The 144,179-nt window shown below is 35.9% G+C and overlaps 3 protein-coding genes, 1 long non-coding RNA gene and 1 other non-coding gene across 7 annotated transcripts in view; 1 reads left to right on the forward strand and 4 right to left on the reverse strand.

Moving 5' to 3' along the window:
• Positions 1-10,712, forward strand: part of LOC129256802 (protein-serine O-palmitoleoyltransferase porcupine-like) — a 14,520-nt gene extending 3,808 nt beyond the window's left edge. Inside the window, exons 5-12 of the mRNA XM_054894985.2 lie at positions 389-495; positions 847-975; positions 2,448-2,548; positions 3,742-3,818; positions 4,166-4,229; positions 4,802-4,887; positions 5,603-5,710; positions 6,252-10,712. Coding sequence (XP_054750960.2) covers positions 389-495; positions 847-975; positions 2,448-2,548; positions 3,742-3,818; positions 4,166-4,229; positions 4,802-4,887; positions 5,603-5,710; positions 6,252-6,353 — 774 coding nt within the window. The 3' untranslated portion in view covers positions 6,354-10,712. The remainder of the gene's footprint in view (positions 1-388; positions 496-846; positions 976-2,447; positions 2,549-3,741; positions 3,819-4,165; positions 4,230-4,801; positions 4,888-5,602; positions 5,711-6,251) is intronic.
• A 13,515-nt stretch (positions 10,713-24,227) lies between these two features.
• On the reverse strand, positions 24,228-66,321 carry LOC129255402 (peroxisomal acyl-coenzyme A oxidase 1-like). The gene is made up of 15 exons (XM_064096058.1): positions 66,147-66,321; positions 43,074-43,233; positions 42,080-42,234; positions 39,894-40,001; positions 39,375-39,494; positions 37,066-37,181; positions 36,615-36,784; positions 34,717-34,879; positions 34,126-34,316; positions 31,778-31,939; positions 28,992-29,097; positions 28,252-28,398; positions 27,740-27,810; positions 27,327-27,462; positions 24,228-26,811 (listed from the first exon to the last, which is right to left on the reverse strand). The coding sequence occupies exons 1-15, from the start codon at positions 66,319-66,321 to the stop codon at positions 26,749-26,751; spliced, it is 2,043 nt and encodes a 680-aa protein (XP_063952128.1). The 3' UTR covers positions 24,228-26,748.
• Positions 66,322-71,222: 4,901 nt separating this feature from the next.
• LOC135153660 (uncharacterized) lies at positions 71,223-78,132 on the reverse strand. The gene is made up of 4 exons (XR_010293147.1): positions 77,974-78,132; positions 76,141-76,316; positions 75,383-75,479; positions 71,223-74,750 (listed from the first exon to the last, which is right to left on the reverse strand). It is a non-coding gene; the product is annotated as an uncharacterized LOC135153660 (long non-coding RNA).
• A 61,857-nt stretch (positions 78,133-139,989) lies between these two features.
• LOC135153661 (uncharacterized) overlaps positions 139,990-144,179 on the reverse strand; it is a 15,044-nt gene continuing 10,854 nt past the window's right edge. For all 3 annotated transcript variants that reach the window (XM_064097602.1, XM_064097600.1, XM_064097601.1), the window contains exon 7: positions 139,990-143,026. In XM_064097602.1, coding sequence (XP_063953672.1) covers positions 142,901-143,026 — 126 coding nt within the window. In that variant the 3' untranslated portion in view covers positions 139,990-142,900. The remainder of the gene's footprint in view (positions 143,027-144,179) is intronic.
• On the reverse strand, positions 140,959-141,029 carry TRNAA-AGC (transfer RNA alanine (anticodon AGC)). Its single transcript has one exon. It is a non-coding gene; the product is annotated as a tRNA-Ala (tRNA).

Here is a 144,179-nt window from a genome sequence, read left to right on the forward strand (position 1 = left end):
TAGCGGACATCTGTAGCCGATGTATTTATGTTTCTAAACTTTTAAATTGTTTGCAAGTATAAAAGTTTAATGTAAACAAGATTCTGGGTGTGCTAAATTAGTGCTGACCTTACCATCATTTACATGTAGAATCATTAATAAAATTTGCTCAGCCGTTTGACAAAAGAATATGTATCTTGTTATTAAAATTGATTTCTTTTTAAATAAGTTAAAAAAAACTTTGTGAGTTTTTATATTGACTGATTGTAAGTCATGATTCAACTATTTCAAATCATGTATATTTAGTTCTGCAATATTTTTTACCTTTGAATAAGACTTGTGTCATAGAAGATAAATTAAATTGCCATATTTCATTCTTTTCCTTTTTTCTTTCTCTCCTCACTTCCAGAATCTACAGTGGTTTGTCCATGTTATTACCAATGCATTATTAGCTATTCTGTGCCTTCTGCTTTCAGTGTGTGTAACACCTGTTCTATTTGCCAGCTACAAAGCAAGGTATGTGCAATAGCCGATCCAATAGTTTTCCTGCTGAAGATAGTATATGCTCATGTTTATAATTGCTCTTGATAACTACTGTATGAGACTTTTTAAAATTCAAAATAGATTCAATGACTAGGAAGTATATTATAGCAAATGCCCCCTTGTCAAGAAAAAGGATGATTGGTTCAGCAACTATCAAATCATTGATTTTTTTAAGGATATCAAACAGTTATACCCCTTATATGTCATCAGTATGAATGCACATTTTTATTACTTTTTATATTATTAATATTGCTCGACTTTAATATTAAAGTCTGTTTGAACATGTAGTGATAAATTCTATTTTATTTTAAATTTTATATGTAGGTGGTTGATGGCATACAGTGATGCTGCTTCATTTCGATATAGTCATTACTTTGTGAGTTATCTATCTACTGCATCTAGTGTACTAGCTGGATATGGTGCAGTAAAAGATAGTGATGGAAATACCAGCTGGTTAGTATTATGTTGTACATTGTTTGCAAGACTTAAAACATGTAATTTCATGTAATAAATGTTGGCTAAAGGCAGTTTGCCCCCAAAATGTTTTTAAATGACCCACGTAACTTGGAGAACCCTATTAATTTTTTTTTGTGTGTGGTTTTTTTTTTTAATGAAAATAAAATTTGGCCTAAATAGAAAAAGAAGAAAGCCTACCCAATACAGATACAGAAAATACAATTTTCCCGTAGAGAAACAGAGAGAAGGAGATATACATAGAGGTGGGGAGAGAATGAAAGTCATTGGTGTAATTCTAACTGGAATTAATTTTCCTTTGTTATTCTACTTTATACATGAATGAAATCCTAAAATCTGATGGTTTATATACCCAGTTCACCGTCAGGCGGCCGGTCGGTCCATTGCAAATATTGGGCATCAAACTACTTACTCAGTTTAAAGCCAATTCTCATGAAACTTGGAGCATGCATTGGTGTTGGGGTAAAGATGTGCAAGACACATTTTTCGCATGTGTCAAAAATTATGTTGCCATGGTAAGGATATATTATGGCAAAATATGGTAAAAATCTTTCAGTTTGAACTACTTCCTTTGTCTTTAACGATTCTCATGAAATTTGGCACACACATTGGTCTTGAGGTAAAATGTGCAAGACATATATTTTGTGTGTCAGAAATCATTTTGCCGTGGTAACGACATTATATAGTGAAAATCTTGCGGTTTGAATTACTTCATCAATTTTCAACCAATTCTCATGAAATTTGGCTCACACATTGGTTTCAAGGTAAAAATGTGCGAGATACATATTTTGTGTGTCGGAAATCGTGTTGCCATGGTAACAAACATATATGCCCCAAATTAGGTAAAATTGTCATGAAATTTGGCTCGCACATTGATCTTGAGGTAAAGATTTGCAGGAAATATATTTCCATATGTCGGAAATCGTTTGTCATGGTAACAACATTGTATATTTCAAAACTTTGGCAAAAATCTTGCGGTTTGAACTCCTCCATCAGTTTTTGACCAATCATGATAGTTACATGTAGCTCACACATTGGTCTTGGGGTAAAAATAGCCAAGACATATTTTGTCCATGTGTTGGAAACTGTTGCTATGGTAATGGCGTATGGCGGGGGTATTAATCACCTTAATCTTGTAAAAAAAAAAACATAGATCTCCATTTGTATTACAGAATGATATCTGAATAATGATGTAGTACGATGGTTACATTTCAGTCTTTGGTTTTATGCATGTCATACTAAGGCTTGAATGTAATCAAGGCTATGGCCTTGGATGCCCTATTCATTGGACTCAATACCCTCTCATTGTCCCTTTTTTTCCCATCTTTTCCCCATATATGCTGTAATATAAAAATGTGCCCAATAGAAAAGTTGCCTTACTTATAGGTCTACTATACTTCTGCCCATTGTTCTACAAGTTATGTTGTGTTATATTTAATTTATATTCCTAGGGAGTTCTCGGTGGCTAAGCCCCTTCATATAGAGATTCCAAGATCACTTGTCGAGGTGGTAACTAACTGGAACCTACCCATGCATTATTGGCTGAAAAATTGTGAGTTCATTTTATATATACTTTTTGTCATTATCAATGTGTGATCGGGACAGTTTAAGAGAATGTCTATTCTTAACCTCCAAAGCTGGATTTTGGATTAAATATGAGTAAAGAGGACAATATTCAATCTCTTAATTACTATTTTGTTCATCCTATAAAGCTTATTACATTCCATTTAGATGATTAGATAAAAGTGATAAAAATTGTAATCATTTAAACAGTAATGAATCATTTTAATAAAATAAAATTCTTGATTCTTTGTAACACTGAACAAGTGAGCTTTTCCAGTGACCTGTTTCATAAAGCATTACAATTTTTTAAATACTTTGCCATTATGTAACTTTGCCATTATGGCAACTGCTATAACATTACTCATCAGTGAATCACAATCAAGGTTACTATGGTATTTGCCATAATGGCAATAGTTGTAACAGGCCCCAGATTTGCTTAAATGATTTTTTAAAAATGAAAGAGTAATGACAACAGCAATATTGGTATTAGCAAAAACATCAAAAGAAGCCCCTTGTCACTGAACTCCTAATATAATATCATTCTTAAAAGAATTTGATTTGAAAGCATCATTTGTAGCAAATTCAGAAGTTTTATACTCCTTCATATTTCCCCCTTTTAGTTGCTTCTTCATCTCTCTCCCTCCCTCTTTAAGGGATCAATTTTTACTTGGTTTTTGTGTGCCTAATTTGAGTGAGGATGATCTGATTTGATTTTAGGCATTGATATAAAAAAGCTGGATAGAGTTACAACACATTTTTTTAAAGTACTACTCCACAAGGTCAAGTGCGCACAAAGTATCACATGTTTTTCTCTTGCATGTGTATGTGCATGTTGTTTCTTTAGTGTTAGTATTGCCCCATTTCCATGGTTTTCAGGTATTGTGTGCTGTAGAATACAATGAGCTCTATCCAGCTTTGTTATATCAATGATTTTAGGTAATATGAGTTCTAAGGTCAAAAGTCATAGAATTCATTTTATAAAAATTTTATAAGTTAGGTGTGTAATATATCCTTAATCCTGCCAAAGCAGAGGCATAGATTTAAACTGTGTGCAGGTGATGATTCAAGTTTTAATTATATTCTATTGGAGTGAGGAAGTATTGTTTCAAGTAAGATATATTCATGTAATTCATAAATTATAATGGTTTATTGTGATTTTCTCGTTTTTTTTTAAATCTGTAGATGTTTTCAAAACGAGTCGAAACTTTGGCAACTTTATTGCAGTACTTCTGACATATGCTGTCAGCTCAATCCTTCATGTAAGTTGATTATGTTTATCTCATGAATGGCTATTACATACAATTTACGTACTAGTGTAAAAATACTAGTTGTCTTCTGTATCTAGTATTTGCATGTCATCACTGATATGTTAGTTTCATATGAAAGTATTCTATAAATAGAAACGAATTGTTTATTAATAAACATGAAAAGCAAAATCTGTTGCATTTATTTTCTGTTCCTGTAATAGATGATTATTGGTAACTGAATAATTTGTGAAGAAGCTTTGAAACCATATTAGAGGGCAGTGTATGAGTTTTGAGATTGTTTGCGTCATGCATTGTGATACTTGTATTTTTTGTATAATTTTTTTGTGTGGTTATTTCAGGGTCTTAACTTTCAATTAGCTGCTGTTCTTCTTTCTCTGGGATTCTATTCATATTCAGAACATGGTGAGATATATCTGATTTGTGTTTCTATGATCATCATAAAATTATTTGAAAAGTACATAAGAAAACAAGCTTTGATTTTTTTGGTGTGTGTGTGTTATGCTTTTATTATGTAACAGTTGATTTTGAAACATAATTCTTGACATGAAAATTTGAATAACTGAAATCAAGAAGAAGTTGATGTTAAATTACAGGGGTGATTTCTTGTTCATTAAAAATACATTTGTGATCAGGCACCAGAAACCCCAATTTTTCATTTACACTGTATGCTTAAGAGGGTGAATTTCCTGTAGTCTTTGTGTATTTATTTGTCTTTGTTTGGAGCTTACTGCATGACTGATTTATATTCCCTACAAACCTACAAGTGTTTTAGAAATTATGATAGGTTACATGCACATGATAAGAATTTCATAGATATGATGAAAAATTGCCCCCCCCCCTCATTTTTGTATAGGTAGATTTATGTTAATTTGAAGGATGTCAGAAAAGTGTTTATGAGGAGTATATTGTTTTCTAATTTCTCCCTTTTCCTACTTTCTCTGTTTCATGTCTATTATACTCTTTATCCCTAACAGTATTCAGACATAAATTGGCTGATATATTCAGTGCCTGTATTAGGGCAAGGAGATGTAGAGAAGAGTGCTCACATTATTATAAGAATGTAAGTAAACTAAAAAAAAGTTTGGAAATCTGACTTTGATTGATTATCTCTCCTTGTTTTAGTGAATATTAATGTGTGATTGATACCAATGAATAGATCATTTAATTCTCTTTGAAATGATACCTTACATGATATGATTATGGTTCACATGGAGGTGCAGTGCCTTAAAATGTGGGGCAAGATCAAAATTCAAAAGTTGCAAAATGACACAATATTGAAAGTCGCTGTCCTTTTTTCCGTAGCAATGAGTGAGTTTCTCAGCGGTTTCTTTTGCTTTTAAAAAGCAAAATAGACTAACTAGTACCATGTTTTAATCACCATTTTACATGGAAACACCATTATTGTTATGCCAACAGCACTCATCTGAAGTTAGGTTTACATCTACTCAATAAATGACTGTATTGCCATAATAAGTAATTAAAAAAATGATGTAAAAGAAGATTATCTATCTCTATTTTGAGTGGATTGACAGCCCAATACAAAGCAAAACCAGTGTAAATCCCTAATGTCTTATGTGATGCATCATGAGTTAATAAATGTCAACATCTTATCAGATGTTACAAGTCTTCTACTTATATTTGAAAAACACTGTGCCTTGAATAATTGGGATTTATCCAGAAATGTGTATAGCAGCCAATATTAAAGTTTGTTCCCTGTCTTTCTTTTTTCCCTCTCATTCACACTGGATGACCTGCCACATCTACATACCAAGCAGACCCATCCATGTGTGATTACAATCAATATTATGTTTGGCCTCTTGGCTGTATTTCATCTAGCATATCTTGGAGTTATGTTCAATACAGATGCAGAAATACAAGAAGAGGTAATTTGGTTTTCATTTATATTAATTGAAGGCCTTGTGGTCAACTAATCTCAAAGACAATAGCTGATTTTAAAATCATTTGAATTTATTGAAAATGAATATGTACTTTAGCTTTTCAAATTTCCCTCGATTAAGAAATGTCATGATTTAACCCTAATAACACTGAGGAGGAAGCTGAATCAGCCTCAACATTCTTTATGATAAATATGTAACATGAAAAGCTTGCACGTCATGATTTTATGACTCATTTCCTTCAAGTCTTAAAATTTTGAAACCAACTTTGGATGCCTTGAGTAAACACGTTGAATATTATGCAGCAGTTTGTCAGTGCAAAGCATAACCAAATTGCTCAAAAATGTGTTTTCATATACATATCATATGCAAATTGGGTATCATTATTTTCACTTTTACTTTTACGTTCACTGACAATATCAATAAAAAGGGTTGAAAAACAAAGAAATGCCCAAAAATTTAAAAAGCATTTGCAAGTAACATAGCTCATGAGCTCAAGTCATTGTTTCTGTCTTTATTTTCTTTGTAGGGTTACACAATGGAACACACACTTAAGAAGTGGTCCGACCTTGGCTATGCTAGTCATTATGTAGTACTTGGAACATTTCTCTTCTACTGGCTAATCAAGTGATCTTTCAACTTTTTTATATAATCATGAGTAAAACTACGCACAAGTCACTGTTCAATATACAATTTTCACATATGTATATATTTGGGGAAAGAATGTAATTGTTTTCCTCTTCCTGTTTAATTGCCAACTAATGCAATAAATGTGTGTTTTTTTTCAACTGAACAGTGATCAAAAGATTTAATAATCCTTTGCATCAAACTGCCTCAGGACCTCTATCATACCGATAGACATGTCTTATAAGGACATGTACAGTACAATTTTCAGTTTCTCCTTCAGTCATAGATAAGAACAAGGCAACAGAGAACTATCAGAAATATTTCACAGTGATTTTGGAATTATGTAATGATTCTGTAAGATCACCATTGGTTGATTGTAACCACCTTTACAAGAAATGGAATGTTCAATACCATGAAGCTCTTCTGAGAAATAAGGGATTAACTTGAGGTATAATTTGGCTATTGAAGCTCCAAGACCCTCCCATTTTGTTATTTCCAAGTGACAAACAGAGGGCTAAAAATAATTGAAATTTACAGAAAGAGACATCAAATTAAATTACCCCCAAAGTTTGAACATCCCTTTTATTGGTATGAATAAAGACTAATAAAAGAGCTTAACCAGTTTTTTAAAGAAGATTAAATTAAGGGAAATATTTCAGAACTTCTTGTTAGTGCATCCACATTCTTATGGTTGGTAGCTTTAAGAAAGAATACTGAAAACTGTAATGTGATCATTCTAACCGAAAGACTATTAATAAGTTTTATAAATCACATGCAACCATTATATTTGTGTATTTTTTAGGTTAAGGTGATATACAAGTATGCTTATTATGAATTGTGATTTGACATCAAGCAGAGGAAAAGTTACATACAAATCCCTTTTCAATGTTTTTAAAGCCTAGGTGACCATCTTACAGAAAAGTTCAACTTTATTGTGAGTTTTTGAGATAGTAGGTCATACATGTATATGAACCATATCATCTGTCATTCACAGCCTTTGGGACTTCATAGTCCAAATCATAAAATGGAGTTTAGTATGTATTTTGTTAAAATGAAGGGACATTTGTAGCATAAGTTAATACTTGTACCTGAAAACCTGAACTTTTGAATACTCACTTTAAATGGGGTTGTGCATCCTGACAATAAGTTCAAACATTATAGCAAAAATATTGGTGGAGGTTTGATGATTATCCATCAAAGAATACTGAAGGGAGATATGAATTTCAAAAGTTTTGAATATATGATGCCATATATGAGAGCAGCTCCCACATATATCATGTACCGGTAATGTGAATTTTAATAAATTCAATTCAATAAAAAAAAAATTCTTGTAGAAGGGGAATGAAATGATAATAAGAATAATAATATAGGTTATTTATATTGCGCACATATCCACCTTGTTAGGTGCTCAAGGCGCTCCTATATTACCCGGCTAAGCTAGGCGTTCATAGCGCACACAGCTTTTTAAGGAATTACTTCCTACCGGTACCCATTTACCTCACCTGGGTTGAGTGCAGCACACTGTGGATCAGTTTCTTGTTGTGTTTGATGTGTTTGATACATCCACTGCACAAATATATAACCTTCAATTTTTTTTTAGAAAATATAATTTTAAAAATTTTCATATCACAACATATGTCGGAGCTGCTCATCAGTGATGTCACAAAAACAAAACTTTATGAATTCAGAACTCGTATTTTTCTACAGATTTTCATCAAACCTTCACTAATATTTTCAATTTTTTTCTGCTTTTATTTAAACCAACTTATTGTCAGGATGAACTTTCCCCTTTAATTGGATCTTAAGGGTCAAGTCCACCCCCAGAAAACTGTTGATTTGAAAAATCAAACAAGCATAACGCTGAAAATTTCGTCAAAATCGGATATAAAATTATGACATTTTTAAGTGTTGCTTATTTTTTCACAAAACAGTTATATGCACATCTCAGTGACATATTTCTTTTTTTTATTGTTTGAATTATACAATATTTTAATCTTTACAGATGTGACAATAAAGACCAACTTGACTTCACCATAAACTGTTAAAATAATGGTAATTCCATATGTTCAGGGAGGAATAAAATTTTGTTTCACTGACAATGAGGAGAAAATTAGAATATTTCATATTTCATATAATGAAATACAAAAGAAATAGAGAGTAGGTGATGTAATCAGTCTGCTCATTTGCATAAGGACCAGGATGTGCATATACCTGTAACTATTTTGTGAACTTTGATAAAATGTTCTAACTCCCTTATTTTACATCCGATTTTGATGAAACTTTCAGTGTTATGCTTGTTTGATTTTCTCCTTTTATTCAAATTGACTTTTTGTTGGGTGGACTTGTCTTTTAAATAATTATTGTGCAGAGCTGAGACATGTATTGATGTTTATTTAATATGCTGCCATATTTCTTTATCATGTAAAGGGTATTTAAATGCTGCAAATTTTTATGAATAATAGAAACTCTCATAATGACTTATAGGCTGTTACCATTCTTTGTGAAAGCATCATGGTTTAGTGTTTCCAACTCGTGTCTTTTCATTGAAGAAAAGTAGAGTTTCAAGTTGTTCCAATGACATATATTTTTTGTCAGCAAGGCACTCATCTACATTGTCAGAGGGAAAAAGTCAGGGAATTAGGCAATTATTTTTGTTTCTGTACTGAATATATTATATTTCCATGCTCAGGCTGGCCCTTCATGGCATTTACATCAGGTTCACAGGTCATAAAGAGTGTTATCAATAGCAAATTTAAAATTGATTCATCAAATTTGCTATCAGTCAATGAAATCATGATTTCAGGATTATTTAACAGTGAGCTTGATTATGTAATTTCAATTTTATGACTTTGGAATCTACTTTACTACCCTCTAATAATGTAGTTTACATCATATGATCAATGAGTCATAAAAACTTACATTTTTATGCCCTGAAAGACTTTGAAGATGAAAGGGTTTTGAAAATTAGTAAGTGTAATATTCCTGAAATTTCTGTATTTGATTCAGATCAAACATTGGTTTTATATCTTATCTCCTTTCTTCATATACACATTTTATCATGTACACGTTATATTGCCATATATTTTATTTAGAACAATGTCGTTAGGCGATGCATGGTCCTACAATAAAATCTTAAGAATGCTGATAATCATAACTTCAAATGATTACGTTTCATGATTATTAATTGTTAACATTCTAACAAATTATCATGAAAATTTGTTTCCTTTTTATTGATACACCCCATAATGTGAGGATTTCATGTATGTTTAAAAAGTGTGATTTTTTCTCAGTTCTTGTTGTGTATAAATGTGTATAAATATATGTTTACATTTTATTGACCAATGCTCAGGTGATGGGTGCTTATAATATGATGATTCTTTGTTTTTAATGTTTAATCTAAATTTCTGATGTGGATCAAGTACAATGGATGAAAGAAATCCCAAACTTGCATGCCCTTAATAGCAGAAGCATAAAAATCTTACAAGCATTCTAAATGTTTGACCAAAAAACAGATAAATTTTGAACAGATTAGATGTGAAAATTTAAAATGGCTAAATTGAAAATTGGCAAAATAATAAAACTACTACATGTAATTACTTCTTGTTTTTATTGGCTCTTTAAAATGAAATCTAAATTTCTGCTCTTAAACAGAAAATTAAACTACTCTGCCTTATATCTACTATGTGGAATGAATTAAGGATTATCTCCTGACATACACTGTATAGAAATTAATATTTTCCTAAATATTTGAGAAAATTTATTTGTCATTTTTTATTTGAACAGAATGAATGGTAGAAATCACGTGTCATCATGCAATTTTCCTTTGCCTTTTCAGTTCTGTTTTTCCTTCAAAGTGCATATAAGTATTTGGAGTTTCCTTTGGTTAACGCTTAACCAAATATGAAACTGTCCAACTTGATAATACACTTTAAATGAAGTGAATGCTTAGTACAATCAACACTAACAAGAATATGCCAATTTATTTTAACATTTGTTTAATGTATTGCGTGAATTTGAATTGTTAGGATAGTGAGAAACAGCTAATATCCAATTATTCATTCGATCTTTGTTGACCCAAGCTTCTCTTGTGTGTTGTTGCTTGTAAATTATAGTCGGTATGTACCCAACACAATGTGTGGTGTTGTTTTTAGTTTAAATCAATTCTAGTTTCATATTATATTCATTTTGCAGTTGATATTTTCTTTTTTTCATGGACGATTAAACTCAAATATGCCATGCATTACTTTTTTAGCATCTGTAAGATAATTATTATTATTGACATGCAGATAATGCTACTCATTTCTCCTTGAGAAAATCTATTTAATCTTCTTGTACTGAGTAGTGTAGAAGATAAATATTCCAGAAAGACCAACGAAAAAAAAATGCATTCTTACTATTGGGTGGACTGTTCTTTAAATTATTATTATGTCCAGGAAATCTGTAATCTTTGTTTTATTGAAAGACCAATATGCATTTGTAATGTACCTTATTATAGTGTTACTATTACCAATATTGTTCTTTGTAAGATCAAATTTCTATTTTGCATATTAACATTATTCTGATTTTGTACACCTATGAGGAAATGTTAAACATTATTTCTGATGTATATATCATTTATTCTTAGTCACTTGACTCTAAACCTGAATGTAGATATTTATGAAAAAAGGTTATCTATGAATATACACATTTAAACAATAAGTGCCTTATTTCTTTTACATGGATTATGAGCACCAAGAATATGATAAGTTACGTGTGGTATGTTATTGTGTCAAATCATTTTTTTCTTGCACTTTGTGATGATAGATTTAATTGTTGAATTCAAAAATTAAAACAAGATAGAATTAAAATCTTGTATTCAATGGGGGCTCAAATAAATCTATGGAAATAAATTAGTTGAGCCATTTGATTATTCTCAAAATGTTTAGATCTGGGGTGCGTTGCAGAAATAGATGTGTTTAAACGCAAGTCAATAAATCAATCACAAGTCCCAAATGCACGCTGTTGATTGGTTGGAAATCAAGTTGCTGCAACGGGCCCCAGGAGCCTGTTTTTCCTTTGAGAGAATTTTACATGTTTAAAATTACCAACTTGGTGGCGGTATATATATTGTTAATAGTAAATATTGGAATGCCTTTGTCAGTCTCTGGAGAGATTCACCTGCCTTTCTTTGTATCTCCTTCCATTCTACAGTGTATCTTGAAACAATGTGCCAATTCTGTAAATTATATTTTACTTTGGTTTTTCACATTTATACCATTTAGCCTTGAAAAGGTATACTGAATAGACTTCATTGTTGTATGATAGCAAGTCCTGGAATCCATGTGCTCTAGTTGTCTCGACCACCAGAGGTGAAGGCGAGACTTAGGGATCCAAATGTCGTCCATCCGTCACAAACCTAATGACACATAACTCCAGAACCGTAAGTCGCTTTTCAACCAAACTTGGATGGTAGATGGACTTGGGGGACCTGCATGTTATGCTGCAGTCGGAGGTCACATGGTAAGGTCAAAGGTCATTTTCAGGTCAACGTAAAAGTTTACATGCAAGACTCTCTTATGACACCTAACTCCGCAACCGTACGTCACTTTTCAACCAAACTTGGATGGTAGATGGACTTGGGGGACCTGCATGTTATGCTGCAGTCGGAGGTCACATTGTAAGGTCAAAGGTCATTTTCAGGTCAACGTTAAAGTTTACATGCAAGACTCTTATGACACCTAACTCCGCAACCGTACGTCACTTTTCAACCAAACTTGGATGGTAGATGGTCTTGGGGGACCTGCATGTTATGCTGCAGTCGGAGGCCACATTGTAAGGTCAAAGGTCATTTTCAGGTCAACGTTAAAGTTTACATGCAATCTCTTATGACACCTAACTCCGTAACCGTATGTCACTTTTCAACCAAACTTTGATGGTAGATGGACTTGGGGGACCTGCATGTTATGCTGCAGTCGGAGGTCACATGGTAAGGTCAAAGGACATTTTCAGGTCAACGTTAAAGTTTACATGCAAGACTCTTATGACACCTAACTCTGCAACCGTAAGTCGCTTTTCAACCAAACTTGGATGGTAGATGGACTTGGGGGACCTGCATGTTATGCTGCAGTCGGAGGTCACATGGTAAGGTCAAAGGTCATTTTCAGGTCAACGTTAAAGTTTACATGCAAGACTCTCTTATGACACCTAACTCCGCAACCGTACGTCACTTTTCAACCAAACTTGGATGGTAGATGGACTTGGGGGACCTGCATGTTATGCTGCAGTCGGAGGTCACATTGTAAGGTCAAAGGTCATTTTCAGGTCAACGTTAAAGTTTACATGCAAGACTCTTATGACACCTAACTCCGCAACCGTACGTCACTTTTCAACCAAACTTGGATGGTAGATGGTCTTGGGGGACCTGCATGTTATGCTGCAGTCGGAGGCCACATTGTAAGGTCAAAGGTCATTTTCAGGTCAACGTTAAAGTTTACATGCAATCTCTTATGACACCTAACTCCGTAACCGTATGTCACTTTTCAACCAAACTTTGATGGTAGATGGACTTGGGGGACCTGCATGTTATGCTGCAGTCGGAGGTCACATGGTAAGGTCAAAGGACATTTTCAGGTCAACGTTAAAGTTTACATGCAAGACTCTTATGACACCTAACTCTGCAACCGTAAGTCGCTTTTCAACCAAACTTGGATGGTAGATGGACTTGGGGGACCTGCATGTTATGCTGCAGTCGGAGGTCACATGGTAAGGTCAAAGGTCATTTTCAGGTCAACGTTAAAGTTTACATGCAAGACTCTCTTCGGACACCTAACTCTGCAACCGTAAGTCGCTTTTCAACCAAACTTGGATGGTAGATGGACTTGGGGGACCTGCATGTTTTGCTGCAGTCGGAGGTCACATGGTAAGGTCAAAGGTCATTTTCAGGTCAACGTTAAAGTTTACATGCAAGACTCTCTTATGACACCTAACTCTGCAACCGTAAGTCACTTTTCAACCAAACTTGGATGGTAGATAGACTTGGGGGACCTGCATGTGATGCTGCAGTCGGAGGTCACATGGTTAGGTCAAAGGTCATTTTCAGGTCAACGTTAAAGTTTACATGCAATCTCTTATGACACCTAACTCCGTAACCGTATGTCACTTTTCAACCAAACTTTGATGGTAGATGGACTTGGGGGACCTGCATGTTATGCTGCAGTCGGAGGTCACATGGTAAGGTCAAAGGACATTTTCAGGTCAACGTTAAAGTTTACATGCAAGACTCTTATGACACCTAACTCTGCAACCGTAAGTCGCTTTTCAACCAAACTTGGATGGTAGATGGACTTGGGGGACCTGCATGTTATGCTGCAGTCGGAGGTCACATGGTAAGGTCAAAGGTCATTTTCAGGTCAACGTTAAAGTTTACATGCAAGACTCTCTTATGACACCTAACTCCGCAACCGTACGTCACTTTTCAACCAAACTTGGATGGTAGATGGACTTGGGGGACCTGCATGTTATGCTGCAGTCGGAGGTCACATTGTAAGGTCAAAGGTCATTTTCAGGTCAACGTTAAAGTTTACATGCAAGACTCTTATGACACGTAACTCCGCAACCGTACGTCACTTTTCAACCAAACTTGGATGGTAGATGGTCTTGGGGGACCTGCATGTTATGCTGCAGTCGGAGGCCACATTGTAAGGTCAAAGGTCATTTTCAGGTCAACGTTAAAGTTTACATGCAATCTCTTATGACACCTAACTCCGTAACCGTATGTCACTTTTCAACCAAACTTTGATGGTAGATGGACTTGGGGGACCTGCATGTTATGCTGCAGTCGGAGGTCACATGGTAAGGTCAAAGGACATTTTCAGGTCAACGTTAAAGTTTACATGCAAGACTCTCTTCGGACACCTAACTCTGCAACCGTAAGTCGCTTTTCAACCAAACTTGGATGGTAGATGGACTTGGGGGACCTGCATGTTTTGCTGCAGTCGGAGGTCACATGGTAAGGTCAAAGGTCATTTTCAGGTCAACGTTAAAGTTTACATGCAAGACTCTCTTATGACACCTAACTCTGCAACCGTAAGTCACTTTTCAACCAAACTTGGATGGTAGATAGACTTGGGGGACCTGCATGTGATGCTGCAGTCGGAGGTCACATGGTTAGGTCAAAGGTCATTTTCAGGTCAATGTTAATGTTTACATGCAAGACTCTTATGACACCTAACTCCGCAACCGTAAGTCACTTTTCAACCAAACTTGGATGGTAGATGCACTTAGGCGACCTGCATGTTATGCTGCAGTCTGAGATCACATGGTAAGGTCAAAGGTCAATTTCAGGTCAGCATTAAAGTTTACATACAAGGCTCTTTGGACAAGTGTTATTCTCTCCCAGTCATTTCACAATGAAGTTTCAATACAATTCTGTTGCGTGCCCTCGCAAATCACGATATCTGGTTATTTTCATAAGTGGGCGAGACACAAAATCGCTTTTGCCTTGTATGTTATAGAGAATATTGTTGCATTAAGCATTTTGGGGATATGGAGCAACAAATCTCAGCCACATATTTCGGTTTTCAGACAAAATGAGCTGAACTGCCTACCCCCTCCTTCCCTAGAAAATTATCTGAAGTTTGGCAGATGAACTCATAATTTTATAATTGCATCATGTTTCATGGTGGATGATATCAAGAGTTTGTCTTTGCAACTCTGAATGAATTGGTTTGTGTTAATTCAGAGAATTTGAATGATCTGTCATTTTTGTCAAATATATCTTGCCTCTGGAGTCCATACATGTTTTGATACATATCCCATTGATATTACAAAAAAAGGTTGCTAGCTCAGTTATGCATTCATATGTATTTGTATGGATAGCAGTATTAATGATCCGAAGCCGATGCATTTTGTTCCATAGTCAATGAATACTACTTTAATCACAATACTCGCAATACAACGTGATCTTTATAATTCTGTCTATACCTCTTGACAATAAAATCATGCTCTTTTTGTTACGATTTTTCAAAGTAATTAGCATTGAAGTGTAATTATTATCACTCCGTATTTCTGATGTCTTGTATTCCTAGTAAATAAGTTATGAATTGATTGCCCAAATTCAACAATATTTGGTATAAGGTTCTTTTCTCAAAATTGTTACATTTTAAGTGCACACAAGAGGAAAATTAATAGTTTTACTAGCAAAGGCATTTGCTGTGAAATTGTTTGTTTTTTGTTTTCCATGCTGACATCGCAAATAAATAATTAGTTTTCCACCCCCCCCCAGGGAATTTTATGCTTAAGTATTGCGCCTGTCAGCTCAAGCCACTGTACATCTACTCTACTCTAGCTACATGTAGCAGCACATCCCAAAAGTTAGATATACATTTTCAGAAATTATGACATTTTCTCTCTGTATTAGTTCATATTTTTAGTGATGAGAAACAATATAGTTGGAAGGTATACAAAACATATATACTACTTATTTTCAGAACAAGCTGAAACTAATCTCACTCAGGATATTAGTAGTACCCCCGGGGGGGGGGGGCCACTTCCATTGACGAGTGGATACCATGCGCGACCATGGGGTCTCGAAAAGCACCCTAAACACGTAATTTCCATATTCTTTTTTTTTTTTTTTTTTTTTTTTTTTTCTTTCAATAGCATTTATTTAATCATCTGTATATACATTTCACATTTATATCAAAATACATTAAACATAATCAAATAATACATACGGAAGACGATACAAAGATTTACCAGTACAGTTTTTGTTCATTTCTAGTCTCCTACGCAATTCTGATTTAAATAAAAACGTTAGATTTGATGGTCTATTGTCTACTTTCCTGTAATTACGTAACAAAATTGATTTATACACAGTCCAAAAAGCTACATTCATGGTATCATCTAGTTCTTTGTGCTCGTTATTTTTTATCAAAAAATCGACATCGATAATAACGTGTTTATTGAAGGCTTTTTTAATCAGCCAAATTATATATGACCAAAAATTTTGATTTAATTTACAAGTGATCAAGGCATGTGTTATGTCCTCTTCTACATGGCAACTATTACAATAAGCATCTTCACTTATACGCCATTTACATAAATTTCTTTTCACAGGCACTAAATTATATAGTATTTTGAAATTAAATGATCTAAGTTTGTTTTCTTTTACTGTTAACAAGTTTCTCTCGAAACAAGTATTCCAGACTATACTCTTTTTCAAAATATTTTCCCAAAAGAAACAACAACGTGAATTTGACCCTTCATGACGTATAGCATAATTGTAAAAGTATCTTGAAGGTACGTGGTCCAGACATTTTACTGAGTTACCTATTTTTAGTTTGGGTATATCAAGATGCGCAGATCTTTGTAGGTTCTCAATAATAGATTTTGATAGCCAAATTTTAGGTATAGCTTGCCTCAGTTTTGAATAATAAAAAATGACAGATCTTTTACTATTTTTAAACTTCAACATAGATGAAATTTCGGATACATCTTTAAAGCCTCCATTAACATTCAAAATGTCTTCCAAGTATATTATTCCACTACTGTACCATTCCTTGAAAAATAGTGGTGATTTATTAAAAACAATATAATGATTAAACCATAAAATATTTTCTACCTCATGTTCTTTTCTGAATAATATTTCTTTATCAATCAGACTCCAAGCTCGAATTATTTCAACATAAAATGGAGGTATTTTCTTATCAAACAATGGGGTAACATTGTGAACCCGAAAGTCGCTATTCAAGATTAGATTAAGAGTTCCAAAACGCTCAAACCAATAATTTCCAAGTGTTTTCCACATAGAATTTACCTCATTTGTTAACCTTCCTAACCATCTTAATCTAAAACTGACTACTTTCTTTTCTATGTCAACCATTTTCAGACCACCTTGTGTGTAATCTTTGATAACATCACATCTTCTAACCTTTTCCATTCGTGAATTCCAAAGGAATTTGAAAAACATTCTATTTAGTTTCTTAATAATTATTGATGGAACTGAATTAAACATAAGCAAATGGACTACTTGGCTTAGTGCCAAGCATTTCACAATCGTCACTCTACCAAATAATGTCAAGTTTCTTTTACGCCAATTATCTAGGAGACGTTGCATTTTCTCTAACTTATTTTCCCAATTTGCACTGTTAGCAGTTTCCACATTATTAGAGATAAAAAAGCCCAAATATTTTACCGGGTTTTCTGCCCATGTCAGGTCAATGTCTTGTATCACCCATCGATTTTTTTTCTTACCTATCCATAAGAGTGCAGTTTTTTCTTTGTTAATTTTAGGACCGGCTACCCTCCCAAAATCTTCTAATTCAGTTAAAATAATTTCTAATGAGCTATCGTCTCCAACAAAAAAGGTAGTATCATCTGCATACTGTAATACCTTTAACTCAAAGTGACCATTGGTTTCATCAAAACAAACACCTCTTATAGTATCATTTTTACGTATCTTGTTTGCAAAGAATTCAGCTGCAATCACAAAAAGGAGTGCCGAAAGAGGACAGCCTTGCCGTATTCCCCTTTGCACTTGAAACTCTTCTGTTATCCTACCATTTACAATTACTGAACTTACTATTCGACTGTAAAGGACACAGATCCATTTGCGAAATTCATCGCCAAAATTTAACTTGTCTAAGCATTTCATTATAAAAGATATATCAATACAATCAAATGCTTTGGTGAAATCAACCATCATGACCGCACCTTCAACATTTTTTTCATGCATGTAATCTATCATATCTTTAACAATTCTTACATTGAAACCTCCTAAACGTCCTTTAATATACCCTACTTGTGTTTCCATAATAATACTCGTTAAAACCTTTTGTAATCTTAATGCTACAACTGTTGCAATTATTTTATAGTCGCAATTGAGTAGTGTTACTGGTCTCCAGTTCTTTAAATCATCACTGTTTCCTTTTTTATAAATCAGAGTTATGAGACCTTTTCGTTGTGAAGGCGACATCTGTCCATTACTGAAGAATTCATTGAATGCACTAATTAACAACTCGCCTATTTCTTCCCAGAAAACTTGATAAAATTCGATAGGCAGTCCGTCCATACCTGGCGCTTTATTCCTCTTCATTGAGAATACAGCCTTTTTGCATTCTGCCATACTCATCAAGCCTTCACATTTATTTCTTTCATCTTGACTAAGCTTTTTCACATCTTGTGAGAACACATATTCATTCATATGATCTAGATTAATATGATTTCTCTTATACAGATCTTCATAATACAGTTTAACTTCTCTTAAGACATGTTGTTGCTTAGTAACTACATGTCTCTTCCCATTTACTCTTAGTTGAGTAATAAGTTTATTTTCCCCATTTTTTTTCTCAATGGATAAAAAATAATTTGTGTTTTTTTCCCCTTCTTCCATCCATCTGATCCGTGACCTTATTGCGGCACCTTTACATTCATTTATGTATAGCTTATCTAACTTTTCTTTAAGTTGTAGGTATTTTCCTTTTGATATATCATTATTTCGATTGTCTAAATCACATTCACATTTGGCTAACTCAATTTCCAAAAGTTCTTTTTCACATTTTTTCCTTTTTCGTTTGCTGAATTTCTGAGCAAATTCTCAACATTTGATCTTCAAAATCTCTAGTTTCATCATAGAGGTATTTTCATTATCACTAAGGCATTTTGATATAACATTTCTAATTCCTGTCTTAAAGTTATTGTCACTAAGGTAGGAAGTATTAAGTTTCCAATATCCTGGACCTTTAATTATTTCGTTCAATCTTAATTTCAAAGAGATTGCATTATGATCTCCCTTAACAACGGGTCTAATGTCTGTAGAGACAACTTTCCCCAACATGTCCTTACTTATTATCCAATAGTCTAATCTAGATGCAATATCCATATTTATATTTCTCCAAGTGAATTGTCTTACATCTTTGTTAAATTTTCTCCAGACATCTACGAATCCTTTATTTTTCAGCAAAGTTTTTAGTTTGTGTGGAGTTTTATAGTACAAGCTTTTTGATCCTTTCGTATCTTTTCGTGGATCTAAAACAGAATTCCAATCGCCTCCCAAAATTAGATAACAATCTTTATCTTTGTTTTGGATATGATCAATTGTTTTTCGAAGTTTCCTAAAAAATGAATCTTTGTTCTTTTTCTCCGTTGGAGCATACAAATTAATTAAACAATAATTAGCTGAGTTCTTCGTGAATTTGATCACTAATAGTCTTCCAGTGTTGTCTTCACAGCTACTGTCTTTAGTCATGTTGATATTTATATTTTCCTTTGCTATAACTGCGACACCTCTTGCACGATTGCTTCCATGAGAATAAAATACTTTGCCTTTCCATTCACTATTAATGACTGGTTCGATCTCCGTCGACCAATACGTTTCTTGGGCTAAAATGAGGTCAGCTTTTTGGTTTTGACACCATTTGAAGAAGATGTTGCGCTTGGTTTTGTTGCGCAATCCTCTCACATTAACGCTCAAAAGATGACACGATGACATGATAAAAGAAAATTAAGTTGAGACACCAATAAGATTTTTCCTCACTTTTTCTTTGATTTCTTCTCTTTTAGTTTTCGTTTCTTTGCTGGTTTCTTCGCTGCAAGTTGAGATCTAGTCTTCGGCAACTCGGGTGACTCTATCGATACTTCCGATTCTGGACAATCATCCGTCTCGATTTCTAGACTATCACCATCACTCGATTCATCAGCGCTGGTTTCTGTGTGAACTCGGTCTGTCTGTTTGAGACGCTCGCTACGAATGAATTGCGTAATCTTTGATTGTGTGTTGCCCGACGTTTCATCTTGTGAAAGGGTCTGCAATTCGGAAGCATCTTGGTTGTCAGCTGTTCGTCTCGTTGCCTTGGTAGCGGTCCGTTTCGGCATCTCAACTCCAGCCTGGCTGTCAGCTATGTGATTGGTTGTCTTGGCGACGGTTCGCATCGGCTCCTTTTGTCGTATTGACTTCGCTCCCGAGTATCCAAGGTTCCTTGCTTACCGATCGGCTCCTCTCGGCCTTCTTCGCTTGTTAATCCGGGGTTCGGACAATCTCGTTGTAAGTGCCCTTCCCTCTTGCACAGCCGACATACGATCTGGTTTGTGCATGCTGAACGATGATGTCCCTTATTAAGACAGTTTGAACATGTTATTTGATCTTTGTTGACTTGGTTTGCATGAAACACCTTTCCACGAAAATTTCCGAAAGAGAAGATTCTCGGAACAGGTTGTGCTGGCTTTTCTATATAGATGACTCTGTCGCCCGTTAGGCAGTTTGTTAGTTGGCCATCTACCCTCAACTTTGGGAACGTAACCTTTCCCGACACCTTGTATTTTCGTTTCTCAAGTTCATCAACAATCACTGAGTTGTCCACAGACAAAGGGATGTCTTTCACAGTTAGTCTAAGAAGGTTCTCATTTCCACCCGCTAGAAATGGGTTAGAATCATACACTGCAATGCATACATTACGAATGTTCAAACCACTTGCTATCAGTGCAATTCTATAGTCCTGATGTGTAATGTATAACCTCCATAGCCCACCAACTTTCTGTATGCCCATGATGTGAGATGTAGGCACAGACTTTAGTAGGGCCTTGTATACTTCTGGACTTTCCAAGTACTTTTCCATAACATGGGGTACATCCCGATGTTTAAAGAAAATTGGCTTACCAGTAATGGTGTGTTTGTCTTTGATCCGTGTTGCTGCTGCGTATGATTGCCTCTCATTGGCTTCCCTGTTATAAGCCGCCATTTTCAAAATTGCAAAGTCGTATCATAAACTATATCCAAAGTCTGACAGAATCCAGTCAAATTTTCGTCCAAACAACAGATCCCTGCTGCCTTTGACTATATTGTTCAAGTCCAAGTAATTTATATTCCAAATAATCCTTTGATTTTGTCGATGTAGAGAGATTTTTCCAGAGCTTCATGAAGTCGTAACTTACAAGAAAGAGTGGAAATAGCGCCCTCTCTTTTCCATATTCTTAAAATGCACCCCTTAACAAGTATTGGCGTCTGAAACCCTACCCTTAACAAGTATTGGAAACAAAACGATACTCCTGACAAGTATTCCCTGAAATGAACCCCTAAACAAGTACAGCGATACGGTCACGCGGGTCCGTCGGTCGTCGGTTTTACCTTTACACACCATTTGGTTTAGTCAGCACCACCTTCCACACCTCGCGCAAATCGGACTCTAAACACGTAGTGTTGGGGCAAAAAGGACATCCTTTATAAAACATTTTAATTTTGTTTTATCATCCCCGCACATTTTACCCTAAACACGTAGCTTTCCTAGCGAAATAGATACCCTTTTTTCATTATTTTTGTGTTTTTGACACCCTTATCACGTTACGTACGTAACGTGCCCTATCTTGAAAAAGACATCCTTTTTACGTGTTTTGTTGGTCGCGCATGGTATCCACTCGTCAATTTTTTTACAATGCATAGGTCTTTTCTTTAAGAAACAGAACTTTATTTCTTGACCATTATCTATGATTGAGGTATCAAATTAAAGAGCAGATATTGAAGTTTTTAGACCTGTGAATTTATTTCTTTTTTGATATTCAGCTACGGCCTATCAAGTGACTTTGGTATCCTTTCTTCATAATTCTTTCACTAATGCGTGAATAAGGAATCTTATGTTATACCAGCTTTTATCTCTTCCTAGTCTATAATGAACAATACCTAAAATTGAAACCACCAACTATCAACAAATAATTGAGGTTAGTCATACACTGCCTTAGAGTAAACAGTGGTCAGACCACATCAGTGGCCCAGCAGGTGACATGTGAGAAACAATATTAATACATACTGAAAGGATTCTTTGCAGTAGTAGTGCCATTACTGTGACATATTTATGATTAACTGGTATATTGTTGATTGGTCTACACCCCTTATTTACTTTCATTTGCCATTTAAGGCCTGGTCCCACTGGCCGACGGACACAAAATGTATTCATAATAGATACAGTGGACAAGCAAAATTTCGGGGTGGCTCCATCCGCTCTAGACAATGGACAAAATGGGCGAACAATGAAATCACGGTGGACGGATGCTCGTTGGATATAGAGCGTACGGAAAGAGTACACAATGGATACATAACGTTTTCCAACGGATGGCAAGATTCTTTTCCATTTTACATCCTCTCTGCATCTGTAAGTGCAGTGGAACCAAGCCTTTAATAGCTCATTTACCAGTCGAGGATCAGGCTACAACTGAACATCAATACAGTGCGTATAAAAAAAAACGAGACAGATTTGAAAAGTCTATAAAATTTTAGTTTCAAATTATTATGTCTATATTTTGGTGTTAATAGGTGCTCTAAGGTCTTGTCTTTCAAATGCTATTAAAAAAAATTAGTTTCGTTCATGCTTGAGCAAACACGGGACGTTTTTGTTGGGGGTTCAAAAAGAGGCTTGCGCCAGAATTGCAGAATATGAGTAATATGATGATCGGACTTCTTTCTAATTAGCAGACTTCCTCTTAACCTTTTCATTATCTTTGCCATAATTTTCAAATCATGCAGTCAAAATTCATTTTCAGATCTATTTATTTGCTTGAATTATTCTGTTATTTCTTTTTAATATGCTCTCTGTTAGCTTTGAATATTCCTTCTTCAAGCTAAAATTTTTCTTTACAACCGAATTATGGGAGAGCATGGATTTTTTTATTCAAATCCTTTCATTATGTGCTACAAAGGTTATGGTTCCTTTTGAACAAAGCCACACAGATGGGCGGGCGCTCGGGTTGCTCCCCCCCCCCCCCCTTAATTAAAAAAATCATGACCAAGAAAAAAGTGGACAGGAAATAAAAGGAAAGATAGAAAGTAAAATATGATATTATTTTCTGAATATTATGTCAAAATCTATCACAAACTTTGATATTGTAATTTAAAAAAGTGGGAATATTTGCGTGCTCACTTCGCTCGCTCACAACTTTTTAATACATTTTACTCGATCTGCCATATCTAGCTCCTTCAAAATTCACTCAATACATCATGGTCATTGAAAGACATGAATCCCTTCCTGTGTTTCCTGTCAAGCAATTAAACTTGGTCAAGGAATTAATGACCCATTGAAAAATAGATTCATGTCTTTTAAAGGTACATAACATAATTTGTTTCACATAATAAAACGATTTGAATAATCACAAGTTTTCCCAATTAATAATTCAAATCTTCTTGCTTGGGTTGACAAAAAAAAATCTTTTTTCCTCAGTTACTTATGAAGGAAAATTAAAAGGTAAGAGAAGTTTAAATGAAAAAACAAAATAATTCAATTAAATAAATAACTTTGTAAATGAAATTTGACAGCATAATTTGAAAATTGTGGCACAGATAATGAAAAGGTCAAGAGGAAGTCTCCTGATAAGCAAAAAGTCTGATCACTGTATTACACATATTCTGCAATTCTGGCGCAAGCCTCTTTTTGAACCCCCAACAAAAACGTCATGTGTTCGCTCAAGCATGAATAAAATTTATTTTTTTAAATTGCATTTCAAAGATAAGACCTTAGAGCATCTATTAACACTAAAATATAGACATCATTATTTGAAACAAAAATTTGATAGACTTTTCAAATCTGTCCCGTTTTTTTTTTATACGCACTGTAGTAACCTTGTTCAGAGGATGAGTCATGGTATATTTGTTTTATATCCTTTCCACCTGTATCATTCCTCCTCACATTAAACAAGAAAAATAAAGAAAAAACTGTTAATTACTTATGGAAATTTTACATGGTTAAATGAACTGTTTATGAACCAGATTTTCATTTCAAAAGTAAATAATAAATAATGAATTGAAAATTAGTCCCACTGGGCAGTGGACTACATGCCCTGTGGCAATCTTAATTTGATGAACCACATCACAACACCAAAAACATTTAAAAACAAATCTTAAACAAACACAAATCAATCATTCAGAAGTTCATATAATATAATATAAATTAATTCAATCATAATAGATCTACATGTATACATGCAAGTGAGTATAAAAATATACAGTATAATTTAGGGAAAATATAATGGAATTTGAAATGTGTTCCAAATTCGTTCAACATTTGTTTTCACCCTTTCACAAGATATACTGTGCAGTACACGCATTCATACATATATTTTGGTATTTAAAGATAACTGTTTTTGCTGACCTTGCTCAGAGCACTTTACTTTTACATAATAGATATATGTAAGTTTGCATATACATTTCATTCTCCCAATCCCATATTTCATCATTGATGCTATTTAGTATAGAGGACTTTTTATTTTGGCTTTTTTAGGACTTTTCTTTGAATTGACTTTGGAGAATCTGCAAAAGAAGAGGTATAAAATGTAAATGGATTTCTTAATACTGGTGTATTTCAAATCTTGTCCGTCCTGGGAAGGGGATCATGCCCCCCTGGCCTTGGCTACGGTTCATGTGACCACAACGAAAATTTAAATGACGATAAAACAAGATGTAACATCATTGCATAGAGAAATTTCTCTAAATTATACTAAATTAGAATTTAGCCATCTATAAATAAAATCCTTCAACTCTTTCAATCAGAAGAGCATGAAATTAATTGATTTATTCGGTAAATGTAAAAATAATGATAGATTTAGGAAATTTGGTAGAAACCGAATTTGATTAAGATTTTACATGAAATAACAGTCTTTGATAATTATGGGTATGATTTGCACTTACACAATATCATGTTGTTACGGAATTGTGTACTATGGCATCGCAAATTTGGTCTCAAGAAAAAAGCCATGAAACAACACAACACAAACCTTACAAGGTAAAGTGTTGGGGGCCATTTTGCCTCGATCCCAAAATTGCATAAATATGGCAACCTTATACATTACAGACAGCTTATCACAAAAATACGTTGAGGGGAGGTATAATGCCTTCCCATTCCCCCCACCCTTCCCCTGACTGATGGGTTAACAAGGACTCATTTTTTAAAACAGATAGTCCATATTAAAAATGTAAGATACTTTACTTGCACTTTATATCATACTGCTATTGAATGAATATTAAACATTAATACAGAGTGGCATGCGACCTCATTAATTCTATTATGAAGATCAATTCAAAATTTAAAATAAGTTAATTTTCTTGAATACAGAAAAATTAAGAAAATAATATAAATATTCGCAATATTAATTCAGACCAATGATACTGAGTTTTGTTTGAAACTAGATCATAAATATACATGTCAAATGTAAAATTGGTAATTTGGCAGTGGAATATGAAATCATTATATTTTTTTCTACATATTTCATTAAAGCCACCTATTAATTATACTTCTTACATGTTCTTATTAACAAGATATATTTTTTAATCATTATTTATGTGATGGAACACATGAACAGTTCACAGTTCAACACTAGTCTCCCGACTCAGGGTAGTATCGCCTTTGGAAGAACAATGGAAAAATAACACCATATATTGGCTAATATAAGCCACAAGAGTTAAAATTGAGTTATTCTAAGTATTACAAGTGTCAAATACATAATCATACAAAAACAACCTTTGTTCATGAAATGCACATTTTTTTTCATTATCAGACAACCTCTCTCTCCTCCCGCACCATTTAAATCTCACCTCAAAAATGTCAAGAGCAAGGATTCCCAGATGGACACTTCCCTAGTGGAAATGCTTCCCTGCAGAAAACATTTCAGAATGATAACAAGGATGTCTCCCCTTTCAACAACATAATTGTTCTAGTAACCTTTAAGTTTCATAACCAGAATACTTCTCAAATATAGGTTTTACAAAATTAAAAAAATTGTGTGGCATCTACTTTGTGGCATGGAATTTAGAAATGCACACAATGGATCATAAAATATTGCACATCATTTTAAATAGAAAAAACCCAGACAAAGTGAATCTACATATCAAAACCTTTACATTTAATTGCATAGTCTTCTGACGAATAACATATTTGCCCATTATGTGTGATTTGCTAGTAATGATATGGACAGCTGCTACATATAATACTGAAGTTGGAAAGTTTATACATGTCAGACATTTATTTTGATTTGAGGATGGGGTCAGCTCAAGAAAACTCCACTCTTAACACCAGGCCAGTATTCTTTCTTTCTTCATTTGTCTTTAATTCCTTTAATAGTTGATATGTGCATTGGAGTTTAACACATAATTGTAGATATTTCTATGCCACTAACACAATCCATACTAATCATCGATGTGGCTTGAAACATTTCATGTTCCAAATTTTTGGAAGTACAAATGAATCATTTCATAATGTCACCCTTTGTTCTGGCAAATCTGATTGGCAAATATATTCTCTCACAATCATCATTCTGCTCTATAGTGTGCCAATAGGCACTATAATTGGTGCATCCATTAACATATGCCGGTATGTACTGATTGATTTTCACACGCTTGATAGTGTTTCCTTTAAATTCTTCATTCCTGAAGAAAGGACGGAGCATACTCATAGTTTGGCAATCATTCCTTTGAGTAGCGGTCTTATGTACTTGTAGTAGGTCTCATGTACCTGGAAATTTGAATAAACAAACAATATGAAAGCAAATATACATTAAACATATGAATAATGTATAGACACATAAAACAAATTGCAGAGTTTCAGCTTTGGAGAGAGAGGACAAGAACTATTCATGTTACTTGAGGTTGCCAAAAAGGTGATTTATATTATGATTATAAGAACTGTGGTCTGTAATAGAATACACCCGACATTAGAAAAATGCACTGATATCAGTTGTAAAACAGACTTTGTTCGATAAGCATTTCTCCAACATCAGTTTCAAGCACCATTTAAATTGAAATTTAATCCATAAACCAAATACCATCACATCCTGATTCAATCTCCATACCACACATAAATAAAGATTACAATCTACACCCAACCCCGTTCCTTGATAAAAATTTAACATTAAGCTATCATTATTGGAGCAATGTGTGCAATATATAAAATGATATTAGCACTTTCAATAAGACATAAATCCTTCATTAGATTAAACAAGATTAGTTGTCAAGATCATGTTCCCTTACTTCTGTTCTATTTCGGGGGCTGGTCTTTGCATACTCATACATCCGTTGATAGACGTTACCGTCATAGGACCCCAGAGTAGACTGCAAGAACTCATCACGGATATCAAAAGCATCAACCAAGGCTACAGCATTAGGTCTATATAAAAAAGAAAAGTAATTTCTTATAATTAGAATCAGAAGCATCAAAGCATAACAATCTCAAAGTTTAGAGAGAGCTTGTTATTACATTCATGAATTATATATAAGAAAGCCTATCACTTTTCTTGAACTCTTGATAGAAAAATTACTTGTATTGTAAATTTTTCCATACATAATCAATGTGATCATGACAATTTCATTTATTGGGAAGCAATCCCACATCAATTGTAAAGACAATAAGCACAGGTAAAGAAATGGAGCATTGCTTTGAATACCTGATTACAGCAAGGAGTTCAAGGTAGTGACAATGCAGCCAACTCAGTTGATCATTGGTCATGTATCCATCCTATTATGAGAGAAAAATATTGAAATACATCATTCCCTATAAAATGGACATTCATGTTCATTTCACTGAGCAAATACATAAGTATTGCTGATGTCTAATTAACTTACAAAATGAATTCTCCACATACATCAGGATTAATTTCTGCATTACAATTACAGATGGAGTAATCATACTACGTATGTACTTTGAAAAATCCAGATGTAAATGAGAAATACTTGACTGACTTGGTTGTAAAAATGAAAGGGTGAGCTAGTTCCTGAATAATTACATTGAATATTGTTGTATATTGGTACTCCATGAGATCAATGAAAAGGTAATGATCAAAATAACAAAGTTAACCAATAACCAAAACATCATGTAGAAATATAGTTTAGATATACTTTCTTGGGATTAAACCCAATAAATTCTGCAAAATATGGTAAATAAATAAAAGTGACTTACAGCAATAAATTCTCCAGAGTTTTGTTCCATATGATAGATGGCATAGAGAAAGCTCAGAGTATTGAGTATAGTTGATGTGTCATGTGATACCTCAACATGCTGAACACCTTCAAAGAAACACTTCACTATGAAATATTGAGTGTGAGCCTGATTAAAGAAATAACATTGAAGTTACATTACAGCATTGGAAACATTCAGGGCAACAATTCAAGTTTGTGAACAATATTCAAAGTTAACAAACTTACAGTTTTTACAGTATTATTGGAAATGCTTATTCAATAGAATACCAGATATTCCTAATCTAAAATTATGTAAATCATCTGTTAAACATACATGCAAGTTGATTTCCATAATTATTGATGCAATTCACTCATTAAGCCCAACAATTCTATCTACTTAAAACTATTTAATTTTAATTTGTAATGAGATTGTACATTGTCCCTTTCAGCCCTGCTGATGGCCAATACCAATAAATAACAAAAAATAAATTAATTTGTTTAAGTTTTTAATCCAAAAATTTGATTAAGAAGATGTTATATAAGAACCAATTGGAGAAGGTATAGAACAAGCAAAAGTATTGATTATTAATTCAAATAGAAAGCTTTACATAACAAGCTATCAAATGAAGATTTCAGAAATTTGATTCACACATAAGAGCAGCACACATATTGAGATGTTCACTGTAAAATTCTAAATATTTGTTTGTAAACATTCAAGATTGTTATCAATCCTATACCTACATGAGAAGCTTTGACTAGATCAATACTAGATTTGTTCCAGGCTTGTTGTTGAGATAGTCCTTGCCCCATCATTTGAGCTAGCTGCTCTCCTGCCTTATGAGTTAACCTGTGCAAATAATCATACAACTTTCATTTTATAATGCACACAACTCTAGAAAGAAAGAAAAAAGATAGCTCCAATACTAGTCTCTTAAATGATAAAGTTATATATTAAAGATTGTAGCTATTAACAAAATTTTAATACCAAACATTTCATCTAAGGGATGAGAACCTGTGAACACTTGTGGATCTTAATCATTCCAAATCATAACAGTAAAGCAGATCAAACATCCTATAATACTGACAAATTAATAAAACAAGTGGAACGCCTCTGGCAGTCTTGCCTGCATTAGGCCGCTGAAACTCGATGTTGAGTTTCCCGTCGCCCGCCTGCGTTATGAAATTTGGCCCGCGTTTGAAAATCAAATTTTGAAAATAATTCATTATTTTACTATTTTGACATAGATCTAGATTCAAAACTGATATAAAACATTTATATAAGCTTTTCACTTATACAATTACTTGTTTATCTTGTAAATACCTGTAAATCTTTTCTTTCTTTTTTTTTCTTGTGAATGGAATGACGCTGCATGCTCAACCATAGTCAAACTCGTAGAATCAACCCAGCCATGGCCATGCAACAATGCGCCCGCGCCGCCCTCCAGCAAGTATGCACGAAGATTTACGTGGTCAGTGTTTTGAACAAATCACGCATGCAACAGCGATAGTACGCATGTACAGTACGTGTACGGTGCAGGCAGAATCTCGATATGATCTGATCGCCGAGCAAGGACACGGCCAAGGCCAAGGGCCTAGGATTTTTAATATTTGACGATGTTCTTGTCAGTGACTGTTCAAAATCATCAAAATGGCAACACCCTGTTGCCATACACGATCACAAACCTCGGTCAGACAGAAACTTTTTGTGACATTTTTAGGGCGATCCTCGCGAAGGAGAAATTAGATCATGAATGCAAAAATGACCGCGGTGTACGTTGGTGAGTCATCTCTCAAAATGTCCAAGCACCGTGTCGATATATTGATAGTTGCATAGCACACAAAATATGTACTCACTTCGGAAAATTTGTGAAATTCGAGTGCACCGTCAGCATCCCTGAAGCTGAGGTTGATATACCTGACGCTGGCCCTGCATCTAGATCTAGATCAATTACGGATGTGTTGATGTCGACGGCAAAACAACTTGCCCGTCAGTCCCACATTCCGAACGCAATATCCATCAATTGCAAACGGACAAACCAGGCCAGTAGGGAGGCTTCTCAAGAAGCAAAGAATTGGTGTCATGTGTTAATATGTGACGTATCCCCTACCACTACCAAGCCACCTTAGATCTACAATTATGAAACAGCAATACAATCCACTCCATTTCAAACATAACTCAAATGCAAAGATATAAACAGTGTATATGTTGAGATATTACATATTTATTGAGTGTATTGCAGAAAATGTCCAAATTAACAAATAAAAGTGCGTTAAAAGGTTATAAAAGGTCAAACTTTCATCTTATTGAATATAATGAAATAATGAAATCGGTTCCTCATTATGAGCTGGAAAAAATGGGACGGGAAACTCAACATCGAGTTTCATTGGCCTTACGCAATGCGATATAGCAGCAGTGCTTCCTTTGAAAATAGCTAATGAATATTATTCACAGAAGAAAACACCAATATGATAATAAAATATTATGCCCATTGACTCAAAATGACCTTTGACCATGATCATGTAACCTAAGACATGTTCAGAACAATCATTCATACTAGTCTTGATTATCCTCATGTCGATGTTTCATGAGCTAGATCCATAAACTTCCTTAGTTATGATGCCAATTCAACACATACTCCCAACACGGCCAGAGTTCATTGACCTTTAAATGACCTTTGATCTTGGCCATGTTCCTGAAACTCGCACAGGATGTTCAAGGATACTTGATTGCTCTTATGTCCATGTTTCATGAACTAGATCCATAAAATGTAAGTTATGATGACAATTCCTAAAATAACCCTAACATGGCCAAAGTTTGTTGACCCTAAGTGACCTTTGACCTTGGTCATGTGACCTGAAACTCGCACATGATATTCAGGGATACATGGTTGCTCTTATGTCCAAGTTTCATGAACTAGATCCATAAAATTTCAAAGTTATGATGACAATTCCTCAAATAACCCTAACATGGCCAAAGTTCGTTGACCCTAAGTGACCTTTGACCTTGGTCATGTGACCTGAAACTCGCACATGATATTCAGGGATACATGGTTGCCCTTATGTCCAAGTTTCATGAACTAGATCCATAAACTTTTAAAGTTATGATGACAATTCCTCAAATAACCCTAACATGGCTAAAGTTCGTTGACCATAAGTGACCTTTGACCTTAATCATGTGACCCGAAACTCAGGCAGGATCTTCAGTGATACACTATTACCCTTATGTCTACGTTTTATGAACTAAGTCCATATACTTTTGAAGTTATGACAACATTTCAAAAACTTAACCTTGGTTAAGATTTCGATATTGATTCCCCCAACATGGTCTAAGTTCATTGACCCTAAATGACCTTTGACCTTGGTCATGTGACCCGAAACTCAGGCAGGATGTTCAGTAATACTTGATTACCCTTGTGATGCTTAATGCTTATTTTGATAAAGTACAATTAGTAACCCTTTGTAAATTCTGCACATTTAAAGCTAAAATTCTAACACCGCCATGAGAAGGGAATTGTTCATTTACTTACCACTGGGCTCTATGCTTGTAGGCGTCTAAAATAAGATGCGCATTGAGTGATTGGTCTGGTTGGTCACATGACCAGCTATTCTTTGGTTCCTCTGTGAGATAAGCACCAAGTCCTTGGATGGATTCCCCTGTCTGAGCTTTACTTAGAGTCTTCATCAGGAACCTTAATTACAGGTTGGTAGAAATTATGGCTGCTTAACCTTACACACTGATAACACATGCATCAAAGAATTCATAAATGCAAAATGCTAAACTGTTTAATGCATTTTATCATTGATTTCTGAGAAAAAAAAGGGCATAGCAATTATATTAATTGTAAAGTTTAATTTAAGAGATGGCTTTGTATCTCATGGAAAATGTGCTAAAAATATCAACTTTTTGTAATTACAGAATTCATATTGAACTGAATGAGGTTTTCTTCATCACCTTTCTTTTAATAAACATGAGAGAAAAGAAATATTGATAAGATCTACAGTGAAATAAGAAACTTTAATTATGCACTAAGTTTTTTTCACTTCTTTAATGGATTTCATTTGTCTCCTTGAAACATTGTTCAAACAATATTAACAAATAGGAATTCACAAAAGATGTGTAGATGGATTTTGTTATATCTGAAAGTTGAAAGATTGTAATAAAAACCATTTGACTACTATGTAACTCTGTTAAAAACCAAAGCCATAGGGCAGGTAGCACTTGCGTTCAATATAGAACCTGTCTATATATATATATATATATATATATATATATATACATCGGTGTTTTCTCTTGTTCTGTTTTTTGTTTCCGTTGCATGCTTGTTTAGATTGTGTTTCTGTTGCATGACATCCTTATTTTCGTTTATTTTCGTTTATATTCTTTTGTGTCCCTCAAAGCCCTGAGGAAGACCGGTTACACTGTCGAAAGCTTGGCCTAATAAAGGAGTTGGACAACATTGCTACGTCTTGCAGCCTCTCTCTCTTTTTCAAAGTCACACTTATATATATATATATATATATATACAGTGCGTCCCACAAAAAATGAAACCGAGATTTATTGATGATTTATCATAACTTAATCACAAATAAAAATAGACAAATGACCTACCATTGTAAAGCTTAGAATCTCCCCTGTCATCTGAAATCATTTAGATTATTTCTCATTCACGCATGAGTGAGCAAAAACAATTTGAAGAGGGGATACCAAAAAGTCACTTGGCGGGCTGTATCTGGGTTTCAAAAAGAAAACCACATTTTCAAAAAGTTCAATATCTGCTCTCTAATATGATACCTCAATTACAGAAAATGATCAAGAAATAACAAAGTTCTGGTTATTTGAAATAAGGCTTGAATTTCAATAATTTCATAAAATCAAGAGGTTTTACAGGTGAGCGTTCAGACTCACTCGACACTCCGTTTTGTTGACGATCAGCCAGGCATTAAGTCTTTTGTTAACCATGCGATAGCTTCTGTGGGAAACCGGTGAAAACATGTTTTTTTATGTAATTATGGAAATACAAGCATTGTATCGAGAGAACATAACTTTTTTACTTCTTGACCAGTTTTTGTGATTAAAGTATCAAATAAAAGAGCAGATATTGAACTTTTTAGGCATATGATTTTCTTTTTGAAATTCAGATACCCCTCGCCAAATGAGTTTTTGGTATCCTTTCTTCAAATTGTTTTTGCTCACTCATGCGTAAATGAGGAATAATCTAAGTAATTTCAGATGAAAGAGGAGATTCTAAGCTTTACATTGGTAGGTCATTTGTCTATTGTATTTATGATGAATCATCACTAAATCTCGGTTTTGTTTTTGTGGGATGCACTGTATATATAATTACCGGTTACACTTCGTAATTCCGAAGGTTCGTAATTCCGAAGGTTCGTAATTCCGAAGGTTCTTTATTCCGAAGGTTCGTAATTCCGAAACACGTAAATTGCCTATACCTCGATGTTCGTTAATCCGAAAACGTAAAAGGGTTCGTTAATCCGAACATTTGTGGCGTTATTCCGAAGGTTCGTTATTCCAAAGGTTCGATAATCCGAAAACGAAATAAGGTTCGTTGTTCCGAAGGTTCGTTAATCCGAAAACGAAATAAGGTTCGTTGTTCCGAAGGTTCGTTAGTCCGAAAACGAAATAAGGCTCGTTAATCATTAGTTTTCGGACTAACGAACCTTCGGAATTACGAACCTCATTTCGTTTTCGAATTAACGAACCTTCGGAATTACGAACCTCATTTCGTTTTCGGACTAACGAACCTTCGGAATTACGAACCGTCGGAAATACGAACCTTCGGAATAACGAACCTTCGAAATATCCGAACCTTCGGAATAACGAACCTTCGGAATTACGAATGTATGCGATAATTACCCTGCAACCTGCAGAAGTAAAACAGTGTTCTCGCCTTCATAGGTACAGGCTGCTGAAAACTTATTGTACATGTCAGGCAACCCGCTCTGTAACATTACACCATGACCCCCACAGGCAAAGCGACAGGACTCAATGTGAAGTGTTGCTTCTCTTGTTGTAAGGGCCTTTAAACCAGAAGCCAGAGCATGAAGCTGTAAGTCAGGCAAATATATTATACCATTAAACTCAAACTGGTCATTAGCATCTCATCATTTTTCTGAATAAAGATAGCAATTTATAGGAGTTTTTGGACATATTCATTTCATGTGTGCAGAGCATGTAATTTGTGTATTTTTCTTTCAAGCTTGATAATCAAGAATTCCTCAATCTAATCCCAATCTTCCACTTCCAAAGTAATTTGAGAAAATGTAATATTATACACATGAAAAATACTCTACTGCATACCTCTGCCCCTCATACTCTCTGGGTATTTCTGGTCATATTAGTAGGGTTAACAAACAATTAAGAGAGGAATTTGATTTCGCTCTTAAAATTGGGTAATATCCTGTCCAAACATAACTTTAAATAATGCTAATATATCAAACACAATACCTCTGGAAGAAGACTAAAATTCAGCTTTTGGAGATTTTTCTCATTCTCTTGATAGAGTGGCTTGAGTTGAAGGCTGACAAACTTGAAGGCATATGCAGCAGCAATGCCAGGGAACAGTTTGTGTTGTTGAGTCTGATAATCTAAAATTGGAACCTCAGGACCACTAAGTACAAAAATATACACACATTAGAGTAGACTAATATTTAAACTTTGGTCTAAGTTGTGATTGAACTATGGACAGCCAATTGTTCAATTCCTCAGCTTATTTGATACTCATATCATCCATAACTGACTAGGAATAATTACTGCAATGGTTCTCTTCATTATTAAAACATGAGGAAAGAGCTAAGTAATGATAGCAAACATATATTGTACATGTAAATTGAATTTTTTAATTTTTTTTGGCTTCCCATAATTTTAACACAGAGTTAGACCATGGCCTAAGTTAAAATGGTCTTCAGAATATGGACCTATAATGTTCCATTTGGACAATTGTTCAGTTCCATGCCCCTGATTTCCAAATTCAAACAGACAAAGTTTGGAATAGTACTAATTGATCACAGTTAGTTGTGAGGAGAGATGTTTCATCATTTATAGGGGGAGATAGGAAGTTAGAATTTTATCTTATACAGTGCGTCCCAGAAAAAACGAAACCGAGATTTAGCGATGATTTATCATAATTTAATCACAAATACAATAGACAAATGACCTACCGATGTAAAGCTTAGAATCTCCTCTTTCATCTGATATTACTTAGATTATTCCTCATTCACGCATGAGTGAGCAAAAACAATTTGAAGAAAGGATACCAAAAACTCATTTGGCGGGGGGTATCTGAATTTTAAAAAGAAAATCACATGCCTAAAAAGTTCAATATCTGCTCTTTAATTTGATACCTTAATCACAAAAACTGGTCAAGAAGTAAAAAAGTTACGTTCCCTTGAAACAATGCTTGTATTTCCATAATTTCATTAAATAAACGTGTTTTCACCGGTTTCCCACAGAAGCTATCGCATGGTTAACAAAATACTTCATTCCTGGCTGATCGTCAACAAAACGGAGTGTCGAGTGAGTTTGAACGCTAGCCTGTAAAACCTCTTCATTTTATGAAATTATTGAAATTCAAGCCTTATTTCACATAACCAGAACTTTCCTATTTCTTGACCATTTTCTGTAATTGAGGTATCAAATTAAAGAGAAGATATTGAACTTTTTAGAAATGTGGTTTTCTTTTTGCAACCCAGGTACAGCCCGCCAAATGACTTTTTGGTATCCCCTCTTCAAATTGTTTTTGCTCACTCATGCCTGAATGAGAAATAATCTAAGTAATTTCAGATGAAAGAGGAGATTCTAAGCTTTACAATGGTAGGTCATTTGTCTATTGTATTTGTGATTAAGTTATGATAAATCATCGCTAAATCTCGGTTTCGTTTTTTCTGGGACGCACTGTATAAGCAACGAGTACTTATCTTTATTTTTATAATTCTCAAACCTCAAAGTATTTATATAACTTTTTATTTTTCTACAACCTCAACGTTTTAAGCAATGTTCCTGATAGCTCATTTGGAATGTAACTATGTGACTGGTCTCAACTTTGATCTTCAAAATAAAACACTTTAAAATGTGTAGCAACATCTTCTGTAATTAAACAAAAACATTCATATGGAGCAAGAAGCAAAAAAAAAGAAATTACTTCTTAATTCAAACAAAGATTGCTGATTTACAAATATGATGCAACAGAAAAGAGAAACAAAAGAGTGCTTGAGTGATAATAATATGAACTTAACGGATCAGACTTCAAATTGCATTTGCTAATGGATTTTCTTTTTTATAAATGTACATATATTGTTAATGCAATCATATATCAACCTTAATACAAGATAATCTATAAAACTCACTTCTTCTCTATTGAACCTTGTCTGCGGATGACACTGTATCTTGTTGCCACGGTGATGGCTTTGGCAATTTCATAGGATGCAGCTTCTACAATTTTAGTTCTGACAAGTATCATACTCCCATAAGTAACCTTAGGATTGCCTAGTCGCTTGTACTCACCATTAGGAGTAACCTATGATAAAAACAGAAAAATAAGGAATTCACCACTACAGGGGTGGCGCTGACCCTCACATCAGGACATTTTAAAATCAAGATTCAAAAGTCATTTATTGCAGCATTTGATTTTGATAAGTGAATGATAACTGTGTATGAAAATATACAAATATTCACTGCATGACTACAATTTATCTACAGATAAATGTGAAGTGTTTACTGATTTCATTTCATTTTTTATTTGACGGTTTACACAATAAAACATGAATAAAGATTGTGAGAACAGACTGTAAGACTAACCTCAGCATACTTCATCAACATGTTAAGACGAGGAATACGAACATGATCCATAATCAGGAAACCATTCCCAATGGCATCAAATGATGACTTTCTTCCAATGTCACCAAGTGTCATACCTGTAATTCAACAAACAATATTGATATTCCTCTAGTAATTACCAGAATGTCAAAATATATCCAGCACTTTTTAGTGTACAGTTTGTGTGTGTGTTTTTGTTCAATTCATTTGTGATTATGTAATCCAAATCAATAACATTGTGATATTTTAAGCACTTACCACAGAGTAGATCTGAACATTTTATTAATGTTGCCCTTCACAACCAGACCCAGTAATCACTAATTATGTGTCCAGACAAAATACTTTACATAACATTTTACCTTAAATCTAGAGGATAACATGCTAACATCCATAGTCCAAACTGAATACCAAAGTTATCCCTTTCAAAAACCGACTGATAGGTGTATTTCTAAGTTATATCTTGGACAAAATACAGTCATAATACAGAGCTGCCAACCTTTGAAAGTAACAAGTAGTAATCCAGAAGCTCAAAAATCTTAATTTTGGGATAAAAAGAGTAATTTCATACACGCTATCATAAATTTCTTTGAAATAAAATAAGGTAATTTCATACGCGCCGTGCATTATTACAAATTTCTTTGAAGTAACATAGATCATATGCAAAATGGGGCTTATTTGCAAATACTTAATTTTAAAATAAGTTCTTAGGACTACTGTGTAGATCTAAGGCAAGGCCAAGGGTGTGGGCTTTGTCTTTGTCATAAAAAAAGTCAAGGCATTCTCGTCATTTCTTACCTCAAAAAAATTCCTATTAATTCTTCAACATTACTGACATTAATCATATGGATGCGAGAAAGTCTGTTTCATCTTTGAACCCGACACCATATCGAAAATCAGTTGGGGCTGGGGGGGGGCCTCGATGGCCCCCTAAACAATTCGCGCAATATTTTCACCATGCAAATTTTTTTTTTACCGCGCCGCTCGCTGAATTCTTACTTTCAAGTCTTGCGCAACTTTTGAGACCAGTTTTACGTCACCCGGGTACGCGGTTACGAAATTACGCAACATTATGTATGTGCATGTCAGACCAAAAATTGCTCAAAAACGTGATTTTGTGTACAAAGTCAATGCAAATTGTGTTTTCAACCAAAAATCATAAATGTATGATTATTTCTAGTTTTGCTGGTCCAAATGTATTTGTTTTATGCTGTTTATGATCTCAGAAGAGTCCCCAACAAATTTTATTGAAAAAACAATGAAAAATAAAAGGTCCAAAAAACAAAGAAATACATAAGAAATTGAAAAAAACAATACATAAGAAATTGATCTGATATCGCAATTTTTTCATGTACACTTGCTAAGAACACCACAAAGAGATTCTAAACCAAAAATTAGAACATTTGGAGCTTTATTTAGGGAGTTAGAGGGAAAAGTATGATTTTGCATACTAATTACGCATAAATTAGCATAATCACTTAATAGCAATTCGCATGAAATAAATTACTATACAATTTTGTAGATTATGTCCCAGACAACATGCGTGCCAATTTTTGGCGCGATCGCGCGGCCAACGGCCGAGATCTCAAGGGGGGCCTGGGAAGCCCCCCCCCCCCCCCCCCCCGGCCATATGAACTTCCAAAATACCCCGGCCTAGATAGGGTTAAGTAGCAATACACATCCTTCCCACCGCGCCGGTGCGCGGTGGTGCAATGGACCAATGGAGACGATGTTCCAATGCTCTTGTCCCAGCGGGATACAAGTTTGGAGGCTTCGCTGAACTGGACAAGCAGGCACGAGATCCTCAAACAGTTTAATCGTTCATATTTGATCCTTTTGCAGTATATCACATGAAATAATCCATTTGAACAATAAAAAAAGTGACACATATTCTAATCCACGATGCATGAAAAGTTGTTAAAAAGAAATGATCAGCGCGGCCAGCGCCTATTGTAATTGGATTTGGATTCATGCAAGAATTTTCCATAGGCAATGCACGCGATCTACGGTAAAAACATTCGCCACTTTCCAGCCACGGCTGAAGCAATCCTCACATGCGCAGCAATGTAAACAAAGTAAAACAATCATGCATGCCATGGCAGTAATTGCCGCCTTCAAATGAGTTTGTCGCTGCGCAATGTACTATCTGTGCATTAAAATTTTGTACATGGTTATTGGCGCTCAAAAGCGTTGTAACAAACATCAAAAGTGTACTTGTGTAATTTGGTGTAAAAAGCGTAATAATTAGGTTTTTTTCCTAATGGTTGGCAGCTCTGCATACATATATACCTTACCTGGTAGAGGCTGATGAGTCTCAAGACTTCGCACTTGAACAATAAAGCAATGAGGACCATATGTTTTTCCTTTGACAATCAGCTGGGCCGTAAGAATAACATGTGTGCATGACTTAGCCACTGCAATTAGACAACAATAAAACCCTTGAAAATGGTGGGAATATATTTGAGAAGCATTAACTCTTTACAGATTCTAAAAAAGGTGAATAACATTTCATTGAATCAATTAATTAATTGTTTGTAAACACAATAAACACCAACTCCCTTAAAAGAAATCACTTCAATAATATCAATTAATTCTCATGATATTATGGCAAAAAAATATAAATATATTAACAACTTTTCAAGAAGGGTTCCATCAGGCAAACTTAGCATAATGGTGAAACTTTTGCTACATGAAACTACTCCAATCTCATTAAATATATATATATATATGGCTTACACATGCAGTATGAAGAAACTAAACATTATTCTCTAAAACACTTCAATATTTAATGCTAAATACTAATACACACTCACATCCTCCTGGCCACCATTTCATTGCAGTCAGAGATGGACAGTTGAGAATAAATTCTTGTGTCTTCTCATCATATGTGGCAGTAGTTTCCAAACAATTCAAATTGGTACCTGCAGTTATGTTCAGAAGAGAAACATTTGTTAGAAAAATTGAAAAACAAATATGCACCTCAGCTTTAAATGAAACTACATAGAAAAAGAATTATGGACACTTAAATATAATCAATTAAATGCTACATATTTATCAATAATTTTGAATTTGAATTCTTCTGACAACAATTATCATTTCATACGAAAAATGCATATCGGTAATGCATGCCTGTTAACATTCAATTCACTAATATACTTTTTGCTTAGAAAATTCCCAAAGCTTAATATTACAGCAGATTTGCTTTTCTTTTTTGAAAAGAAGTTTACACAAATGTAAATTTTTAATGCATGACCAGGGATAGTTTTGAATAGTGAATTATATTAGCCTAATCATTTTGTAGACATCTAATTCTCTATCCCATCTTTATGACAAATCATGCACAATAGATAGATTGAATGCCTACATATACATGTATCTGTTAACATTAAAAGAGGTGATTTCCATGGTTCCAGGATCACTAAAATTTGTTTTTTTTTTCAATGTAAAATATTTGTTTTCCAAAAAGTCTTTCCACTTCTGATATGTAATAAAAGGAGTTAGTATATCATGGGGAAATGGGAGCATACAATTTTTGAAAAAGGGCTTGTTTACTGTTACAAACTGTCTGTCATGCAAGCCCATCACACTAATGTGATAAATTTCAGACAGTACAAATTTCAAACAAAAGGTCATTTATATATGAGGTTGTCAGAGTTCTAGCAATCCTAAGTCCAAGACTCTCTGCATGTTTGTTCAACCAAAACAAACATTTTGCATGATGCATGGCTCCCCGGGGGGGCCACTTACATTGACGAGTGGATACCATGCGCGACCAAAAAAACACGTAAAAAGGATGTCCTTTTCACGATAGGGCACGTTACGTACGTAACGTGATAAGGGTGTCAAAAACACAAAAATAATGAAAAAAGGGTGTCTATTTCGCTAGGAAAATTATGTGTTTAGGGTCGAATTTGCGGGAATGATAAAACCAAAAAAAAAAAACGTTTTATAAAGGATGTCCATTTTGCCCCAACACTTCGTGTTTAGAGTCCGATTTGCGCGAGGTGTAGAAGGTGGGGTCGTACTAAACCAAATAAGGTAAAGCCGACGACCGAAGGACCCGTAACAATAAAACATTCCTGTACTTGTTTAGGGGTTGATTTCAGGGAATATTTGCCAAGAGTATCGTTTTGTTTCCAATACTTGTTAAGGGTAGGGTTTCACACGCCAATACTTGTTAAGGGGTGCATTTTCAGAATATGGAAATTACGTGTTTAGGGTGCTTTTCGAGACCCCATGGTCGCGCATGGTATCCACTCGTGAATGGAGGTGGCCCCCCCATGGCTCCACACTAACCCTTTCTTCTACTGGTCCGACATGAACAAGTTGGACCAGTAGTTACCGGTACCAAGTTTTTCCATTTTTTACTGGTCCGAACCTAAAGTTTACTCGTTCCCATATTTAAAAAAGACTAGTTTATTTTGGTGTGTTTTATTGTTTTTATTTTCCCCTTAAAAGCCCATACAAATAAACAGAACACACACAACATAATTCATGAGAGCCAGTTCTCAATTTTAGAGAGCCATTTTTTTAATACACCAGAGCCATTTTTATAATTCACACAAGAGGAAACAATATCAAGCATCAGTTTCTAAAAAGTTACTGGCCTGACACAAGGAAAGGCAGACAGTAATTTTTACCGGTCTGGGACCGTCGGACCGCTGCCAGTGTCTCGCGCTGCATGACGTTTTCATATGTTTGAAAATGAAAATACATGTTATCTTAAGTCGGTCAGCCTTTTGCTCTCCTGAACCTTCTCCCTAACATTTGAATATTCTGGCTGCATCAAAGAACGTTCTCTGCAATTGATTTTCTGTTTTATTGATAACTCATTGTGAAAATCTTTTAACTACAGGGAAATAAATCATACCCTATTATCCTCATAACGAAAGTACATGTATTAAAGCCAAGTAAACAGCTAAATTTGTCTTTCTTCCAAGACCTGTCTGTTTCCAACAATAATCATTTTCACTGCCTGTCCCTGCACACATATACTTACCATGACCAAGTTCTGTCTGTGCATAGGTTCCTATTATTTTGTATTGTCTAGCTAGAGGTAACCATTTCACTTTCTGTTCTTCAGTTCCTAGTCTATCAATGGTTGGAATGAACATCAGCAGATGAATGAACAAACCCACATCTTGGTTCATACACCTATATAATTGGATATTGAGGCAAAATATAGTTATAATCATTCTTTTCAGTCAACATAAAAAAAAAATTATATCTCTAAAGCACTTAGAAAAGTTGTTCCGATGTATCAAGCAGTATATAAAAGCTGAATATCATTATTACCAAGAATATATAAAATCAACTTAATGAATAAATAATTTGAGTAAAAAAACGAAGAAAATCAGTGATTACAAATGGCTTTAGATATGGTTTTCAAATAACCACAGTTTCCAGCTAAACTCAAGCAGTTGCAACAAGCAAGACTTTCAAATATTTTTTTTTAAATAAAGGTCAATTTTTTCCATATCATTGTAAATCTAGATCTAGTAAGTTAGGCAAAATTAAACTTTGTGAAAAAAGTCTAAACTCTAGAAGCCAGCACACTGAACTCACATTAATATTCTTTAGAAAAAGACCTTCACAAAAACCATGTTTATTGTGCTCATTTCTTGGTAATGGTGTATGTTCTACAAAAATCATTATCACATGAATTTCACTTATAAAAAGAACACTTGGGTAGTCATTTGATTGTATCACGTTCTAATTCTTTTTCAGATCATTGGAATTAACGTTTAACAGGATTTTGATTTCTTGTAAACCTTGATGAGAGAGACTCTATCCAAGTTATTTATTTATTCACGGAGAGTATACCAGAGAGGTAATTCAAAGTTCATATCTAAAAAAACATATTAGGCTGTAACTAGAGATTCTTTTATTGAGCCTTGGAAAATTGAGAAAAATAATCAATAAGGAGTGTAGTAACAGAGACTGGGAGCAAAATAAATACATGGTCTACAAGTTTTTTTATGAATTAAACATACCTTCCTAAAGCTGCATCATCATCTGGTTCATTAAGGTTATACTTTTCTTTGACAGCAACCCATCTCACAGATCTTTTGATTGATCGATCAAAAGCTTCTTTAGAGGTCAGTGTACATCTACCAGTTTGATCAAAGTGAGGGTCGCTAGCAATGATAGACTCTGCAAAATTCAAATTAAAGGAAAACATCACACCTGATACTTTTATTTTTATTATTTATTTATTACGTCTTATTATACCAGGGTGACTCTGTCAGTGGGTCAAACACCGTTATACTTAGAGGCCCTGGAGCCTCTAAGTATAATACTAGGTTGGTTTGAATGAGTGATAGGTGAAAATGTTTTCTGTTATGAAAGTCTCTCTATATTGAAAGGGGATCCAACCCAAATGGAAATTATTTCAAAAGAAAAAGAAAAATCTCAGAACTTAGCAGACAAATGATAGTTTGAACAAATTCTGAAAATAAAAAAGAAAGTAATGAAAGTTTAAAAGTGTTATGAATTTTTAAGTGCTAATGTGAGGAATTCAAATTGGCCTCAAAGCTAGTTCATTGTGATAAATGGTAATACATGTTTAGTATTCGATTTGCTCTAGAATGTAGTTCAGATGTCATCTATTTCACAAATTTTATTTCAGATGCCAATTTTACTTTATGAACACATAAAACAAGCACTGTAAGTTATATATTAATTACCTTCTAGAGGGATTTGTTCCGACCACTTGTATCCCAGTTGCAAATGTGATACTAGTATATACATTTGTAGTGATGTCCATTTTTAAACAGCTACACTTTGACTTAAATTCATACCCAAAATAATGCCCAAAATCTATAACGTGCTTTTCCCAAATGGCCCAAAGTGCTCACAATTCAGTTTACCTAATTCATACAAAAACAAATACAGAGTAACAAACAAAATAAAGGCAGTTGCCTAGAACAAAAAAAAGTTTTTCAGACTTCTTAAATTACTCAATTGTTGGGGATCGTCTTAATATGAGAGGGAGTTTGTTCCATTCCATTGAGGACGCAACAATGAAGGTTCTATATTGCCGGTCTACAACATAATTTAGCATCCATTGTGCTGAATCTTAGATGAAACTATAATTAACTGTGTTATCAGGAATAATCTGTTAGCCCATTATAATGATCACAAGGAGGACAAAAATCAATGGCGTATCTCAGAGAAAGAGTACTCAAGGCAACCTCTAAATTCATGCCCCTTTCAAATAATGCTGGGAGAGGGAGGCACTTAACCTCTCCCAAAAAGAACACAAACAAATAAACAAAACAAAACAAGAAAAACGTACATATACATTATACAGCACTAACAAATTGCTAAGCCATGCTTAGTTCCAAAGATCCAAGGTTCAATTGTTTAAATCCACACAAATTAAATGCTTTGTTCTTCTCTTCCATAACAAAGTTCAATCAGAGTGAGATAGTGAGATTAATCAATACAATCAGTAAAAAACCTAAGAGAAAAGGTACTTTGAGAGCCGGATAATAAAACAAAGAAAGATTATCAAAGGAAACAAAGTTAGTATGAGCACATAGGGTCAGATGCATAAAAAATAGTAATTGCTAATTAAGCAAAAGATAAAGCCTTAGAAGTTGTTTTAATTGATATGGCTTTATGGCTTACAGGTAAACAAATGTTGTTACTGCAAAAAACAATTATTACATGGGGAAAAAATATCAAGGATAATTGTCATCCTATGATCTAGATCTAGTACGATAACATAAACTTATCTATTTGAAATCATGAAATCTTTGCTGAAAACTGACAACACTTATGACCACTAAAACAGAATAGCATAATGTTGAACAGTGCATCAATATTGCTTGGAAAATACCTGACATTTGACGGAATTTCGTGTTTATTTTGCTTTCTCAGCAATCACAAATTTGGCACATATTTTTTAATACAAACACTTGGGTGGTCATTTTATTGGATTCTTTTCTAACTCATTTTGAGATAGTTACCACAACTGGCATTTCTCTTTAAACCTTTTGCTTGTCGCAAATGCTGGCAGTTTAAATAATAGCATGTCATGCTGGTACAAACATGACTCACAGAAAAATGGCGGGGGACTCTTATGCGTAGGGTTTCCTGAGAGCGCAGTTCAAAATATAGCGCTACTCTCATGTAACATTTTTCCTGAGATGTGGTGTCAAACTATTCACTAATTTGTATCTATAATGAATAATTTTGACATTTGGCATCCAGTTAGCACTTAACTAAAAGGCTACTGTACACCACTTGCACTGCAACCACCCTTCCTATGGTGAATTTACATCTATGCAGTACTCAACAAACAATTCTTTAAAATATCACTTTTGTTACAACAAAAAATATTACTTTCATTCAGTTGTGATTTATTTTTCATTAGTAACTTGGGGATAATTTTATTATTCACCAGAGTGCTCAAAAACTTTTATTTTGAGCATAATTTTGTAGAGGCCCTCTATTGGTGGAAAGTTAAATTGCAAGAAATTGTCATTCAACAATCTCTATTTTGAATTTAGGGGAAAAAATAAGTAAAAGAATACCATTTACTTATTTAGCCAAATTATATGATGAATAGTTGAAAACTGGCATTGTCAAAAAAATCAACCATTTGTCCCCAAGAACAAGATAAAATAAGCCAAGCATTGCCTTATTTTACCACACAGGGAATCCTAACAGAGTAAAAGGTTATAATAACCTTGTCACCTTGGGTTTCTCTCTCAGTGCATAAAACATGATGATGAAATCTGAAAATCTTGATCAAGCAAATGCTTGAGCTGCTATGACGAAGCTTGAAAAAACCCAAGCAAATGCTTATTACACACATGAGCAAAAGATTTGCTTCGTGCATGTATGATGGGGGGTTGGGTGTCCAGACACTTAAAATGATTGATGCTTCTTCTCTTGTCTTTGGATTAAACAAAAACTATTAATTGAAAAATTGTAGCCATCGGTATTTGTTTTCTATAATATTTCCTAACACTTCGTATTTTAAATTGTAGAAAAAACTTTGCGTGCAAAATCTTTAAATCGTTTGTCTGGATAAACGACAATCCCGACACATAACAACTGCCAGGTAAACGCTTTTTGGCAATTTTTTTATCATCAAGTAAATGTTAGCAGGCAGTTGGAGATTGTAACTGCAGTCAAGATTCTTCCCGCTATGCCAGTGAGAAGCACTGATACCAGAAGAGGTTTCCTAGCGATAATGAGCCAGTACGTCATTTGCGCCAATTGCGGGCAGCTTTCCTACATCACATCGTATGGTAAAAAATCAATAAAATGTTATTTTCTAAAAATAAAACAACAAGAGTGTCGCTATGGCGAGCACATATTACGCCCGCCTATAACGCGGAAAATGGAGTTATTGGTCAAGCAAGAAAAGTGGAAGGTGTCCAATTCATCTTTGACCTTCTGACCTCAAAATCAATAGAATTGCATGCTAGGATTTATGCTAGTATCATACACACCAAATTATATTAGGTTAAGTTCAACTAAAGTTATCGCGTTAACGAGGACTTCAGAAGGGTAAGATGAAAACAAGTCACTGTGATCTTGACCTTTGACCTTTTGACCTCAAAATCAATAGGTTTATGAGCCTAAGTTATCGTGTTTACAATGACTGCAGAAGGGTAAGATGAAAACTTGTCTGTGTGACCTTGACCTTTGACCTCAAAATCAATAGGCTTCCTGGGATCCATGCTAGTATCATACACACCAAATTATATGAGCCTAGGTTAAGTTAAACTAAAGTTATCATGTTTACAAGGACTGCAGAAGGGTAAGATGAAAACATGTCAGTGTGACCTTGACCTTTGACATTATGACCTCAAAATCAATAGGCTTCCTGGGATTCATGCTAGTATCATACAAACAAAATTATATGAGCCTAGGTTAAGTTGAACTGAAGTTATCGTGTTTACAAGGACTGTAGAAGGGTAGGGGAGATTGGGGTTAGTTAGAACGCAGGGTAAGTTGAAACAATGTAATTTTCTTTAACACCTTTAAATAAATTCATGCAATACTGCACTCAATTTATTGCCATTATCAACAGCCATCCACCATATTACAGACAACACATGTGCAACAAGCCTGGTGAAGTTAGAAAGGATTTTTTTTTGTTTTTTTCACCTTCTGAGTAATTTTTTCTCTTTCAGAAATGTTTTATTATCTCAGAGAAGTTTATAGATCAAGTTGGCCAGTCTGGGGGGACAATAGACACTTGTACCAAGCTATATAATAAAGTTATTAATATGCCATGGTGAAGTCCCTTATTTGTGCTGTAAGCTTATAAATGTAAAATGGGCATCTGGGGTTAGTTGGAACAAAATTGAAGGGGCTAGTATGAACATGTTCCAACTTACCCCGAACTAAGGCTGTAACCGATTTTAAAATCGGCTCCCGATTTTTCCACAATCGGCGATCTTCGATCATGCCCCTTGAAGGAAAAAATCGGATATAAAAAATCGGCGTAGATCTAGTTAGTGCGTGATCGTTCAGAACATATTGCAAGATTTTTTCTTGAGGTGCTAGCTATTTAGAGGTTGGATTAATCAGGGAGAAAGATGCGGTATTATCTCTGACGATGTTTACGAGGATAGATATCTTCTCTTCAACCTCATGATAGCGGACGCCGCCGTGAAATTTTTAAAGGTCGTATTACTGACGGAGATCACTGCGCTACTCTCTTACATCGTTCATGATGATAGACATCTTCTCTTCAACCGCGTGGTGATAGCGGACGCTGCTGTGAACTTTTAAAGGTCGCATTACTGATGGACATCACTGCGCTACTCTCTTACATCGTTTATGATGATAGACATCTTCTCTTCAACCGCGTGGTGATAGCGGACGCCGCCTTGAACTTTTAAAGGTCGTATTACTGACGGACATCACTGCGCTACTCTCTTACCTCCTTTATGATGATAGCATCTTCTCTTCAACCTCGTGGTGATCGCGGACCCCGCCGTGAACTTTTAAAGATCGTACTACTGACGGAGCTCATTGCGTTACTCTCTTACATCGTTTATGATGATATACATCTTCTCTTCAACCTCATGGTGATAGCGGACGCCGCCGTGAACTTTTAAAGGTCGTATTACTGACGGACATCACTGCACTACTCTCTTACTTCCTTTATGATGATAGACATCTTCTCTTCAACCTCAATTTATTTGTCTTTGCAACTTCGTCGGGAGATGCTTCTTTTATATTTCTTCTTGGATATCAAAAGTTCATTTCTCAAGATAGTAATAAATTGATTTGAAAACGCTAGCTCCCCAAAACATTTTAATAACATGTTCCGAATCATCGCGCGTGCTTGCGACTTGTATACCCAGTGGTTGTGTGTCCGGACGGGTTGGGTGTCCGGACACATGACTTTTACTCTCAATTTTGAAAAGTTTACAAGCAATGTCTTTAATTCTTTTTAGCACAGAATATAAGAAAATATTATAAAGAACAAATATTGATGGTGAAAAAAAACTATTCAACCTATATTTTTGGTTTATTCCTGAGATAAAAACAAGGCTTCATTTCTGTTACGTGTCCGGACACCCAACCCCCCATCCTACTACATATTAATTGCACTTGCGACTTTAAGATGATGCGTCGTACGAGATAAAGAGATCATTCCAATAATTCTAAATCACTAGCACCTAAATAATATACTTATAAAAGATGTCCCGCCGATTGTTCATTAGCCTGTGATCTATAAGAATTATTTTCATTTTATTTTCCTTTGCGACTTTGCTCGGAAGATGCGTCTTTCGTTTATCTTTCTAATAAAAATCACCGGTTTATTTTAAAGCAGTAACACCTCAAAACCCCTTTAAAACATGTTCCAAATGATCGCGCATGTTGGCGACTTCCATTTCAATGCATTCCTCTTTGTGACTTTGTCAGGAAGATGCGCGCGACGGGAACAAAATTTTGATGTTTTCCTTTGTTTTTAAACATCCCCGATTCAATTTTCGATTCGATTTCGATTTTAGAAGCTTAACTGCCGATCCGATTTGATCTGATTTTTGATCCGATTTACAACATTACCCCAAACATAATTATGAATAAAAACATTGGATATGAGAAATAAAATGTATACAGTATTTCACACTCTTTTGAACATGTATTGTAAACCATGCTTGTTTTGTCTCTCAGTTAGGTCTGAGTGTGCATTTAAGGCGTATTGTAGGCCCCGTAATGTGATATTAACCATTATCAACCTGGGGGGGGTCAATTTGAGCCCCCCCCCTCGACAAATTTTGTCATTAATCCGTTTTTGACCTCATTTTTTTGACCGCATCGCTCGCTGACTTTTTACTTTCAAGTCTTGCGCATCATTTGAGACCAAATTTGCGATGCCCAGCAGCGCAGTTTCGAAATTACACAACATTTTGAATGTGCATGTCAAATCCAAAATTGCTCAAAAACGTGATTCCATGTACAAGGTAAATGCAAATTGTGTTTTTCTACCAAAAATCATAAATGTATGATTATTTTTACTTTTGTTGGTTCAAATGGATTAATTTTATGCTATTTATGATCGCAAAAGGGTCCCCAACAAAGTTCATTGGAAAATAACAATAAAAAACAAAGGGTATAAAAACAAAGAAATACAAATTTGAAAAAAACAAAAAATGCATGAATATAAGAAATTATATTTTTTGCATTTTTTCGTAGATATTTTTTATTAATGTAAAAATTGATACTCTCACCAAAAATTCTACTAGCTAAATAAATTGAGTTAAGGCAAAAACATTTTTTTTTTTAATTTAGGGCAAATTTCATATGCTTATTTGCATAACATTAATTTTAGAATATGAACAATTAATTTTGTCATGTAAATTTGATGCAGAAGTACATGATATTGCTGATACACTTAATTGCATGTAAAATCAAACGCACACAAATTCTACCGAATTCTACTACACAGTTGGCTTGCATGAGTGGCTGTATAATAGAAAACAAAGTTTGATAAATCAGAATACACACCTTTAATATTTTGAACTTGAAAAAAATAAAGCAAATAAGCTAAAACCATGTAATATTACACTACAGTTGTAAGTAGTTTTAGTATAATTCTTAATTGACCATGCAGTGTTCCAACTTTCCCCATACCATGTTCCAACTTACCCCATATATTTGGGTAAGTTGGGATGCTTGTGATGGTCTTGTTCAAGGTCTCACATACATAGTCATTATGACTTGAGGAAAGTTATGAGTTGAATTTTCAGAATACCCCCCAGGAGTCTGGGCGGGGTTAGCCTAGTATTGAACCATGTTCACTAACAATAACGCTAGGCCTAACGTTAGATCTAACTGAACTAAAAGTTTAGGGCCTAGGCCTACCTCGCAATACGTGTGAGTGGCCCTAGCTAGGGTACCGGCGATGGTTCGTATATAGGCTCCACTACACTTCACTACCGCTACTCTCCGCATCGCCTGAGGTAGACCAAAAGATTCGGTCTCTGTTATGTTGGTTGTTCCGCTGAACTTTGTTGGCTCCACTCACCAAATACAGAGACCGAAGTTCTTGCTCGATCTGTACACTACAGGGGACTCAATGGCCATATGTTTATGTATTAAGTTCAGATAAAACAGGGAAGTGAAGTTGCGCGACAGCCGAAGTCTCTGTTTTTTCCCCTTTTAAATTTATTTTTCTCCGTTTTTGGTGCATTTCAGGCCAAAACGGAATAATAATCTTTATTTTGGTACAGTTCTTATTATATATTTTTATGACATAAAGACAAAAATCGACGAGCCCCGTCGGGGGGATTTTGCATTGTTAACCCCCTAATGGTGGCTGCACGATAGCGAGCCGTCTGTGTACGAGGAGAAATTAAAAAAAATTAAAATGTTAAAAACTCCTTGAAACAGACGGCTGACAGCTGTCTACGCCTGAGGTAGCCTGAAGCCTAACCCGCTTCGCGGGCCGGAGCTCAGGAGTGGACCGTGCAAAAGAGGGAGACAATGGGGTAGATTGGGGTCTCAATAGTAATCTTAATAAAATGCACTCACACGTATTGAGGTTAGTATGCTATACAAACCTCGCACTACATACGTGTTTACAGTATGGATTTTAGAGTTGTCGGTTAACATCGCTTCATAACGCAAATAATGTTAGCCGAAACTCATTCCGCTACTCACCAGGGCTTTTTCTGGTGAAAAGTGTTCCATTTTCAATTTTACAAATTTTATTAATGGAAAAAGCATGTAAAAAAAGAGCAAAATCGCATACCTCGGCCTGGAAAGTTGCTTCGCATGTCTCTTCGACGGAAATAAAAGGAAGGTCGTTGGTGGCGCTAGTACAATTCACAACCTTAATTCAGCTTGTCGGTATTTTTTAAACTAGATTTTTTATTCATTGTATGCGCAATTCCAATGATTGTTTGATAAAATAGAGACACCAATAAATGCAATAACTTAATAAACATAGGATGGGGGGTCGGGTGTCCGGACACTCTATATTTTTGAAGCCTTCTTTTTTGTCTTTGGATTACACTAGAAATATGAATTCAATAGTTGTAATCATCTTCTATTTTGTTCATTATAATATTTCCTAACACTTTGTACTAAAAATTGATGAGACTTCGCTTGTAAATTTTTCCAAATGACTTTCTAAAATTGATCGTCCGGACACACAACAACTGGGTATACTTTTTATATTATTTCTGCTGACGATAAGACTTTTTGGAAAATGTTCAAAGCGATGACAAATTAAACAAAAAATATAGAAAATTCTATGTACCTTGAACGAAGCCCCGTAAGTGCTACCGTTCATTTATCAATTAACATTCCACCAAAGTCTTTACAGTAAAAAGATTGGACACTTTGCCGACTTCGCGTAACGCTTTAGATCAAGTTACGTGTAAAATAGTTTTTGTGCCTAGTCTTTCCCTTGTAGTGTCTTTGATATGAAGATAAATCGCGCGCCCTCTTTAGCTCATTAGACGAAAAATTTGGGAGATGGTAGCAGGGTCCGTATTTTGTCAACAAGAAAAATCAACGCTTAAATGACGCTATTTGAGGGATATTCATCATATTAGGGGGAATTGTTCGGTAAGTTTCTTTTAAGTACTTAGTTTTACTATTTTGGGGGGGAAATTCGCGGGAGTTTGATTCAATTTTGCATGCGCCGTGCCTTCAATTTTCCTGTAGATGGCGGCAATAATGCACCCATGGGTGAATAAAATGTGGAAACAGAAAGTACACTTACCACAATTACATGGATGAAGGTCTATCGTGCCACACAAATCCTGACATCGAGGCACAGACTGGAACCTCAAAAAGACGAAAAATTCTGTCGCGATACCTCTCCTTTCAAAATTCAAAACAAAATGGCAGATCGAGACCGAGGCTATAATCTTAATATTTTGTTTTTATCCAAGATGGCAACTTACGTTGACCAACGAAAGGATCAAAGATAACGATGTTTCAATCATCATTTGAAAGAAATTAGCGGTAACTGCGGTCTAAGGTACGATATTTCTGAATTTTATACATTTTTTCGTAAATATCGATTTAATTTCTTTACCATAATGTGATATTTTATGTACAAAAAACGATCGGAAAATCTGGTTTCCGCCGAATGTTAGATCTAACGTTACTGCTAATACATTGTCTGTACGTACGGGCCTCCAAGCTCTTCAGTCTATGTATTGGTGAGTGAGCCAACGCAGTTCAGCGGAACAACCAAAATACAGAGACTATAGCTTTTGGTCTAACTGCAACCATCCTGCCTGTGGGGAATCTACAGGTAGGACTATGGTATGCCAATGCTGTACAGAGCATACACTTTAACAAATCATTAGAATATCACTTTTGTGACCAAAAATACTAATTTCCATACAGTTGCAATTTATTTTTCATTAGAATAATTTTTGTATTCACCAGAGCGTTCAAAAACTTGAATTTGGGGCATATTTTTGTGTACACCCTCTATTGGTGGAAATTAATATGGCAAGAAAATTTTCATTTTTCAATCTCTATTTTTAATTAAGAAAAAAATAATTTAAAGAATCAAATTTACTTAAGAGCCAAGTTGTATGATGAATACGTGTAATGGAAACTGTCTGTGTTAAAAAATCAAGCATTTGTCCCAAAGAAAAAGAGAAAATAAGCCAAACATTGCCACCCTTATTTAGCCACACATGGAGATATAACAGAGAACAAGGTTATATCATAACCTTGTTTCTTGAATGAGTGATTTTATTAAGATTACCATAGACTGTGTAGTTAAGAAATGGAGACACACAAATCCAAATTTTTAGCTTCTGAGAGCTGTTATAAATTCATTATTAATGCCAAAAACTTGTCCATAAAGTGTCTAATAGGAATTTTTATGCTCTTTCTGATGGTATGATTTTTATAAAGATTTGGAAACCAGATCACAATGAAAAATTGCGACAAAGTGAAAAAATTTGTGCAAAACAGGAATTTCATTTTCCCATAGAAAACGCATGGGGAAATGGCAATCTCAACACACACACAAATAAGGGTTTGCAATTTATCTCTAAATCCTCATTTCAAATAATCCTATAAACTTGTCCTTACTGTCAAAAGAAGCCCCTGAATTTTCTCTTTCCATACATGCCAAACACAAGTAAATAATTAATTCAGATCACATTCAGATCACAGCCTGAATTTCCAGAAAAAATGTGCCATATTTTCCCCTAAATCGGCCTGTTTTATGCTGACACTTATCAGTGTGGCTTCTACGAAGCCCCAAAACTGGACATTTTTGACAACAGAAAAAAAAAATTATTACGTACGCACGTATTATTATTACGTACGTACGTAGTATTATTACGTACGTACGTAGTATTTATTACGTACGTACGTAGTATTTATTACGTACGTACGTAGTATTATTACGTACGTACGTAATATTTATTACGTATGTATGTAATAAGCACAGCGTCGAACCTGTCGGGGAACCTGTATAGTCATACTATATATGGATGTCAATTTTTTTCATTCATTATTTTACTTCGATTTCCACGCCTTGTGTGGGCTTTTGTGACTCCGGGTTGATGTGACTACATATTCACATTACAGCACATTTTAATGATCGCTATGTGATTTGCTGGACAATATGGGGGGGTCACCCCTCCCATGTTATACACTGTATACGTAACGTGTGATCGAGCTTTATAGTCAGTTTGTGGCGTGGCAAGAATATCAAAATTAACTATATTGTACGGCATTATGTCAAACCCCCGTTTGGAGAAAGATCGCAGTTCAGATTGCAAACTGCGGTTCTTTACCCCAAATTTCGTTAGAAAATCTCAATAACATTTCCAAGCCCCGATAAACCCATCTTGGCCAGGCAATCCCCGTTGTCTCAATTTCACCTCCACAGGCCAGTAAATGAGCGTTGAGCCAAGGACGAAATGATAAACAACAGCTGTGCTATTACGTAAGACTTCTCTGCCTGTAGAAGGACCTTCGGAATGAAATTATTGTATTCGATATTTAATCACGTTTTCAAAGGCATATTATATTCAGACATCCAATATTAGTCCATTTTCAATTACGAAAGAAGAAAATCGACCTCGAAATTAGGAAAGTAAGCAAATAAAAATTACGGTATGCTTTGCATGCAGGGTTTAGAGGTGTAGAAAGGGGGTGGATGAAGAAAAATAGGTCTAGAAAGAAAAAAAAATAAGACAGACAGAAAGAAAGAAAGAAAGAAAGAAAGAAAGGAAGGAAGGAAGGAAGGAAGGAAGGAAGGAAGGAAGGAAGGAAGGAAGGAAGGAAGGAAGGAAGGAAGGAAGGAAGGAAGGAAGGAAGGAAGGAAGGAAGGAAGGAAGGAAGGAAGGAAGGAAGGAAGGAAGGAAGGAAGGAAGGAAGGAAGGAAGGAAGGAAGGAAGGAAGGAAGGAAGGAAGGAAGGAAGGAAGGAAGGAAGGAAGGAAGAAAGAAAGAAAGAAAGAAAGAAAGAAAGAAAGAAAGAAAGAAAGAAAGAAAGAAAGAAAGAAAGAAGAAAAAAGTTGCACTTTCACCGCGTGTATACATGGAACTCCATAGCAGGCTCTTAGACACTCATCAGAACTACACACATTGCAATCCATCGTGTGTGCCCCCCCTGCTGTGACTGTATATGCTGGGCTGTTGTGTTATCTTCGGACCGAGGTCAAGAAACAGGTGTTTCTATACTTAAATTTCATGCTTGGGGCTGTAGTACTTGGAGAAGAGAATTGATGAAATGGGAAACTGGGGTAAAGTTTTCTCAAATGGAGGTTTTTCGTCATGGGTTAAAGAAACATTGTCATTATTAGAGAAATTAATATTTAAAAAACCCAGGGGCCAGCATATAGGCAGATCCAGGAGGTAAAGGGGCCGCCCCCCCCATTGGCGGCGCGAAAAAAAAGGAGGGGAAAGAAAAAAAAAGGAAAGGGAAAGGAATGAAAAAGATTTTTAAAAGAGGCAAATAAGAATATGGAGACGAGTAGATGAAATAAGGTGAGGGGAAAACTTTGAAAATAAAAAAAATTTCATGTCACTACTTTTGCTCGTGCTCCGCGCTCGATGAGATAGGTCTACATGCTCAACAGGCTGAAATTGAGATTAAAATATCAAATTTTTAAGTCAAAATATACAAAACACATTCAGCTCGGACATCGAGCTTTTATTATTTTGTGTGATTTACAAATTGATTTTTTTTAATGGTCTGAATCTCAAAATATCTCAGCTCGAGCTTCGCCCTGGTGCATTATTCATGCCGGGAAAATAACCATCCTTTTCATGAAAATATGAATAGAGTAGGCCTATCCTGTTTTGAAATCTAAATCTCAAACTTTTTTCCGCTAGCGCTTTGCGCTCACATATATAAATTGTTTAGTTACATATCTGCCTATCATGTGCATAATTATAAAAAAGTGCTTAGAATGTCCAGTTTTTAGGTCCTGATATCAATTTTTTGCAGCTCGCACTTCGGGCACTTTAATCTTTAAAAGGGCACCGACAAAAATTTAAGATTTAGATAGCAGTATAACTTAACAATTATTGATGCGAGCGGGAAAAGTTTGAGATTGAGATCTAACAAGTGGAACGCCTCTGGCAGTCTCGCCTGCATTATGCAATTTAATATAGCAGCAGTGCTAACTTTGAAAACTACTATAAAATAATCATTCACAAAAACATCATTCATATAATTACATAATACCACGTTCATTGACCATAAATGACATTTGAACGGAGACTTAAGACTGTCAACTACACCCATGTCCACATTTCATTCACTCTATCCATAAACTTTCAAAGTTATGATGGCACTTCAACAATTACCCCAACATGGCCTAAGTTTATTGACCTTAACTGACCTTTGACTTGGTTTTGTGACCTGAAACTCACAGGGGATGTTCAGTGATGCTTGATTACTCTTATATCCCAAGTTTTATGAACTAGATCCATAAACTTCAGAGTTAGGATGGTAATTCAACAAATACCCCCAACACGGCCAAAGTTCATTGACCTTTAATGACCTTTGACCATGGTCATGTGACCTGAAACTCGTACAGGATGTTCAGTGATACTTGATTACTCTTATGTCCAAGTTTTATGAACTAGATCCATAAACTTTCAGAGTTAGGATGGTAATTTAACATATACCCCCAACACGGCCAAAGTTCATTGACCTTAAATGACCATTGACCATGGTCATGTGACCTGAAACTTGCACAGGATATTTAGTGGTACTTGATTAACCTAATGTCCAAGTTTCATGAACTAAATCCATAAATTTTCAAAGTTATGATGGTAATTCAACAAATACCCCAACTTGGCCAAAGTTCATTGACCCTAAATGACCTTTGACCTTGGTCATGTGACCTGAAACGCAGGCAGGATGTTCACTAATACTTGATTAACCTTATGACCACGTTTCATGGACTAGATCCATAAATTTTCAAAGTTATGATAGTAATTCAACAAATACCCCCAACTTGACCAAAGTTCATTGACCCTAAATGACCTTTGACCTTGGTCACGTGACCTGAAACTCGAGCAGGATGTTCACTTATACTTGATCAACCTTATGCCTAAGTTTCATGAACTAGGTCCATATACTTTCTAAGTTATGATGTCATTTCAAAAACTTAACCTTCGGTTAAGATTTTGAAAATAATTTTCCCAACATGGTCTAAGTTCATTGACCCTAAATGACCTTTGACCTTGGTCATGTGACCTCTTGGTCATGTGACCTGAAACTCAGGCAGGATGTTCAGTAATACTTGATTAACCTTATGTCCAAGTTTCATGAACTAGGTCCATATACTTTCTAAGTTATGATGTCATTTCAGGGGCTCCATTTTACATTTTTGGTCAAATTTCGGGGGCTCCATTTCTACCTTTCGGGGGCTACTTTTTGCATTTCGGGGGCTCTTTTTTAATGCTATTTTTTTGTATTTTGAGGAATACCTGTTCACTTATTAATGAATTATTACTTTTTGTTTAATATTGTATGATTTTTGAAGTTATTTTTTTCATGCTTAGAATCTTGGGTGTGTGTCTGTGGGTGGGTGTGACTGTGAGTTGAACTTGGATATAAATGAATTCAATATCTAATTTCTACTCCGTCTATTCCAGTACAATACCCTGTACTCGGCCATGTAAATGCAATAAAGGCCCACATACCCTAACTTTTCGTGAAGTTCTTTGAAAACGCAGATCTCCATGAAAATTGCATTTCTCTATGGGGGAGTCTAAATTTGGTGAGAAAGTATTCATTAAGAACTTAAATATACATGACAATGAAGAAATCATCCAACTTTTTTGGCAGTTTTGAATAATATACCTGAAATGTAAACTCTGTCTGAAACAGAAAATCACCATCATTGAGGCCTTTACTGAGCGAATTGTCCCCGAGAGCTCTGGCAGAGAGACAGAGCTCAGACTGGCTAGCTAATACAAGCGCCAATGCGTGCGACTGCCGCCGGCCTTGTAAAATAGACGGAGCTTTGTTTGATGATTTATTGTCCCCGAGAAAAATTAAACAAATGACTTTTAAGTTATAATTAATAAATTAGGCAAGTTATTTTGGATGTTAATAGGCCGTTTTGAAAAGCAAAGCCGAATGACAACTCACCAATGATAGGTTACTAGACTGTGGGATTTATTTCCTGTGTAATTCGAATTATTTTATCACAGAATTGTGATATCTGTAGGGGAAACATGTGCATTATAAATTGCACATGGTGGTAGTCATAATAGACCCCTATACATGCAACTGTTTCCCGACCGTCGCGTTGATTTTTTTTCCATACCTGGTACCATGTGTGTGGAAATCGTGGTACAGAAAAAAAGACGCAACTTCGGAATTTGAAACTGCGCTCCTCGCTATTTTCAAGGCTTATTCATGATTTTGAGTGTGGATTTTGGATGATTTTTAAATGGTAAGCAGAGCTCGAGCATATGGCGCTAGTGGATTGTTGAGTTGTTATCACTCGGCAATAATTTCGGGGGCGACATTCAGATTTTATGTCGCCCCCGAAAGCATGGTTTTGGGTGATTTCAAGGGCGACTTTAGGCATTTCTGGGGCGAATTCGCCCGCCGCCCCCATGTATTTTTTTCACTGCCCGTCGGAAAAGCGGCGCCTATAGTCTCGCTCTGCTATGCAGGCGAGACAAAAACGAAATACTATATTCAGTAATTATGAAAAGGATAACTAAACAATAATTGTTTAGCGCAAAGCACGAGCGGAAACAGTGTGAGATTTTAGAAAACGGGATACTCTATTTTGTAACTATATATATATATATATATATATATAAATATATATTTATATATAAATATATATACATATATTTTTTATTACCTAGGAATGGGACATTCTAAGCACATTTTGTCATCATATGAAAAGGATAACTATTTTTTTTTTAGTTCCTCTATACCTAAGCGCGAGCTGAAAATATTGTTGATATTCCGATCTGAAAAAAGGGACAATAAGAATTATGAATTCATAAAAAGGAAAATTTTCATAGGCCGAATGAGAACGCGAAATTTTAGAATTCATACAGAAGTATTCTCACTTACCAAAATGCGAGCGCGCAGTGCTAGCTAATAATTTTTTACAATCAGACCTGCAAAGAGACAATTGAGAACTTTATGGAATACACAAAGAAGGACCTACTTCACGTTTCAAATAATGCGAGTGCGCATCAGACGATGAAAGCTCTATGTCTGAAATGGAATATGTTTGTGTATTGACTTAAAATTGAATATTTTAAGCTCCATATCAACTTTTATAAATTGACATGAAAGATTTTTTTTCAAAGTAGGCACTTAATAATATTACGTACGTACGTAATAAATACTACGTACGTATGTAATATTTATCATGTACGTACGTACGTAATTAGCACCTCGTCGAACCTGTATTCTGCACAGAATGACAGTCGGACTATAGAGTTGGACTATTATGTATGTCATTCTTTCGATTTCCACGCCTTTTGTGACTACATTAGATCTGCTGGACACTAGTTAGGGGGGGGGAGTCACCCCTCCCATAATAGTGTTGGCATTATAATATTTATACCAGGGATTCTCAAATGGTGGCGCGCACGCCACTTGTGGCGCACCGAGCCTTGCGGAGTGGCACTTGGGAGCCGGTATAAAAAAGTAAAAATAAGGAAAAATTGGGGAGAAAAAATGAATCTACCGGTAACCTGGAAATAAGGATTTGGTGATCATTTTAATACAAAGAGAAAACAAACACTCTTTACTTGACACTTAATTGCTAATTGATTTCCTCAAATTTTGTCCAATTTAGCACTCGATAACCCCTATTATGGAGGATCGATGGTGTTCTCCTTTTTATTTATTCTATGCTGTACAAAACTTATGTGCCACACAAGTGATTTGAAAGCCTCGTTTGTAGGATTTCTATTTCAACGGCGAGAAATTTTGCATTTCCAGAGTAGGCCTATACGTTTTGGTTAAGAGTTAAACATCAAATAATATGATATTCAAAGAACATCCTGATCATAAAAGATTTTGAATTTGGGACATAACAAGCAGAAACTTTGTTTCCGAAGCCGATTAAAATCGGAAGTTGTTATAAGTGAAATATGCTCAGATATATTGCCTGCCGTGATTGCCTGCATGCACTCTTGCTTAACACAAACTGAATGAATGATACTGAGTTGTAGAGAGAGAGGGGCAGTTTGGGGTGTTAGTGCAGTGCAACGCCTAATTTAAAGCCCTTGCAAAATCGGGGAACGTAACTTCAGCCACTGGCGTACAGATGGGGTGGGGATTGGGGCCCCCCAAGTGTTTCACGGCCAAGAAAAAAAAAGGAGAAAACTTAGAAAAGGAAAGGAAAGAGTGGAATATTGTATTATTTTCTTAATATTATGTCAGAATATAGATTTCTGTTTTGAAAATGTTCAACATTTTTGCTTCAGTTGCCATATCTAGCCCCCTCATTTTTTTTTACTCATTACGCAACTTGCTTCAGCCAATAGATCTGGTGCAGAACAGTCTAAACTAGTGGTATCATTGGTATGTTGTGAAAAAGTCACTAGTCATTTTTCTTTTAATATTAATATTGTGTAGTTTGTTGGCATTTGTATTTCTTCTGTTGATATCAGCCCCTCTGGGCAATTTAAAAGGCCTCACATTCCAAAACTTTCTGGGGGCTCTGCCCCTCGACCCCCACCAGGGGCCTCTGGACCCCCTCCGCAATGCATTGCTGGTTCGCGTAATGGATAGTGGAGCATTACAGATTCTCAACAAGAAATGTGGAGCTTCAAAAAAAGTAATTGAGAATGGCTGATTTGTACATTATGTGATCGAGCTTAGTCAGTTTGTGGAGTAGCAAGAATATCAAAATTAGCATAATGTACGTTCAAATAAACTTTGTCATTATCAACCACATCCTAAAAGATATTTTTTTTAAGTGTAGGGGTCAGCAAAGGTGGATCCAAGAGAAAAGGGCAGCGCCCCCCTTCCCCCTATTGGCGACACCCCCCTAATAAAAATAATTTAAAAAAACTTTGGGGGAAAGAAAGAAAAAAAAGGTATTGAAGGAGAGGGTAAAAAGGAAAAATAAGAATAGGAAGACGGGTCACAAGTGAATAAAATGAGGGGGGTGGGGGAGGGGTCGAAGACTGAAAAAAAATCTTTCATGTCAATTTATAAAAGTAGGTATGGAGCTTAAAATATTCAATTTTATGTCAATACACAAAACATTTTCCATTTCAGACATAGAGCTTTCATTGTCTGATAAAAAAAAGCACTTAAAAAAATCAATTAGTAAATCACACAAAATAATAAAAGCTTGATGTCCGAGCTGAATATGTTCTGTACATTTTGACTTAAAAATTTGATATTTAAATCTCCATTTCAGCCTGTTGAACAAAATATGATCGAACAGGCAATGCGAGCGCGGAGCAAGAGCAAAAATTATGTATATTGTAGTGACATGAAGATTTTTTTATTTTCAAAGTTTTCCCCTCACCTTATTTAATTCACTCGTCTCCCTAGATTCTTATTTGCCTCTTTTTAAAATATTTTTATTTCCCTTCTTTCTTTTTCTTTCTTTCCCCCTTTTTTTCACGCCGCCAATGGGAGGGGGGGCGGCCCCTACCTCCTGGATCTGCCTATATGCTGGCCCCTGGATTTTTAAAATTTTAATTTCTTTAATAATGACAATGTTTCTTTAACCGTACAATATAGTTAAGTTTGATATTCTTGTCACGCCACAAACTGACTATAAAGCATATATTATTATTATTATTATTATTACTTATTATTTGTACTGCGCTTTTCCCATTAGGCCCAAAGCGCTTACAATGAATTAATTAAATGTAATATTTTAAAAACTACAAAGTACGAAAGAGATGAGTTTTTAATGACTATATACAGGGGTGACCCCCCCATATTGCCCAGCAAATCACATAGCGATCATTAAAATGTGCTGTAATGTGAATATGTAGCAGCGGCGTAACAGGGATCGGTGGCCAGGGGGGGGGGGCAAGAGCCAAAAATTTTCCGGTCATATCATGGTATGAACAGGCGTAATGGTGTAATGAGGCGACGATTTTGAGAGGGCCAGACATTGCGTATCAGGCAGAATTTATCTCTTAAAAAAAAGTTGCGAGCGAGCAAAAATTTTGACATTTTTAATACAAAAATCCAATTTTGTGATAGATTCTGACATGATATCCAGAGTATAATATATTTCACTCTTCTCTCTTTCCATTCCTTTTTTGTGGTCTGGGTGACTGTGAACATGTTTCTTTGCGGCAGTAGCGTGAAGAGTAAAAAAAAATGAGGCGCAGTATGGCGCATGTGCTAAAAAGCTGCTTAATATAAGTCCCGAGCGTGCGAAGCGTGCGAGAATAAAAATCACATTTTCATGAGAATTTAACTTTGAGATATTTTTTTACATTATATTCAGTAAATAAAATCATATCCTACACTTTTCCTTTGCTTTTCTTTCCTCCTTTTTTTCTTGGTTGTAGAACTTTTTGGGACCATGGCCCAACCCTTCCATACTCATATACAGCAGTGCTATGAGGTTGGGGTCCGTCTGGAGCCTTCGGAACTTCTTGATATCAATGCCATTTAAACCTCGCAGATTGCCGATATTTTAATCAAATCGCAGGTATATACAGAATATAGCTTTTTCACAACACATTTATTCAACCCAGTTGAACCAAATATTTTGAGGGGCAAAACATAGCAATGTGGGAAAATATGTAAAAAGTTGCCAGCGAGCAAAGCGAGCTGGAAAAAAATGCCTATTGAAATTAACTTTTAATTATGTGATAGATATCCATTATATTCAGCAAATAACCATTTTATTGTTTCCATTCATTTCATTATACGTTGTCTCCTATAATTTCTTTTATTTCCTCTTGGGTGTGGAACCAAGACCCCCCCTCGCCTGTACACCAGTGATTGATCGTAAAGCTTAATGTAGGAAGGGTCCCTACAGGGGGCGGCGTTATAGAGCGATTTGAAGGTTAAAGATGAAGAGCCCCTACTGCGTGGGGTCTGGGGCAAAGCCCCGGTAGCTTATTTGCATAAATTTTAGCTAGCTTATAGCACAACACTGGCGTAAATCCCGGGGGGATGGGGGGATATATCCCCCCCACTTTTCGAGGAGGGGGGATGGCCTGTACAAACATCCCCCCCCCCCCACTTTTTAGGAAAGAAATGAAAAAAAAATCACAAGAGATAATTGTTTTATTGGTGAAAATTCATCCAAAAATAACGCTCAACAAATAAAATAATATTATTGAATCATAAAATGCAAATAAAGAGCCAGTTCACCATTTCCAAACGAAATACTTATGTCCTTATTAATTATAACATTGAAGAGAAACCCCCGTTTCTTCCAATTCATCAATGTTGGGGTCTTTGGGAAGGGATTAAGATGGAATATCAAAAATTTGTTGAATGTAATCTCTAATAAAACCATTAAACCATCATGGGGTAAAAAAGATAATAATATTGGAGGGGTATTTGCCATATGGACATACAGTGGCGTAACTACGGGGGACATGGGGGGCACATCCCCCCCCCCATCGGCTGACAAAAAAAAAAACGGGGAAAGGGGGAAAAGGAGAAAAGAGGGAGAAAGGAAAAGAAACGTAGTGGGAAAGAAGAAAATATTATTCATTAGAATGTTATATTATATTATAACTATGTTAAGTTACATTACATAAGAAACATTTTCATCATTACTTTATGAAACATAATTTGCCCAGGGCCTACGTCTTCATTGTTCCTGGTGCTCGCATTGTCTGTTTAACGAGATATATAATCCTGTTGTACTAAAACATCCCGTTTTCAAGTCAATATATATTATAAACCAAATATATTTCCTAGCACTTGAGTTATCATTGTTTTATGTAGTGACATATATGCTTCTTTTTCATGACTCAAAAGTGATTGCACCATGTTAAGGTCTTCGTATATATGAAACATTTCCTGTCCGTGATTACGTTCGCATTAGTGGATTGGTGAGATATGTCTGCTCTTCATGAATTCCTAAAATCAGTCCTTAAAAATAAAATGTCCCTTCTTCTGATCTGAATATCAAAAATTTTTAGCTCGCGCTTCGCGCTCGCATCATTTGGTTAGGACCAAATACGTATGGTCCTAGTTAATTCCTACAAAGAAACCTTAGAATGCCCCACTTCAGGTCTGAATTATCTAAGTTTTCAGCTCGCGCTTCCATTGTTAAGCGAGACAGGTACCTATCATGATGACACAAATTTGATTATAATGTCCCTTTTTAGGTGTGAATATAAAAAAATTTCAGCTCGCGCTTTGCGCTCGCATTATTTGATCAGTGAGATACATATCCGTTTAATGACATTGTCCTTAAAATGTCTCTAATAGGTCACTCACTCAGTCATTTAACAATTTTGCTGGTGCCCCCCCCCCCATGCCGTGACCCACGGTCGATACAGTGGACATATCAATGACAATTCCTTGCATATCTAAAAACATGATTGCAAAAAAATGCCAAAATATTTCAGTCATCCCCCCCACCCATCAACACGGATTTACGCCAGTGTAGCACAATGTTGTATGCAGTCCATCTTTCTTCCCGCTCTTTATTTTCTATCCTCGGCAGCCCGGTCACCGGTCATGTTATTAAAAAAAATTTTCTTGTCCCTTTTCTTTGTTTTCAAATTTAGCTTTTGACTTATTTCATATTCTACCTTCATTTGCCGCTATTGTTAGACTTTTTGTCATCTTTTAATCTATGTCCCATCATGTTATTGCATAACATAGGCCTATTTTGGAATGATTTGTTCTTTCTCAAATGTTCTTTCGTTCCTTTTCCCGCTTTCCTTCCTTTTCCATTAAAAATATTTTTTCTTCCGTTTTCTTTTCACTTTTCCCTTTCCTTTTTCCCTTTCCCTTTCTTTCTCCCCCTTTTCTTTTTGCCATTTTTTTTTATTTTCCCGATGAAATCCGCCAGGGGGGGGGGCAGCTTGTCCCCCCTCCCCCCCCCCCCCCCCCGCCTGTTACGCCACTGATATGTAGTCACAACCCGGAGTCATAAAAGCCCACAAAATGCGTGGAAATCGAAATAAATAAGTGAAAAAATTGACATCCATATATTAATCCAAACTCTATATGACTATACAGGTTCCCCGACAAGTTCGACGCGGTGCTTACTACGTACGTACGTAATGAATACCAAGTACGTACGTAGTAAATACTAGGTACGTACGTAATAATTTTTTTTTTTCCGTTGTCAAAAATGTCCAGTTAGGGGTTCCTAGGCTTCAGACACCCTACTACTATTTATTATACCCAGTTGTGTGTCCGGACGACCAATTTTAGAAAGTCATTCGGAAAAAAATACAAGCGAAGTTTCATCAATTTTTAGTACAAAATGTTAGGAAATATTATAGAGAACAAAATAGTAGATAATTACAACTATTGAATTCACATTTTTAGTGTAATCCAAAAGACCAAAGATGCATGGGAATACCTGGTAGTGCCTTTTTCATTTCAATAGTACATTGGCACAGCACATTGCACAAATAGCACAGACTCAGTTTTCGAACTTATCCAAGCTAGGAAGACAACAAGATAGAACTCTTTCTGCAACGGGCCCCAGGGGCCCGTTGCAGAAAGAGTTGCAATCAATCGCAACTCTAAAATCATGCGCAACTTGATTTTAAACCAATCAACAGCAGCGCGCATTTGGGACTTGCGATTGATTTTTTGGCTTGCGTTTTAACGCAACTCTTTCTGCAACGGGCCCCTTTCTGGAAACTTGACTGCAGGAACAACTGTATTTTTCCAGTAGATGCGGTACAAAGCACTCATACGTATTGCGAGGTTAGTATTAGTAATAATATTAGTATACTAACCTCGCACCATGCCACGAACCGCGTTTGGCAGTGGATTTCTAACTAGTGGGTCGCGCGTGTTGGGATCTCACTTCTTGGGTCCACAACACACGACTTCTATGGCTTGAATTTTCTGTGCGCGGCGGCATGTAATGAACCCTTGGGTGGTACAAAGGTATAAAAAAGAAGGCTTCAAAAATATAAAAAAGTGTCCGGACACCCGACCCCCCATCCTTACTAACCGTACCGATATATCTTTTCCTCTCCAGAGCCTTTAACCCATCAAACAAGAAAAGAGTGACTTCATCTTTCTGGAATGTTGCAAGGTCTCTTTCCTTCTGTATATCTGGATGTATAATAACACCAGGAGATGTTTTCAAATCTTGTCCGCGTCCGTGTGACTCCATCCTAGATGCTACCATGCCGTACCGTAAGGTACCCCGTGCACTGGTACCGTACTGGTCTCTCTCGAATCTTAATCTCGATCCTTATGGAACGCGGAAAGGCTAAAATTTGATCACTGTCACTTTTGATTTGATGGACCTCCGTACCAGCCATCATCAAATCAAGTGCAGCCATCAGTAAATCAAAAGTGGCCATCATCATATCAATTTTCAGCATCATATCCCTCTGTACCAGCCATCATCAAATCAGTTTCTAACATCAAATCAATGTTGTCCTTTCGGCGTTCCTGATGTGCGCGCCAAAAGGACACCTGTAAGTTGATGGCAGCCACTTTTTATTTGATGACGGTTACTTTTGACTTGATGACGGCCACTTTTTATTTGATGACGGTTACTTTTGACTTGATGACGGCCACTTTTTACTTGCTTTTTATTTGATGACGGTTACTTTTGACTTCATGACGGCCACTTTTGACTTGATGGCGGCTGCTTTTGATTCGATGATGGCTGCTTTTGATTTGATGATGGCTGCTTTTGATTCGATAGTGGCCACTTTTGATTTGATGATGGCTGCTTCTGATTTGATGATGGTTGCTTTTGATTCGATAGTGGCCACTTTTGAACTGATGATGGCCACTTTAGATTTGATGATGGTCACTTTCAATTTTTTTATCGCTTTTCATTTGATGGTCACTTTTTGTTTGATGGTCACTTTTTATTTGATCACTTAATTTGATGGTCACTTTTTATTTGATGGTCACTTTTTATTTGATGGTCACTTTTCATTTGATGGTCACTTTTCATTTGATGGTCGCTTTTAATTTGATGGGCACCTTTTATTTGATGATCACTTATTTGATGGTCACTTTTAATTTGATGGTCACTTTTAATTTGATGGTCACTTTTAATTTGATCATCAATTCTTATTTGATGGTCACTTTTAATTTGATGGTCGCTTTTTATTTAATGGTCACTTTTTATTTGATGGTCACTTTAAATTTGATGGTCACTTTTTATTTGATGGTCATTTTTAATTTGATGCTCAGTTTTTATTTGATGGTCACTTTTAATTTGATGGTCGCTTTTTTGTTGCTCACTTTTTATTTGATGGTCACTTTTTATTTGATGCTCACTTTTCATTTGATGCTCACTTTTTATTTGATGGTCGCTTTTTATTTGATGGTCACTTTTTATTTGATGGTCACTTTTAATTTGATGGTCACTTTTTTGTTGGTCACTTTTTATTTGATGGTCACTTTTTATTTGTTGGTCACTTTTAATTTGATGGTCACTTTTAATTTGATCATCAATTCTTATTTGATGGTCACTTTTAATTTGATGGTCGCTTTTTATTTAATGGTCACTTTTTATTTGATGGTCACTTTAAATTTGATGGTCACTTTTTATTTGATGGTCATTTTTAATTTGATGCTCAGTTTTTATTTGATGGTCACTTTTAATTTGATGGTCGCTTTTTTGTTGCTCACTTTTTATTTGATGGTCACTTTTTATTTGATGCTCACTTTTCATTTGATGCTCACTTTTTATTTGATGGTCGCTTTTTATTTGATGGTCACTTTTTATTTGATGGTCACTTTTAATTTGATGGTCACTTTTTTGTTGGTCACTTTTTATTTGATGGTCACTTTTTATTTGTTGGTCACTTTTTATTTGATGGTCACTTTTTATTTGATGGTTACTTTATATTTGATGCTCATTTAAGTTGATGGTTTCGGCATTCCATACATGGTCGCTTTATATTTGATGGTCGCTTTTCATTTGATCGTCGCTTTTATTTGATCGGCACTTTTCATTTGGTCGTCGCTTTTCATTTGATCATCACTTTTTACAGTACGTGCGCATAAACGGGTCGCAGTGAGCATGCACTGAGCAAATCCTCATGTACGTATAGCTAGCGTGCTCTTTTTGCTTCCGAGAATTGAAGTGCAGGTGCATATATATGAATCTATTGATCGTGAAAAAATAAATCTGGAAAATGGAGGGTATACTTAATAGTTTAGGGATGCCTCAATCAGTTATTAACAACTTTCAACGGGAAGGGGTAAGTTGAAGTTAGAATTTACTTAGATCTAGACCTACGCTTTAGATCTAACTTTGTTTGTCTATTTTGTTGGTGTGAAACGGTACTATATGTATAGGCCTTGGCCTAGGCCCTACTCCCTCACAACATTGTCACTGGGGCGTTGCACTGGGGCCTATGCTCTAGTATAGACCGGCTAGGCTAGGGCCCTATCTATAAGTGTCACTAGGCCTAGTCACTAATAAGCCTAGACCAACCTGACTCCATTGTTGAGAACTGTGCTAGTAACTTAGTGTTAGAGCCAGAGGCTACACACGAAACCCATGCAAATGCAGAAAAAATACAGTTAGTGTTCAGTTCTTAAATATTTTCAGATCTCTAGACCCTAATAATATTAATTTTAGCTGATGATTGGCATTGCCCATTTTGCAAATGCAGCGCGGCGGGGGCAGAGGGAGGGGGTAACACTAACGAGTAACGTTGAGTCTTATCCATTCACCATTGTACTTGTAGTTATACACTCAAGCCTAGCGCCTATAACATACAGTTCAATTGTTACTGTTAACCCCCTACCCTCTACTCCTGCCCCCGTTGTGTTGAAGAAAACCTTTTTTTTTTTTTTTTTTTTTTTTTGCTATAGGCTATTCATATTTATATATATATATATATATAAACAAGGCCATAGATATGAATAACAACAAACCGAGTCGCCCTTTTCCAAAACTCCCAACCCCCCTCCCCCCAGAAAATTTGTTGCGTCTATTATTGGGCTTATTTTCTTTTTACCCAAAATTAAGGGGGGGGGGGCTGCGTGCGCAACCTCCCAACCCCCTTGGCGACGGTCATGCAGTTGACCCACAGAAATTTAGAAAATTTATATTTTTCTTGCAAAAATGCATAAAATTTACAAAAAATTGTGCAACAAATCCTTCAAGTTCTGCTCGATTGCTTCGCTCCCTCACTTTCGAATAGGGTCTATTTTTGAAAATTGCAAGAGTTTTTAACAATGATGGGATGAGGATGTTTTAAACACTCTATCAAAAGTAGGTTCAATTTTGCACCTTTACCAATGTCACACCTGGAACACATTTAATGATGCAAATTTGCACCTTTCAGAAAAATAGGTGCAATTAAGTTGTACCTTTTAAGGTGATTTCTTTTCTGAAAGGTGCAAAATTGACACTTTGAAGGTGTTCTCAGTGTGACATTTTCTTCACAAATTATGTGCATTTGACAAACTCCATAAATTTTTCCATCAGTGGTCATTTGTAATTGTGAATTTCAGTCAAAGTTATGATATGCTGAGATCGTTAAGCATGATCTCTTTGACGGCAAAGGCGAGGAATGGCTGGCTTTAACGCCACACATTGTCATAAAGTCACGTGACCGCACATGCCTCCTTTATTTCGAGGGGTGGAGCTTAGCAAGCGTTAGAGCTGCGAATAATGACTTTTTTCTCTCAATATAGAGAATTTCAGAAAATTTGGGTGGAATCTAATGTGAGGTATTTTGATGTTTTAAGATCCTATGTTATTTGGGTTGCAGGAACCCTTTGCCTCGGGAAAGATCGACACCGGGGAGGTGGGGGTGGGGGGGGGGTGCACTCACAGATAGCATGCGTACACAAGCGCTTCCATGGGTTTTGAAAATACCCCCTAAACAGGTTTTACGCTTCGATGAAATAACACACCTAAACAAAGATTTCTGGCGCGGCTTTTCATGATATCAAGCTCCGAAACAGCTTCAATACAAACTTTATCCCCTGAACATTTTCTGCAACTATCCTTCATTGAGTCATTGGCCGCGTCCACGGAAAAAGGGGTCTTTTGTCAATGAGGAATGCGTAACGCGCGTTACGCGTTTATAGTTCCAAAGACGCTGAATTTCAACAAAAAGCCCTTACAAAAATGTCCTGTGGTAATACCATATAATTACCATAGGACTGTACCACACGATTACCACATATATTGTTGTGTGGTAATGCTATGTCTTTATGTCCTGTGGTATTGTGTGGTAATGTGTGGTAATGTCGTGTGGTATTGTCCTGTGGTAAATTGGAACATTTACCACACAACATTACCACAGGAATACCACATGAATGGATTAATATATGGTAACATTTACCACACAAGGGATTAATTTATGGTAACAATTTTTACCACATACCATTTACCACACGACATTTACCACACCATTTACCACACACCAGTTACGACATGCATTACCACACACCATTTACCACACAAATTACCACACACCAGTTACCACACGCGTTACCACACATCATTTACCACACGAATTACCTCATATTTTACCACACGCCTTACCTCACATTTTACCACACACCGGTTACCACACGCGTTACCACACATAATTTACCACACAAATTACCTCATATTTTACCACATGCCTTACCACACAAATTACGTCACATTTAACCACACACCGGTTACCACATGCATTACTACACACGATTTACCACACACGTTACCACATACACTACCACACACCAGTTACGTAACTGGTGTGTGGTAATGCATGTGGTAACTGGTGTGTGGTAAAATATGAGGTAATTCGTGTGGTAAATGGTGTGTGGTAAACACTAACCAGTTACCACACATATTGTACATAATACACATAATACCATGCATCAGAGTCATTACCCAAAATATGTGTGGTAACTAGATGTGTGATAACTGATGCATGATAATGTATGTTGCAACTGGTGTGTTGCAATGTGTGTGGTAACTGGTTAGATACATCACAGATCATGGGTATGATTTTGGTAGCAGTAGAATGTGTTCATGACCCTATGTACTTTTATAAGATTAAGAAAATACAACACCTTCAATGAACAGACAACAAATGATTTTACAAGTGATATAGAAAGTACTGGTATTTAGCTCATAGAGTCATCAATTTACAATACTGGTTTAGATTTGCTATTGACAAAAATTGTGTAACAGCTGCTTTACTGTACAAACAGTGTAACATAATAGTAACTATCAAAGAAATTAGTTACAGTGCATATAAATACTTTTAAAAAAGATACATTTCTTCTAAATACTTTAAAAAGTTACCTCAAAGGTTATCTGGCTTTTCAGCAAACCAAATTAACGACCATTGTAGTTTTTTTGCAGGTCACACATACAGAATGGACTGATTTACTCTTTGTTTTATGCTTAAAGACAAAAATGATTAAACTCTTAATCGTTTTTAAGAAAATGAACAAAACATAAGGATGTGTCTACAATAGGTAATATATAAGTAGCTGCGGCAAAGTGCACTGTACTCAAAATTGCGTATAACAAAATGCATAATTATCCCAAGTTTACTTCAAGGCTGAAGGGCAAGTAGAAATAGACGAGAGATGATAATATGTATTTGGAGAAAATGAAAACTAGGACAATACCCTGGCATGTAATATCTGAATTAAAGGAAAATAACACCCAAAACATAATACCACATGATATTATTGATAAATACAGGACAATCAACATGAATCCACTCATACCCTAATCCAATTACGGAGTACCACCTTTTCAAAGTTGGCCTCTTACAGTATGGTTCGAAGTTTCTGGATGGAGGTCGCCATTTTCGCGGGGTTAGTTAGGAAATTATTACATCAGCGACGAACTACATCTCTAAACGTTCAGGCATTATATATTCTATTTTATTAATAACAAATCAAATGTACAGATAAAACTCATAAAAATATTAGTTAAAATTTGTTTAATATATGGTAGGTTCAAAATACAATTTGATGAGTTTTAATGATAAGATTTACACCCCAATTTCCGCTGCCAATTTGTAAATCGTAGATTAGGGTGTAATTTTTATCATTAAAACTCATCAAGTCGTAATTTGAACCTATCATATAATATTAAACAAATTTTAATTAATATTTTATGAGTTTTATCTGTACATTTGATTTATTATCGATGAAATAGAATATATAATGCCCAAACGTTTAGAGATGTAGTTCATCGCTGACGGAATAATCCCCATCCATAGACTTTGTACCAGAAGATGCCAACTTTGAAAAGGTGGTACTCCATACTGGGACATCGGATTGGGGGTATATGAGTGGATTCATTTTCATTGTCCTGTATTTATCAATGGTATCATGTGGTATTATATTTTGGGTTTTATTTTCCTTTAAGATATTGTACTGGTTTATATCATGGCATTACAAAGTTCATCTGTAGTGCACACTGTGTCAAGTGCACAAACCTATTCATGGTTCCCACAGAAATTTGAAAACAGAATTCCATGACCTCTCCATGACTAAATTGCTGCTTTCCATGACTTAATTCCTTTCTGGCACAGTTTACAAAATCAGACATGTTATGATCATGAACACCAATTATAATAGTAGAGTACAATCACAGAGTATGAGAGTTGTGAGACATAAAAAACTAGAAAGCTGTCATAGCCAAGAGGTAAATGCAATTCCATGACTTTTCACATATCCCTGACTTTCCATGACCAATTTTTTTCCAGGATTTTCCATGACTGTGGGAACCCTGTAATAATACTGCATTGACAGAGCTCTATCATTTTAAAAGTTAATTTCAATTTCCTTCAAACATTTTATTCATCTCTTTTTGGTTGGACCTTGAATATAATACAATACAATGTTTTGGCAGGTCGTCTATAAAAGCATGTACATCGTTAAAAAAGGCTTTTGGCAGGAACTTTTGGCAAGTAGTCAACAGTATCAATGCATGTAAATTTGGGTGAAAGAATCATACATGTACATTAATTCTTAAGAAAAGTTTGTGGTTGTATTACACTATCACTTAAACGTATTAAAAAGACAGCAGTTGCAGCAAACAATTATTTCATGAGAAATTGTCAAAATATTGTACATAATCTCTAGATCTGGTACATTAATGTAAGCTTGTATTTTTGTAAAATCACTAATTTTGAACTTAAAATTAATTATTTTGATGATCACTAACACAGAAAAGAACATGTGGGACAGGACAGTGTATTATGATTGATTTGAAAAATACCTGACATTGGATAGAATTACATGCTTATTTTGCTCATTTCTCAGCAATTACACATTTTCTTCCCGAGCTATAATTAATTATGGCACATGTCTTTTATATTTTGCTGGTAATTCTATTGGATTCTGTTCGAACTCATTTTAAGATTGTTACTACAACTGGTAATTTATCTTTAAAGTTGTACTTGTATATGATACAGGCTCAACATAATCTAAAATAAAGTAATTTTTACCATGCAAAATAGTGAAAATTTTATCAAAATCAGATAAAATTAAAAAAAAAATAATTACAAAAATATTGGTCATCAACACATGCAAGTAGATACATGTAAGTTTATGATATCATGCCCACATTTTTATTGTTCTCATGTTACCAGATAAAATAATAATTTACTTCATGTGTGTAATAAGTATGTCTTCCAATCCCATGTAGCAAAAGAACTTCCAGCAATAATCAATACAGGTAAGTCACATCAATACAGTTTACAATCCGATTTGTTTCATTCTTGGTAAACAAAATTAAATGCACAATTTTATATACAAAATAATAAGTTGGGGATACGTGTACATGTACAATGTACGTCAGTATGACATCATCAGCTTGCTTCTTGCATATATGCTTAGAGTTCTTTCACCAAAATAATGCAGAGGTTAGAATGTCATACATTACTTTATTATCCCTTGTCTAATTTGGATGAATTGAGACGCCATCCTACTGTAGTCAGCACATGAGATTTAAAAAAATTCAAATTACCAGGCAGTGACAGTATTGTTGTAGGTACAGAGCAAAGATCAGGAATATAGTAGGTCTTCTCAAATTGTATTTGGATTGATCCAAGGTTGTTGACAACTGGAGGAGAGGAAGGAGCTAATTCCATGGCCTTGGAGCAGTAGTGGAGAAAGTTGCATCACCAGTAGCTAATTTGTAGGTGCGTAATGATCACAAAAATAAAAAGGCAAGTGCGCCTAGAATGAAAATGACGCACAAGGGATTCCTTATAATACATGTAATCTGGATCTCTGTCATTGACTTTGAAAATCAGGAGACGGACACTGATGTTCATGTATATCCTTTCCTTGACTTGCAGCCAGCGAAGTTGGCGTATGGCAAATGGCACAATAGATGCAGCATTCTGTACTATCTGCAGTCAGTCCAGATCGCCCTAATTCAAGCACGAAGAGCATTACAATAGTCCAGTTTAGATTGCGCTAAACCATGGACTGCTTTGTGGCAAGTAGAAATATAAAAGGCACTTCCCATTGGCCTTTATTCTTCCAATCTGTTTGATGTTATACTGGTAGGGAGCAGGTTCCAATAGCACTATGAAAGGAGTTACGAAACCAGATGAATGGGTGCAGATTCAGGACACCTTCCATTTCAACTTAAGGCATCTGCAATAAATAACAGAAGAAGATAAACATAAAAGCCTTTCCTGCATTAACTATTTAATATTCATTAAAAACTACATGGTTTCAATATCAATTTCCAAACTTTTTAAAAAATGATTAAAAAACAATGTGGGGTTTGTTCCATATTTATACTTCAAATATTAACATGTAAAGTCAGGTCGGGGGAGGGGGGCTTGATGCCCTCAAGATCTGCTGCACCTCCAAACCATCTCTGTATAGGGAAGGACATTTTAAAGTTAAAAAAAAAAATATTTATTTTAATTAAACATGATTTTAATTCATGCTTTTTTTAAATGTGTTTTAAATGGTTATGGGATAATTCCATCAGTTTGAATAAGAAATTACAAGTTGCCAATTTCACATAACGAAGATCAATTCTGATGTGATAATAAATGCATGTCAGATGTTGATGTTTCACTTATGCCTATCTAATACGTTTGAATTGACAACAGCATGAACCTTGTAAGGGCATTAATTATTAGACAAGCTTTGTATCAGAGTGGTTACAAAATCAAAATTATTTAACTGCATCTCATGTTCATGCACATGTAAATAATCAAAATAACACAATAATTATAAAAAATACCTTCCACAAAGGATAAATTTGTACACACCATTATATCTGCATGAATATTGTTCTTTTAGTCCACCTATAATGATACAGCTGATGAGAGTTTGAATGATGGTATCAAGATGGTGCTTCTACCAGGGCTGCAAAAGAGAGAAAAAAAAAAATGTTAACCTCAATCATGCCAAGAAATCATGCCAACCGTTGTGAAACTCTATTAGCGCCAAATTACACTCTAAACTTGTCATTAGAACGTCCAAACCGATACACATCAGCCAGGAATCTAGTACTAGCACAATCAGCTATGCATTTGCACCAATTCCCTCTGTATTTTCTTGCATATGGACGTCTCTCGACTTAAAGGTCATGTCATTGTGTTATATAGCTTGGGAATTGCAAGCAAGTGATCCTTCGAAATGTTTACCTGCTTAAAAGTAACATTTCTTAAGCCTTAATTTTGTATATTTAGATAACAAAAGGCTTACAAATTGGAAAAATCAAATGTTTGCCCAAAATTATTGTGGGAAAGGTGGATTTTTTAAGGGAAATCCATCTTTGTGTACCAAGTTCTACAGGCAACAGAGACTTGTCTAGCTCCGTGAATGAAAATACCCCTTGTACAATGTAAAAATGATAAAAATATCATCACAGAGTCCTCTAAGTACAGTTAGGACCATTGACAGATAAGGTGCCCTAAGATTGCGCACATCCGAATCTGCGCGATTCTGATAATGGAAGATACGCAACGACTCCAAACAAAAAATAAACTTTACACCTGAAAGAGCCTACTGTACTTAGTCTTACCTACTGCCCGATGCCTCCTGACATGTAGAGCAACAACAAAGGACCTCCACTCCTGGCGGCCAGTGGTTCTGGGCCGTCTTCTGGAAACTCCCCCGGGCTAGGTCATATTCACCGACTCCATCTCCTCCTCAAATGTGATGCCAGGACAAGTAGTTTTGGGTCTCCCTCTCTTTCTCCTGGAATGTCATAAACAGATCTATTCATAAAAAATCTGACTTAAAATGGTTGGAAAATAATGAATTTAGGGCATTGGCAAGAGTTCCATATGCAACCCCACTAAAATTGAAAATAAAAACATGAAGAAGGTTCAGAATAATATATCTAGCACAATATAGAACATATATGATGGGGTAGTGGATAGTACTAGGAGTGGAAATACATACTAAAATATGGCTTTATTCCGTCAAATTTCGAGCATGTATGGATGTATCTAGTGTGTGTAATTGTCCATAGACATTGGTTTATTTACTCAAGGGTCTGTGAGTCAAGTCTAGGCGAACTATTGGCTGATAATCGTTAAAATACCCCTTCCGGCATCAGCACGTACTTCTTGCTAGCATAGCAGGAACAGGTCTTGACTGCAAATAAAACGAGGTGATCTCAAGTCCCAACTAAGGTGCCAAAACAAGGGTAAAAAAATTATAGAAAAATCTGAAGTGAACGAACTGGAATGGAATTAAGTCTCAACAATCTTATTTTTTATCATGTTGGTGGGGGGTACATTGGAATTGCATATGGAATTTTTTCCATGTGACGTCCTCAAAATGCAGCCTCTGTGACTGTGCTTTCTTATCGAAATCTTCGCATCATGTGAATAAGTGCGCAGACATCGGCCACTATTAGTATTACCCAGTTGTTGTGTGTCCAGACAGGTTGTGTGTCTGGACGATCAATTTTAGAAAGTCTATATGCGTCACGGGCAAAAAAAATCATAAAAAGTGGGGAAAAGTCATCGGAAATAATTGTTGCATCATTCATCATCAATCCTCAAAAGTAAAGGATGTTTCAGAATCATTTCGGCAACAAACAAACTACGATCTTCTTATTGATGACCGGAAAAATATCCATGCATAGAAACTGGCGCATTTCCACTTCCAGCCGGCTAGCCAGCCAGCCAAGCCTGAGCTGAGCAGCCACACTAGCCCGCGTTGCCAGCGCGCCTAGCTGAGCTGGACATGCATGCTATACGCTACAATGCATGTTAAACTGAATTGTCCGCGGTGCGACCCGGGTCCGACGTAGCCTTTCATTTTTACATGATACCGTTTCCCGATAGTTATCAAGAAATTTTTATCATAAAATGAATTGTTCCACATAATTGTCCCGCTAATTTCTAAGTAATATTCTTAACGTTCATTCTCAATTTCTCATGTCATTCTGATCTGCTGTCGGGCTACCGTACCAGTACCACTAACTTAATAATTTTGTTCAATCAAAATGCAAGTAAATGACCATGACTGGCCGAGATATTTTCCCAAGAAAATCAATTATTTCTCTTAATTTTTAATGAGACTTTTTGCACACTTACTCATAAGAATACAAGGAACATCATCAATTGAAAGATTTTGTAAAATAACAGGAAATTCACGTTAAATCTAAACTCAAATCGTTTAGGTGTGCTGTGCCTGTGACTGTGTGCAGACTTGAGACCACCAGCCAGTGGTCCACATCACAGCAGCGAGCAGGCGCTCGGGGCCGGGCGAGCGCCCGGTTAGACAGGATGGGATTGCCAGTGTCATGTCATTTTCATTGACGAAATCTTTAGCTAGTTGCAAGCCGGGGCATTTAACAAACTACGAAAAGAAAATCATAGAAAATGGTTATCTAACTTACTGTTTAGCCTACTGCAAATGTCTTCGAAGTCGTCCACATCTAACCCGCATTCTTTAAGTAGTTGAATTATTAACGGCCTTCTTCGTCCCACTTCTCGATCGAGCTCAATAAACTGCAACGCAACGCAAACGGTATTCTTTTCAAATGTTGGCGGTAAGTGCGCATGCGCAAGCCTGTCGCCGCCCCCCCCCCCCCCAGGGTGACCAGATTTCACAAAATGAAATAAGGGACAATCAAAAAAAGATCAACAAAGAAGGCTACACAGTGTTACACCTGTAAAAAACTTTAAAAAATTGGAAGGGAGGGTGAACGAAAGAATGAAGGAAAGAAAGAAAAGGCGAAAGAAAAGAGATGAAAATTAAGAGAAGAAAAAAAATTAAGGGGAAAATGAAGGAAAAAATAAAAAAAGAATAAAAGAAAGTTAGAATAAAAAAGAGAAAAAAAGTTTCCGCCATTCTTTGAATTGAATACAGAAAGAGAGAAAAAGAAAGAAATGGAAGAAGAATACATGTGTGAAAGACAAAATAAAGGAGAGAAAGAAAAAAAGTAAGAAAAAGGAGGAGGAAAGAAAGAATGAAGGAAAGAAAAATGTTTTCTTCATTCTTTGAAAGAAAGAAACAAAGAAAGAAGGAAACAGTAAGGGAGGAGGGAAGGAAGGAATTAAGGGAGGGAGAGAAATAATAAGGGAAAGAATTATAAGGAAAAATAAAATAAAGAATGAAAGAAAGAGAGGGAGGAAGAATGAAGTGAGGAAGGAGTGAAAACATAATGGAAGAAGAGAAAGAATTAAAATAAAAAGGAGAGGAAGGGAGGGGAAGAAAAAAGTTGAAAGAAAGAATGGAGGAAATAAAATAAAAAGGAGAGGAAGGGAGGGGAAGAAAAAAGTTGAAAGAAAGAATGGAGGAAATAAAAAAAGGAAATTTGATAAAGAAGACGGGTAAGAAAAAGGGAGGAAAAAAAATGAACACAGAGAGAGAGAAAGGATCAGGAAAGGCAAATAGGAAATAGAGATAGATGGAACAAAAACGGGCAAGCAGGAAGGATAGAAGGATGAAGAAAGAAGGATAGAAAAGTTCAAACTTCAAGCAAAAAATTCCAATCATCTAACAAAAATCATAATGATATTTGGTGTTTTTAAAATATATTTTAAAAAAATGTTTTAGAAATGAATAAAATTTCAAAGTGATTCTTTTTTTACTTAAAAATTAGATGAAACATCGCGGCATTATATAGAACAAGACTCAAAACGAAAGTTGAAACAACTAGATCTAGTTATGAAAACTCAATAACTTGTTCCTCCGATTACATCCCCAAATCAGTAATAGCTGAGAACCCATAATATAATTATACAAATTTCCCGCCGATTTTGTGATTATTTTGGCATGTTTCATTGTGTTTGGTGTAGAGAATCTGCTCCGATCCTACATGCCTTGCTAGTACTAGCCTGTCACACAAAGGCAGGAGGCCAGTTCGATTGGGTTAGCAAGAAAATCACCTTGCAAAAGTTTATTTATCGATTTTATTGTTGTCTCTGCTTCGTCATCTGTTGGTTATTTTAATGAAAATTCGTCACTTTTAAATATATTTTGTTCAATATTCTGAAATACGGGACAAATAGGCGTCCCGGGAAGGGTTTGTCGGGACGCCGGGACAAAGAAGCAAAATACGGGACAATCCCGGGAAATACGGGACGTCTGGTCACCTTGCCCCCCCCCCCCCCTCCGGCGAATCAATTTTTAATTTTGATAGGGGGTGAGCTGAGGGGGGTCTAAGTTATGGGTGTGAAAACTTTTTTTGTGTGGTATTTCTGATTTTCAACAGAAGGGCAATAACACACAAATACCACATATTTGAATTGACAGTACTACACAATGGGCTATGACGTAACATGCTTTCATGTGGTAATTTTGATTTACCACAGCAGTATAATTCCACACAAATACCACATATTTGAATTGACACACAATGGCATCATGTGGTATTGCATTCATGCGGTAAGTTTGATTTACCGCAGAGCATAACACCACAAAAATACCACATATTTGAATTTACATTACCACACAATGGGCTAATGTGGAAACATGCTTTCATATGTGGTAATTTTGATTTACCACAGCAGTATAAAAATACCACACGTTACCACACAATGGCATCATGAGGTAAAGCATTCATGTGGTAATTTTGTTTTACCACAGAAGTATACAATACACAAATACCACATATTTGAATTTACATTACCACACAATGGCATCATGAGGTAACATGCATTCCTGTGGTAATTTTGATTTACCACAGAAATATAACAATACCACACATACCACATATTTGAATTTACATTACCACACAATGGCATCATGAGGTAACATGCATTCATGTGGTAATTTTGATTTACCACAGAAATATAACAATACCACACAAATACCACATATTTGAATTTACATTACCACACAATGGCATCATGAGGTAACATGCATTCATGTGGTAATTTTGATTTACCACAGAAATATAACAATACCACACAAATACCACATATTTGAATTTACATTACCACACAATGGCATATGAGGTAACATGCATTCATGTGGTAATTTTGATTTACCACAGAAGTACCACATAGACAACAAATTACCACAGCCACCAGCTGACGTTACCACACAAGGATATGGAAAATTACCACAGATGTTCATGTGGTAACCTACATTCATGTGGTAATTCGTGTGGTAAAGCCGGGTACCACACAGATATACCACACGACATTTTCGTAAGGGAGGGGTGCATTGATGGTTAGCTGAACGCATTTAGGGGGTAAATTCTCCATCTTGGCGCTCCTAAGTGTATGGCTGTCTTGAATTTTGGCCAATGACTCAATGAAGGATAGTTACAGAAAATGTTCAGGGGATAAAGTTTGTATTGAAGCTGTTTCGGAGCTTGATATCATGAAAAGCCGCGCCAGAAATCTTTGTTTAGGTGTGTTATTTCATCGAAGCGTAAAACCTGTTTAGGGGGTATTTTCAAAACCCATGGAAGCGCTTGTGTACGCATGCTATCTGCCAAGGCCCTATATAAACAAGGTTGCGACACTTCTCATGGAGCTTTCGAATAGTTCCAAACTCACCAAAGTTTGTGTACAAAGTCAATGGGGGAGATTTTTCGACAGCAAATTTCAGGTAATTAAAATTGTTGTTGAGAAAAAGAAAATGATAGTTTTTAACGGTAATTTTATGTGCTTCATTTCTATATGATTGGTTTGCAATAATTTTGACTTTCAACATGCTTTTTTACTAATTTTTAATAGTTCCAAGGCGTAAACATGACAGTAAAGATACGGTATGGGACTGGCAACCCGGGTGGCAACCGTAGCCGGCAGTGCGGCTGGCTCAGTAGGCCGATATGCGCTGTGACTGACTGATTGAGTTTCGACGGGTTGGGCGTCCGGACACATGAGTATTTCCTTTCGATTTTGAAAAGTTTACAAGCAATGTCTTTGATTTTTTTAGCACAGAATGGAAGAAAATATAATTGTGACTGCCTTCGTAAAACTTTCTACGAAGGAGTTTCGTCTACTTATGTCCAACTATTGTTATTCACAAGGCACAAGGAATCAATCAATGCTGGACTCGACTTGTTGAAATAAAACAAACTTTCGCTTTATTCAGTTAATCTCCAACACTGGTGACAAACTTCAGTCGTACTTTCAGTTATACTTCTATGCACCTTCAGATAACAATCTGTAATGATAATGAATAAACAAACAATAATAAACAAATGTTTCATCTTGAAATCATGTCAATAACTAAATCTAAGTTAGTACAACAATTACGATTACATATGATTAAATGAGAATCAATCTGACACTAATATAAGTGATCAACATACACATGTACTATTATACCTTATAACATTAACCTAAATTAAGAGAGTACAAAATATACAAGGAACAAAGTTAATCTGGCGATTAAATCCTCGTATGAACACATCTACACTCACTCAGTGCAGTGCACTACTAAGTATTCTATCCAATAGACAGATTAGCCGTGTGAACATAACTACATGCCAACACAGTCAATCATTCAAGGTTTCACCCTAAATCACTCCCAGAGGAAAGGTCTTTCTCTCCACGAAAGTTATGGTTTTGTTCTTAATAACAAGTTGGCCATGTACAAACAGTAATCTACATTATCACAAGTTAAACATGAAACTAAAGAAGTAACTCTTTAGAGATGATTAGAGTATAATAAGAAAACAAGCTAGTAATAGTTCCCACTATTACACTAACTCAGCTTATAACGAAACAGCATAACATTATTCTATCTTGAGATTAAAGTTAAACCAGATTAAAATACAAATGTGAACAAACCCTGCATTTACAACGTGCAGTAACTTATCTACTCAAAAGAGAAAGTAAAAAGGGATGAATGTGAAAGGGGCCACATTCCAAAGTAATCATTCATAGACCCTGCTTCTACTGGATTAGCAAAAACAGACTCTCTTTGTTTCCCAATGAAACTAGACTTCTTGCTTTATGTATAATTACACCCAACTAATTCATTGTATTTAAAAGCCTTTTACATCTTAGCACTTCTAGATGGAAATATATTATAATACAAGATTATGTGATTTATCAACATAATGCTAAACTCATATTCCTCAGAAATACTTAATCAACACAGAAATCAACTTTCCTACAATATGCAATATACGTATTACACTCTGTTAACACAAACACAACATCTTCTCTCTAACTAAACAAACTCAAACTATCCTAAATAGTTTTATGAATTCTACAATACATTTACCATGTTAAATATCAAAACAATATTATATGAAATATGTTCTTACCGAATTGGGCCTTTGTAGTTGTCCACAAATAACAATTTACTTGAACTTTCTGCAACTGATTGTGAGTAGTACTTTACTCCATCACTCTGACTATGAGAATGAAAGTTATCTTTACTTCCAAGAAGATATTCTTGGAGAGAAGTTGGAGAACAATGAAATTACTCTACTATTAGCGGTGAGTCACACCTTCTGGGGAAACATACACCTCTTTGGTGGTGTAGTCTTGATAATCAGACTCTTGATTAAAATTGGATGAGAGAATATAACATCACTACACACTGCTGTAGTGACAATAATGAAGAACAAATAATGATGGTGATAAGCATTATTCAAGCTATATTTTTTGCTTTATTTTCCTGAGAAATGAGATAAAAATAAAAAAACAAGTGAGATAAAAAAAAAACAGCAAGCCTAGACTTCTACATAGGATGGGGGTCGGGTGTCCGGACACTTTATATTTTTGAAGCCTTCTTTTTTGTCTTTGGATATACTATAAATATGAATTTAATAATTGTAATCATCTTCTATTTTGTTCTCTGTAATATATTCCCTAACATTTTGTACTAAAAATTGATGAAACTTTGCTTGTAAATTTTTCCAGACGACTTTCTAAAATTGACCGTCCGGACACACAACAACTGGGTATTCATTTTTCAGTGGCCAGACACCCAACCCCTCATCAATGTTTTCACAGATCTAAAACAAATTTCCTGAAAATGAATCCCGAATTTTCTGAAATTCATTGACAATTCCTGGAATTTTCAATTATGATTTTCAATGAAAATACATGTAATAATTAATACAGTGAGCTTAAATTTGGTACAAGAAGTGACCAAAATCAAGAAATTTAAGATTTTTTGTTCATCATGTCCTCTTGAAAAAATAGGAACAAAATAAGGAAATAACAAGCACAGGAAATTATAAGCTCCAATGATGGAGCCTACGTCTGGATCCGGAGGAAGATCTAATGTTAGATCTAAATCTTTATAAAATATTACATGAATATTTTAAAGATGCTACGGTTAATTGTTTAATTGTAATCATTGGCGGATCCAGGATTTTTCTGAGGAAAAAATTAACACACAAAAAGAAAATGGTCTTCACTTTCAAGGGGGGGGGGCACACTTCTGCATTTCTACATTACAATTTTTAACTTTGCTTCTCAAGTGGTCTGGGGGCCAGGGGGGGCACAAGCTGGTTTTGCCACCCCTCCCCCTTGCAATTTTTGGATTTCCTGAATTTCCTGGAATTTTTTCATTTCTGGAACCTTTCCTGGAAAAAGTAAAAATTTCTTGAATTTTTGGAAGAGTGGAAGCACCCCATCCACTTGCACTCTGCAACCACCCTGTCTGTCTTGAGTCAATGCAACATACATGTACAATGCACACTCAAAAAGTCTTTAAAGTATACATCCAAAGAATCAAAAGTATTTTATAATGACTTTATGTGGTCATCATTGTAAAGGGGAAGTATTACTAATCAGATATATAACTTCACTTTTCAAAATAGTGATCAGAGATTGCAGAAATCAGCTCTCAAAAATGATTTATTTTCATGCCATATTTCTGCCTTCCACCGGTCCTCTTGCGAGCTCCAGCTGAGTGACGTCACACAATGAGCAGTGAGCAGCTGAGCTGACAGCAGCCCATTGGAGACGATCTTTCCAATCAGCGTTTTTTGCTCTTATAATTGTTTATTCCTCTTAAGATTGGTCTTGTTATATAGATAAAAGTTTGAATTTACTGAACAGTGAAAAAAAGTGCACATTTAACGTATTTTGGTGACCGATATTTAGCTTAGATTTTTTTTTTTTTTTTCAAGAAATATAGGTGAATAAACAAAGCATATTTTCACGTAGAAATCACACTTGCGTCACATTAATGTTATAGTCAATATAAAGCATAGACATTCTCCTTTATGACTGAACAAAAATTATGAAATTTCATTAAGTAGCAAAGTCAGGAATCACAAAAAAAACACGGCAATATCCATCGCGAAATGACTGAAATTGCAGTTGAATTGCCGAAGCATTATTAGGAAACAGCGGCGAGCGGACTCTCTTTCATATATCTTAAAAATGCCTTCCTGTTAGGGCGATGGTCTGTGGCCAAATGCGTTGGCCATTGTTTTGTCATGTGCGAGGACCCTGGTTCGAAACTCGGATTTTTTTTTCTGGGTATTTTTTTTTTATTCCTTCCCCGTCCCTACCCATCTTTTTTTTCTCTTTTTATTTTCTTGTGAAATTCTATTCAGACCTGTATTTATCAAATCTTGCTTCTTAATTGCTGCTTTTGATTTTCAAGTTCTTGATTAGATTATTTCTACTCTTATTCGGGATGGGAGGGGTAGAGTTAAAAGTCAAGTCCACATCAACTAAAAATTATTTGAATAGAGTGATTTCCCTTGTTGTTTTTACTCAAAACAGTCATATACACAAAACAATGATATGCAAATTAGAGTTGTCACTCACATCACATTCGTTTCTATTTTTTGTGGCATTTTGTTTTTTATTCTTTGCAGATTTGACGATAGGAAACTCTTCATCTGATCACAATAGGTTATATTTACGGAACTGTTAAAATAGTAATTATATAAATTTGAATCAAAGTTTTTATGAAATTTCCTGCAATATCTTGTTATTTTTCTTTAAATTCAAATGAATTTTTGATTGCGTGGACTTCTCCTTTACTCTTAATGTAGGGAATGCATAGCAAAATTTATCCAGAAACAAAATTGTCTTAGAATATGCAAATCAGTAATTGGACACATGTTCACTTTTCTTTCATCCAGGCCACTTCCTCACATCCACCAGGCTTTCAGTCTGATCATGAACCATCACACAACATTCACAGTGCTTCACAATAAATATTTCACTTCTGTTCATACATGCAATAAATATTGTGGAAAACAAATAAAAGGCGTACCCATATTCAAATACCGTTTAAAAGGACAAATATATTATACCTTTCGAGAAAAATCAGCACGTTAAATATCTGATAACAAAACATAATTATGGGGCACTGCAAGAAACTTATGTTCAATTGCAAATCAAGCGTAAGTCTTAAATTCAAATTCAAGCGTAATAAGGTCGAGTTGCAATCGCAATTCAACTACATGTTTAATCAAAGGACTTTCCCTTGATTTGGGACGTGTGATTGAGTATAACATTTCTCGCAAAATGCCCTAGTAACATTAAAATTGTTCTTTCGTTTTAAATTGTGTGTTATTATTTTTGACAAGCTGTATTCCTGTCCGAGTAAAATTTCTTAGTTCTCTCCAAAACTGTGCTCAAAATTGTTTCCAAGATTGATAAAGAAATTTTTTCTTTTGTATCATTATCATTCCACAACTTGCAAACCGTAGGTCCTGGAAAGAGTGAAGAAAAAAATGGCTATATCCAAATCATAGTAAAAGGACATGATGGAATCTCCCAGATTGAGGTAGCAAGCAGAGACCAGAAGTCACCAGAGTTAGCAATTGTGCAGATCTGTGTGTAGAAGAGAGAAAAAAAGAAATAGTTTAAATAATCAAATCAAAGTATGAATTTAATTATCGTGATGATTGATGACGTGCGGTGGCATGTAATTCCCGGTCAACAACAAATGATAGTAGGTTTAGACACCTGAAAAGTTCCACTCAGAACACTGGTGCTCTACCTCAAGTGATGTTTGTGTAGGCCCCACTCCACTTCACTACCGCTACACTACCGTACATGTACGCCACACCTACCCGGGTAAGTGTGTAGCGTAGTGTAGGCTGTAGCAGTACTCCAGTAGTGAAGTGGAGACTACACGAACATCACTTGAGGTACGGTGCTCTCTGAGTCTCTGTGTCATTACAAAGATTGCATTTATCTTCATTGTTGAAGGCATTACGCATACATATATGCAGCAACACTCTAATCAGAAAGAAACACCAGACTCTAATTTTGGCCCACCCAAGGGTTCATTACATGCCGCCGCGCACAGAAAATTCAAGCAATAGAAGTCGTGGACCCAAGAAGTGAGATCCCAGCACGCGCGACCCACTAGTTAGAAATCCACTGCCAAACGCGGTTCGTGGTTAGTATACTAATTGGGACCTTTCGCAATCCTCACGGACGCTAATATTAGGGTCCCCTAACACAAAAGTTAACGCTTAATCATACACTTGATTTTTAAGATTGAATGTGCATTATAGTCAATAGAATCAAACGTAGAAAACTGCTCTACAATCAATGCTAAACGTTGTGTTACAGGGGGGTTACAGGCCCTACAGATCTGCTTTTCGTGTGCAAAATCCTTTTCTGCGACACTCGCACCATACATAGCATGTATATTACGACTGATGGTTTGAGATATTCGAAATGAAGACCTAAAATAGATTATGACATGGATAAGAAAGTGGTTTTTCAAACAAATCGAGTACATATTGAGTGAGGAAAAACTTACTGAATGAAGGCTTAGATATAGATCATTACAGTCCATCGAATCGATATTACATTTAATGTGGATTATTGGTGTATCACTGGCAATTGATTTCATGGGTCAGATCAACCTCTCCAGCCGAACATTTCGCGTGAGTTGATATGTGCACACCATTATGTAATACATTTGAACTCGTTTCTTTTTGTTTCTTTTGTTTCTTTTGTTTATTCCTTCTACACAAACGATATGCCTCTCGCACACGATGTAATGGGCATTATGTTTTACTTCCCCCAGAAATGGGGATTAGATTCAAATTCCGGGGGGACCACTTCCATTAATGAGTGGATACCAGGCACGACCATGGGGTTTCGAAAAATACCCTAAACAAGCTGGGAAGTAATTCTTTTCCAGATTATGAAAATGCATCTCTTAACAAGAATTTGGCTTGTGAAACCCTACAAGTATTGGATATCCCTTTTTTGTCAGCATTTTAAACATCGTTTTGACACCCTTATAACGTTACATAGGCCTATACGTAACGTACCTGCCCACTCTGTCCCCTTTTACGCGTGGTCGCTCCTGGGATCCACTAATCAATGGAAGTGGGCCCCCCGGGCGGCCTCTCGAGCTCTAGGAGGAGTCAAATGTGGCTTTGGAAAGTCGTCCTCAATGAGATATATCGCTGTTACCATAGTAGCAACCAAAATTTTGCACACGAAACGCATATTGAATGTTTCCGTCGCAGATGCGAAACGAAAAAAAAATCTCATGTCACACAATTTGCATTGCAGGACGACCATGATGACGGGCCCAAAAAGTCTCTTCCAAAATCAACTAACGTCGTAAATAAGCGTGCGCGTCCTCAAACGAAAGGTCCGGAATACTAACCTCGCAATACGTACTAGTAGTATACTAATACTAACCTCGCAATACGTGTGAGTGATTTTGGCCAGGAATCAGGGTAATCACTGCTGAAAATTTGTCTGGCTTCATGACATCGGCATCATGGTGATATAATTCTGTGTATAATAAAAACTTAAACATTCCTCTGAAACAGCAGATTTTCAGCCATGGTCCATACCACTCAGTGCTCCTAAATAATTTAATTGCCTGCCTGAGTCCTGACCAGTTTTAGAAATCTGAAGAAAAAATCTGCTGGAATTGTGCCACTCACACGTATTAAGTATACTAACCCCGCACCACGAACCGCGTTTGGCAGTGGATTTCTAACTAGTGGGTCGCGCGTGCTTAGCCTGGAGGCGTCTGGGATCTCACTTCTTGGGTCCACAACACACGACTTCTATGGCTTGATTTTTCTGTGCGTGGCGGCATGTAATGAACCCTTGCCTTGGGTGGAATTGTACAAAAACATTTCCTATTTCTAAAATAAAAACTTTTTAATTTTAATAGTAGTTATTACCTTTATTACCTTTATTACCGGATCTACTGGAAAAATGCAATTACTTATGCAGTCGTGTTTCCAGGTCTATCACTGTTGCTATCTCCATCTAACTATTAAAATAACGTGTGCCTGTGTGCTGTGCCAGAGTTACTATTCCCAAGGGTGAGTATATTGCACTGCAGACCAAAACTTGTCTAACTGTGACTTGAATCTGTTCAACGTTGATGTAGTAACTATCTCTGCCGGCAAGGAGTTCCAGTCATTTACAACTCTGGCACTGAAAGTATTTTTTCTAACATCCAGTCTGCTTCTCTTCACATACAATTTGCATAGATGTCCACGTGTTGTCTGAGTTGATGCAGATGTAAAGAACATCTCCTTGTTCAAATCATCAATGCCATTGATGATCTTGTACGTCTGTATCATATCCCCTCTTCGCATTCTGTACTGAATGGAAGGTAACTTCAAGGAACGAAGCCTTCTACTGTAGTCTTGATCTTTCAATGATGGCACCAACTTGGTCGCACGTCGCTGAACTTTTTCAATGGCTTTAAGGTCACAGACATACCTTGGGTGCCAAATAGCATTTCCATACTCAAGAATAGGTCTCACCAATGCTTTGTACAATTTAACAATGGTATCTTTATCTCTATAAATGAAAGTACGCCTGATCAGAGCAAGTACACGGTTGGCTTTCAGTACGGCACTTGCAACATGGGAGTGGAACTTCAAGTCAGAGTCAATGATAACTCCTAAGTCTCTCTCTTCGCTGACATTTTCAAGCACAGTGTCATCAATCTGGTACTGAAAGTGTACGCTCTGCTTTCCTATGTGTAGAGACTTACACTTAGATGCATTGAAGTTTAGTTGCCATTTCTCTGACCACTCCACCAGCTTATCTAGATCATCCTGAAGTCGGTCACAGTCACTCCTTTGCTTGATTTCACGAAATAGTTTTGTGTCATCTGCATAAATCTTGACAATGCTGTCGACAACTTCAGGCAGGTCATTGATAAAGATCACAAACAAGGTGGGGCCGAGAACACTTCCCTGCGGAATTCCACTTTGGACAGGCAGCCACCGAGAAACTTTTCCATTAAGGGCAACTCTTTGTCTGCGTCTTAAAAGGAAACTATGTAGCCAATTCTTGATACAACCTGTAATACCATATGACTCAAGTTTATTCATGAGCCGCTGGTGAGGCACGGAGTCAAAAGCTTTACTGAAGTCAAGATAGATTGCATCCACTTTGTATCCTTCATCAAGAGTTGACGTCCAGAGCTCCATGACTTCTAACAGCTGTGTGACACATGATCTATTTGGTAGAAATCCATGCTGGGAGTCATGCAGGACATCATTCTCAACAAGGTGCTTAACAACAGCATCTCGTATGATTGATTCCAAAATCTTGCAAATGACTGAAGTTAGACTGATTGGTCTGTAGTTCTCTACAGCACTGCGGCTACCTTTTTTGTGAATGGGTGTTATGTTGGCATCTTTCCATGCCTGTGGGAGGACACCCTCTTTCAGTGACTTCCTGAAGATGAGTGTAAGGGGTACACATAGCGTTTCTGCTGTTTCTCTCAGAACTTTTGGGTCTCTTATGCCAAAATGCATGATTCTAAACTTATATCAGATCTGTATCTGTCATCTGACCTGAATGCATCGTCAGAACAAGTACAGTTTCCAAACATGCTTACCTTGACTTTTGACTGGATCAAACAGCGTAGCCTGCAACATGCATCGGGAGCAAGTGAATGGGACCGTGCAGCTTGGAGTTTTTCAATAGTTAGTAGAGCAACACAACGAAGACTGTCGAGTGGACAAAATCGATCTTTCCAGTTCACAATTCAATAAAAAACGGGCAAAATAACACAGTTCTGGTTCCCTTATAGTCTGAAGTTGTCGAAAACAGAATTCGGATGTCACATTACATGAAGAAAACGGAAAATTCGGAAGATATTGAAGAGGTAAGTAAGGTGATTCAGTGTATTATGCACAGAGGGATGATGAGCTCGATTATTGTGTGACGTCATTATTCTCGACTGTTTTCACTGCGTGAACTGTCGGTCTGGGGGGCGGCTGGGGGGCTTAGAATGGTCTCTAATAATTTCATTTCTTGCATTTCCACGACATCGATAAGACTTTTTAGTGACATATTTGTGTATAAAAAGACAAGACCTTTCCATTCATATATAATTTGTCTATAATCATCACTTTCGTGAATTTTCTTTGTGTGTATACTTTAAAATATCACTTTTTTTACATTAAAAAAACTCAGATCCATTCAGTAATTTGTTTTCATTCTAGACTTCTTTTTTTATTCACCAGAACGCTCAAAAACTTTTAATTTTTAGCATATTTTTGTGAGGCCTTCCGAGATTGATGCAGATCTTTATCCCCACAGACTCTCTTTTTAATCTCTTTTTTATTAGAAAAACTTATAATTTCAAGAATTTAATTTAGTTTTGTGCCAAGGCATTTTTTATGATGATGAATTCACTGTATAGTCAAAATTGACTGTTCCAAAATATCAATCAAGTATTCATCCAGTCTAGATCAATAGAAAATCAACAATCTTGTTCACCACACAGGTTACTAACTGCGGACAAGGACAGGTTATCACAACCTTGTGATAAAAGTGGTGTTAGACTACATGTAGTTTAGGACTGCATTTTTTTAAAAGTGGTGTTAGACCACATGGATGTTATCACAACCTTGTAATATTGGATAAGTGCCCCCACCGTACCACTAGTTGCATGTCCGGACAGGTTGGGTATATAGACCGAAAATTTCTTCCACTAGGCCAAGTAATTTGAAATGGTTTGGAATTAAAATCAATTCTTTGTAGTTTTTCAAAGAAACTTTAAAGGCCTAATTTAGCATACATGTATATGTAGACCTCTACTCTGTTGATATGTATGGTGTGATAACTAAGTAATTACGAAAGCCAATGATAATACATGCTTAGTTGACAAGATAATCATCGATGCACCAAACTTATCTAAGTTAGATCTAAATGTAGATTTTTTTTCAATTTTATTGTGGAAAATAAAATAGGCCCTACATGTAATTGCTGCCGATTGATCTGTTTTGGATGACAGGAACTACTGGATAAGCCTGTAAGCTGTGTAGGTATGATTGTTTGATTTCCATCATGATTGTAATAAGATGTGCTTATATTAATTACATACATGTAGGGCTACATTGTGCAGTCAATCTTTCTTATTTCCTTGAAATGTTCTCCTTTAAATCTTTCATCATGTATCATTCTCCTGTCTTCTGACCGCATTTTGTGCAATGTTGGATGAGTTCGACTCTCATGAAGTTCCAAATTTAAATTAAGAACTTTCATTGGTGGCAACAGCATAAAATGAGGGTCAAGCTCTCACTCTCTACCTCTTGTTTCTTTTATTTCATATTTAATAATAATAATAAGCATTAATTTATATAGCGCAGCTTTTATATGGATATATTCAGCTGCGCTTGTTCAGAGCTCTTTTTACTTATGTCTACACAGCATATTTTCTTAACTAAAGAGATATGTTTTTAATTTTGATTTGAAGATAGTCAAGGATGGAGAGCTTCTTATATCAATTGGCAGGCTATTCCATAGTTTGGGGGCAGCAAGTGCAAATGCACGATCACCAAGTGTGACTTTTGTTTTGTGAAATGGGATCTGAAACAATAATTTATCTGTGGAACTTCGCAGGCTTCGACTGTATGATTGGGTTTTAAGTTTGAGTAATTCTGTAATGTAATGTGGGGCTTGACCGATTAATGACTTATATACAATTAACAGAATTTTGAATGAAATTCTTTGACGTACAGGCAACCAGTGGAGTTCTCTCAGAAGAGGTGTAGTGGAACTGAACTTTGGAACACGATAGATAAGTCTTGCACATGAATTTTGGACTCTTTGTAACTTAGAAATGAGACTATCAGGCATTCCAAACAACAAACCATTGCAGTAATCAAGCTTACTTGTAATCAGAGCATGTGCCACCAGTTTGATGCTTTCTTGATCAAAGTATTTGCGAATGCGCCGAAGGTTATAGAGGAGATAATATGTTGATTTGCATACATTCGTGACCTGGGTTTCCATATTGAGGTTTGTATCAAAATAAACTCCTAAATTCCTTGCAGTATCAGATGGTTTGACATTGGATACTCCAATTTTTATACAGTTGATATTAATTTTAGAGATCTGCTGTGAGGTGCCGATGAGCAAAAATTCACTTTTGCTATCATTTAATTTCAGATTATTGTTGAGCATCCAGCTACGAATGAAACAGATACATTGTTCCAGCCTTGAAACACTTGTGTCTGCAGAGGTAGAAGATGGCCTAAAAGATATATACAATTGTGTGTCATCAGCATAACAATGACAAGAAACTTCAGGAAAATTATTCTGAGTGCTATTAATAAGGCTACTTGTGTATAATGCAAAAAGCAATGGACCGAGTCGTGAGCCCTGGGGCACGCCAAAAGGTACTGGGAAAGAATCTGAGACAGTACCATCAATAACAACTTTTTGGTGCCGATCAGATGACTTGATCCAGTTGAGAGCAACACCATTGATACCGAAACAGTTATTTAGTGTACATGTAACGATAATGCGTTAATTAAAATAGTTGTAAAGAGGTTGTTTTATTAAGCAAATGTATTTTAATGCCAATATGAACTTTATATGGCATTGGATGGGTGAGGAGGTGCCATGGCCGCATTAGTTTAGTCTGCAGGCACAGACCGATTGAAACTTGTTCTAAGTGTGGCTCCACGTAAGGACTAGCACATACAATACTTGCTGTCTGAGCGAGAGGGTTTTCAGTACACAAGGCATGAGTAGGACGACAAGAACACACTTGTTGAAACGTCAAGATTGGGTGGTCCTTTTCAGGACCAACATTTGCCCAAGAAAGATACATGATGACCACGAAACCTACTACACTATCTCAGATGTTTTTTGCTACACTATTCTTTATCGCCATGGAAACTTCCAGAACAACATCTTAGATGGTACAGAGATTGAAGATTTTTGGTCTAGAAAATGTGCAAAGTATTGGCAGTGCAGAAATGAAAGTAATATTTAAAAAAAAGGAAGCTACATGCAAACCAACTGGATTACTAAACTCATTTGTCTATGTACTGACACCATGAAAGCATTTAGGGTTATCATCGACTTGGTGGTCAATGATGTTCGAATATGCCTCGTGAGAATTGAACTCACCCAGTACACAACAAAGAGTTTTTAGCCAAATTGGTACTAGGCTAGACAGGAATAACCATTTCTGGGGATTTATTTAACAATTTCTGACACTTTACTAAGTGAGAGAAGCCAACGCAGTTCAGCAAAACAACCAAATACAGATACTAAAGCTTTTGGTCTAGTACTGTACTAGGCCTACTTGGGTATTTCACTTTTCTTCGGAATAGTTTTACATCACGGTGGCAACTATAAGGATAACCCTGGCCTGTATCATATATGAAAATAAAATAAAGCATGTTGATCTCGAGAGCTCTGAGGTACATGTATGTAAGGCATTGAAGTGGTATAAAATACAAACACCATGGTATGTTTTTACAGTGCATAAAGCAGGCCTGGCATAAAGGGTAGGAATATTAAGAACGCTATGAAAAATTATGTAGTGATAGGAATATAAGGGGAAACAAGCACTAGCCTTTTTCTGGTGACAACTGACAAGACCACTTATCAAATGTAAAATTTTATGATATACATGTAAGTAACCTGGCGTTATCCTCATTTAGTAAACCTTGTGCTGTGTGGTAATTGAAATGAATAAATATTTAATTACTTTCTTTTTTATGTTCTTTTGATCTAAAGTGGATAAAGCACTTCACTATTTGGTAAAGTCCTGGTTGTAAATTCATTTTATGCATTGGCCCCCAAATAAATTGAATTCTGTTAAGGTTAGTGGAATTGAATATCTGCATTCTGCACAACACTTATCTCACTTGCCATCAATTAATAGGCAATACATGTTTCATCTTCAAAATCTAAATTCACAATTTTGATTCAAATTGTCAAAGTTGATTTTAATATTGAATGAACGTAATTCCCGATTAAGGATACCAATAATCTTTCTTAGAACATGTTTGCATACATGATACATTTTTTGCCTGTTGTGTAGTACATTTTGTCATGTTTATTTTAACTCACTGCATGGTAGTATTAATTCTAGTAACAATTGCTTTTCTTTTATGTTAATAGGGCCACATGGAAAACCACCAAGTTGATGATATGTGCCGCCCTGTGGCCTATTTAAATATCAGAAATAAAAAATAAATAATTAAGGGCCCACTCAGTCAAACTTAAAGGTAAATGCTAGTTTTGGTAACGATACCAAAATGAGTTCGTACAGAATCCAATAAAATGACCACCAAACATGCCAAAGTGTCTGTTTGTATAAATAAAACGCATGTGCCAAAGGATTCTGGAAGAAATTGTGTAATTGCTGAGAAATCAGCAAATAAGCACAGGATTCGGGTAGAGCGTCGGGCTCGACGCTCAAAGCAATAATTATACACTGTCCCACGTGCGCTTATCTGTGTTGGTGAACTTCAGTGTGAACATTTTTCAGCGTAGATTTCAAGATTTCACAAAGTTCAGTTTATGTAACTGTACCAGATCTAGATCTTCGATGTCGATATACTGACAATTAACTGAATTAAGCCTTGTTTTACAGACTTTCTCATGAAAGCAGTGTTAACTGCAACTACTGGAATTTCTCTTTAACGTTAAACTAAAGACAAGCAAAAGATATGCCCAATCCCAAAGTACATTCATGTTTTTGAGTGGTCAGCTCTGGACTCTGCACTGGTAAAAAAAATCAAATTCAGCTAAATTTACAACGGCACAAAATCTACAATAAGAATTTAGGATATGAAGCTAGGGACTAGTAAATATAGTAATTTATGGCACCACATGACATACCGGTACATCTCACCTCAGCTCTCGCTCTCCAAACGACCGGTGGGGGACCAGCAGAACCTTACATCCAGCCCGACAGTTCCGGGGAAAATTAGTGCAGCGTCCCGCTCGCTACAGCAGCAGTGAGCATTTACGGCGTGCGACGAACTCGGTTGCCATTTTTCAAATCAACGATATTTCACGTATTTTGTTATAAGATCGTACAAATTTGATAAATTTAGGTGGCCGCAAATATATTAATATAAATGTGCAGCGTTAAAATGAATTTCTAACGTCAATTTCCGATATAATTATAAACAAGTGGAATGCCTCTGGCCGTCTCACCTGCATCACGCGATTCAATATAGCAGCAGTGCTGATTTTGAAAACTACTATAACTCGCACAAGATGTTCAGTGATACTTGGTTACTCTTACAGTATTTCCACGTTTTATGAACTAGACCAATACACTTATAGAGATATGATGGCAATTCAACAAATACCCCCAACGTGGCCAAAGTTATTTGACCTTACATGACCTTTGACCTTGATCATGTGACCTGAAACTCGCACAGGATGTTCAGTGATACTTGATTACTATTATGTCCAAGTTTTATGAACTAGACCAACACACTTTCAAATTTATGGCTGTAATTCAACAAATACCCCAATTTGGCCAAAGTTCATTGACCCTAAATGACCTTTGACCTTGATCATGTGACCTGAAACTTGCACAGGATGTTCAGTAATACTTGATTACTATTATGTCCAAGTTTCATGAATCAGATCCATAAACTTTCAAAGTTATGGTAATTCAACAGATACCCCCAATCCGGCCAAAGTTCATTGACCCTAAATGACCTTTGACCTTGGTCATGTGACGTGAAACTCATGCAGGATGTTCAGTGATACTTGATTAACCTTATGTATAAGTTTCATGAACTAGGTCCATATATTTTCTAAGTTATGATGACATTTCAAAAACTTAACCTTAGGTTAAGATTTTGATGTTGATTCCCCCAACATGGTCCAAGTTCATTCACCCTAAATGACCTTTGACCTTGGTCATGTGACATGAAACTCAGGCAGGATGTTCAGTAATACTTGATTAACCTTATGGCCAAGTTTCATGTACTAGGTCCATATACTTTCTAAGTTATGCTGTCATTTCAAAAACTTAACCTCAGGTTAAGATTTGGTGTTGACGCCGCCGCCGCCGCCGCCGTCGCCGTCGGAAAAGCGGCGCCTATAGTCTCACTCTGCTATGCAGGTGAGACAAAAATGATTCAACATTTTGCACGCATTTCCAATGGTAGCAGTCGACAAAAAGGCCCGGTTGGAACTATTCGGATCCTTCAAATTTGACCTTTGACCCCTGTTGTCGCAACCTTGTTTATATAGGGCCTTGCTATCTGTGAGTGCACCCCCCCCCCACCCCCACCTCCCCGGTGTCGATCTTTCCCGAGGCAAAGGGTTCCTGCAACCCAAATAACATAGGATCTTAAAACATCAAAATACCTCACATTAGATTCCACCCAAATTTTCTGAAATTCTCTATATTGAGAGAAAAAAGTCATTATTCGCAGCTCTAACGCTTGCTAAGCTCCACCCCTCGAAATAAAGGAGGCATGTGCGGTCACGTGACTTTATGACAATGTGTGGCGTTAAAGCCAGCCATTCCTCGCCTTTGCCGTCAAAGAGATCATGCTTAACGATCTCAGCATATCATAACTTTGACTGAAATTCACAATTACAAATGACCACTGATGGAAAAATTTATGGAGTTTGTCAAATGCACATAATTTGTGAAGAAAATGTCACACTGAGAACACCTTCAAAGAGTCAATTTTGCACCTAATTTGCACCTTTCAGAAAAGAAATCACCTTAAAAGGTACATCTTAATTGCACCTATTTTTCTGAAAGGTGCAAATTTGCATCATTAAATGTGTTCCAGGTGTGACATTGGTAAAGGTGCAAAATTGAACCTACTTTTGATAGAGTGTTTAAAACATCCTCATCCCATCATTGTTAAAAACTCTTGCAATTTTCAAAAATAGACCCTATTCGAAAGTGAGGGAGCGAAGCAATCGAGCAGAACTTGAAGGATTTGTTGCACAATTTTTTGTAAATTTTATGCATTTTTGCAAGAAAAATATAAATTTTCTAAATTTCTGTGGGTCAACTGCATGACCGTCGCCAAGGGGGTGGGGAGGTTGCGCACGCAGCCCCCCCCCCTTAATTTTGGGTAAAAAGAAAATAAGCCCAATAATAGACGCAACAAATTTTCTGGGGGGAGGGGGGTTGGGAGTTTTGGAAAAGGGCGACTCGGTTTGTTGTTATTCATATCTATGGCCTTGTTTATATATATATATATAAATATGAATAGCCTATAGCAAAAAAAAAAAAAAAAAAAAAAAAAAAAAAAAGGTTTTCTTCAACACAACGGGGGCAGGAGTAGAGGGTAGGGGGTTAACAGTAACAATTGAACTGTATGTTATAGGCGCTAGGCTTGAGTGTATAACTACAATGGATAAGACTCAACGTTACTCGTTGTTACCCCCCTCCCTCTGCCCCCGCCGCGCTGCATTTGCAAAATGGGCAATGCCAATCATCAGCTAAAATTAATATTATTAGGGTCTAACGTTAGACTCTTAGAGATCTGAAAATATTTAAGAACTGAACACTAACTGTTTTTTTTCTGCATTTGCATGGGTTTCGTGTGTAGCCTCTGGCTCTAACACTAAGTTACTAGCACAGTTCTCAACAATGGAGTCAGGTTGGTCTAGGCTTATTAGTGACTAGGCCTAGTGACACTTATAGATAGGGCCCTAGCCTAGCCGGTCTATACTAGAGCATAGGCCCCAGTGTAACGCCCCAGTGACAATGTTGTGAGGGAGTAGGGCCTAGGCCAAGGCCTATACCGTTTCACACCAACAAAATAGACAAACAAAGTTAGATCTAAAGCGTAGGTCTAGATCTAAGTAAATTCTAACTTCAACTTACCCCTTCCCGTTGAAAGTTGGGCAAAATCGTGATATAGGCCCCGCTCGAGAAAAACTTGTAATCGATCATACCTCAATATCTAGGTTGCTAACTTCAGCTCACTATATATACTCGTGATATAGGTCCCGCTGCTGTGTTGAATGGCTTAGAATGTCCGTTCGCGGGGCTTGTTTCACGAGTATAATACTATAATCGTTATAAAGGCCCCGCACTACGGCACTTCAGGCACTCCAACACAGTAGCGGGGCCTATATCACGAGTATATTAAGCTTGCATCCTAAGATAATCGCGAAACTGGCCCCGTCCAATGCGCTTTTCCCAGCATTCGCACGTGTGTGGGGCTCGGATGACGGCTATTAGTATACTCGTTATCGAGGCCCCTTGCACTGTTATATCATGGAAAATAACGTGGTCGTGGGGCTTGTTTCCCCGGCCGGTGAGAATTATCATGGGCGGCGCTGGAGTGGGGGGGGGGGGGGGCTCCAATTTATTTTCCAAATAAACAAGGAGAGAGAATAATAAAATGTGTATGTATTTACTTCTTCAGAAATTTATTTGTCGATTTACTTATATATTAATACAGTTATTAACTTATTTATCAATCTATTTCTATTGATTAATTAATTTAATTTATTTGTTTTCAGTTTTTTTTCTTTTGTGATATAGAGAGTCAGAGGTATCATTTATTTCAATCTATTTAATTGATTAATTAATCATTTAGTTTATTTGTTTTCATTTTTTTATTGTGATATAGAGAGTAAGAGGTATCATTCGTTTAAATTATTTCTATGTGTGGAAGTTCACTCATTTCAATGTATTTTAATTGATTAATTAATGTATTTATATTTATACATTAATCATTTAATTTATTTGTTTTCAGTTTTTTGTCTTTTGTGATGTAGAGAGTCAGAGGTATTATTCGTTTTTAATAATTTTATGTGTGGAAGTTCATTTATTTATTTATTTATTTATCAATCTATTTTAATTGATTAATTAATGTATTTATATTTATTCATTAATCATTTAATTTATTTGTTTTCAGTTTTTTTTCTTCTGTGATGTATATAGAGAGTCAGAGGTATCATTCGTTTTTAATTCTTTTTATGTGTGGAAGTTCATTAATTTATTCATTTATCAATCTATTTTAATATTGATTAATTAATATATTTATATTCATTCATTAATCATATAATTTATTCGTATTAATATTTTTCCTTTTAGTGATATAGAGAGTCAGAGGTATCATTCGTTTTTAATTCTTTTTATGTGTGGAAGTTCATTTATTTCAGTCTATTTTAATTGATTAATTAATGTATTTATATTGATTAATTAATGTTTTTATAGCTATTCATTAATCATTTAATTTATTTGTTTTCAGTTTTTTTGTCTTTTGTGATGTAGAGAGTCAGAGGTATCATTCGTTTTTAATTATTTTTATGTGTGGAAGTTCATTTATTTACTTATTATCTACATATTTATTCATTATATATATATATATATATATTTTTAATCTGAGAGGCGTGCGTAGGCCTAGGTCTTATGTTGATACAGGCTCGTACATTTCATTTATTTTTATTCATTCTGTAAGTTCTTGTGGATATACAAAATGATGACGGCAATCATTGTAAAGCTCAGAATATCTACTCTTTCACCTGGTATCCTCAGAAGATTCCTCGATCATTCAGGCATGAATGACTTTACCTTTTTTTTAATTAGTCGTAGTTGAAGGGTGTTATAACCTTATTTTTCGTTACATAAAAGGAATTTATATTTTATTTAAAGGTCAAGTTCACCCCACAAAAATGTTGATTTGAATAAATAGAGAAAAATCAAACTAGCATAACGCTGGAAATTTCATCAAAATGGGATGTAAAATAAGAAAGTTGTGATATTTTAAAGTTTCGCTTATTTTTCACATAACAGTGATATGCACAACTCATTTGCTTGCAAATGATACAGTTGATGATGTCCCTCGCTATTTCTTTCGTTTTTTTTTATTGTTTGAATTATACAATTTTTCAATTTTCACAGATTTTACAATAAGGGCCAACGTGACTGAACCATATATTCCACATGTTCAGGGAGGAATTAATCATTGTTTCACTTGACAATGAGGAGAAAATTTGAAAATATGTTTCATATAATAAAATACTAAAGAAATAGTGAGTGGGTGGCGTCATCAGTTTCCTCATTTGCATACCGACCTGGATGTTCATATATAACTATTATTTTGAATTAAACTAAACTTCAAAATGTTATAACTTTCTTATTTTACATCCGATTTTTATGAAATTTTCAGCGTTATGATCGTTCGATTTTCCTCTTTTTATTCAAATCAACTTTTTTGGGGTGGACTTGTCCTTTAAATTAATTTTTTATTGATGTATTTGTTTGTATTAAACTTTTTGTTTTATTTGATGTTAGACCAACAATTATATTATCGTTAATTTCTCATTTTTGTGTATGGATTTGATTTCTCTCTCTATACCGTATATTATTATATATATAACAAACTATATTTTGTTACCTTATATAATACCACTAAAGCCAATACGTGAAACGTTTATATATAGAGAGAGAGAGAGAGAGAGGGGGAGGGGGGGGGGGAGGGCCTAATACATTACTATTTCAAGTTCTCCTTCGTATTGCTTCACTTACTAGTATTCATTTCCTGGTTTATTCATTTATTCGTTCATGTTTGTGCTGTTTTGGGAAAAAATGTTGTCTATTAATAAATCGACACGATAGGCCTACCCTTAAAGGGGGCAGTTTACCCTGACGCAAAGTTGATGATAATTAAAGCAGAAACTAGAAAAAATATTCTTAAAGGTTTGCTGAAAATATATTTTTTTAATTGTCACGCAATTTGGTTAAGAAGTTCGATATTCTCTAATCAAATATTTCCATTCTCACACTTTAATTAGTGTTTATTATATTAAATTGTATTCTACTCATTAATGTAATGAATGACTTGCTAAGATCAATTGTGAATGTCACTTTCACCTGCCCAGTAACCTGCACAATCAAGGTATACAAATATACTAATGGATAATTTTTTTTTTTCTGTTCCAATCATGAAGAAGCGAAACGAAAATCAGCCCCTTAGTTGGGGGTTTTTGAAAACACAAAAACGAAATCACAACGAGAATAACGTGTTGTGATTTGGTTTTTGTATATCAAAAAACAGAAAAATGAAATTAGAAAAACTTTTGTGCTTTATCTGATTTCTCATTCTAAATTTGTGTCTTTGTATATAAAAATAAAAATATATCAGAACATGCGACGATTCGTGACCTCACTGTCAACTAAGTATGTATGATGCAACTGCAAGAAAAACAGCGCCTATAGAATTGTTGGATGTCGCCTAGCAACAGGATACTATGTTAGTGGTAATTAAACTACATGTAAATCGATGTAAAATATTGATATTTACAGATGAATCCACCATGACCAAGCAATATCATTTTGGTTGTATATCCTAAATATAATGCTAATCAAGCTAATTTCTTACCCTCCAGAAACTATTAGACGAAACTGACAAGGTAACAAATGTCACTTAAACACAACAGTCATATCATTTCCTCTTCAAGAAATATAATTTTACAAACAAAGAAGTTTATGAAGCATGATTTGACTATTAAACCAAGAATTATGTAAATCTCAAATATAGAGACATTTAAAAAAAATATCCACGCAAATCATGTTCGATAAACCATCAAGCAGGGCACTGGGAACGATTTTTAGTAGGGGGTGCTGTGGGTTTTGTTTTAAAAAATGGCAAAAAAGAAGAAAAAACATTACACTCCAAGATGATGGGGATTTTGGTAAAAAATTATTGCTCCCAAATAAAAAAGAATTACAATCGATTATAGACCTATAATTTTATGCTCCCACCAATTCAAAGAACACAACGGTTCAAGGAAAACGTCAATACTAAAATCATTTAAAATGCATTATTATCCTTTGTAATGGATCAAATTCAACAAGGAAAGTTAAGTGTTGAACAAGATGCCCCCCCCCCCCTCTCTCACTCCTACATGTCAGCAGTGTTTAAAAACATAACCTTTTCGTGTCGATATAAATTATATCAACAAAATTCATCTCGAACTTCGATTGCATTCGCATCCTATTTTCAAGTGTGAAAATAAAATAAGCTCGCGCTCCTCTTTCACATCCTGTTCATGCGTCACTGTAAAGTCCTTTTCCCATTTTCAGTAATTAAAATATTAAATAAACGTTTGTTGTTTAGGGTTAATAAGAGCTTAGTGTGCTCCATTCATAGCTTAATTTTAACACATGCATTATAAAAAAAAAATTCACAGTTAGCGTTCTCGTTTAGTTCGGCCGTATAGTCATGGTAGGCCTATCTTGTTGGTAAATATTAAAGTAAAATGTACATAAACTTCCCTACCACAACGCCCCCCCCCAAAAAAAAAAACACTTACCTTTTCCTCTTTGAGTGGCCGACCAGGGATTTCATGAATGGCAATATGTCCAACCGGCCTGTACAGCTGTACACCCGCCCCTTTAAAAATACTGAACCCGTACCTGTGTGTATATTTTTTTCTGACGCATTCAACCAGATAATCCTATGCGCCACCAACTGTCTTCTCAAATTTGCGCCCCCCCCCCCCCCGCTACGAAATCTCGGATCTGGGGGACACATTAAACTCCTGAAATAAAATATCACAGATAAGGAAATAGTAGAATAATTTTTGCATGAAAATAAATTATAAGAACACATTAAGACACTTTTCCGAAATTATTAAATCTTTTAATAAAATCGGGGGCGAGGGTGTATGAATTAGTAAATAAATGAATACCATATAGGCGAAGAAAAAAATGCAATATTTGGATGGTGAATTAATGAAATGACGATCGATCAATAAATGTTTTTTTTAAAATAATTTGTTGATGCGATATGCCGTTATTTCAGGCCGTATACTACCATGTATACCAGCAAACAATCGAAATCCATTATTTTTAAAACCATGCCATCAAATACAGTTACAAACAATCTTCAAGTGGATTGATTAAAATGAATGCAGGATGAGAAAATAATTTAAGTTGATAGGTTAATTAGCTGAAGAAATACTGGTATATTAATGAACGGTATAAGTAAGCTTTTAAAAAAATAAAAGATTAATAAATTGATATTTTGGTAAAAGAGAAAACGTACTTAACGTACTTAGATAATATAGATAATGATAGGCCTATCCCCAATTGTGGGGGCCGGGAGGGGGATAAGTCTCAGTAAAATATAGATTAAGTTAATTATAGCGTAGATATCCTTCAAGCAATTATAAAATTGACCAAAAGAAAATTAATACATTTCCCCCGAATGAATATGCCTATTCGTTTGGTTATTATAAATAGATTATGATACATGAATGAATAAATGGATTCATTCGCAGCATTACGTCAAGTGAAAGATTGGGGGAAATTATACAAGAACTATACAATTTAATTATTAATGACACCTCCCTCCCCGCAAAAAAATAATTCAAATGAAATGCTGAATAAAACGAGGTTATCAAATAACTAGCAAATACAAATTACGATGGACAATGGAACAAAAATAACTATATATAGGCCTAACGTTACATAGAAAACACTCCCAAAAAAATAGCAAATAAATGAATCATTCACGGATTTATCAAAAGTTATTCAGAGAGCAGATCTTTAAAAGCAAAATATTAGCAACACGAGGGCGGCGTCAGGCTGTGAGGGGCCTGGTTGATTTTTCTCTGAAAACTGGAAGGATAACATCATGCCTAAAACAAGTCGCCCATATGGATCATACTCCATTGTCATGCAGAGTTTTTATACTCACTTCTTTATTATTCCCCTTGTTTTTTTTTTTGAAAATAAATTGGAGCCCCCCGGGCCCCTACAGCGCCGCGCATGATATCACTCACCGGGAAATCAAGACCCATGCACGACCACGCTATTTTCCATAAAAAAAAAAAACAAGTGTAAGGGGCCTCGATAACGAGTATACTAATAGCCGTCATCCGAGCCCCACACACGGCGAATGCTGGGACAAGCGCATTGGACATCACAAAAAAAAAAAAAACTGAAAACAAATAAATTAATACATTAATTAATCAATATAAATACATTAATTAATCAATTAAAATAGATTGAAATGAGTGAACTTCCACACATAGAAATAATTAAAAACGAATGATACTTCTTACTCTCTATATCACAAAAGAAAAAAAACTGAAAACTAATAAATTAAATGATTAATTAATCAATTAGAATAGATTGAAATAAATGATACCTCTGACTCTCTATACTATCACAAAAGAAAAAAAAACTGAAAACAAATAAATTAAGTGATGAATAAAATACATTAATTAATCAATATAATAATACCTCTGACTTTCTACATCACAAAAGACAAAAAAACTGAAAACAAATAAATTAAATGATTAATGTATAAATATAAATACATTAATTAATCAATATAAATACATTAATTAATCAATTAAAATAGATTGAAATGAGTGAACTTCCACACATAGAAATAATTAAAAACGAATGATACCTCTTACTCTCTATATCACAAAAGAAAAAAAACTGAAAACTAATAAATTAAATGATTAATTAATCAATTAAAATAGATTGAAATAAATGATACCTCTGACTCTCTATACTATCACAAAAGAAAAAAAAACTGAAAACAAATAGTGATGAATAATATACATTAATTAATCAATATAAATAGATTGATAAATAAATAAATAAGTTAATAACTGTATCTATATATAAGTAAATCGACAAATAAATTTCTGAAGAAGTAAATACATACACATTTTATTATTCTCCTTGTTTATTTGGAAAATAAATTGGAGGCCCCCCCCCCCCCCCCCCACTCCAGCGCCGCCCATGATAATTCTCACCGGCCGGGGAAACAAGCCCCACGACCACGTTATTTTCCATGATATAACAGTGCAAGGGGCCTCGATAACGAGTATACTAATAGCCGTCATCCGAGCCCCACGAACGTGCGAATGCTGGGAAAAGCGCATTGGACGGGGCCAGTTTCGCGATTATCTTAGGATGCAAGCTTAATAATATACTCGTGATATAGGCCCCGCTACTGTGTTGGAGTGCCTGAAGTGCCGGAGTGCGGGGCCTTTATAACGATTATAGTATTATACTCGTGAAACAGGCCCCGCGAACGGACATTTTGAGCCATTCAACACAGCAGCGGGGCCTATATCACGAGTATATATAGTGAGCTGAAGTTAGCAACCTAGATATTGAGGTATAATCGATTACAATTTTTTTCTCGAGCGGGGCCTATATCACGAGTATGCCGAAAGTTGTTAATAACTGATTGAGGCATCCCTAAACTATAAAGTATACCCTCCATTTTCCAGATTTATTTTTTCACGATCAATAGATTCATATATAGGCCTACGTATGCGCCTGCACTTCAATTCTCGGAAGCAAAAAGAGCGCGCTAGCTATACGTACGTGAGGATTTGCTCAGTGCATGCTCACTGCGACACGTTTATGCGCACGTACTGTAAAAAGTGATGATCAAATGAAAAGCGACGACCAAATGAAAAGTGCCGATCAAATAAAAAGCGACCATCAAATGAAAAGCGACCATCAAATATAAAAGCGACCATGTATGGAATGCCGAAACCATCAACTTAAATTGTGATGATCAAATGAAAAGCGACGATCAAAAGAAAAGTGACCATCAAAGAAGAAGTGACGATCAAATAAAAAGTAACCATCAAATAAAAAGTGATCATCAAATTTAAAGTAGCCATCAAATAAAAAATAACCATCAAATAAAAAGCGACCATCAAATAAAAAGTGACCATCAAATTAAAAGTGACCATCAAATAAAAAGTGAGCAACAAAAAAGCGACCATCAAATTAAAAGTGACCATCAAATAAAAACTGAGCATCAAATTAAAAATGACCATCAAATAAAAAGTGACCATCAAATTTAAAGTGACCATCAAATAAAAAGTGACCATTAAATAAAAAGCGACCATCAAATTAAAAGTGACCATCAAATAAGAATTGATGATCAAATTAAAAGTGACCATCAAATTAAAAGTGACCATCAAATAGGTGATCATCAAATAAAAGGTGCCCATCAAATTAAAAGCGACCATCAAATGAAAAGTGACCATCAAATGAAAAGTGACCATCAAATAAAAAGTGACCATCAAATAAAAAGTGACCATCAAATTAAGTGATCAAATAAAAAGTGACCATCAAACAAAAAGTGACCATCAAATGAAAAGCGATAAATAAATTGAAAGTGACCATCATCAAATCTAAAGTGGCCATCATCAGTTCAAAAGTGGCCACTATCGAATCAAAAGCAACCATCATCAAATCAGAAGCAGCCATCATCAAATCAAAAATGGCCACTATCGAATCAAAAGCAGCCATCATCAAATCAAAAGCAGCCATCATCGAATCAAAAGCAGCCGCCATCAAGTCAAAAGTGGCCGTCATGAAGTCAAAAGTAACCGTCATCAAATAAAAAGCAAGTAAAAAGTGGCCGTCATCAAGTCAAAAGTAACCGTCATCAAATAAAAAGTGGCTGCCATCAACTTACAGGTGTCCTTTTGGCGCGCACATCAGGAACGCCGAAAGGACAACATTGATTTGATGTTAGAAACTGATTTGATGATGGCTGGTACAGAGGGATATGATGCTGAAAATTGATATGATGATGGCCACTTTTGATTTACTGATGGCTGCACTTGATTTGATGATGGCTGGTACGGAGGTCCATCAAATCAAAAGTGACAGTGATCAAATTTTAGCCTTTCCGCGTTCCATAGATCCTAGATCCGGTATACGGTACCTCGATCTTATGCAATGCATGGGCTGCTCGCAACTAGCGACCAATAACAAATTAAAGACACCCAATGAAAGCTTATTTTCAAGAGACGAATGCTATTTCGCTAAAAAAATAAAAATAAATAAATAAAATATTTAGAATTTCTTATTTTCAGTGGCGTAATGAGCCAAAACTCTTTGATTGAGGGGTCCAGATGGCGTACCGGATGGCATATCAGCCCGCATATCAGGCAAATTTTAAAACAGTTGCGAGCAAACAAAAATTTCAACATTTATATGAACATATACCCTTATCAGGATAATACACATGCAGAGGCGTCGATCCTGGGGGGGGGGGGGGGGCGATCACCCCACAAATGAAAATATTGGGGGGCAAACATATCGTTTTGCCCCCCCCCCCCCCATAATTCCCCATGTGCAAAAATAAAATAATCAATGTTTTTTTTTTAAATAAGTTTTATTTGCAATTCACATTTTAACAAAAATATCTCAGAAACAGATACATTATTCTTTTACATTCATATAGATAGACAACATGCTAGGTTAAGGTAATATACAACAGATCTAATTCAAAACAATAAAAAATAGATCTGTACCCTTTACTCTTCCATAGTAATTATATTCCACTTTTTTCTGTGAAACTCCGAACGATTATGTTTAAAAGAAATGTATAGCGTTCTGTTTTTTCTACATGTGTTAGAGTGCATACAAACGATTTAAAGAGAGGATTTTTTAAACTATATTTACTTGAAAAAATGAAACATTTGCCGTATAGTATTATGGTATTTACCAAATAAAAATGTTCTCTTTCCAATGTTCCAAAATTAGATAACTTATATAAGAGCGGATATTTTTTAAAGTCAAACAAGTACACAAATCGTTCCAAAAGTTCGAAACAAATTGGCATTCAAAAAACAGATGTTCGATTTTGTTCATTACAAAAATCACATATGTCTTGATCAAAATTTCCGATTTTATATAAGTAACGATTTGTCGACACTTTTCTGTGTATAAATATAAATTGGAAATTCCTAGTTTGTTAGTTTGCGAGCAAACAAAAATTTCAACATTTATATATATATATATATATATGAACACATACCCTTATCAGGATAATACACATGCAGAGGCGTCGATCCTGGGGGAGGGGGGCAGGGGGGCGATCGCCCCACCAATTAAAATATTGGGGGGGGGGCAAACATATCGTTTTGCCCCCCCCCCCCCCATTATTCCACATGTGCAAAAATAAAATAACTAATGTGACACAGAAATCAGCAAGCGAGATTAAAATACACAACTCGTTATTTATTTAAAATCGTGCTCCAAAATGTCTGCTTTTCAGATTGGAATATAATTTCTGTAGCAAAAACCCATACTTTTCATGATTAAATAGGTGAATAGAATGTCCCGTTTTCAGTTCTAAACCTCAAAAGAACTCCCGCTTCGATTTGCAATAATCTTTTGTTGGATTGTTCTTTATTAAAAACGTCCATAAACTGTCTTTTTTTTCAGATCGATATATCAAAATTTCAGCTCGCGCTTCGCGCTTGCATGTTCTTTTAGATACCCATCTTAATCATATAGTTCCAAAAATGCTTAGAATAGCAAGCTTTCAGGTCAGAATATAAAGAAATTTCAGCTCGCCCTCGGCACTCACTTTATCTGTGAGTGAGATATGTATCCTCCTCAAGAGTTACTACAAATACAGTCCTTTTTCCTGTTTTCAAGTCAGTATATTAAAAAATTTCAGCTCGCGCTTCGCGCTCGTATTAAGTTGTTGGTGAGACATATATATATATATATATATATATATGTGTATATATATATGTTCACATTGAGACGCTATTCGTATCATATATATATATATATATATATATATATATATATATATATATATATATATATATATTGTGTGTGTGAAAGAAATGGATGAAGAACAATGGTATAGGCGTATAGCTTAAATCAAGGTTCCCCAGAGCTATCTACCCTTTTGGAAAAATTGGTGATGCCGAAAAAATGTCTCTGCCGGGAATCGAACCCGGGCCCCCAGCTTTGAACGCCGGTGCATTGACCACTAGACCTCAGAGACGGGTTAGTGGCTAGGGCATTTGTATACTTTCTCCCATACGTGTACTGTTTCAAAGCAATACCTTTGATCCAGCTGAGGCATGGCGGCTTGTCATTGTTCAAAACCCACCTTCACCCGACAAAGGAAATTATAATAATTGGTATAGTGTCGAAAATCTATGAGGCGCCGAATGTACCAATATTGTATAGAACAATTATTTGTTATATAATCATTATTTGTTAAATAATAACTATTATTTATATATAATTTACATTTTATTTGTAAATAACTACTATTATATAAAATATCATTTCTAATTATTTATATATAATTCCAAGTAATACTTCATTATTTGTAAATAATAATAGTTCGACATTCCATTATTTATAAATAATGATTATTTGTTTTTCATTATTTATAAATAATGATTATTTGTTTTTCATTATTTATAAATAATGATTATTTGTTTTTCATTATTTATAAATAATGATTATTTGTTTTTCATTATTTATATATAATGATTATTTGTTTTTCATTATTTACAAATAATGATTATTTGTTTTTCATTATTTATAAATAATGATTATTTGTTTTTCATTATCTATATATAATGATTATTTGTTTTTCATTATTTACAAATAATGATTATTTGTTTTTCATTATTTATAAATAATGATTATTTGTTTTTCATTATTTATAAATAATGATTATTTGTTTTTCATTATTTACAAATAATGATTATTTGTTTTTCATTATTTATAAATAATGATTATTTGTTTTTCATTATTTATAAATAATTTGTTGAGTTTTCCATTATTTATAAATAATGATTATTTGTTAAATAATGAAAACGTCTACTTCATTATTTATAAATAATTTTTTCGAGTGCACCATTATTCTCATTATTTATAAATAATCATTATTTAATGTTCGAGTTTTCCATTATTTATAAATAAAGATTATTTGTTAAATAATGCCATTATTTATTAAATAATGCCATTATTTATTAAATAATGCCATTATTTATTAAATAATGGAAAACTCGCTATAACATGCAAATGTGGGACCGCCCATGATATGAATATTCATGATGCGATTTCCTTTTTCGTGATTTTTCTTCACAAATTTTTGTCCATTTCCTCTTCATAATGACATTTCTTGAAGCAATTTTCTAGGGATATGGTCTGATTGTAATATTCTTCATTTTCTATATAACTTCGTCTTCGTAGAAATATCAAAAAGTGTAATTTTATACGATTTTTCCTACAGTTCACAATCCCCATAGGCGCGCGTGTACGGTAGGGACAACCGGTGAATCGACGGAGTGCTCTTCATCGAAATACTACGTTGGTTGGTCCCCGGAAGTGGCGGGCGGAATTTAGCCCGAATCCTCGATGGAAGTCGATCAAGTGCATATGAGCTGAGAGAGTGAAATATCAGTGTACTTGTACAGGCCCTTCTACTTTTTATAAATATTTCTTGTTGCTTTTTTGGTTAAGTTAATTTTTCCTGGTGTAGAGATAAGTTTCAGTTCTAATAATGCACTTCAAATACATTTTGGAGTGTCTGTTTGAGGCATTTGGGGCGATTTCACCCTGGCCCCAAAATGCTCGCAACGACAATACGGGGGCATGATGACCCCTAATTTTTTAAAAACTTATTTTTCTATTGAAAATTATCACAAAATTCACCAAAAGTGTGCACGAAAGCCTTCGTATTTCACTTTTAAAACTCCAAAAAGTGCCCAAATGACAAGCTTGGTCGCTTCGCTGTGTCGCTTTCAACTTGAGAACGTTTACGCGTCTGCTCCCCCCCGGCCCCCCTCCTCCGAAAGAAATTCTGTATATGGCCATGCTCTAAAGAGCCTGGCACATTGATTTATGTATACTTTCATTTTCATTATTTTTATCTCATTATCAACATGGCCTTACGCAGAATTTTTTCCAGGGGGGCCGGGGCCGGAGCATGACGCGCGTAAACTTTCTCAAAAAAATCTTGAAAGCGAGACAGCCACGGGAACAAGCCCAAATGACAAGCTTTGTCGCTTCGCTGTCTCGCTTTCAACTTGAGAACGTTTACACGCGTCTGCCCCCACCCCCCGAAAGAAATTCTGTGAACGGCCATGCTCAAAAGAGCATATGGCACATTGATTTATATGTACTTTTAATTTTCATTATTTTTATCACATTATCATCATGGCCTTACACAGAATTTTTACCGGGGGGGGGCAGCTAGGACGCGCGTAAAGTTTCTCAAAAAAATCTTGAAAGCGAGACAGCGACGCGACCAAGCTCAAATGACAAGCTTGGTCGCTTCGCTTTCTCAAGATTTTTATGAGAAAGTTTACGCGCGTCCTGCTCCCCCCACCCCCCCCCCCCCCGGAAAAAATTCTGCGTAAGGCCATGATGATAATGAGATAAAAATAATGAAAATGAAGTATACATAAATCAATGTGCCAGGCTCTTTAGAGCATGGCCGTATACAGAATTTCTTTCGGAGGAGGGGGGGGGGGAAGCAGACGCGTAAACGTTCTCAAGTTGAAAGCGACACAGCGAAGCGACCAAGCTTGTCATTTGGGCACTTTTTGGAGTTTTAAAAGTGAAATACGAAGGCTTTCGTGCACACTTTTGGTGAATTTTGTGATAATTTTCAATAGAAAAATAAGTTTTTAAAAAATTAGGGGTCATCATGCCCCCGTATTGTCGTTGCGAGCATTTTGGGGCCAGGGTGAAATCGCCCCAAACGCCTCAAACAGACACTCCAAAATGTATTTGAAGTGCATTATTAGAACTGAAACTTATCTCTACACCAGGAAAAATTAACTTAACCAAAAAAGCAACAAGAAATATTTATAAAAAGTAGAAGGGCCTGTACAAGTACACTGATATTTCACTCTCTCAGCTCATATGCACTTGATCGACTTCCATCGAGGATTCGGGCTAAATTCCGCCCGCCACTTCCGGGGACCAACCAACGTAGTATTTCGATGAAGAGCACTCCGTCGATTCACCGGTTGTCCCTACCGTACACGCGCGCCTATGGGGATTGTGAACTGTAGGAAAAATCGTATAAAATTACACTTTTTGATATTTCTACGAAGACGAAGTTATATAGAAAATGAAGAATATTACAATCAGACCATATCCCTAGAAAATTGCTTCAAGAAATGTCATTATGAAGAGGAAATGGACAAAAATTTGTGAAGAAAAATCACGAAAAAGGAAATCGCATCATGAATATTCATATCATGGGCGGTCCCACATTTGCATGTTATAGCGAGTTTTCCATTATTTAATAAATAATGGCATTATTTAATAAATAATGGCATTATTTAATAAATAATGGCATTATATAACAAATAATCTTTATTTATAAATAATGGAAAACTCGAACATTAAATAATGATTATTTATAAATAATGAGAATAATGGTGCACTCGAAAAAATTATTTATAAATAATGAAGTAGACGTTTTCATTATTTAACAAATAATCATTATTTATAAATAATGGAAAACTCAACAAATTATTTATAAATAATGAAAAACAAATAATCATTATTTATAAATAATGAAAAACAAATAATCATTATTTGTAAATAATGAAAAACAAATAATCATTATTTATAAATAATGAAAAACAAATAATCATTATTTATAAATAATGAAAAACAAATAATCATTATTTGTAAATAATGAAAAACAAATAATCATTATATATAAATAATGAAAAACAAATAATCATTATTTATAAATAATGAAAAACAAATAATCATTATTTATAAATAATGAAAAACAAATAATCATTATTTATAAATAATGAAAAACAAATAATCATTATTTATAAATAATGGAATGTCGAACTATTATTATTTACAAATAATGAAGTATTACTTGGAATTATATATAAATAATTAGAAATGATATTTTATATAATAGTAGTTATTTACAAATGAAATGTAAATTATATATAAATAATAGTTATTATTTAACAAATAATGATTATATAACAAATAATTGTTCTATATAATATTGGTACATTCGGCGCCTCATAAAAATCTGTCTATCTGACGGTCAATCGGATCGAGGTCGCTCTAGCCACTAACCCGTCTCTGTGGTCTTGTGGTTAAGGCACTGGCGTTCAAAGCTGGGGGCCCGGGTTCGATTCCCGGCAGAGACATTTTTTCGGCATCACCAATTTTTCCAAAAGGTAGGGTAAATAGCTCTGGGGAACCTTGATTTAAGCTACGCCTACCATTGTTCTTTTCATCCATTTCTTTCACACAATATTTAAATAAAAGAGTTGCCAATATATATATATATATATATAGGCCTATGTGTGTGGTGTGTGTGTGTGTGTATGATGGGTGAGTGAGTTTGTTCGATCGACGATCGAGCGCCTTTGGAACGTTGATTCATGATTTTGCTCCCTCCCCCCCCCCCCCCCACCCAATCTGAAAAATGGATCGACGCCCTTGTACACATTATAAGGGGGTTGTCAAAAGTGGTATTTTCTATCATTGGCGTTGGAAGCATAAAAATTCAGGGGGGGGGGGGAGAACAAAATATTTTCACCCGAATTTTCCGCGTCGACCCAGGGGCGCCAAATTAAAGTTCGACATAGGGGCGCTGAATCGATGTCCGACCTAGGGGCGCCGTATTGAAATTCGACATATAGGGTTGCCGAATTGATTTTCAACCTAGGGGCACCGAATTGAAGTTCGACATAGGGGCGCCGAATTGATGTTCAACCTATAGGGGGGGGGGCGTCGAATTGACGGGGGCGTGTTTGTGTGTATTTGAGTTTTGTCAGACGTGTATCAATCAGATATGATTATTTACGTCTGGGACCGACCTTTAACGTCACCATCAGAAAGACGTGACCAGGGCTCGAACATCTGCATCAATTTGTAACTTCCCCACATAGCTTAATTGGATTACAGGTGCACGCCACAACGCCCAGTTAATGTTCGACATGTAGAGGGGGCGCAAATTCATATTCGACCTTACGAACGCCAATGCGATGATTGTTCTGCCTTGGGGCCAAATTCATGTTCAACCTATAGGGATGGGGCGCCAAATTCATATTCGACCTTTGGGGCTCCATTTCGATGTTTGATCGGGGGCGCCAAATTCATGTTTTACATGGAGGGGGCCCCAAACTCATGTTTGCTCTCAATTACCAATTGTGCTTAAAAAATCCAAATTTTAGGTCAGAATATCAAAACTTCTCATCTCGCTCGCATCAATTGTTTAGTAGGGTGACGATCCCGTTCATTGTTAGATAGAAATAATGCTTAGAATGTCCAACTTTGGGTCGATAGGTCAAAAATTTTCAGCTCCCGCTTCGCGCTCGCATAAACTGTTTTGTTAGATACTGATCGTCCTGTTGATGATTACCAAAAATGCTTATTCGAATGTCCAAATTTTACATTAGAATATATAATAAAAAAATCATCTCGCGCTTCTAGCTCGCATTATTGTTTAGATAGATCGACACTCAGCATGGTCCCAAAATTTGCTTAGAATTACAAGTTTCGGGTCGGAATATCAACAATTTTCAGTTCGCGTTTAGTGCTCGCATCGAGATACCCATCCTGTTCATGCATGGTAGAATGTCCAGTTTGGGGTCAGAAATTCAAAATTTGTCAACTTGTGTGCTTCGCAGTCGCATAAAATGTTGAGATAGATAAGGTGACGAGAAGTAGAAGAAGTACATGTGTGTTTTGTACTATTCAATTTGAGCAAAGCCTTTTTTATGTGATTTCTGAATGATAAGATTGTTTAGGCTATATTTTTCCGCGAGCGTGCGGTTTGAAAAAAAAATCAAATCTGAAGTTGTGAAACTCGCTCTTTGGTCAATTATGGCGCTAATATTACTATTAAAAATATATCCTTATGCGATGTTGCGAGCGCGCATCACGAGCTTGTATACTTTTGACATTTTATGCAATTATTCCGAGCAGTTTTTGTTATAATGAAAAAAATGTGTATCTAACATTAACGCTGAATTTGTTACAATATTAAGTCCATTTAGTGACTTAAATAGGATACATATCGCACCAATAGAATAATGAGAGCGCAAAACGCGAGCCAAAAACTTGTGATATTCCAACCTGAAAACTGGATACTCCAAGCATTTTTGTGATCATTCACGAACAGAATGATTACCTTACTAAACAATAATTGATGCGAGCGCAAAAACGCGAGCCAAAAGTTTGTGATATTCCAACCTCGAAACTGAACATTACAAGCATTTTTGTAATCATTAACGTAATTACTACCTTACTAATCAATAATTAATACGAGCCCGAAGCGCGAGCCAAAAATTTTGTGATTTTTCTAAACTGAAATATATTGTTTTATTTCAAAAAGGTTATTTCATATTGAAAAATTGCACAATTCATTTTGAAAAAATGACACTTTCCATTTTGAAAAAAAAAATGCATATTTTCCTCCGGGAATTTGATATTATTTTTGATTTTATTATTATTTTTTTTTTTTTGGGGGGGGGGCCGGGGGTCAATTTCCCCCCTCCCCTCCTTCCCCGGTTCCGCCACCCCTTAGCTCGCTCCGCGCTTGCATAAAACGATTTGTTAGATACCCATCTTGTTCATGATTACAAATAGCGCTTAAAATATCCAAATTTTAGGTCAGAATATCAAATATCAAATAGATACTCATCCTATTCTTGATTATCAAAAGTACTTGTGGATTTTCCAAATTTGAAGTCAGAATATTGTAGGATGGTTATTTTGTCATTTTCCTATATTGTTTATTTGGTTACAGCCCGATAGACCGCGGGTCCGATAGACCGCGGGTCCGATAGTCCGCGGGTCCGATAGACCGCGGGTCCGATAGTCCGCGGGTCCGATAGACCGCGGGTCCGATAGACCGCGGGTCCGATAGTCCGCGGTGTGTGTAAAATTATGATCAGGATATAGTGAGATCCAATGTCATCAAGAGGTCAAAAGGCCAATGTTACGAGTCCATGGGGTTCTATAACGATGACCCAAAGGACAATCGCCCCCTGACATCTACTTCAAGGAAAATATTATCCCCATATTTTTATCGTGCAGGGACTGTTACCCCCCCCCCGGAAATTTACCCTCTAGACGCCATACGGAGCCTCTAAAATGCCATCGACTTGACGACATGGCAAGATACTTTATCTTGCCTTGTCGACTAAATAAGCTTATTATGTCCGCATGGCGCGACACGTTATCCTGCCAAGTCAGTCCACTTATAAAAAGTTATATGTCAACATGGCGAGATATTTTATCTTGCCAAGTCGACTTAAATAAGTTACATGTCAACAAGGCGATATATCGGGATTCTCGCCGGGACTTGTACACTTCATATCTCGCCATGTGGACATATCGACTTGACAAGATAAAATATATCGCTATGTCGAAATAATAAGCGTATTAATTACTTAGGCGGTGGAAGCGGGGGGGGGGGGGGTCTTTCCCCTCTAAATTTGAGGTGGGGGACGGTCCCCCCTAGATTTTTAGTTGAGAACCTTTTTGTTTGCTTGTCAATTTGTTTTCTACGTCCCCCCCCTAAATTGAGGTGGGTCCCCCTAAAATCTTTTTGTCCCCCCCCCCTAATTTTGGTTGATAACCTTTTTTTTTCTTGTCAAGAAATTTTGGTGGTCCCTCCTATAGATTTTGGTTGATTTGCTTGTCAAAATTTTTACCTGTGTCCATCCCAAAATTTCAGGTGGACCCCCTAAATTTTTTTGCCTTCCGCCACCAATGATCATTAATTAAGACATGGCAAGATAAAGTACCACGCCATGTCTTCACGTTGATGGCATTTTCAAGGCTCCGTACTAGGGGTAATTATCCGGGGTAATTGTCTGGAGAGTAAATTTCCGGGGGGGGGGGGAGGGGTAATAGTCCCCGGCGGTAAAAATATGGGGATAATATTTTCCTTGAAGTAGTTGTCAGGGGGTGATTGCCCTAATTGGGTTATTGTTATAGAACCAAGGCGCGGATCCAGGATTTCGTGGGGAGGAGGGGGGGAATTTGATCTGATTTTTGGCGCCCATGTGTACTTTTCGAAAAATATTTCGACATAATATTTGGAAAATAATATTATATTTCATCCTAATCCATTTCCTTTTCTCCCTATTTTTTCTTAGTCTTGATTCTCCTTTTTTTTTTTTGGGGGGGGGGGGTGGGCAAAACACCCATGTCCTAACAGTCATTTCCTAGCTTTACTTTATAAGCAACATAAGTGTGTAATAATCTCTTAAGCCCTATGTAATCTAAAAATGAAATTTCATGTATTTTGTCCTGAAAATTGAACATTTTGGGCAATGTTTGTGAACCTGAACAGGACGCGTATGTAACTAGATAATTACCACGAGCGCGAAGCGCGAGCAGAAATGTTAAATATTCGTTCTGGCCTGGTCGAAAATGGACCTGTTAAGGATGTTTTGTAGTTAGCCATAAAGACGATACATATTTCAACGATTAAATAATGCGAGCGCGAAGCGCGAGCTGAACATTTTTGATATTCCAACCTAAAAAGATGAGATTTCAAATCCCCCTATGGGACATTCGATTCATGTTTGTCAATCATGAAAAAGCATGGGTAATTTTTGGTATCTTCCTACAATAATAATGCGAGCGCAAAGCGCGAGCAGAAAATTTTTGATATTCTGATCCGAAACTGGATAATTTTAGCACATTTTGAATAAGATCAAGCTTTGTATCTAAAAAAACATGCGTGCGCGTGTTTTAGAGTTCGACAGAATCCTGGCAATCTGAATACATTTCATTTTTCATCATAAAAATCAATAATGCGAGCGCAAAGCCCGAGCTGAAAATAATATTTGAAATTCCGATATGAAAAGGGTTAATTTAAGCACTGTTTACAGCACTGTGTATATAGTGAAATTTGAAAGCACTATATAAATAATGCGAGCGCGAAGCGCGAGCTGTTTTTTTAATTATTATTTTGACCTAGGATCGAGACATTTTAGGCCTAATGACATTTTGTCATCATATAAGAATGATGACTGTCTTCTATTTCTTTTCCTAAAACTTGTCGATATTTATTTCTGAAAAAGGGACAATTTAGTTATTATGAATTCATACAAATTTTATTTAATATTTATTAATCTGTTAAGCCTAGTGTGTGAAATTTGTTGACAGTGCATGAGGCCTGAAAACTGGATATTTTAAGTATTTTTGTAATCATGAATAGGATTCATTGGTTGATATATTTTTAGCAAATAATGCGAGCGCAAATCGCGATCCGGAATTTTTTAATGGGGGGGGGTTAAGTAGTTTGTTATAGAATTAATACATAGGTATACATAACTCATAAATCAAAATGCGAGCGCACAGCGCTAGCTCATAGGCCTTTATTATTATTGTTTTACAATCGAGACACCTGAAAAGGTATATTTAGAGAATCTTATATGAAATACAAAAAGACAATAGGTAGGCCTACTTGGCAAATAGTGCGAGCGCACAAAATGTTGTAAATGTTGATTCAAACCATAAAACGGACATTTTCCAGAGCACTTAAAAACATAAATTGGTAAATAAAACAAAATAATGAAAGATCGATGTCCGAGCTGAATTATGTTTTGTATATTGATATCAAAACTTGATATTTTAAACTACATATCAGCATATTGAGCAAGATATGTATCTCATCGAACAGGCAATGCGAGCGCGATGCGCGAGCGAACCTTTAATATAGTGACATTAAATATTTTCAAAAATTGTTTTCCAAGTCTTCTCCTGACCTTATTTTATTCACTCGTCTTCCTCCTGTTATGTTTCGTCTTCTTTTTTCTCCTTTCTTCCCCCCTTTTTTTCTTTCCCCGTTTTTCCCAATTTATTTGCTCTGTCAATAGGGGGGAGGTTGCCCTTGGGCCGCCTGGATCCGCCTATGTTAGTGGTTGTTATGATGAACACGATGCATATCTATTAAGAAATGAATGCGACCGCGAAGCGCTAGCTGAAAACTTGATGAAATGAAAAATACATTTTCAGTTGTCAGGTTAGAATATCAAATATTTTCAGCTTGTGCTTCTCGTTCGCCTAAAAAACTGTAAGGTCGGGATGCGTATATAACTAAACAATTTATTGATGCCAACGCGAAGCGCGAGCTCATTTTTTTTATATACTGACTTAAGAAAGACTAAGGTATAATTCCTATTCTAATTGCCTGTCCTTTTTCTCTTTTTTTCTGTTTCTTACCCTTTTTTTGCGCCACCATGGGGGGGGGGGGGGAATCTTTGCCCCCTGGATCGGCCAATGTATGTTGACTTGAAAAACATTAACACTTACATGTGGGATTGATGCAGAGGATGCATACCTCATTAATCAAATATTGCGAGCGCGTAGCGCGAGCTGAATTTGATAATAACCCTTTTTGTGACCCTGAACAGGGTATCTATCTCGCTAAACAGACTTAAAACTCGAAAACATTGGTTTTGTCTGTTATCGTAAAAACGGGATATTTTAATTCAGCCGCATTAATTTAAGTTTTTTGGGCAGGACATATATTTCACTATAAATAGGCAATACGAGTAATGTTGCACCCCCGGTCGAAAATGAATTTGCATTAAGCCCCCTAAGTTCAAGGTCAATTTGTCGCCCTCGGTTGAACATAAACTTGGCGCCCCCATGTGAAATATAACTTTGCCCTCCCTCCCCCTCTCTGAAACATGTATTTGTCGCCATATGGTCAAAATTCAAATTAGCGCTCCCCTAGTTCGAATATCAATTTGGCGCCCCCCTCCAGTTCAAACATCAGTTCGGCGCCCCATAGTTCGAACGTCATTTTGGCGCCATCAAATCGACGTCCAGGTCAACATCTCCCTCTTCCGTTTCCCATCTCCTTTTCTTTCTTTTTTTCTTTCTCTTATCCTCATTCCCCTTCCTTCCTTTCTCTTTCTTTCTCTCTTTCTTCCCCCCTCTTCCTCTCCCCTTTTCTTCTTCTCTTCTTTTCCTCCTCTCTCTCTCTTTTTCTTCTCTTTATTTTCCCCTTTTCTTCTCTCATTTCTTGTCTTCCTTTCCCCCTTTTCTTCTCTTTTTCCCCCATCTTTTCTTTCCCCCTTTTCTTATCTTTTTTCTGTCTTTTCTTTCCCTCTTTTCCTCTCTCTTTTCTCGTTTTTCTTCTCTTCCTCCCCCCTTACTCTCTCTTTTTTTCTTCTCTTTGCCCATCTTCCTCTCTCTTTAAATATTATTCTCTTCCTTCCTCTTTTTTTCTTCTTCTTTTCCTCCTTTTCCTTACTCCGTTCTTTTCTTTTCTTTCTTTTCCCCTCTTCCTCTTTTTTTCTCTTTCTCCCTTTACTTTTCCCTTTTTCTTTTTCTTTCCTTTCCCCCTTTTTTCTTTTAATCTTTTTTTCTTCTCTCCCTCCCCCTTCCCCTCTCTCTCGCTTTCTTCTCTTCTTTTCCCCTCTTCCTCTCTCTCTTTTTTCTTATCTTTCTTCCCATCTTCCTCTATTGAAATATTATTCTCTTCCTTCCTCTTTTTTTTCTTCTTTTTCCTCCTTTTCCATTCTCCTTTCTTTTCTTCTCTTCCTTTTCCCTCCTCTCTTTTTTTCTCTTCTTTCCCCTTTTCTTCTCCCATTTTCTTTGTCTTTCCTTTCCCCTTTTTCTTCTCTTTTTTTCTTCTTTTCCTTTCTCCTTCGTACTCTCTTTTCTATTCTCTTCTTTTCCCATCTTCCTCTTTCTTTTTTTATTTTCTCCCTTTTCCCCTCTTCCCCCCTTTTTTTTGAGCTGGGGGTGGGGGGGGGGGGCTGAGGCAGTTCCCCCTCGGCCCCCCATGGATCCGCACCTGATAGAACCCCATGGCCTCGTATCATTTGACCTTTGGACCTCTCGATGACATTTGATATATCTGATCATAATTTTACACACACTGCGGACTATCGGACCCGCGGTCTATCGGACCCGCGGACTATCGGACCCGCGGTCTATCGGACCCGCGGTCTAACGGACCCGCGGACTATCGGACCCGCGGTCTAACGGACCCGCGGTCTATCGGACCCGCGGACTATCGGACCCGCGGTCTATCGGACCCGCGGTCTAACGGACCCGCGGTCTATCGGACCCGCGGTCTATCGGGATGTCCCCGTTTATTTTGTTTAACTTGTGTTTTCTTCAGCTGTTTTACATTTCTGTTCCGTCTAGACTTGAGTTCATTTGCATTTCTTTTCAGCACTGCCCTTGCAGTCTGAACTTAGGTTATTTGAGTTTGATTATATTCAGTTTTATTCATCCTTCTCCACATTGGATTATTTCATTCTTTTCCTCTGATTCTCTTTTGTCATCTTCATTCCTTCTCTATTCAGGTGTTCCACTCATTCCATTCCTAACTCCTTAGTTTCTTATGCCATTATCTTTTATCACCTTCATCTTATTCCTCATTGGTTTATAATTATGAATTGGATTACTACAATTTAGTTGGGCTCTCCTATTTTCTTTAATTTCATTGGTTAGATTTAAGTTAATTAAAATAAGTGTTGTGTTTCTGTAGCTACAAATTTGATTTGGGCGAGAAAGGCCTATGGTATAAGAAGAGAAGTGGTTTTAATAAAGACACGACACCAGATTTCTTCGACTTCAGTTTAATGTCTTTGTGTTTCCTAGTTTCACTTCATTTCCCCTTTGGTTTGATGACTGAGTTTGCTGATTTAGAAGTTCATTTATTTGCTACCCTTAAATAAACTTATAATGCAATACTGAGAAACACATGGGCTTCACGTGGGCCCCATGCTGTTCTGGGCAAGCTCGATCCAGATGGAAATCCTCCCAGAATAACACATGTGGGGCCCACATGGGCCATATGTGTTGTTCTGGGCAATCTCCAGATGGAAATCTTCCCAGAACAACACATGTGGATCCCATAATTATGTTTTGTTCTGGGCAACTCCCTGAATAAAAATCATCCCAGAAAAACACAAGTCAGCCCCACATGGGACCAATGTGTGTTGTTCTGGGCAATATTATTGGTCACTATATAAGAAGTCATTAACAGGAGCCTTTTCAGGTCCGCACAAAGTCCCTTGAGTCGTGATAATAAAAAATGCTCTGAATTTGTAATTTTCCTATTTTTATAGGCCTACATGAAATGTCAAAAAATTTGATCTCACGCTTTGTGCTCGCAATATTGATGTAGGCCTTATGATTATGTTTGTAAGAATAAAACTAAGATGTACTTACAACTTAAGTCTTTAGTTTAGGAGTTATAAGGACTATCCCTGGGAAAAAAAGCCCGATCGGGGAAACTGTGGATAAAATGTTTTTTTCCCTGCCTGCCCACCCACATTGGCAAAAACTACACCCGCCTATGCATAGTTTATCTTCTCTTAAAGTGATACAAAAAAAGTTTCACCGTTCACTATCTATTCAACATACAACTTTTAGGGGATGCCTTATATTAACAGTAATAAGCGCCAAAATTGACCATAAAGTAAGTGTTACATCTTTCAATTAAAAAAAAACACTCACTCGCTACACTCGCTCTCGAAACTGGAGCTAAATAAGTATTTAATCAATCAGAAATATTTTCAAAAAAAGTTTCCCTCAACTAAATTATCGCGAAACACACAGCTACTTCATGCAGAAACGTTATCTGATGTTGAAAATACTTGTTTGCACAAAATTGCAAATTTTGACTAAGTGCCCACCCCCCCCCCTCCCACAAATATCCACCGCCCCTGAGACAACATGCATTCATACCATGTGGGATCTAGTTGATTTCGCATTAGAAAAGCCATCTGGGTCCCATATGGTTCCAAGATGAACCTTCTGCATGCGGGACCCAGGTGGTTCACATATGGGTTCCATATCCCTTGACTTCAACTCATGAATATTAATTCATTACAACAATAAATGACAAAAACATTAGCTAATAAAGCTATAATAATTAATATTTCTATGTGTATGCAATGATTCCACCACGAAATGTTTCAGAAAAATATGTAGTTTATATATCATGACTGTGTTATTCATAGTCATGACTGTTTTAGGGTTAAATAATAAATTGTTAACCATAATTTTTGTCAAGTTTTGAAAACTCGCTCAATATGGTCAATGACTAGGCCCGTTGGATAGGTGTAGGAAAGGAACAGGATTAGGATGTAGGATTTCAGCATAGGATAAGATGATATGGCTTAATGTAACGAGATCCCAAAATTAATGACCTGATAACACTATGATCACTTTTTAATGAACCCACGTGGAGCCCATGGGGCCCAGATATGGGACCTAGATGGAAACAAGACCTCTAACCCATGCAGAACACATTTAGGAACCCGGGTGCAAACGCGGTACATAGATCCCATATAGGAACAAAATAGGGCCCATGTGGGTTCCTATATATACTTGAACCCATCTGGGGCCTATATCTGGGTACCATGTGGGCAAAACTATCCCATATGGTACCCATATTGCAGATAGGTCTTCATGGGGCCCATCGGATGGTTTATCTTGCTAGGATCTATACTGGGCTCTATGTTCCACGGCCCACATGTAACCGCATTTAAACCCACATGCCCATATGGGGCCTGGATGGGGACCACGGTGTAAGCAGAATATGGGCCCCAGATGGGGCATATCTGGGCCCATAGACCTCTGGGGGCCCAGGTGGTTTATCTAGGCTCTATCTGGGCCCTAGTCCCACAGCCAACATGTAACCCACATAAAATCCACATGTGGGGCACAGACAAGGCCCAGATGAATTGATAAAAGAAATGCCATAAAAATTATGGGTCCCAGATGTTGCATCTGGGCCCATGCAGATAGACCTTTTGGGGCCCAGATATCTGGGCTATATGGGCTCTATGCATATCGAAAACTTATACAGTGTACCGGACATATAAAAACATAGCAGATGACGTTTGCGTACCTCGCGATCATCGTATGACGTGGTGCAGAATGTTCCATTGTGGCTTTATGGGGGAAATAGCATTATAGAGGGATAAAATGTATACACAAATAATGTTTCAGCGTCGATTCGCAATAGTTTGTGTCAATTTCATGAATTATCATTTTGAACATTTATAAAACATCATTACAAAGTGAAAGGAATAAGCAAAACTTAGTTTTCAGACTTACCCATGCAGTGGTAATTAAGCTATCCTATAGCACCCCTCGTATACATAATGGACCCGTCACAATTATTCAGAGACATACAGTATTATCCAACTTTCAGAGAATAAAATTGATTTTTGTTGGCAAAAATAATGGTATCTGATATATTCATAATTTATGTATAGTTCGGACTGAAAATGTATATACATTTATATATTCCTAACCCGGGGGGGCCACTTACATTGACGAGTGGATACCATGCGCGACCAAAAAAACACGTAAAAAGGATGTCTTTTTCAAGATAGGGCACGTTACGTACGTAACGTGATAAGGGTGTCAAAAACACAAAAATATTGAAAAAAGGGTATCTATTTCGCTCAGAAAAATATACGTGTTTAGGGTCAAATATGCGGGGATGATAAAACAAAATCAAAATGTTTTATAAAGGATGTCCTTTTTGCCCCAACACTACGTGTTCAGAGTCCGATTTGCGAGAGGTGTGATAGGTGGGGCCGTACTAAACCAAAATAATGGTGTGTAAAGGTAAAACCGACGACCAACGGACCCGTGACATAACAATAAAATATCGCTGTACTTTTGTTTAGGGGTTCATTTCAGGAAATACTTGCCAAGAGTATCGCTTTGTTTCTAATACTTGTTAAGGGGTGCATTTTCAGAATATGGAAAATACATCGCTTTACTTGTTTAGGGGCTCAATTCTGGGAATACTTGCCAATAGTATTTGTTTCCAATACTTGTTAAGGGTAGGGTTTCGCACGCCAATACTTGTTAAGGGGTGCATTTTCAGATTTTGGAAAATACGTGTTTAGGGTGCTTTTCAAGACCCCGTGGTCGCGCATGGTATCCACTCGTCAATGGAAGTGGCCCCCCCGGGATTCCTAATAAAATGTTCAGCACTGCAATGGAAAGAGCTGGAAAACCGCTGTGCCGGGCCGCTGTGACTCGAACAACACACCGACGTACACAAAAGCTCCGACCAGCCCTATATTGTTGAATGCACGTCGAGTGTAGGTTTGCTCTTCGGACATCGATCACTATCACAAAGAAAATCTCCTCTGATTTGATGATAAAAGTGTCCTATTTCCTTATTAACCAATCTCCATGGTTCTTTCATGAGTATTTGCCTTACAATGTGCCCTTTATTATTATCCCAACGGAAATTCTTGATTCCATCACCCGCCGATGTGACGACGGACATAAAAATGTCCTCCAAACCAATTATCCCAATACATATTCCTGACTTTGGATGCATGCCCAGAAGGAAAAACCAGTTCCACTGGACCAGTTAGACCAGTATAATTTTAACTGGTAACTCTGGAAATTGGAACATCGGTTTACTGGTCTAACTGGTCATACTGGTCCAGTTAAAAATTAACTGGTCTTGAACTACTGCAATTTTATACTGGTCTTGTTTCTGGTGGCTGTTACTGGTCTCATTGGTCTTCATACTGGTTTCCAATTTCAGCTGGTCTTTACTGGTATGTTTTTACTGGTCTGACTGGTCCTCGAACTGGTCCTCGTACTGGTCTTACTGGATCAATTTATTAGGTTGGTTGGTGTTGGAGTTAAGTTGGCGCTCTTCAATCTGGTAGATTATCTGCGCCAGGTCGTTTCCGAGTTAGTTGCTTAATTCCCGCATCAATGTCCTCGGCGTTAGACTAGTCTGACCTGTCATATAGCGAGGTGCAATATAATTATGATTAGTTACCACCACCATTAAATGTGCGTTTTTGTACTTCATAGTATGCAAACTTATATAAGAAGCTAGGTCGAAGCTCAATTTTAGTAGTCTAAGAATTATCACTAATCATCAGAACAAAAGGATGAGAGAGAGAGAGAGAAAGAGATGGAGAGAGATCAGTGGAATATTCTTATTCGAATCTCTTTGTTTTTTTCACGTAATTCAGGATGACTTTATAATCTGCATTTCTTCCCAATAATGTTGCCAGATCTGATATTGGCTTGTTTAATTTCAGGCTTCTTTGCATAATTCTTCTTTCTCTTTCATATTTCTTACATTGTAGTAAAAAATGTTCTATTGTCTCAGGAACCTGACAATGGGAACATAGACCATTTTCATGTTGATTAAATTTATACAGATAATAATTCAATTTACATTTTCCGAGTCTTAAACGGTGTATCATAGTCTCTTCAAATCGAATGAGACCTTGATAACTATTTGTATCTGCCACGTTGGGTTGGATGCTAAATAAATGTCTTCCTTTAGATGAGGATACCCATTGAGCCTGCCATATTTCTTTATAAATCAAAGACATGTGGGTTTTCCATTCCTCTTTGATATATGGAATGTTTAATTCAACTTGTACTTTTGATGTTCCTTTTTTTGCTAAAAGGTCTGCCACATCGTTCCCGTGAATACCACAATGGGATGGTATCCATTCAAAATTGACATAAATATCTGATAATTGTAAAACTTTGATTTTATACAAGATATCAACAATAAGATTGTTTTGTATACGATTGCTTTCAAGTGCTTGAAGAGCAGACAACGAATCTGTAAAAATTACCACGGACATACCTCTGTTATCTCCTAGCCAATCAAGTGCCATTACTATTGCTGTTAATTCGGCTCTCATTATACTTACATAATTTAATCTATAGAATCTTTTAATATCCAGTTCTGGTATATAAAAAGCAGAGCCGGTTCTCTTGTCTTCTTGTTTTGATCCATCAGTGTAGATATTTAAGTAACATTTCCATCTTGTATGTATCCTTTCTGAGACACAGTTTTTCATATCTTGTACTAAGTTACGTTGTTTATTGATAATCTTATGGATATAGTAAGATATACTAGGTATTTCATATGACCAAAAAGGTTCTCGTAATATTCTTTGGCTTAGTTGTTCAATTTGGATCTCTTCATTTGGCTTACATGCTCTGACTACAAAGGGTCCACGACCTGATTTCCAAGTAAATTTATCAGTATACCAGGAAGGTTCAATAATTTCTAAAGTAGGATGATGACTATCTCTGTTTGTTAAAAGATAAAACATGTATTTGTCAACAGACAGTTCTCTTCTTAGTTGTAAAGGTCTTTCACCACATTCTACCTGTAGCGCTTCAAGGGCAGGGTTATATATTGCACCAGTTATTATTTTCAGTGACTGATATTGGATTGAATCTAATTCTTGTTTTAGCGAAAGGCTAGCCGAGTCGTATAACTCACATCCGTAGTCTAATATTGATCTAATAAGACCTTTGTATATTATATAAAGAATTGTTTTATTATTTCCCCAACTTGTTCCTGCTATACACCGTAACAAATTGATTCTTTTTGAACATCTGAGTTTTATATAATCGATGTGCTTTTTCCAGGTGAGTTTCACATCAAACCAAATACCCAGAAACTTATATTCTTTGTATTGTGGTATAGAGTTATCTTTAACCTTAATATTTACCTCTATATGCTGCCTATTGGTAAAAATCATAACAGCAGACTTTTGAGGAGAAATAATCATACTCCAGGTTGAGCACCACTGTTCAATTTCTTTTATAGCTTTCTGCATTTTCTTTTGTAAAAAGTCAAGATTTCTGCCTAAGCACCATACGGCAATATCATCGGCATACATAGAGATTTTAACAGATTTTTCTATCAGTTTTAGATCATTCAACATTAAATTGAACAAAATTGGACTAATAACACTACCTTGGGGCGTTCCATTTTCCAGAACAAATTGTGAAGATAACTGGCCATTAATTTTTACCTTGCAATATCGATCTTGTAAAAATGAATTAATCCACTGTAACATTTTTCCTTTTATACCAGCTTGATGACATTTAAATACTATTCCCTTTCTCCATAAAAGGTCGTATGCCTTTTCAAGGTCAATGAAAATAACTAGGACATACTCCTTGTTAGCTAATCCTTTCTGTATGTCCGTTTCTAATCTAAGGAGCTGATCTAAAGAACTTCTATTTTTTCTAAATCCTGCCTGTGTTGGTGTCAGGATACTGCATCGCTCCATGAACCATACAAGTCTATTTTTAACCATTCTTTCCATCAGTTTGGAGAAAGTTGATGTCAAGGAAATAGGTCGATATGAAGAAGGGTTTGTTGGGTCTTTACCTGGTTTAAGTACAGGGATCTGGGTAGAATAATGCCAATCTGAGGGTAGAATTGAGGAATTCCAAATATTGTTTACTAAAACTAATATGAACTGAAGAGCTATTTTCGGTAGGTGTTGTATCATAATTGATTTGATTCCATCTGTTCCTGCTGCAGAATTTTTCATTTCTTTAACAGCGCTTGTTAATTCATCATATGTAAATTCATCATCAAGAGGTGATTCAGAGGAGCAGCTTTCTTTGATCGTATTTTGTATTAAATTTTCAAATGAATTTCTTCTAATAATCTCGTCATTGTCTAATCGATTGTCTATCGTTTTAAAAGCCTTAGCAACCAATTCTGCCTTTTCTTGAGCATTAGCTACTGGTGTATTGTTTTCTGTTAATAAATTGGGAAATATATGTTTTGAGACAGAACCATTTTGTAGTCCTTTTACCATTTCCCATACTTTTCCTAAGTTGGATGTTCTCTTCAAAGACTGACAGTAATTTAACCAGTATTCCTTTTGTGTTCGTCTCTTTATTTTTTGGGCATATGCTTTCTTTTTCCTATACATTTCCAAGTCCTCCTTTCGAAAATGTCTATTTAATCGATTTCTATATTTATTTCTTTCTTTAATTGCTTCTTGGTATTCTAGTGTCCACCAAGGAACTGGGTTTTTGGCTTTTCGATTTCGGCCTGCTTTGCGAAGGGTTTCTTCTGCCACTTCGTTAATTATCTGCAAAATCAAATTGTATTTATCTTGAATATTCAGATCGTGTGAAAATTGTAATATCTTTATTTTACTAAATTTATGTTTCATTTTTTCCCGATATATTTCCCAGTTTACATGCTTGAAGGACCAATTCTTTTCATGATGATTGATATTATGATCTACATATTCTATTTCGTGCAGTGAGCACTTGATGACATTGTGATCACTCCCGAAATTTCCTAGCACGTTCCATTTTAGTTTGCTGGCAATTTCCTTCGAAGCAATTGTTAAGTCTAGGCAAGACCTTGTCCCTGTATGGATGTCCATTCTTGTAGGTGTCCCATCATTCAATACTACTAAATCATGTTTTGTTATAAAGTTTTCAACTAATGTCCCATTACTATCTCGCTTTATGCTACCCCACAGAGGGTTGTGTGAATTGAAATCACCTGTAATTATTATGTTTTTTGAACAATTTTCAATCAAATCTTCTAAATCGCGCAATTCTATCTTTTGACAGGGATTATAATAATTGATTAATGAAATGACCTTGTCATAAGTGAAAATGTCAATTCTTTGATATTCCTTGATTTGAGGGAAATTAACTTCTTTGAAAGTAACTGTTTTATGCACATATATTGCAATTCCTCCTCTTCCTCCTTGGCCTCTATTTTTTATTACTGGGATGAAATCTGGAATTGCTAATATATTGAAATCAGTGAACCACGTTTCTTGTAAACATATCAAGGCAGGCAGTGAGTTTAATTCTACACTTTCTATTAGCTCTTTGTAAAAGTCTGGACCGTGGGCATTCATGCTTTGGGCATTCCATTGTAAAATATTGAAAGTCCGAGCGTTGATAGTCTTTGAGCTGTCTTTATTACTGAAGACGATCGTGGATCATCTCTGGAGACACCTCGTTGATGTCTAAGCATCGCTTGGCTGCATCAACCACTAATCTAATTCTGTTTGAATGTGAAGTTTCTTTGTCAAGGTTATTTACAATAAAAGTGATGAAAGCCAAAAAGTCGACTCTAGCATTTTCTGTGGATGCGGGAATTACAGGCCCAGATTCTTCTGCTTCATTAGGCCTATGATTAGAAGTAAATTCTTGCGCATCTGTCTGAACAGACTTTTCCGCCGTTTCTGTTTGTGTGGACATGGTCGCCGTTTTTATGGTCGACCTCTTTACCGTAATTGGTATTTGTTCTACGTCAGCTTCCGAAGTATTCGGTTGATCAGGGATTTTCTTTCTTTTGGGGGGGTTTGATTATATTCTTGTTTGATGAATCACGATCTTTTGAATGATTTTCTTCTCTTTTTTCTTGATGGTATATTTTTGTTGCTTGAGCATAAGTTAAATTATTTTGCAAGCTGACATGTTGAATATTTTTTGCTTCCTTATAATAGTCCAGGATAGGCCCCATAGAAACTTGACCAAACCTTGTTTTTTTATATATACAATATTTTTTTATGGTTTCTTGTCAATTCGAGGGTGCTGATTACGAATCTGGATGATGCCACTCCTGTAACCTTGAGCATTTTCCGCAAATTGGCAAAATCCAATATGGCCGCCAAAATATGCAAATTACCCATGAAAATCCTAAAATTGTCCGCACATTGGCTATGAAATGCCTGAAATCGTGTGGCAGGAGTGAAATACTCTCTGAAAAAATAATTTTTGACAAAACATTTATTTTCCTGATATTCAAAATGGCCGCCATAGGCCATTGTATACTCAATATGAATAGGGAAAACTAATTTTCACAAAATGAGCACTAAACCGCAAAAAATTCGCGATGTATGAATGAAGTAATATATGCAAATCATCATTACTAACGAGATATATCATTTATTATGTCATTTATGGGAACATTGCTGTATTTTGATATCTAAATAGCCGCCACTGGCCCAAAGAGTATTATGTACAATGGCAATGGCCGGGGCCAAAAAAATGACAAGACTGATCACTAAAATGCATATTATTAAGATAAACGAGTGGAATACTGACTAAAACATCATTGTTGATATGCCATTTATGTGATAAATGCTGAAATTCAAAATGGCCGCCAGAGACCTATATTTATCCTGTACAATGCGAATGGAGAAACTAATTTTCACACGAGTAAGAAACATAAAATGCATGTAATTGTAATCTACGAGTAAAATATTGTCTGACAACATGTTTTATAGCAATACATATCTTTTTTTGTCATGCATGAGATAATTAATGCTGTATTATGAAATTCCAAATGGTCCCTATAGGTCCTAACTGTATTATCTACAATGTGAATGGGGACACATAATTTTGTGAGAATTTGGATTTGCTTGACAATGACATCAATATAATCCTGTTGTATGAGTAAAATGTTATTTGAAAACATTTTTTTTAATTATAGCATGTCTTTTGCCATATAGGTGATAAATACTGTATTTTGACATTCAAAATAACCTCTACAAGCCCTAACTAAATTATGTAACATGCAAATAGGGAAACGGATTTTCACAAGAGTGAGAATCATAAAATGCAAATAACTGTGATGTACTAGTAAAACTATTGTTTTAAACATTATTTCTAACTAAACACATCACATATTGGTCGTGGAGGTAATAAATGCTGTACTTTGAAATCCAAAGTGGCTGCCGTAAGCCCTAAAAGTATTGTGTACATTGTAACATGGTGCATATAATTTTCACAGAATTTGGCTTTGCTTGACTCTAAGTATTGCATATAATTGTGAATTGTGATGTAAGGGTGAACTATTGTCTAAAACCATGGTTTCTAACGAGATATATCATAATGTTGTGTAATTAAGGTGATAAATTATGCATTTTTAAATTGAAATGGCCACCATAGGCCCTTATCGTATAATATACAATTTGAGTGGAGACAAATAATGTTCACAAAAGGTCATATGGCAGCCATTTTGAATGTTGAAATTCAGTATTTATCACCTAAATTACATAAGATTTGATATATTTTGTTATAAATGATGTTTTCAGACAATATTTCACTCATACATCACCATTTGGCCAAGCAAAGCCATATTCTGTTGAAATAATTTGTTCCAATTAACATTGTGCATGATACCATTAGGGCCTGTAGCGGCCATTTTGACTTTCCAATAACAGTATTTATCACCTAACTGGTAGAATAAATGATATATCTTAATAGAAATTATGCTTTCAGACAATATTTTACTCATAGATCACTATTACGTGCATTTATGGTGGTCACTCCCTTGAATATTGGTTTCCCACTTTGCATTGTACATAATACTGTTAATGTCTATGGCGTCCATTTTGAAAGTCAAAATACAGTATTCAATACACACTTGAAGCCTGAATGATATATTTCGTTAGAAAATACGTTTATAGACAGTATCCCATTAATTTATCACATATATATGCATTTTAGTGCTCACTCTTGTGATTTCTTTGCTCCTCTTTCTCATTGTGCATAATATTTTTATGGCCTTTGGCAGCCATTTTGAATATCAAAATACAACATTCATCACATACATGGCATATTAATAAAATATTTCGTTAACAATTATGCTTTTAGTCAGAATTCCACTCGTTTAATCTTAATAATATGCATTTTAGTGATCACTCTTGGGAATTTGTCGGCCCCCATTGCCATTGTACGCAATGTTTGTTTGGGCCAGTGGCGGCTATTTTAGATATAAAAAATACAGCAATGTTCCCATAAATGACATAATAAATGATATATCTCGTTATTAATGATGATTTGCATATATTACTTCGTTCATACATCGCGATTTTTTGCATTTTAGTGCTCATTTAAGTGCTCATTTTTGTGAAAATTAGTTTTCCCTATTCATATTGTACATAATAAAGTATACAAGGGCCTATGGCAGCCATTTTGAATATCAGGAAAATAAATATTTTGTCAAAAATTATTTTTTCAGAGAGTATTTCACTCCTGCCACACAATTTCATGCATTTCATATCCAATGTGCGGACAATTTTAGGATTTTCACGGGTAATTTGCATATTTTGGCGGCCATATTGGATTTGCGGAAAATGCTCAAGGTTACACGAGTGGCATCATCCAGATTCGTAATCAGCACCCTCGAATTGACAAGAAACCATAAAAAAATATTGTATATTAAAAAAAACAAGGTTAAGACTCTCCTATCCTGGACTATAATAGGTACATCCTTGATAGGCCGCTGAATGATTAAGGTTACATCTCAAGCATTTTGGGTGATCTTTATTGGGGCACATTTCAAAAGTGTGGGCCTCACCACATCTTACACATCTTAAATGACCCTTGCAATTCTTTTGGATGTGCCCAAATTGCTGGCATTTGTGGCATCTTGTTACAGTAGGGACAAACTCATCAACTACATATTTTTGGTATAGAAAGGAGACATGGTGTGGAAGATTTGGCCCTTTGAATACTAGTAGAACAGAAGGGGTTAGTGATAATTCACCGTTTATTCTTTTATTGAATCTCTTTACATACGTCACACCTTGTTCTTTCAGGAGCTCATTTAGTTCTTCCTCCGTGATTAGGGTATCTACTTTATGAATAACACCGCGGATTTGAGTTATGGGCAGATATTGTGCAACCTTTACAGGGGTGTGAATTAGTTCAGTCATTTCTAAAATCTTTTTCATCTGTGTTTCATCAATACAAGTAACTTTCAGGCTTCCCTTTTCTTTTGTAATTTTACTCACCTCTCCATACTTCGAGGTAATTTCTTTAATGAGTCTTGCTGGGCTTATTTTGCTTATGCATGATTTCTCACCAACATCTCTTATTTCTACTATCATAGATTTTTTCTCATTTCTGATATTCTGTTCCTTACCTTTTTTACGATTTGAACACGACCCTTCTTTGTTTTCGAAACTTCCTTTCCTAACTCTTTTGTCATCTTCATTTATAGTTCTTGTACTTGCCTTTCTCTTTTTTCTCTCCACTTTTCGCCACTCCATTTCACTCTCAACTTCTGTAGAACTCTCTCTATCATTTGTTTTATTGAGATGAGATTGGAATATACCTTGTTTTCTATTACTGCTCGGGGTATTCGTTACCTTACCAATTGCGGCTTGGTAATACGCTTCTTCTCCAGAAGAAATATCTGTCTCTTCCGTTTCCATTACCTCTGTTTGGATAGTTTGAATATTATTAGAAGTACCGTTAACATTGGGTTTTGTTAGTATGCTGGTTAGTTTACTGTAAATGTGCTTTTGAATTTCGCTGACAGGCTTACCAATCCGCTGTCCGAATCGAAAGAGTTGGTTCATAAGCTTCTCAGACGACTTTCTCTTTTGCTGAACTAAGATTCGTATATTCCAAATTCATATATATCCACAGATAATATAGCTCAGATCAGTGCAGCTTTGTTGACTCCAGCCTAACACCGTTGTTATGCATTTGGTTTGTTATATACCATGGTCATCAGTGAAATGTGATGGAAAAAATGGTTAGTAAATTAATCTTTCTGCTGTTATTTTAAATGTGATGTATGAAATTACACATTTTCATTGTGAATTAGTTCACACACTTATTTAGAAAGTTTTTAAACAACAATGAGTGCCATTGCAAGGATATTCCATTCTAAATCCTGATTTTTCTTTTAAAAACAGGAAATATGCAAATGAGGTAAACCACGTGATCAGCATCATCAGAATTACTGGTATTACTGGTCTTGACCAGTTCAATTTCAAACAATGAATTAGTTTAGACCAGTTGACTCTATCAGAGGAATATATCTTGATTTATCTTAATCATTTAAAAAAGGAAATAATTATTTTAATGATAATGTTCATACTTGATAATTATGATAATATTAATAATAATAATTACAAAATCAATAACAATGATAACAGTAATAAGAATGACAACAACAATGATCATAATAATCATAATAATCATAATAATTATATTAATTATAAAAAGAATGATGATAACAATGATAAATGATAACGGTAATAACTTTCTCTGAATTGCAAGATTCATTTTCCATAATTCGTCATATATGATCGGACCAGTACAACACCAGTTTGATGAAAAACAATTTAACTGGTATTACTACTTTGTTTGAACTGGTCTCCAGTTGATTTTTACTGGTCCAGTTAAAAATCAACTGGTCCAGGGTTTCACCGGCCTCGCAATGTTAGAAGTGGTGTAATTCCGTAGAGTTGTAACGAGAAAATGCGTTATTTTCCCCTTTCAGATTACGCATTTAATTTTTTCACTCATATCACATAGAGATAACATAAATATCTTTTTCTGCAAGCTTTAATTGATGAAATCTACCGCTTTTGACCAGTGGCGTAGCTACGGGGGGGCCTGGGGGGGCACGTGCCCCCCCTGAGATTTGGTGTGCCCCCCCAGGTGCCCCCCCTGAGAAAAATTGGCAGAACAAAAAAAAAAGGGAGAAAGAAGAAAAGAAAAAAGGAAAAGAAGAAGAAAGACAAAAGAAAAAAAAGAAGAGGAAAATAAGAAGAGGAAGACGAGTGAATGAAATAATGTGAAGGGAAGACTTGCAAAAAAAAAAGTCTTTCATGTTACTATATAAAACTTTTGCTTGCGCTTCGCGCCAGAATTGCCTGTTCGATGAGATTCATATCTTGTTCAATAGGCTGATATGGAGCAAATTTTGAAGTCAATATACAAAATATATTTTAGCTCGGACATCGAGCTTTCATCAATTTTTTTTTCATTAACAAATTTAAGTGCTCTAGCTGTAAAATGTCCCTTGTGTGTATTCCATAATGTTCCATTAAACAAATGTATTCAGACTGCCCAGATTCTAGGTCTAAATCTAAAACATGCGCGATAGCCTGCATGTTCTTTATATTAAATGTGCTTAAATTATCCAGTTTCACATCAGAATATCAATAATTGTCTGCTCACGCTTCACGATCGCATTATTGAAATATATACCGTCTTCGTGGGTAACTGTAAGCAGTCCTAAAACAGGTCCCTTTTCGATAATGCTAGAACAGTTAATAAAAAATTATTCTCGCGCTTGGCGTTCGCAGTAACCATCTAGTTACATACGAATCTTGTTCAGGATCACACATAACATTGCCCAGAATATTAAATTTTCAGGACAAAATACATGCAAGTAACCAAAAAAATCGCTCGCGCTTCGCGCTCGCGCTTTTTATAAGGCTTATGAGATTATTTCATGTTTATGTTGTTTTATAAGAATAAAACTAAGAAGTGACTGATCGGGGGAAATATAGGTGAAGATAATTTCGGGCCCCGTCCCCTATTGGCGAAAGTCGGATCCGCCCTTGTGACACATACACACACAACAGAAAAAATGGTGCCCCCCCCTGAAAATGCAAGGACCCCCCAGTGCCCCCCCAGGAAAAAAATCCTAGCTACGCCACTGCTTTTGACTAGTTTTCTCGTACCACGTGACGTATGTGAATGAAGGATATCGCGATAGCGCAAGAACGATATCTTCCGAAGAGAGTGGTACTGAATCCGCCAGAGTAGAACACGATCCGCCGGCGGATTTGGTGCCTAGAACAGTATCTGCCAGGCGCAGGATCCGCCGCGCCGGTACACCGGCCCCTTTGGCCGGCCCATATGCAATCCGCATAAAACCCACATGCTCATGGGCGTTGACCACGGTACAAACGGAATATGAGCCCCAGAATCTACCTGGGTACCATATAGGTTGCCCATATTGTAGCCATCTAGGAACAGAATTGCACCCTCAAGGTAAGATGGGCCCCATATTTTTTTGCTATCCTGGGTATGGACAATTAAGTCTCCGGCCAGAATCTTGACCACTCAGCTAGGCACTCCCAACGAATCTCACTGATCAAAAAAGATGCATAAGTGTATCTATATGCATGCATCCAGAAATATGAATGATTGAATGCAAGGGCGGAAATCTCTCCCCAAAGGTAGGTTGCCCATATTGTAGCCTACCCATCTAGGAACGGAATTGCACCCTCAAGGTAAGATGGGCCCCATATTTTTTTGCTATCCTGATGGGTATGGACAATGAAGTCTCCGGCCAGAATCTTGACCACTCAGCTAGGCACTCCCAACGAATCTCACTGATCAAACAAGATGCATAAGTGTATATATGCATGCATCCATAAATATGAATGATTGAATGCAAGGGCGGAAATCTCTACCCAAAGGTAGGGGGACCAGGGGCTGGAAAATTTGACAAGCAAAAAAAAAAAAGGTTATCACCCCAAATGTATAAAGGTCATTTCGACCAAAATGAATTTGACAAGCAAAAAACAAAGGTTATCACCCCAAATGGTACGGTCATTTCGACCAAAAAAAAAGGTTATCACCCCTAATGGTAAGTTTTCGACAAAAATAAATTTGACAAGCACAAATATAAAATAAAGGGTTAGCACCCACCCCAAAAAGTAAGGTCATCTCGTCCAAATACATGTTTTATTTCGAGTTTGAACGATGTATTTCTTTAGTAAAATACCAAAACTAGGGGGGACATTTGATATTGTAGGGGGACGCATATTTTTCCAAATGGCTGTTTGAAATTTATTGTCCAGACCATGCAGGGGCGCATCCAGGATTTTGAAAAAGGGGCGCCTTATAAAAAAAAACCATGGTTTTACAACCGTAATCATGGTATAACCATGGTTAGGGGCGGTTTTACAATGGATCGATGGTAGTCCATGGTTTTAAATTCATAACCAAGGTAAATGTGTGGCGGAAGTGTGGTAATACCATTGTTAAAATACCATAGTTATAATAACATGATAAAAATGTCATTTTATGACGATTTTAAAACCATGGTTATAAAACCCATCATTATACCACAGTTTTAAGAAAGTTAAAAAAACAATAGTTATAAAACCATGACAAAATCATCGTTCTACTTTGGTGAAAAAAACCATAGTAATTTAACCATGGTTGTAACCATGGTTTCACAGTAGTATAAAAACAATGGATAGGAAACCTTGGTTTAACTCCCGTTCTACTAAGGTTGGAAATCAATGTTATAAAACCATGATTTAAACCATGGTTTTATGATAGCATAAAAACAGTATTTATAATACCATGGTTAAAATTCCGTTTTACCAAGGTTGAAAACGACGGTTATACACCATGATTTTAACCATGGTTTTAAGATAGTTTGAAAATGATGGTTATATAACCATGGTTTTAACCGTGGTTTTATGAAAGCGTAAAAACAGTGGTTACAAAACCATGGTTAAATTTCCGTTTCACCAAGGTTGAAAACGACGGTTATACACCATGATTTTAACCATGGTTTTAAGATAGTTTGAAAATGATGGTTATATAACCATGGTTTTAACCGTGGTTTAATGAAAGTGTAAAAACAGTGGTTACAATACCATGGTTAAATTTCTGTTTTACCATGGTTGAAAACGACGGTTATACACCATGATTTTAACCATGGTTTTATGATAGTTTGAAAATGATGGTTATATAACCATGGTTTTAACCGTGGTTTAATGAAAGTGTAAAAACAGTGGTTACAATACCATGGTTAAATGTCCGTTTTACCATGGTTGAAAACGACGGTTATACACCATGATTTTAACCATGGTTTTATGATAGTTTGAAAATGATGGTTATATAATTATGGTTTTAACCGTGGTTTAATGAAAGTGTAAAAACAGTGGTTACAAAATCATGGTTAAATTTCCGTTTTACCAAGGTTGAAAACGACGGTTATACACCATGATTTTAACCATGGTTTTATAATAGTTTGAAAATGATTGTTATATAACCATGGTTTTAACCATGGTTTAATGAAAGTGTAAAAACATTGGTTACAAGACCATGGTTAAACATTCGTCTTAGCAACCCTTGTAAAAAAGTACTGCGGTAGTACTGCGGTACAAGTACCGCAGTACTACCGCAGTACAAGTACTGCGGTAGTACTCGTGGTAAATTGGTCGGTACTACTGCGGTAGTACCGCAGTACCTGTACTGCGGTAGTACCGCGGTACCTATACTGCGGTAGTACTGCAGTAGTACCGCAGTACAGGTACTGCGGTAGTACCGCAGTACCTGTACTGCGGTAGTACCGCGGTACCTATACTGCGGTAGTACCGCAGTAGTACTGCAGTAGTACCGCGGTACCTATACTGCGGTAGTACCGCAGTACAGGTACTGCGGTAGTACCGCGGTACCTGTACTGCGGTAGTACCGCGGTACCTGTACTGCGGTAGTACCGCGGTACCTATACTGCGGTAGTACCGCAGTACCTGTACTGGGGTAGTACCGCAGTACCTGTACTGCGGTAGTACCGCGGTACCTATACTGCGGTAGTACCGCAGTAGTACTGCCGTAGTACCGCAGTACCTGTACTGCGGTAGTACCGCGGTACCTATACTGCGGTAGTACCGCAGTACAGGTACTGCGGTAGTACCGCGGTACCTATACTGCGGTAGTACCGCAGTACAGGTACTGCGGTAGTACCGCGGTACCTGTACTGCGGTAGTACCGCGGTACCTATACTGCGGTACTACCGCAGTAGTACCGCTGTACCTGTAAACCTGTACTGCGATAGTACTGCGATAGTACCGTGGTACCTGTACCATGGTACTACCCTGGTGCTACTGCGGTACTTGCACACCTTTATGAAAACGATCACAATTTCATTTAGCTTAATCACAGTAATAAGAAAATTACAAAAGTATTAATATTATTAAAAGTTTATTTTGAGATATGTATATATATATATATATATATATATATGTTTTAACATCTGTAATCATGTACTTTCTTACTAACATGACTAAGTTTTGGCACACACAATGGCTAAATGGTTGGTTGAGGTAACGGGATTCCTGAAGTTTTAGCACACACAATGGCTGAATGGTTGGTTGAAGTAAAGGCAAGTTAAAGTTATATGCTTAATATTTTACATGATAAAAACTGTAGTGAAAATCATCTGTACTCGAGTTGCAACAAAAACAAAGATATCTAACATCTCTACTTTAGTACTTTTATAACAACTATGACTAACGAGTTTTAGGTTCACGCACAATGTTTGTGGTGAAGGCAAGTTGAGATTACGCTTCATATAAAAAGTCTATACAATTTCCAAGAACTGTTGAGTTGTAAAACACTGTCCACGTACTTGTATCAAAGTTGCAACAAAAACATAAATCTTCCAATCTTTGACAAGGTAAGTAAATAGAAGTAAAACATGATTATTTAAAACCATTAAAACTAAACACATGCATCATATATGTAGAAATTGCAGCAGATAATCTATCAATAATATCTCAAAACTGTAGTTAAAAACATCTCTACTGAGTTGCAACAAAAACATGTAGATATCTAACATCTCTACTTTAGTACTTTTTTATAACTACTATGACTAACGAGTTTTAGGTTCGAGCACAATGTTTATGGTAAAGGCAAGTTGAGATTACGCTTCATATAAAGTCTATAAAATTTTCAAGAACTGTTGAGTTGTAAAACACGTACTTGTATCCAAGTTGGAACAAAAACATACATCAATCAAGTTCCTTCCAATCTTTGACAAGTAACACGAATAATACAGTCAATTCAATCTTTATTTCCAAATAAAGATTGAATTGAGCGGAGAATTAAACTGACCATAAATATATATTATAGGTAATAAAGAGCAAAGAAAATGGGGTTCCATCGGGATTTGAACCCGAGACCTCCGGATTGCTAGCCCGGTGCTCTACCGACTGAGCTATGGACGGCCCTAGTCGATAATTCGTCCCATAAACCCCTTAACTTTCAATGCTCGTATGGTCAGAAGCTATAGAAACCTGACATAAACCCAAAGGATAGAATCAACTTTATAGGCCTATGCGAGGGATCACGGCGAAGTGATGCAGCTTTTTGAATATATAATTAACACGAATAATACAGTCAATTCAATCTTTATTTCCAAATAAAGATTGAATTGAGTGGAGAATTAAACTGAACATAAATATATATTATAGGTAATGAAGAGCAAAGAAAATCTTTGACAAGGTAAGTAAATAGAAGTAAAATATGATTATTTAAAATAATGAATCATAAATAAATAAATGAATCATATATGTAGAAATTGTAGCAGATAATCTATCAATAATATCTCAAAACTGTAGTTAAAAACATCTGTACTGAGTTGCAACAAAAACATGAAGATATCTAACATCTCTACTTTAGTACTTTTTTATAACTACTACAGATAATCTATCAATAATATAACAATATTTGTTACAGCACTTTATCAATGTGACCTTACACAACAAATAAGTAGGGTAAATATATTGTGTACACATATAGAAGACAATGCCTTTAAAATGTTACATGAGCATACTTTGTTATTTGGCACAAGGCAAAGTTTTTAAAGGACGAGAGGAAATTTGCCACTTAAATAAATGGCGTCAAACGCATACACATTATCAAAGTTATTTTTCAGCACACAATGAATACATTTCAGCAATATCTTTGGCAAATAGAGTACGGAACAATCAGGAACATGAAATAATTTGGTATATTCCCGTCATTCAAAATCATAACAAAAGCAATTTTAATTCCATTCGCTTTTGTTTAAAGACCAGATTAACAATACCAAATGTCTCAAATTTTAATGCATGTTTGAGGCAATTTAGGTTCCCCATATAAATTTTGATGTCTTCCAAGAGACGTAGTTTCTTGTTAGTCTGATTTGATTCCATTCTTCAAGGTGAATTTGGGCTTTTATCCGTAGATCATATATAAATGCCATTTTTTGCACAAAAAAATCTCAAATTGTTTCCTTATCAGATCAAAATTTACTCAACAAGAAAGTTCTTGACACTTATTTGTTTAGAAGGGTGCCAACAAAGAACACTGATTGATGCGTGCGCACTGTCATTTGATATCCACATGCCAAAACATAAAATTTAATATATTAGTACCAGCTGGACGGAAAACACAATACATGCCTAGAATTGATGTGATGGCCCATGAAGAGCTTTTTATCAAAATAGCTTTAGAAACAGGTGAAATGTTAAAGATCATCAAGCGTTGGGATGCTACGCTACAGATCGCCATTTTGAACTAGGCTAGTTTGTGCGCAAGATGGCACTGTGTGTATGATAAACGATGCAGGAGCACCTTTAATATATCAGATAAGGATAACTCTGGCCCCTATTAAAACATTATTATTATTTTTTTTAATGTTGGTCTGTAGCAAGCATTATAGCAATGCCTGTGGTCTAAAACATATTCCAATCAACCAAAAAAATACACAGGAGCGACGGGCGATTCAGAAGTGCCAGAAACGTACCAAACATGGCATACTCGGATAGGTCGCATCATGATGATCATACTAAATTATATTTGGAACAGAATATGCATGTGCTTGTTAAGTCCTCTGATGCTGGCAGTGTTCGGCAGGCCCATGTTACTGACCTCGTCACTGAATGGTGCGAAGAATGTGGCAGGTCGCGCAAATTTGCCTCCTCTGGACAGTGAACAGGGGATAATCAGTAAGTAACAAGACTTAGCTCATTATTAATTAATTAGTCATCTTGACAAAGTGCTTCATTCGGTCTCATCTTGTGGTTCTTGGTTTAATTCTTTGGCTTGGTTTTCTATGGCTTGGTTCTCTTTCGGTTGAGATCTACGTTTGGCCAACTTAATTTCGTTGCCAACTTTGTTCCGCATAACGATGCGGATTTCCGATGATGACACTCCTGGGAACTTTGACTTGACATGACCTGCAAAGGAACACGTAAAAAACAAAAAAAAAAAGATTATAGTCAAGGTAGGTAAATGAGAATCATAGCACGACTTGGGTGCCAATGGCCACTTGAAATTTTATTTGGCCACTAGAAATAAGAAAGAAGCTCTGTATTAGCCACAAACTTGTTAGGTTCTACAACACACAAGTCTATGATCAAATATATTTAATGTGTTATGTTCACCTGTAAATAAAAAGCTAAGCACTAGCCCTGCATAGATTGGGCAGTGATATCTTTTTATAATAAGTAGGCTGATACGGGCTATTCCAGAGTCAAAGACATTACAAATATGAACTAGATGGATCTTCGATTGCGAACTATAAAAAATCCTGCTTCCGCTATCGCACAATTTAAAGGATGTAACTTGTACTTTGAATACAAAGCTATGAACAAGTTTATACACTACAAGTTTACAAACATTTGGCTCATCAAATGTTCAGCTATTTCATAAAATGTGTACCATCAGGATCCATTACATAATTTGCCCAAATATGTAATGTCCATGATGGCACACATTTTCCACTATAAACGAACAATGAATGAAGAAAATATTATCAAATCAAAATTGCTGGTAGCTTTGTAATCTGAGTAAAAATTACATAATGGACGGGTACATCTGTCAGAAGTGATCATGATATTGGGAAACCCTGTTATAACGAGCTCGCTTATAATGAAGTACAGGTAACCCTGTTTTAACAAGGTGGTCGGGACCATCAAATTTACCTCGTTATATTAAGCGGCACTTCGTTATAAACGGCAGATTTAATAATACTTATATAAAACACAGATTTACGATCGGGACCAAAGGATTCCCCTCGTTATAAGCGAGTTCGTTATAACGGGGTTTCCCTGTACCGCTTATAACGAGGAGAATCCTTTGGTCCCAATTGTAAATGTGTTTCTATATGTGTTATTGAATCTGCCGTTTATAACGAGATACCGCTTATGACAAGGTAAAATCGATGGTCCCAAACACCTCGTTATAAGGGGCCGAGATTTCTTGTGGGGGGGGGGGGTGCGGGCTATAGACTAACCTGGCCTGGTGAGGACTAAATACTGTTAACAATATTGACAGTACACACTTAATGCAACAAATAAATGTTTCTGAAATATTTTGCCGATTTGCAAG

Source organism: Lytechinus pictus, chromosome 3, assembly GCF_037042905.1.
Source record: "Lytechinus pictus isolate F3 Inbred chromosome 3, Lp3.0, whole genome shotgun sequence".
NCBI classification, from domain to species: Eukaryota; Metazoa; Echinodermata; class Echinoidea; order Temnopleuroida; family Toxopneustidae; genus Lytechinus; species Lytechinus pictus.

What these genes read in the sequence shown, in the direction of transcription:
- LOC129255402 (XM_064096058.1), bottom strand. Translation starts at nt 66,321, where the DNA reads ATGGTAGCATCTAGGATGGAGTCACACGGACGCGGACAAGATTTGAAA. An exon ending in ATTTTAGTCTTCTTCCAGAG is followed by an intron (nt 34,317 to 34,716) that starts GTATTGTGTTTG and finishes CCTGACTTACAG; the next exon opens with CTTCATGCTCTGGCTTCTGG. An exon ending in TTACTTCTGCAGGTTGCAGG is followed by an intron (nt 31,940 to 34,125) that starts GTAATTATCGCA and finishes CCTGTAATTAAG; the next exon opens with GTTCCTGATGAAGACTCTAA.